We start from the raw sequence: 144,179 nt of genomic DNA on the forward strand, positions 1-144,179 counted from the left end.
GACTGTAGTCCGCCAAGTTCTTTTGTCCATGGGGTTTTCCAGGCATGAATACTGGAGTGAGTTGCCATTTTCTTATCCAGGGGATCTTCCCCACCCACGAATCGAACCTGATGTCTCCTGTGTCTCCTACATTGGCAGGCGGATTCTTTACCAGTGAGCCACCTGGGAAGCCCTATTATAATATTAAATATTTGTATATGCTGTATGAGTTCTGCTTTATTTTTTAAGTACAGAAGACTAGAAGTTAATATGCCATAATCTTATTGGTGGCTAGTGAGACTGGAGTTGTTCACTTCTTCATTTTCCTACTTGCTGTTTTTTAATAGTGAGCCAAGAAAACAATAAAACGTTTTAATTTTATAAAAATTTACCTTATTATTAAATTTCTGAGCTGGAAAAAACTTTATAAAACTAGCTGACCCCCTGTACTTCAATGATAAGAAAATTTCCTTATCAGTAGACATCACAGAGAGTTAAAATATTTGTCTAAGTACACAAAGTATGTTGTTCGTACTCTATTGTATAGTCGGATTGTATTCTGACTCATTGGATATGATACTACATACTGATCATTTCTGTTGTGTCCCAGACTCCATTTCTATGGTTAAGGGGATGGCATAATTCACATGAACAATATTTACTTAAAACAATTTAAAATTTATTATATAAAACACCTCAAGCAAGGTTATTTTTATATAGATGCCCTAGAATCTGGGAAATGGAAGAAATTTTAGTGTTGTTTTTTCCAATGATTATATCAAATGCTGAGTAAAAGTGGAGTTTTACCCTAGAAAGCTTTTTAGTTTTGAGATTTAATATGCGTGATTTAAATTTAAAGAGCGCGCACTACATTTTATTTATTAAAAGCTCATTATTCCCTTGTTCGAGTTACTCCTGTTTGTCCGTAGTTGCTCAAACAGAAACGACAGGGTACAATGTGATTTTACAAATGAGGACTTTCTGTTATGAACTGGTTCACTTTTACTGTTAAACTCTCATGAACTAAATGATATAAGGCCAAAATTACTGATAATTATCTATTAATCATATATTGGACATAACAACCTTTAACTTGGTTTCAAGTACCCCAAATAATTTTTCCTAAAGTCTTTCTCAATACAAAAAACATTTTTAGTGTAACATTTGGTACCGTTGGAAGATAATCCAAAGGGAATGTATAAGGTTAGTAAAGTGTTTATCTTATCAAAAGTCGGATCTCTTTAGGTTGCTGTTTGGATTCTAGCTAATCAGGCTTAGTTTAAGAACTTTAAGCAATTAACGGTATTCAAACAGCACCAATCTGCAATATTATTTCAGCTGGGAAAGCAGCTATATGAACCAATACAGCTTCACTACTAAAAATAAATGATAACACTTTCCACTCCCTGGGGAGTTAGTTTTTAAAGTATGTCACACTGCATAATAAAACCAAAGAGTGTGAAATATCTAAGTAATAAAAAACCCAAAAGACATGCCATGTTTTCAGATTTAAAAAAATAATAAAGTAACTTTGCCAACAAAAACATCATTGCAGGAAGACAAAACAAATACAAAGTGAATTTAAGAGGTAGATTGTGGTCCCTTTTCCTTCAAGAACCACTACTTCCCTTGTTTGTAAGACTGCTTGGTTTTATTAGCAATTTTTAACACACAGTAGCTCAAATCAACAACTCATTTGCTCTTCAGACTTTTGACACTTCCCAAGCTGCTAGGCCTGTGCTTAACTAAACAAGTACAGTAGAACAAGTAGAACATTTATGTAACACAGAAACTATAAATGATCTTTTTGAGAAACAAAGGGGCCTACTCATTCTAGAAGATAAGACTAAGGGCTGAGAGCATTACCTTTTAAAACTCCTGTTGAGGAAGATACATCTTAAACTTGTTGAAGTTAAAAGCATCACGTCATTTGTTTACTGACAATAAAATATCTTTCTTTTCTCTAAATATTTTTTTTAATTCACTTAGCATCTATCCAATGTTAGACATTGCACTAAGAATTTTACATGTATTCTTTCCTTTAATCCTTGGAATAATCCTATGAAGGACTGAATTTATATTCATTTTGTAAATGGAGAAACTGAGACTTGAGGTCATTCAACGATTAAATACTGGAGCATGGTTCGGACTCATGAGGTCTGCCTTCAGAGTCTGTGGCTCTTACCCATTGTGGGCAAATCAAAATGACACCAAAGAATTTCTAGAATGGAAGCGATAACAAAAATACCTGAAATAAATATTGTTCTTGTTATTTAGTTGCTAAGTCAGATTCTTGCAGCACCATGGACTGTAGCCCTCCTGGTTTCTTCTGTCTATGGGATTTTCCAGGCAACAATACTGGAGTGGGTTGCCATATCCTTCTTCAGGGGATCTTCCCTACCCAGGGATCCAACCTGTGTCTCCCGAATGGGCAGGCAGATTCTTCACCACTGAGCCACAAGGGAAGCCCGAAATAAACATGACTGATAATAAAATCATAAAACACATCCCATCTGTGGCCTTTCTTTTCCCACTGACAGATATTTAGTGACGTCTCTTACCAGTGCTAACTCTTCCCCCTTGGCCCCTTTCTCTTCCATAACATACTTGTATGCATGCACAGACACACATATACACACACAGCTTCACTAATAGTATCGGTGGTACTTAAAAATAGGGGAGGAAAAAGTAATATTCTAATTCAAAAAATGGACTAAATGCTAAGTGTGGCCTCAGAGCCTTGGGGGTAGGGAGGGCAAGAGAGATTCTTATTTGACAATCGATTAGATCTTCTCCCACTTGTTTGTTTACTTCTAGGTAAACTTATTTACAAGTATATAGGAATAAGAGAAAAAGTCTCCACAGAAGAGCTGGTTCATAGATTTCCCTCCCATCTCTACTCAAGCCAAAAGGCCTGCTGCTTACCCAAGAGAAACAAATGTCGTGGGCTTTCCAGACCAGAATTAAAAACGAATTCTCTCAAGTAAACTTAGCTCTTAGTGAAGCAGACCCTGTAGGCTATCATTTTCCAGTCTCAGGGACTTTCAGGGATGAAGGATACGACGTTAAACATCCTAGTCTCATACAGCAACCACTAGCCACAGGTGTCTGCTGAGCACTTGAAAGGTGGCTAGTGTGACTTGGGAACAAACTTTTTAACTTTCTCATTTTAAACCATCACATACAGCTAATGATTATCATTTGGACAGCATAGCTCTAGACTCATCTCAGTAACCACCATTCACTGAGTATCTACTATGTGCTTCAAAACTACATTTGAGGAAGGTCCAATTTTGCCCCCATTTTTCAGAAAGGAAACTGAAGCTAAGAGAGAAAAAATGACTTGCTTATGGCTTTACAACTAGTAAGTGGTAAATTCTGGATTTTATACCCATGTCTGTCCCTCTCAATGCCTGATGCTTTCACTACCAATGGTTCCCAACACTGGTTAGCTATCAGCTGGTGTGCTTTTCAGAAATACTCACCCCCAAGTTCCATGACAGCACCCTTATGGTAGAAAGCGAACAGGAACTGAGGAGCCTCTTGATGAAGGTGAAAGAGGACGGGGAAAAAGCTGGCTTAAAACTCAACATTCAAAAAAACTAGGATCATGGCATCCGGTCCCATCAGTTCAGTTCAGTTCAGTTCAGTCGCTCAATCATGTCCAACTCTTTGCGACCCCATGAATCGCAGCATGCCAAGCCTCCCTGTCCATCACCAACTCCCAGAGTTCACTCAGACTCACGTCCATCGAGTCAGTGATGCCATCCAGCCATCTCATCCTCTGTCGTCCCCTTTTCCTCCTGCCCCCAATCCCTCCCCAGCATCAGAGTCTTTTCCAATGAGTCAACTCTTCGCATGAGGTGGCCAAAGTACTGGAGTTTGGAAAGTTATGTCCAACCTAGATAGCATATTCAAAAGCAGAGACATTACTTTGCCAACAAAGGTCCGTCTAGTCAAGGCTATGGTTTTTCCTGTGGTCATGTATGGATGTGAGAGTTGGACTGTGAAGAAGGCTGAGCACCAAAGAATTGATGCTTTTGAACTGTGGTGTTGGAGAAGACTCTTGAGAGTCCCTTGGACTGCAAGGAGATCCAACCAATCCATTCTGAAGGAGATCAGCCCCGGGATCTCTTTGGAAGGAATGATGCTAAAGCTGAAACTCCAGTACTTTGGCCGGTCCCATCACTTCATGGCAAATAGATGGGGAAACAATGGAAACAGTGAGAGACTTTCTTTTCTTGGGTTCCAAAATCACTGCAGATGGTGAGTGCAGCCATGAAATTAAAATACACTTGCTCCTTGAAAGAAAATCTATGACCAACTTAGACAGCATATTAAAAACCAGAGACATTACTTTGTCAACAAAGGTCCGTGTAGTCAAAGCTATGGTTTTTCCAGTAGTCATGTATGGATGTGAGAGTTGAACCATAAAGAAAGCTGAGCACTAAAGAATTGATGCTTTTGAATTGTGGTATTGGAGGAGACTCTTGAGAGTCCCCTGGACTGCAAGGAGATCAAACCAGTCAATCCTAAAGGAAATCAGTCCTGAATATTCATTGAAAGGACTGATGCTGAAGCTGAAGCTCCAATACTTTGGCCACCTCATGCGAAGAGCCGGCTCACTGAAAAAGACCCTGATGTTGGGAAAGATTGAAGGCTGGAGGAGAAGGGGAGGACAAAGGATGAGATGGTTGGATGGCATCACTGACTTGATAGACATGAGTTTGAGCAGGCTCCAGGAGTTGGTAATGGACAGGGAAGCCTGGCGTGCTACAGTCCATGGGGTTGCAAAGAGTTGGACATGAGTGAGCAACTGAACTGACTGAAGTTCCATAACCCAGTAATTGTTATTTAATTAGAGGCAGGGCTCAGGCACGTGCATACCTCTGAAATTTCCACTATGCAACACCACCAGTATGACCAAGACCTTCTAGTAGGAGACAACCATTTCCAAAAGGAAGCTGCAATGAAATTCTACATCTATTTCTTCTCTTAAACATGGTCAACAGTTTAATGCTAAACAGAGTCCTACTCCTTCCTTTTGCAGGTCAAAGTAAATGACTAAGAGCAGTTGCTCTGAGCTAGGATGAGGTCACATAGCTGGTGTTTTGATGGAACTGAGACAAGGACCCAAGTATAAGTTTATATGTAATGCTGCTGTTTTTGGTTCCCTGGGGACAGCAAATAAGCAAAGGACAGGAAAGCTCAACTAAGGGCTTTAAAATCCTAAGCAGCAACTAAGAAGCCCAAGGCAGCAAAGGCTAGGAGTGTGTGACATTTGACTATTTCTAGTGGTGGGAATATTTGGCTCTTCCAGATTCGTCAGCATCACCTTCTCTTATCCCCTCTTTCCACTGCTCCAAAGAACTCAGGAGTGATCCAAGGGCTTCTTTGTAGTATTTTTCACTCTCTCAGATACTTTTGTTGTTGTTGTATTGAGATAAAATTGACAAAGAACGTTATAACATGATTCACTATTTGCATATATTACAAAATGACCACCAAACATATTAATAGCTACAAAAATTTTTTCCTTGCCATGTGATGAATTGTCAACGTTATACTTAACAGACATAATTTTACCTTTGGCCCATAGTATGTGCTTAAAATTATGACTATGAAATGAATTAAGCAGGTTTTGCAATTCAACAGACAGATTACTCAGCTTCTGGATGGGTTCAGATATCCGAATATGTGTTTGGTAAATAACTTTTTAAAAAAGGAAAGTAAAAAGTCCCTTCAGAACCTTTACACATTATTCACAAAAGTAGGTGGAGAAGATGATGTCAGTTTCCAGGGCAGGGTTACAGGCATATCTCCTCTTACTGTACTATGCAGATAACTGTATTTTATAGAAATCAGAGGTTTGTGGTAACTCTGTATCACACAAATCTATTGGCAAACATTTTCCCGACAGCATGTGCTCACTCCAGGTCTCTGTCACATTGTGGTAATTCTCACAATATTTCAAACCTTTTCACTATTATTGCAATTGTTTTGGTGACCTGTGATCAGTGATCTTTGATGTAACTACTGTAATTATTTGGGGACATCATAAACCATGCCTATTCAAAAAGGCAAGCCTAACTGATAATGCTGTGTGTGTCCTGACTTCTCCACTGACCCGAAGTTCCCCACTCTCTCTCCTTCTCCTCAAACCTCTCAACTTCCTGAGACACAACAACATTGAAATGAGACCAATTAATAACCATACAATGGCCTCTAAGTGTTCAAAGGAAAGAAAGAGATGAATATTTCTCACTTTAAATCAAAAGCTAGAAATGATTAAGCTCAGTGAGGAAGGCATGTTGAAAGCTGTTATAGGCTGAAAGTTAGGCCTCTTGCATAAAACAGTCGGCCAAGTTGTAAATGAAAAGGAAAAGTTCTTGAAGGAAATTAAAAATGCTACTCCAATGAACACCAAGTGATAAGAGAGCAAAACAGACTTATTGCTGATATGGAGACAGCTTTAGTGGTCTGGATAGAAGATCGAACCAGACACAGCATTCCCTTAAGTCAAACTCTAATCCACAGCAAAGCCCCAACTCTCTTCAATTCTGTGAAAGCTGTGAGAGGTAAGGAAACTGTTGAAGAAAAGTTTCAAGCTAGCAGAGGTTGGCTCATGAGGTTTAAAAGAAGAGAAGCCACCTCCATGACATCAAAGTGCAAGGTGAAACAGCAAGTGCTAACACAGACACTGTAGCAAATTATCCAGAAAAACATTAATGGATTCACCATTCTAGATGCCATTAAGAACATTTGTAACTCATAGGTTAAGTCAAAATATCAACTTAACAGGAGTTTGGAAGAAGTTGATTCCAACCTCCATAAATGATTTTGAGGGGTTCAAGACTTCAGTGTAGAAAGTAACTGTAGAGGTGGCGAAAATAGTAAGAAACTAAGATTACAATTGGAGACGGAATATATATTGTTGAAATCTCAGGAAAAAAACTTGAACAAATGAGGAGTTCCTTTTTCTGGATGAGCAAGGAAAGTGGTTACTTTCTCTCTTTCTTCTTTTTGTACTTTGGCCACACTGTGCAGCCTGAGGAATGGTTCCCCGACGTGGGATCATCGAATGAGGCTTCTGTACTTAAAAGTGCTGAATCCTAACCACTAGGCCACCAGGGAACTTCCCCAAGAAAGTGGCTTCTTGAGATGAATTCTACTCTGATAGAGGTAGATTCTGTGGTAGAAGGAAGTCCTGGTAGAAGAAGTTGTTGGGAAAACTGCTGAAAGGACAGCAAAGAATTTAGAATATTACCTAAACTTAGTTCATAAACAAACAGGCATGGTTTGACAGGAGTAACTCCAATTTTGAAAAAGTTCTACTTTTCAAAAAAGTAAAAAGCTATCAAACAGCATTGCATGCTATAGAGAACTCATTAGTGAAAGGAAGAGTCAGTTGATGTGGCAGACTTCATCACTGTCTTATTTTAAGACCGGCATCATATTCCCAGGTGGCTCAGTGGTAAAGAATCTGCCTGCCAATGAAGGAGACACTGGAGACCTGGGTTTGATCCCTGGGTTGGGAAGATCCCCTGGAGAAGGAAATGGCAACCCACTCCAGTATTCTTGCCTGGAGAATCCCATGGACAGAGGAGCCTGGCGGGCTACAGTCCATAGGATTGCAAAGAGTCAGGACATGATTGAGCGAGTGAACAACAATCAATGTCAAGGCCAGACCCTCCACCAGCAAAAAAAATTACAACTTGCTGAAGGCTCAGATGATAGCTAGTATTTTTTTTTTTTCAGTGATATGGAATTTTTAAATTAAAGTATCTATCTTGCTTTTTTTTTTAGATATAATGCTATTATATACTTAACCTACAATATAGTATAAACATAGTGTTTATATGCTCTGGAAAACCAAAAAATTCATGTGACTCCATCTATTGCATTGTGGTCGTACATGCATGCTAAGTCACTTTAGTCATGTCCAACTCTTTGCAGCCCTATGTACTGTAGTCTGCCAGGCTCCTCTATCTGTGGGATTCTCCAGGCAAGAATACTGGAGTGGGTGGCCATGCCCTTCTCCAGGGGATCATCCCCACCCAGGGATGGAACCCATGCCTTATCTTTCCTGCACTGGCAGGCCAGTTCTTCACCACTGGTGCCACTGGGAAGCCTTTCATCGTGGTCACCTGGAAACAAACCTGTGTTATCTCTTTGGTATGCCTGTATTTTTTGTTTCAGGGGTTGTAAAGGTTTGAATATGATAAAATAAGAAGAAAAAATGAGAATACTGACCAAAAGTTAAGCAGAGGAATTTATACCATACTCATGTATTCCAAGAGTCCAGATAAGCACTGGAAACCTGTATTTATCCTTATCCTAGGTTAGGAGACCACTAAATCAAGCTCTAGGGGTTGGAAAGAAAGTCAACGATGAGAAGGAAATTGCCACAAAATTGCTGCTGTCAACATTACCTTTCAGACTAGCCAAGTATGCCCCTCTCTCTTATAATAAATACCAATAAAAATAATTTGTGATTTAGATTATCCTCAGCAATGGTATGTGCTATAAAATGCACTATGGAAATCATCTCTCTATTTAGGAACTCAGCACAGCTGCGCCAATAAGGAGGCTGGGTATATTCTGCAGCTAAATGAACTTGTGTTCTAAGAATCTGCCTTTAGAAGTAACAGCTCTGAAAGCCAGGAGCAAAAAATCTCAAGGATTATTGTAGCAAATGGCTTCAAATAGAAACATCTAGACTGTTGGCAAGTGCTTTTTAGAAGGCAGGACTTGAATTCTCTTGAAGCAAAATTACCAATCATTCTTGTGGCCTGCTGCTTACAAAAGTAAAGAAAACAGGGTTTTTTGAGCTACAGCTGCAGATTCAAAAATTAGGACCATTAGATTTTGCTTTAGTAATGTAAAAAGCAAAACACCCCAAAGAGAGCAGAAAGAATTAGCTAAGGATGTTAGAGATGTGAAAGAAGATAATGATAGGAAAAAGTCATTTCAAACATCTCCAGATTGTAATTACAAGCCAAGGTTTCTTTTGAATCTTATCTGTCTACTTCACTCCCTGTCCTCACCCCAGGCCTTCCCCCACCTTTCTTATAATAGTAATATATGCCCAAGGCTTAAAAAGAACACAGAGGTATGTAAAATAAAATGTTAAAACCTTCTAACCTTTTTCTACTCTTAATCCTATTAAAAATTCCTGAAAGTCAAAGTCATGACTCTTTGCAACCCCATGGATATACAGTCCATGGAATTCTCCAGGCCAGAATACTGGAGTGAGTTGCCATTCCCTTCTCCAGTGGATCTTCCCAACCCAGAGTGGAACCCAGGTCTCCCACATTGCAGGCAAATTCTTTACCAGCTGAGCTACCTGGGAAGCATTAAAAATTCCTAAAATTTTTTTAAAAATCATTGTCTAGCTCTTAAAATGGAGAAGGCAATGGCAACCCATTCCAGTACTCTTGCCTGGAAAATCCCACGGATGGAGGAGCCTGGAAGGCTGCAGACCATGGGGTCGCTGAGAGTCGGACACAACTGAGCGACTTTACTTTCACTTCTCATTTCATGCATTGGAGAAGGAAATGGCAACCCACTCCAATGTTCTTGCCTGGAGAATCCCAGGGACAGGGGAGCCTGGTGGGCTGCCGTATATGGGGTCACACAGAGTCGGACAAGACTGAAGCGACTTAGTGGCAGCAGCAACAGCTCTTAAAACATTAAAGAAACATTGTGTCCAGTGTGCATAACTTTGCTTCCCTGGACTCATAATTTCTATTAGGGCTGGTTGTATAAGCTAGAAAACAGGAGACAGAAAATCAAAAGCTGGAGGCTCTGCTGCTCACTTCTTCCCAACCATTTTTGCGCCTTTCAGCAAAGTTTTTCCTTGTCTGAAAAGTAAGGAAGATGAGAATGCTGGTTCTTGGTTCACTCTGAATTCAAATCTTCCTGCACTAGCACTGTCTAACAGAAACATAACTGAGCTACAAATGTGAGCCACATTGATAATTTTAAACTTTTTAATAACCATATTTAAAAAATAAAAAAGAAGGTGAAGGCAATTATAATATTTTCATCCCAACACAGTCAAGATATTATCATCTCAACATGCAATCAACATTTGTTTTGTTGTTGTTTGTTGTTTGGTCACTAAGTCATGTCCCACTCTTTTGAGACCCCATGGACTTTAGCTCGCCAGGTTCCAATGTGCATGGGATCTTCCAGGCAAGAAAACTGGAGTGGGTTGCCATTTCCTTCTCCAGGTGATCTTCCAGACCCAGGGACCGAACACAGGTCTCTTGCACTGGCAGGAGGATTCTTTACTACTGAGCCACCACGCTTCCTGTAATCAACATTAAAACATTAAAATTTGACATTAAGAGTTTATATTCTATTTTTCAAACTAAGTCTTCAAAATCTAGTGTGTATTTGACAAAAAAAAAATCTTCATTCAGATTAGCTACATTTCAAGTGTTCAGGAGCCACATGTGAATAATTGCTAGTGTTTTGAGCAGCAAAACTATGCCAAAGCCTTTGACTGTGTGGATCACAATAAACTGTGGAAAATTCTGAAAGATATGGGAATACCAGACCACCTGATCTGCCTCTTGAGAAATTTGTATGCAGGTCAGGAAGCAACAGTTAGAACTGGACATGGAACAACAGACTGGTTCCAAATAGGAAAAGGAGTTCGTCAAGGCTGTATATGGTCACCCTGCTTATTTAACTTCTATGCAGAGTACATCATGAGAAACACTGGACTGGAAGAAACACAAGCTGGAATCAAGATTGCCGAGAGAAATCTCAATAACCTCAGATATGCAGATGACACCACCCCTATGGCAGAAAGTGAAGAGGAACTAAAAAGCCTCTTGATGAAAGTGAAAGTGGAGAGCAAAAAAGTTGGCTTAAAGCTCAACATTCAGAAAACGAATATCATGGCATCCGGTCCCACCACTTCATGGGAAATAGATGGGGAAACAGTGTCAGACTTTATTTTTCTGGGCTCCAAAATCACTACAGATGGTGACTGCAGCCATGAAATTAAAAGACGCTTACTCCTTGGAAGGAAAGTTATGACCAACCTAGATAGCATATTCAAAAGCAAAGACATTACTTTGCCAACAAAGGTTTGTCTAGTCAAGGCTATGGTTTTTCCTGTGGTCATGTATGGACGTGAGAGTTGGACTGTAAAGAAGGCTGAGCGCTGAAGAATTGATGCTTTTGAACTGTGGTGTTGGAGAAGACTCTTGAGAGTCCCTTGGACTGCAAGGAGATCCAACCAGTCCATTCTGAAGGAGATCAGCCCTGGGATTTCTTTGGAAGGAATGATGCGAAAGCTGAAACTCCAGTCCTTTGGCCACCTCATGCGAAGAGTTGACTCATTGGAAAAGACTCTGATGCTGGGAGGGATTGGGGGCAGGAGGAGAAGGGGACGACAGAGGATGAGATGGCTGGATGGCATCACTGACTCGATGGATGTGAGTCTGAGTGTACTCCGGGAGTTGGTGATGGACAGGGAGGCCTGGCGTGCTGCAATTCATGGGGTCGCAAAGAGTCAGACACGACTGAGCAACTGATCTGATCTAAGCAGCAAAGTTTTATATCAGTGCCGGACATTATCTGAAGAAAAGCTCTATTTCACTGTGTAACCCACTTCTGCATCTCTATACTTGATTGACTCTGTTGTCAACAAAACATTATTGTTGATTATCATTTGTTAGTAATATCTAATTATCAACAACTAAGTGCTGAATCTATTTAGACTACTCATAGAGTTTCAGTATCAGAGTTTTGATTAATATCAGTGCTGTTTTCCTATAATACATTTAGTCTTCAAGTGAGTTTTTCTTGTCTGGCTGAGTCATTCCTATTGAATTGTAGATCATTTACCCCAAGCTATCCAGAATGATTAGGATAGGTATCATTGTTAATTAACCATTTGAAAAGTATTCCAAGCTTTTAAAAGCAGATTAAATCACTCACTTGTATCCTACCAATAATGTTCTCCACCTCTCAATCCTCTCACTAAAAAAAAAAACTCTAACATATTACAAAGCATATAGCATTACCAAGCAATGAAAGTTTAGTAAGTGAAATATTACTTAATCATTGTACTGTTTTTTAATAAACTCAACAAATAACTCTTGATTACCTTTCATAGGCCAGGACCTGTGCTTGGTTTTGAGGATTCCTATCTTGGTGGTTTAATTTCAAAGATTCCATCAGAGTAACCCATTATTAGAGGCTCTGGAATTTATGTATTGGAGTAAGGGTATAATTTTGCATCCCTGGGTATCTTTTCCTACAGACAAGCCTTTCCCCACAAATCCCCAAATCAGACACATTTTTAAACAGAATCCTTCTTATCTCTCCAAGTCTATTCTGCCTATAAAACAAAATATGCTGAAATACACTATATTACAACTTTGAGTGTGTGCTACAAATTTAAAAATAGTACAAATTCATTGTAAAAGAAGATATTCAAACAACTCAGAAGTATAGAAAGTAATATATAAAGTTCTCCTCTCTCTTAATGCATTATTCCCAGGTGGATCATTCAGAGGTGACCACTTACAGAATTTTATGCCAGAATTGTCCAAGCATATACAAATACATATACACAGATGTATAAACATTCGCAAATTTTGAGAAAGTATTTTAAATTAACAAGATTATGAGGAAAATTCAAATAACACAGAAGCATATAAAAATGGAATAATCATATTCACATAGAATATTTGAGGGAGGATCTTAAAACAAAGTAACACATGATTCTGAAGAAAATGCAAATTATGGTAAAAAGCAAACTGTAAAATGCAAAGTGAAAATTTTCCCTATCCCACATTCCCTCTACCCAAAGGTAATAAAATGTTCCCTCGGGTCTTTTTGTGTGTGTGCTCTCTTTGTGAAATTATCTATGACTACACAAGAATACACACACATATACACACACATACATACATACATATACCCAACATTCATATGAATATATATAGAACATATATATATGTTTAATGTATTAAAACATATATAATATGGTACTTATTTGGGAAATCAATATATATGTAGATAAGTATCCAAAATGACAGAGTGAATCCCCTTGAGATTACCACCCAGACTGAACAGTAAAACATTGACAGCCTCTCAGAAGCCCTCTTTACAACTCCTAATCCCTGCCCTCTCCCACTATCTGTTTCAAAGCTTTCTGCTATCCAGACTTAGAGTAATCAATTCCTTGTTTTTCTTTTTCATTTTACCACCTAAGTACACATCATTAAGGAAATATAACTTTTCCTATTTTTAGATTTTTAAGCAAATGAAGTCATACCATATGTATTCTTTTTTGTCTTGCCTCTTTTATTTGCAATATTTATTTATTTTTAGCTTACTGTATTTTGGGAATCTTAGTCAATATATAGAGAATTACCTCATCCTTTTAATTCCATGATATAGAATTGGACAAATGACCTAATATCAAGTTATTTTCATTCTTTTTGGCCATTATGAATAACATTATAAAGAACATCTTGGGCATTCATTTTCATAAATCAATTACTTTCACTCAAAAAGTAATCATACTGTTAATGTAAAATGAAATGAAGTGCCATGTTAATTATTTCAGAATTCTTGAACAAATTCAGTTGCAATACAATAAAATTTTAACAAGGGATGATCCTATCTTCTAAATCCTAGACTGCCTCCCAAAACTTAAACTTTGCTTAGAGGCAAAGAGACATCTTTTGAGCACATTGTCGAAGTGTTTTTCAAAGTATAGTCCTAAATTGGTAGCATCACAGTTACTGGAGGATCTTATTAAAATGCACATTTCCTAGCATTCAGCATCTTTGGAGATGGTCTTGATAAATTAATTAGGATACAGTCTAAACTACTGTAATCAAGAATACAAAATACAGTGGCACCAACAAGATAGGCATTTACTTCCTTCTCATTTAACAGTTCAGAACAGCATGGGCTGGCCAACGTAGAGAAGGCAGCTCTACTCCACAACAAATCAGTGCTGTCTTGTTGCTCTGCTAATCTATGAGGCATGGGAGAAGCTGGTCCCCGACCATGTCCATGGACTATCACATTTTCAGCACAGGGAAGGGAAAAACAAGTAGAGGGAAAGCCATTTGTCAGGAAGTGCACAAGTTCTGCAGATTCCATTGCCAGAAGAAATATGGCCACAGCTAGTTACAAGGCATGCTGGGAATGTGTGGCTTTGGTTCTGCTGGTCATGTGTCCTCTTCACTGGCAAGTGGCAGGGTTCAATTACTAAGAGGAAGAAGAGGATGGAGATGTGGGGGTGGCAATTAGTAGTTTCTACAGCACCTGGGCATCTACATCATTAGGTGCTTGCTCCAAGTCCTCTGTCCTCAGGTGTGTCTGTCTGGTCACTGGGCTGGAGAAGTGCTCTTTTATACTTGGTTCAATGTCCCTTCTCCCAAGTACCCCTAGAACTCATGAGCTACCTACACTTACTGACTGATGCTGAAGCTGAAGCTCCAATACTTTGGCCACCTGATTTGAACAGCCAGCTCATTGGAAAAGACCCTGATGCTGGGAAAGATTGAAGACAGGAGGAGAAGGGGACGACAGAGGACAAAATGGTTGGATGGCATCACCAACTCAATGGACATGAGTTTGAGCAAGCTCCAGGAGATGGTGAAGGACAGGGAAGCCTGGCATGCTGCAGTCCATGAGGTCACAAAGAGTTGGACATGACTGAGTGACTGAACAACAAAATCAGCTAATATCAACAAAGTGCTAATTATGTGCCAAGGATCTTACATGAATTATTTCATTTAATCATTACAACAAATTTAAGGTACTATTTACTCACCCCTTGACTACAGATAAGAAAACTATGATTTACGGAATTTCCTTGCCCAAGCTGTACAATTAGTCTGTAATTAGTAAGGGTTGAGTCTTGAACCCAAAGCCTAGGTGCTTAACCTTAGTCTGCACAGTGAAGGGTTACATTTAAAAGAACATCTGTCCTTAAAAATCTATGTATGTTCAATATAAAAGTGACTGATATTAAGAGTTTTGATATAAAGGAGCAAAATTTAGGGGCAATTACTGGGAGATGACACTCAAGGTTAGCCCAGTCCTAGTAAGAATGATAAAATATCAATTGACACTAAGCATTTACACTCTGTAAGGCACTGTTCTAAGGGCTTCACCCTTGCAGCAACCCTGAGTTAGGCCCAGGGTTGCTGAGCCATGAATGATTAGAATCAATCATCTTCAGTTTACAGATAAGGAAACTGGGGCACAGAAATGTTAAGTCAATTAGCCAAGGTCACACAGCTGGTAAGAGTAATATGCTTAACCACTAGCCTATACCACCAACATACAAAGAGAAGCAAGCATAGTCTCTTGGGACAGCTGATAATTATGAGTCATATTTATTGAAGTTCTGGCATATATTGCCTTTTTACAGGGTATTTCTTGGGTGACAAGCTTTATCTCTTGTGTGAAGTTGGAAGCTGTCTGATGCACAGATAAGGCAATTAGCAAGTCCTCTGAACATTATGATAACAAGCATCTTACTTCATCCTTATCAATTAATATTTGTCAATTTCTATACTTCAACTTCTATACTAAGCCCTGGAGCTCTACAGGGTGTCTCTGGTTCTTATTTTCATCACGGCTCCTTTAAGTAAAACAGTTCTCCCAAATCTGCATTTGAAATTGGTCCAGATTGAGTGGATGGTATTAACACTAGCACAAGGAATGTTGTATTTCTCTCCAATGGCCAGTGCTGTATTTTCACTCTTAGTTTCATCTTACCTCATTGCTTCAGTGCACTTGGAACTGCCACCTCATGATCTGCTGCATTCTAGAGACAATGCTCACCATAAGAAAAGAATAGGCATCATTATTCTATGAATTATTGAGAATCTCCAATGTACTGTACACATCTTTGGGGGCATGAATTAAAGGGGTAGCATGAAGAAGTTTCTCTCTCTTGCGAGAACAGTTCCATACCTTGGTTACAATGGCAGGTACACAAACATATGCATGGAATGAAACTGCATCCCATACACACACGCACACATACTCTAAAACGTATGCAAGTAAAATATAATGAAAATGGAATCAAGTCTGTAGTACAGTGAACACTATTATACAATATTAATTACCTGGTTTTGACATTATATTACAGTCTTATTACCTATCGTATCACATACAAGATGTCATCATTGGAAGTTGAATGAAGGTTACATAGGAGCCTATGAACGATTTTTGCAATTTCTTGTGAGTCGAGTTTTTTCAAGATAAGAGGCTTTAATGGTGGGGGTGGGGAGGGTGAAAGAGTGGTTCCCAGACCAGCTTTGGCATCAGCTGTGATCGTGGTAGAAATACAGAATCTCAGGCCCTACCCTAGACCTACTAAATTAGAATCTGCATTTTAACAAGAACCTCAGGTGATTTCTTTGGACACTAAAGTTTGGTGTACAAGAGACAAAAGTAATATTCAAGTATTCCTCACTCTTTCAAAAAAGTTTCTTCCTTTCAGCTTCAGATAGGCTATTTCAGAGGCCTGGGTCTGCTTCACTGGTGTGCAGCCAGTATAGTCACACAGGGTACTGGCTCAGAAGACCCTCCTACTACATGAGATTTAGTACTTTGTTTTGAAATTCTTAATAATTTGACCTTTGCCTTTGTCTTTTGTTAGTGAAGTCCTGTGAGACCACAGCACATGCACTCGGAGCTTGGAGCCTCAGCTCACCAATGAGCCCACTGCCCTGCCTCACTGGGACGGGCTCTCAGCTGCCCGGGCACTTCAGAAGCCCTCACCCCAACCCCCCAGGACTCACCCAGCTATTGCTACTGGCCTCCAAACCCAGCAGGGGTCCAAACACAGATGGAAGGCTTGCATAGCTCCTGAGACATCTCAGGGCGAGGCGTGTGGCAGGCATGCCTGTCCCAGACCAGCAGAGCTTTCACTAAAAATAAACTTAAGTGCTTGCCTTTTTCAACTATTACCCATACTCTATTAATATTTATGAATAAAAAAAGTGATATTCAGAAATAACACACATTTATTCTTCATTGTCTTGTAGCAAGTTCTTAGAAATGGTTGTCTTAGGGTATGGAAAACAGGTGAGTTTAGTTTTCTTCTTACTGTTACCTCCGTATTTTCCCAGTTTGTCTGCAATGAATATTATAGAGGACATTGGCAACATTACATGGTAGGTAGGGCCCCAATGCCTCTGACACTCATTATTTTTTGATAGGAACAACTTGGATTTTTTTTTTTTTCAGGGAGGTACTTTGGTCTTTTGGATACAGCCACCAGTTCGCTAACAGGAGTGATAAAGCTAAGTGTGAACTTCTCACATTTAAGGGGTGCTAATTCATTCAACAGCCCAATTAAGTCACCACCTGATAACCCAATTCATTACAACTTATCAGACTCCAAACACTCAATTAATTAACTCCTCTACATGAGCATACACATCCTGACTTTGTTAACTGAATCATCAAGCTTGTTTTTTTAAACCAGTGATTTCCATATTATATTGGAGGACAGTGAGTTGAGGCAGCCTGAAAACTCCTTATTATACTTTCAACTGAAAAACTGCTTGTCTTAGAATTATGGGGAACCTACCACAATAAAGTATATTCAGTACGTACATATGAAATCATTGTAACTATGAATGTCCTACTTTCAACAGCTTTCAAATAACTTCTATCTTCCCACAGTATTTTCTAGATAGAATTTAATAAGATGGAAGGATGAGAAGCATAAGCATTTAAGGTGGTAACAAGGCTAATGAAGCTAGACTTTGAGAAAAATCCAGTTGGGTGGTTCTCAGTACTCACTTAGAGTCACCTAGGGTTTTTTTAAATATACAGACGCCTGAGTCCAAACTCAGATCTATTAAATCCGACTCTTGGAGTAGTGCTTAGGCATGGTGATCTATACACTAATCACCATTCTGAGTGCTTTTACATAATCATTTCACACTATACCTCATAACATAGGTGCTATTTCTCATCATCTCCATCTTACTTCTGAGGAATTGAGGTCTAATGAGGTAAACTGAAGTAAGCATCCAGGACCTTGGCAGACTGCACACAGCCTGCCTTATGCTATGCAGTTTCACAACCCTCAAGCTCTCTTCCCAGAGACTGGAGGACTGCCATGTCATTCTTGCCCAGAATATATATACCCACAAGATACACTCAGAAATGAATAAGTGTAGAAAATGCAGACTGATTTGCAGGAGAGCTAAAAGAAACAGTAAAATAAAGGTGATGACAGAAATCTCGTAAAAGACACCCTAAAACAATAAAAACTACGGGAGCTAGTCTGGCTGGTAGTGACCAGGATAATGCTGTCATTTATTGAATGCAATTTTAGAGAAAAGAAAACTAAGGCAGAGAGAGGTTAAGTAACTTGCCCAGGATCAAACAACTATTAAGCGACAGGGCAGGGATCTGAACTGAAGAAATGTAGCAGTCAAATCCATGCAACTGGAAAACAGGGAATGAGAAAAACAAGCCAACTTAGTGATCAAACTCACAAATATTTATTTAGGCCAACTGTGCAAAATGAAGCCTTCTTTAAGAAGCTAAATTTGATTATTCATACAATCTCATGGTGAATAAAAAACTAAGATCATGGCACCCAGTCCCATCACTTCATGACAAATAGATGAGGAAACAATGGAAACAGTGACAGACTTTTTCGTGGGCTCCAAAATCACTGCCGATCATGACTGCAGCCATGAAATTAAAAGACGCTTGCTCTTTGGAAGAAAAGCTGATCAACCTAGACAGCAAAATAAAAAGCAGAGAGGTCACTTTGTCAACAAAGGGCTGTCTAGTCCAAACTATGGTTTTTCCAGTAGTCATGTATGAATGTGAGAGTTGGACCATAAAGAAGACTGAGGGCCGAAGAATTGATGCTTTTGAACTGTGATGTTGGAGAAGACTCTTGAGAGTCCCTTGGACTGCAAGGAGATCCAACCAGTCCATCCTAAAGGAAATCAGTCCTGAATATTCTTTGGAAGGACTGATTCTGAGGCTGAAGCTCCAATCCTTTGGCCACCTCATGCAAAGAGCTGACTCATTGGTAAAGACCCTGATGATGGGAAAGATTGAAGGCAGGAGGAGAAGGGGATGACAGAGGATGAGATGGTTGGATGGCATCACCAGCTCAATGGACATGAGTTTCAGCAAGCTCTGGGAGATGGTAAACGACAGGAAGGCCTGGTGTGCTGCAGTCCATGGGGTCGCAAACAGTCGGACACGACTGAGCAACTGAACAACAACAAAATAGGAATTTCTCCCTTAAGAAACTGCCAGTTAAGTGGGAGAGTCAAAGTAGAAGCAAAATGAGATTCAAAGATTAGAGATGGGATTGGATGTTCTTTAAAATATCTTTCAAATCTGGAAGATTCTAAGCATCTCTTAGCTTTATCAAAGTTTTGTTTGCCAAAGTTAGAAAAATTTCACAAGGTACTACACAAACCACAAGCACAAAGTTTCCAAGGAGGGAGAAAGAACCTCTGGCTTGGGTGTTCTAATTCAGAGCTTTGTCTGAATTTGAACACTGAGTCAGCCGATCTGATTGCTTTCCCTTTGTTACATATGGGAAGAATCAATTTCCATCACATCATATCCATTTGTGCAGTTGCTTTGAATCCATAAACTAGAAATTCTCCACATTACCTAAATGTCAATAAAGAGGGGGAAACTCTAAACAAAATATACTCAGGCTGTTGGTGTAAGCAAACAGATCAAGGAGGCAGTGCTGGGTCTACAGAATACCTGGTGGAGAATCTAGATTTTGGTTGCTTGTGTTTGATGGGATTTTCAAATTACTTTTAAAAGTAGGTCATCAGCCTGAATTTAAAGGCAGACTCTCTAGGGATTCCTGGTGTGTTTTAAGAAATCTTCTGTGGAGCACAGGCAGCCTTGTCCCCAGAAAGGATTATAGGCAAAAATTTCTATCTTGTCTCCAACATGACCAGAACGGGGTGGATTTAACACCCTCTGGCTATTGTCCAGGGACCAATTACTACATTCACAGCTAACTTAATGGGATCCTGAGTAGCATCATTAAGGGCACAGTAGGCAATAAATGATTATAAAGAACCTAGTGAAATTCCCTAGGTATCTATGCCGGGTCTATCTCTCTTATCTAATACCATTTGTGGATGCACAGATGACCTGGAAATGGAAATTGTGTAAGTAATAACTTCTAATTGAAAGAAATCTAACTTAAGCTTCTGTATGCTGCTTATGGCATGTTATATCTTAGTTCACACGTAGGGAATCTAAACTAGTTATTGCTAACAGCTTTGGAACTCTAAAGCTCAATCATTAGGTTTCATAACACCTATCTGTTCTAAGTGAAATAGTATTTTAAAAATTCAGTTGAGGGACAGTAGTTTTTGTTAGGAGAATTTTGTAACTTCTTGAGAGATGACTCAGAGTGCCAAACAAAGTAAGGCTGTGGTTAAAATGCAGATTCTTGGCCACTCCTCATGCCTAGTAAATTCAACCCTTCAGGGCTGGAGTCTAGGGACCTATATTTTAACAAGTTCTCCAGGGGATCCTTATATACCTCAAAGTTTGAGAACTTCTGCCTTAGGGTATCACTTGTTACTACCGAATGTTATAAAATGTTGAACATATAGCACAGCTTTAATAAGCTACAGGAAATCAGTATTCCTAGTGTTAGAAAAATTCCAGTCACAATTTGACTTTCTCATATTTAGAGGCATGATTAAGCATATGGCTGAGATGCCACCAACATCACTATAGGAATCTGGTCCATCCTGTGAAAGGCTGCTGCAAACAGGCTCCCTCCCCACCTCTAGACTGGTACCATGATTGGTATGACTCAAACTGCATCGGCAGAAAGTGAAGAAGAACTAAAGAGCCTCTTGATGAAAGTGAAAGAGGAGAGTGAAAAAGTTGGCTTAAAGCTCAACATTCAGAAAACTAAGATCATGGCATCTTGTCCCATCACTTCATGGCAAATAGATGGGGAAACAGTGGAAACAGTGTCAGACTTTATTTTTCTGGGCTCCAAAATCACTACAGATGGTGACTGCAGCCATGAAATTAAAAGACACTTACTCCTTGGAAGGAAAGTTATGACCAATCTAGACAGCCTATTAAAAAGCAGAGACATTACTTTGCCAGCAAAGGTCCGTCTAGTCAAGGCTATGGTTTTTCCAGTAGTCATGTACAGATGTGAGAGTTGGACTATAAAGAAAGCTGAGCGCCAAAGAATTGATGCTTTTGAACTGTGGTGTTGGAGAAGACTCTTGAGAGTCCCTTGGACTGCAAGGAGATCCAACCAGTCCATCCTAAAGGAGATCAGTCCTGGGTATTCACTGGAGGGACTGATGCTGAAGCTGAAACTCCAATACTTTGGCCACCTGATTAGGAGAGCTGACTCATTTGAAAAGACCCTGATGCTGGGAAAGATTGAGGGCAGGAGAAGGGGATGACAGAGGATGAGATGGTTGCATGGCATCACTGACACAATGGACATAGGTTTGGGTGGACTCCGGGAGTTGGTGATGGACAGGGAGGCCTGGTGTGCTGCGGTTCATGGGGTCGCAGAGTCAGACACAACTGAGCGACTGAACTGGAACTGGAAACTGCATCAGTCTTTCTCCTTCATCATTGTACTCTGTTTCTCTAAAGCAAGGACGTGTTAATTTGAGCTGTCATATAAAAACCTGTGCAATTGTCCCTTGATGATATTTTTAATTTGTTTATTGTATTGTTCTTTTCAGCATATCTACTGATTGAATGACACAAAAATTTGTCCCTGTGGTGGCAAAACTCTTCAACCTCCCAACAATTTGTTTTTAAGTAATATTAATAAATCCTGAATATTCATTGGAAGGACTGATGCTGAAGCTGATGCTCCAATACTTTGGCCACCTGATGCAAGGCACTGACTCACTGGAAAAGACCCAGATTCTGGGAAAGATTGAAGGCAGGAGGAGAAGGGGACAACAGAGGATGAGATGGTTGGACGGCATCACCGACTCAATGGATATGAGTTTGAGAAAACGCCAGGAATTGGTGATGGACAAGGAGGCCTGGCATGCTGCAGTCCATGGGGTCACAAAGATTTGGACATGACTGAGCGACTGAACTGAACTGAAATATGTCTGCTGCGTGCTAAGTTGCTAAGTCATGTCCGACTCGGTGCAACCCTATGAACTGTAGCCCACCAGGCTCCTTGGTCCATGGGATTTCTCCAGGCAAGGATACTGGAGTGGATAGCCATTCCCTTTTCCAGGGGATCTTCCTGACCCAGGGATTGAACTGGAGTGTCTTAAATCTTACCTGCATTGACAGGTGGGTTCTTTACCACTAGCGCCACCTGGGAAGCCCCATTAATAAGTCTAACTGAGCTAACAAAAAAGACTCTGATGCTGGGAGGGATTGGGGGCAGAAGGAGAAGGGGATGACAGAGGATGAGATGGCTGGATGGCATCACTGACTTGATGAACGTGAGTCTCAGTGAACTCCGGGAGTTGGTGATGGACAGGGAGGCCTGGCGTGCTGCGATTCATGGGGTAGCGAAGAGTCAGACACGACTGAGCGACTGAACTGACTGAGTTAACAAAATGAGAAAAATTTGAACAAAGGAACCAATAAACTCAGGAAGAAATTGGCTTCAGGAGCCTAAGAGAAAGACTGTGCCTTCAAGATACATGACACTATCCCCTCAGGCATAAGAGAATTATTTCACCAAATCCAAAATATAATCCTATCATAGGCAGAGAATTTTTTGGCTTTTGGAAAATATCAGAAACCTGAAAAATAAAACTATTAAAGACTCGGTAACAGGAAAGAACCTTTTTTACAGAAGTTTCCATGCTCATTTGTTTTTCAGGGAGAAATAACAGCAAGTACAAACACTTGATGAAAATTTATCTATCTGAGCTCACACAGAAACTAGAAATTGAAATGTACCTGTCCAAAAAAAAAAAAAAAAAAGGCTCTACTGCTAAGGCACTGGAAATCAAGCCCCCTTCATAAAGAAAATTTTCCCAATCAGACACCATTCAGCATGGCTCTATCAGCGTCACTTTGCAAAAGGCAGAAATCTTAAATGGTATGAATCATAACAGCTGGCTTCCACTCCACCAGACAGGAAGCTGGTTGTCAACGGGTGGTAGGGTGTCACTGTCCAGGCAACTCAGCCTGGGTGGTGGGGGGGCCTGTGAGAGGAGGGGAAGCCCATCTAGGGAACTTTTGCAGGTAGTAACTTAGTAATGGGTTTTTTTGTTTGCTTGTTTTGCAAATTTTTGCATTTGGACTGTGATGCATAGGTCTTCCCTTTTGGCTCAGATGGTAAAGAATCTGCCTGCATTATGGGAGAAAGGGGTTTGATTCCCTGGGTCAGGAAGATCCCCTGGAGGAGGGCACAGCAACCCACTCCAGTATTCTCGCCTGGAGAATCCCATGGACAGAGGACCCTGGCAGGATATAGGCCATGGGGTCGCAAAGAGTCAGACATGACTGAGTGACTAACAATTGTGATGCAAAGAAAACTTGAGTTAAATATCATAGTCCATGGGGACCTTTTTCAATCCAGGTAAGGGATATAAGAAGTATAGCTACAGCCTGTTCTGAATTTATATCAATATATAAACTGAATAAAGACAGAAGACGAAATTGTTGAGAAATAATCCATTTGCTTAATAATAAGAGTTTAAAGGAAATTGACCAGAATGCTATAATTTGTTTCTTCCTAGCAGAGATGTCTAAAGTTAATTCTATAAACCTACAATAATCATGACAATGTATGGTACTGGGGAAAGGATAGACACATTGATCAGTAAAGAAGAGAGTCCAGAAATAGACTCATAAATACTGTGGCTCACTGATTTCTGACATGGGTGCAAAGGCAATGCAGTGCAGAAAAGACCATCTTCTTAACAAGTGGTGTATTACGTGGAAAAAAAAATGAATCGAGACATTTATATCTTTTATAAAAATTAAGTCAAAATGGGCCACAGACTTTAATGTAGGGGAAACATATGGAGAATTTTTGTGACTTTGAGATAGGCAGAGTTCTTAGATTTAACACCAAAAACACTATATCTTTTTAAAAAATTGATAAATTGGACTTCATCAAAATTAAAAACATTTTTTGCTCTACAAAATGATACTTTTTGCTCTGCAAAAGATACTTTAAGAGAATTAAAAAACAAGCTAGCGACTAGGGAAAAATATTTGCAAATCACATACCTGACAAAGAACTTATATCCAGATTACACAAAGAATTTTCAAATCTCAACAATATGAAGACAAACAATCCAATTTTAAAAACAGACAAAAGATCTGAAAAGATCCTTCAAAGAAGGAGATATGAGAATGGCAAATATGAAAAGGCACCCTATGTCATTAGTCATTCAGGAAATACAAATTAAAACCATAAAAAGACACTACTATTCATCCTCTAGAATGACTAAAATTAAAAACAAAAAACAAAGTTGACAATACAAAGTGTTGGTAAGTACACAGAGAAACCCAAACTCTCAAAAAAGAGAAATGGAAATGAGATAGCTACTTTGGAAAGTAGTTTAACAGTTTAAAGTTATTAATAAATATATACTTACCATATGCAGTTAATCCCACTCTTAGGTACTTGTCAAAGAGAGATAAAACTCATGTTCACAAAAAAACCACTTGTGAATATTTATAGCAGTTTTCTTCAGAATCACCAAAAATTAAAATGCAAATATCCTTCAACTGATAACCAAACTGTGATGCATCCATAATGAAATACTATTCAGCAACAAAAAAGATCTAACTATAGATACATTCAACAACACGGGTGAATCTCAAATGCATTATGCTAAGTGAAAGAAGCCTGGCCAAAGAGCCAACATACTGTATGATTCCATTTATGTGACATTCTGAAAAAGCAAAACTGTAGGGTCAGAGAACTAACCAGGGGTTGCCAGAGGTTAAGAGTGAAGGGAAAAGAGTCTGACTACAAAGGACCAGCGTGAGCGAGTTTGTTGGAAGTCATAGAACGATTCTGCTTGTCAAATGTATAAAACTAGAAATAAATATTACTGTATGTAAATTAAAAACCACTTTTAAAGAGCTTGTTTTGAGCTGACACGAATAGTTTACAGTAAATCTTCTGTAATCATGGTTGCAAACCAAAAAAATGCCTTCAAATTTTCTGTTTTTAAAGTAAATTTCCAATGCTATGTTCTGTCTTGGAAAACAATCAAAAATAACATTCAATTAATCTATTCAAACTGATATGCTTAGAGTTAGTATGTAAAACATAGGTTAATTTTAAAACCACAAGACAGAAACATTTTTTAAGATTCCAGAAACTAAAAATGAAGCAAAGATACTCATCAATTAAAATCTACATAGGACAGACCTCTTGCTCCATGCAGAATACAAGAAATGCCAACATTTTCAAAGCTAAATCATACATCTTGGCTTTCTATACTACCGAAGTTTTAATACAATTTGCTGACTCCGGTACAAATTTTTCACCACGGGTCAGAATTACAATTGATCATTAACATTCTGGATTATTGTTGTTGAGAAATGTGAATATCCCTATTAGAGACTAATAATTTTTAAAACTGAGATATAAATGGTATACAAAATTGTGTGAGCTTCAAGTGTACAACATATTGATTTTGATATATTTATATTACAATATGAGGCTAATACTCTTTTGCAAGTAAGTCAAATCATATTTTATGTTTTTAATATTTTTTATGTTGGCTCAGTCGAGAAATATTGAAGAGAACTATCACAATTGAAATAACTGGAGGATTTAAATTACCTAAAATAATTTTACACGTGAGAAGTAATTTATTCAAGGCAAAGATACAAGAATCAAGAGGTACAGAATCAGAAACAGACAGCAAGTCTCCTTATTCTCAGTGAATGGCCCTGCCTCCAAGATTAGATTACAGATTATAAACACATTTCCGTTAATCAGTCATTGTTAAAATTAATTTGCCATAACAATTTAAGGAGGGCATTACCACTTTAAGTACTGTGCAACAATATCAGTCCTTGGAGACAAATGGATTCCTTTCTTTTTCCTTGTATACATATTTCCTACAACTGAACTGAAATTTTGATCCATTCAGGATGGACAATAATCAATGCACAGCTGGGAAACTTTATTCGGCAAATATGTGACTACTAGTAGTACGACAATCTCTCTTCTTAAATGCTTTTTTTTTTTTTTTTACAAATAATCACTTAAGCTTCACAGTATTTATTATTGCCACAGATTGTTGTTTAGTCACTAAGTTGTGTTCGACCCTTTTGAGACCCCATGGACTGTAGCCCACCAGGCTGCTCTGTCCATGGGATTTCCCAGGCAAGAATCCCAGGGATCAAACCTGTGTCTCCTGCATTAGCAGGCAGATTCTTTACCTCGGAGCCACCAGGGAGGCCTGCCACTGACACTGATAGTGCCCTATTCTAAACTCGCATATTATATAGAGCCTCCTCTGATCCTTGGTCTTCCTGCTTACTCTCTCCCCAGTAATCTCTTGTTCCCTCTTCACTTCTGATCAAAGTGCCTATAGGCTCCCCCATTATGGCCTTTAATACCTGCTGCTGCTGCTGCTGCTGCTGCTGCTAAGTCACTTCAGTTATGTCTGACTCTGTGCGACCCCATAGACGGCAGCCCACCAGGCTCCACTGTCCCTGGGATTCTCCAGGCAAGAACCCTGGAGTGGGTTGCCATTGCCTTCTCCTCCTTTAATACCTACTTTCTGTCATAACATGCCCCATGGATGAGGTGTACACTGAATAAGTGCAATGCCCAAGAGGCAGCTGTTAATTCTACCCTTTTTTTCTCCATTTCAAAACAGATATTTGTATGCAAGTGACTGAGCATGTTACTCTTTGGAAAATCTTGGAAACATACAGAAGGACACACACACACACCTCAGACGTAAGATACCTGTGTCAATAGTGTGACCCACCATTGCCATGCTTCTAAATGTAGGAGGTTTGCAGCCCTTACAGTGGGGCATGGTTTGGGAATATTTCCTGATCTTTCCTTTCTCCTCCTCTTTCCTCATAACCTCTATCACAAAACTTACCCAATCCCATGACTATTACTATTATTTCAATGGAATTGACTCTGAGGCCTAAGACCCACATCTGCAAATTACTGCCAAACATTCACACACACACATCCTACCACTATTTCTAACCTAAACCAGCTTCTGATTTTATTTATTTTCATATCAATACTATCATATAGTAAGCCAAACTTGAAGCTAGTAGTTGTTTGTGGCTCCGCATGCTCACTCACCTCTTAGCCAAATAAAACTGTTAAATCAGTCAACTCTACCTGGCAGAGCCTTTCATAGCCACCTCCTTTTCTCTATTCACATTGTCAATACCCTAACACAGGCTTTAATTTTTATTGATTTTTAATTAATGTTTATTAGGGTACAGTTGCTTTACAAGGTTGTGTTGGTTTCCACTGTACCACAAAAGTGAATCAGTTATGCATACTCATATATCCCCCGTTTCTTAGACTTCCTTCCCATTTAGGTCACCACAGAGCATTGAGTAGGGTTCTCTGAGCTGTATGGTAGGTTCTCATTAGTTATCTATTTTATACAGAATAATGTATATATGTCAATCTCAATCTCCCAATTCACCCCACTGCCCCAGGCTTATTATTTTTGTCTCTTAATTCAACTTCCTTTCTCCAGTATCCCTCCACTCCAACTCATTATTCATACTGCTATCACCTGAAGAGTCCTAACATATGATTTGACTATGCCACTTCCTGATCAGAAGCTTCCAAAGGTTCCCTATTGCTCACAGATAAAAGTCCAAACTCCTTAACCCATTATTGAAAGCTCTCTTAATAATCTGTCCCCAGCTCATCTTTCTGGCTCTGTCACAACCACCTTCATGTGTCCCATAGAGCAGGTAAACCAGATTACTGTCTTTTCCCCCAAACACACCATGATAACAAACCACTGCTTAGAAGATCCCCAAATTTAGAATATGTCAATATTCCCATTATCACAGCTCCAAGCCTTTGACGTTTCAATACTAAGTTTTCCATGAAGCTTTTCCCAACACCCTGAGCTGAATATGTTCCAACAATCTACAACTCCTACACCACTGAATTAGTGCCTGAATGGTGCTTCTCATCTAAGATCCCTTATTCTCATATCTTAAATCTTATTAAACTATATTGCCCTGTTTCTAATTCTATAAATATTCTACCCTGTAAGGATCATGTTGGTTCTTAAATTTCCAAAATCCAAAACAACATCAAAATCTCCCAAATAAAAAGCTCCCAAATAATAGGCCATAACAGACCAAAACATAATAAACATGATACTTGAATAAATTGATGACTGAAAACAAAATGGAATCAGGGCAATTACAATTCTAATTCTCTAAATAGAAACAGAAAAGCTTCTATGTTCATATGTGTGATACATATTTTTTCTACTTTTTGCCATAATACGTTCTGGAAACCATATTATAAAGGGAGTGGTATTTTGCCTTTGGGGATTGTGCTTTTGACTAGAGACTCGTTATCAAATAAATCGTTTATTACATGTTGGATATGAACAACATTCAATAAAAGCAAAGATATAACAACTGTAAATCCTTATAAATTACAAGTATGAGATGAGCATTTTTTTCTTTCCTTTTTTTTCTTTTTGACCTTGTTGTACAGCTTGCAGGATCTTATTAGTTCCCTGACCAGGGACTGAACCTACACCCTCTGCAGTGAAAGCCCAGAGTCCTAACAACTGGACCACCAAGGAACTTCCAAGACGAGCACCTTCATATGGGCACCTGGGCACATATTTGTTATACCAATAGTTCTAATATATCACGAATTATGCCATACATAAAAAATACAATTATTACTAGCTTTCATAAATCTCACTAAAGTCAATATGCTAGCTATAATAAACCAAAGCTGAGTGGATGGTTTTATCTTTTAACTATTCAATAGACTATTTGGTATTTGTGTGGAAGAGGTGACATTTTATTTATCATATATTTTTATCTTCTATTTTACTTATCTTCTAACTATTCAATAGACTATTTGGTGTTTGTGTGGAAGAGGTGACTCAAATGACTTAACTCTTTCTTTCAAGACCAACAACCAAACCAACTCCCAAGCTGCCCCCCAAAGTAGAACCATTTCATTTTTATGAATTTACTGTGATAACCTGACACATTCAGTATAATTCCACAGACTTTAGAGCCATGATCGAAAAAGTGCTAGATTTGTAAAAGGAAATTTAGGTTCTGGCCAAGCTCTATCACTTACCAATTGGGTGACACACAGCCTCTCTGTGTATCACTTAAAGGTAAAAAGAATGTAAAACAATGACTACCTCAAAGAGTACAGAGAGAAAACTCAAAGAGATAACAGAACTTAACTGTTTTTAAAATGCAAAGTCACATCAGGAATTCAGCTATTATTAACCATCAATACTGTTCTTGACGTTGATGGCATTTGGTCCGCTATTACCATGTTTTAAAGTGAAAAGCTGAACTGGCATTTTGCCCTCTCTAGTCTTCCTGTTTCTTCAGAAATGCATGTGTTCCTTTTCAGTACAAAATAACAAGGAAACAGAGTTGTGAGGTCAATCTTTACCACCTTTCTCATTCTCAAGCTCATCTGACACCTTTCAGGGCACTTTGCACTATGCTGAAAAGCCACAGAACCAACTATCATGTGGGAGAAAGGGAAATTTTGGTCACTATATTGTGCAATTCTGTGGACAGGACATTTCTTTCAGTCAAAAAAGGAAAAGGTCTTCTTTGTGTGCAAGAGAATTAAACCATTTTACTTTCAAAGTACATACAACTTCCTAGAGACCGCTCTTCAAGTGAAGAATGGCAAGGGACAAAGAGGGAGAGAAGCCCAGAAAGGTGTCCATGAGGACTGGTATCCCTATCTTAGGAAGCTAGAGTACTGTTTCCCTTGTACCTGAGAGAATGAAAGAGAGCACCCACCCACCTCACCTTCTATGCAGCACCACTGAGAGGAAGAAAGTATCTTAAGTGAAGGGAAGAAGGTTGGAAGGGGTTGGGGAGAGGGGTATACTTTTCTTACTCCCAGATTACAATTTTTGAAAAGAACCAGAGGGGAGTAAAGAATCTTGGAGACTAAGAGACTGTACTGAGAGTAGTCGAGAACTGGGATTTATTTTGTTGTTTAGTCCCTAAGTCCTGGCGAGTCTTTTGCGACCCCGTGGACTGTAGCCTGCCAGGCTCCTCTGTCTGTGGAATTTTCCACGCAAGAATACTGAAGTGAATTGTCATTTCCTTCTCCAGGGTTCTTTCTGACCCAGGTATGGATCCCAAGTCTCCTGCATTAGCAGGTGGATTCTTTACTGCTTAACCGCCAGGGAAGCCCCAGATCTGGGACAGCTTCCCATCAATGCTACCCTCAATACAAACAGCCATATAAACACACAATCTAAAGTAAAACCAGTACGCTTGCCATGTAAACCCAGTTTTAATTTGTGTCCCCAGGTTTCTCCCATCCCGATTGTACCCGAACTCAAATTCATCCTAAAGGGAAATTCTTGAGCTTCTAATGGATTATACCGGCATCAATGGACAGAGACCAAAGAGCCCTCCCCATATACTCTGGGACCATTGAAAGACCTGTAGATTTATTGTTCTATCACACGGTGAGATCGGGGGGGGGGGGGGGGGGGCGGTTTGCTCAGAGCCAGATTTAGCTTATAATAATGATGATGATGATAAATAATGCCTTGTGATATTTCTTATACTTGAATAGTGTTAGTCGCTCAGTCATATCTGACTCTTTGCGACCCCCTGTGCTATAGCGTCTGTCCATGGAATTCTCCAGGCAACAGTACTGGCGTGGGTTGCCATTTCCTTCTCCAGGTACACTTGAATGGAATGGAGTAAAAAATAATCACACACGACCAAACATCTATTCAGCTTAAAATCTATGTTTAGGCAACAAATATTTATGTGCCTCCTGTAGGTCCTGCAGCCTTATTCTCTACAAACATTTGGTGAAGTTCCTGTAAAACCATAAAACTACTACTTCGGTTGTGTCCAAGGAAAGCAGGAGATTTTTGCACAGGACTGGGTAAAGTCTGGAAGGAAGAGCAGTGCAATGTTGTGGGATCAAACACAATGGGAGGGAAAGAGGCATAAGGAACAGAGAATTCCAAGGGGAAAGAATTCCCACCTGGATATTCTTTCAGAGCTCAGCTATAACTCTAAAGTTCTGTGTTCTCTTTTCGTAACAGAAATTACTGCCTTGTATTAAGATGTTGTTGTTGTTCAGTCACTCAGTCGTGTCCAACTCTTTTCAACCCCATGAACTGCAGCACGCCAGGCTTCCCTGTCCTTCACCAACTCCTGGAGCTTGCTCAAACTCGTGTCCATTGAGTTGGTGATGTCATCCAACCATCTAATCCTCTGTCATCCCCTTCTCCCCCTGCCTTCAATTTTTCCCAACATCAGGGTTTCTAATGAGCTGGCTCTTTGCATCAGGTGACCAAAGTATTGAAGCTTCAGTTTCAGCATCAGTCCTTCCAATGAATATTCAGGATTGATTTCCTTTAAGATTGACTGGTTTGATCTTGCATCCAAGGGACTCTCAAGAGTCTTCTCCAACATCACAGCTCAGAAGCATCAATTTTTCAGCCCTCAGCCTTCTTTATGGTCCAACTCTCAAAACCATACTGGACTACTGGAAAAACCATAGCTTTGATTAGACGACCTTTGTCAGCAATGTCTCTGCTTTTTAATATGCTATTTAGGCTAGTCACAGCTTTTCTTCTAAGGAGCAAGCATCTTAATTTCATGGCTGCAGTCACTATCTGCAGTGATTTAGGAGCCCAAGAAAATAGTCTGTCACTGTTTCCATTTCTTAAAGCCTCTTATAGAATTGCTCCTACTAATGTCTTAAAATTGGATTAACACATTAGTAGGAACTATTCTATAAGTGGCTTTAAGAAATAACTCACAGAAGTACTAAGACATGTATCAATATAAGACAGAAAAGCCTTCCACACTGAAAAGCATTACAGCAGAGATTGAAAACTAGAAAGTTGTGACCTAACTCAGGCCAAGAGACTTCTTTAATGTCCACAAAATGTTTATTGAGATTTTCAGTTAGGTGCCAATAAATAAACTTAGAAAGCTCATGTAAAAATGTTTGATTTACAGCTTTTCTTGAAAAATTACAACATCAGACAACGCTGGGCCCCTGCAGGCCCCTAGCAGCAAACAGCTGGACCACAAAGTCACTGAGCCTTTTAATCCCGCATAAGTCACCTCAGTCCAGCACCTTCAGTACCTATGGCATACTGTCTGGCTTATTTGGGTACCTAATGGTCCCTGAAGGCACCTGAATTGGTGACCTCAGTTTCAAAGGAGAAGTGAGAAACTGTCATTAAATACACGGCAACTCAGAAAGAGTGGTGACCCAGCACTTGAAGGTCAGTGATGGCCTTGATGTTCATACAACCTGTCTGCACTGCACACTAGACATGAGAGAGAAGCAGGTCCTGAACCAGCTTACTTCCTTTTAGCCTTTTTTCTGCACTGAATTATAAGAGATTTCTTCTCAGTTATTAAGTCTAAACAATAGCTACCTCAGTGTAAATAGTGACTAGAGTTGATGCAGACTCTGCCTCTCCTAGCTATAATAGATTAGGCAGCTTGCTTTTAAATTAAAGGTGTCTCAGCCTCCTCATTCATAAAATGATTGTGTTTAGCTAAAATCATTATTAAGATCACTTTTAGCTGGCCCCTCCCCATCTTTACCAGCTCTACTTATCTAGAATCTACTAAAACCTCAAAAAATGTTCAAGGTCTACACCTCCACAAAACTTCTCCAGACTCTTTCTTTGAAGCTTTAAGCTCATAAACTCTACCACCCAAATTTAGCACTTACTAATTCTCTAATCTCCTTGCTTTGAGTTTGTTGGTTCCTTCCCCATATTCAAACAGAAAATCGCTTTAAATAAGAGACTATGGTGTTTAATTTTTAAATCTTCCACAGCATTTTACATTTATTTAGCATTCAATAATTGTTAATGAAACTGAATAATAACTAAAAACTGAAAATAATTATAAAATGGCAAACTTCCCAAAGAGCAACTTTCATCAGCCCCCTGAGAATGAGTTACACTTATTAGCATCACAACTTGCCCAATTAATTCAGGCAGGCATAATGTGTACTTTGCAGTGAAGAAAACACACAACTAGATTACCCTATTACTTTGTATTAACACATGGTCATTGCTTCCTTCCATAGTTGAAATGCTCCAAAGGGAGAAAATACAAACGTTAACTCACTACAATAATATACTGTAGTACTGGCTGAAAGATTAGGTTACTCACTAAAATACAACATGAAAAACTTTTTCTTATCACAACTAAGGAAAAAAAAAATCAATTTCTTTTAAGTGCCTGCAGGTCAGACATTTAAAAACTATAGTGAAAACCACCCTAGCTCCTTCCCCACCCTGTGGATGTCATCAGAAGTTCTGAGTAAGAGGAGGCCAAGTTAAGATGCCATGTGGGCGGGGATTTACCCACCTTCACCAAAAAAGGAATGGTATACAGGTTTTACTTGTTCTGGTCAGTCTCCCCCACCCCCCACCCCCAAATAATTAAAGCTTTGGATATGTGGTCAGTCCTTCCCTATTAAAGTAAAGCCAACAGAAAAAAAGAATAATTCAAGAATAAAATTACTTTTTAAATTATTTTGTGATTGCCTGACTTATTTAATGAATTTAAGATAATTAAACACTCTAGTAAACTAGATTAACAAGTGTTAATCATGTTTTAACAGCTAGCAGAATCTAGTGGATTGAAATTAAGTCCATTTCAAAAATGCTTTCCTGTGGTGTAACAACACTTAATACAGGCGTTTCCACTTAACCCATATTCTATGGAAGGAGGATTCGTTCAGTAATTTGTTTACAGAACGAATCTGTAATCTGTTCTGTCATCTGTAAGGCTCAAGGGTCTGAATCAAGAGGTAGTGTACATGAATGGTAGAGGATTGATTAAAAGCGGGAGGTGAATCATGGAAAACTCCCACTTGGACCTGTCCGGAAAAAAATAATGGCACTATACAACTTAAAAATATGGGAAACACTGATTAAATGCCTATACATTTGTTTTATAATCTGAGGGAAACAAAAAAGCGTCTCAAAAAAAATTTTGTGATAAAAAAAAAAAAAAAAAAAAAACGACCTTGCAGTAGTTTCATGCCTTTGAATAGTTTGCTTTTTTAATATCTGGTGTCGCTGATCCCCGGTTAACTCATCGTCTGACCGGAAGCCTGTCCAGTCGATCCACACGCCGCGCTGAAGAGCGCTCGGGATTAGGCGTCTTCCTTTAGCCACGCCCACACACGGAGCGTCGCGAGGAACGGAAAGTGCGCCCAGCCTCCTCACCCCCTCACACGCCCGTCTCCTCCACTTAACAGCAACAGCTCAAACACCTCCCTGTCACATGAAACGGACAGAACCCAGACGAAACCGGGGCATGATGTCGCTGTGTCTCTTAATATAAGTAAAGGCCACTTAAACTCTCCTACTGCCCTTCAAAAGAAAAACCCTTAAGTGCCGCCCCAAGTCCCACACTTGCATGCATAATTTATACATAACCCGGCTCCTACTTTTGAGAACTCCAAAGGAACGGAATACATTTTTCCGGGATGGCAACTGGGCACGGCGTGGGAAAACCCTTCAATTTCCGTTTTCTGCTGTGCCCACCGCACCAAAGCGTCAGGCACCGGTTCACGTTCGTTAAGAGGCTTCACACAATCTAGCAGAATTCTTCAAAGCCGGGGGCCAACTCGCTAATTTCAAATTTCGGGCGAAATGATGGCGAAGAAGAGCATCCTCCTCCCCAGTTCCAGCCGCTCATCAAAGCGATGAGTTCTGAGGAGCGACTCTCCACAAGTGACTGCGATCTTCCCTCACAGGCACACCCTACTCCAAGGCTAAAGCAGCCGTCGGGAACGAAGTCCTTACTTGACCACCAATTTGGGGTAGGGAATTTCCCTCTCCATGGACCACCAGCGCAGGAAGAGAGTCTCCCGCCCTGCACTCCCAGCTCCAAGTAGCCCCCAAGGGGCGGGGCTCGGCCTCCAGGGAATCAGACCAGGCAACCTGGGCAACCTAAATTAGCAGGAGATTCCTCCCCACACACCCCCAAACCAGCCTGGCCAACAGCGGCCAGTGAGGCAAGCCGACCAGGCGTGACGTCAGGTGTGATTAAGTTGGCGCGTCACCTCGACGTAAGCCTCTCATCTCTCGGACGTCCCGTCCCGGGAGCAAAACTCCAGCGACTTTGGGCCCCGCCCCCATGAGAGTGGGAGGTGGCCAATAAGGGCGGTCCTGAGGAGCCCCGGGGGCCAATGAGACGAGCCCGGGGCGGGGCGCGAGGCCGGAGGGCGGGGCGGGCGGCGGCGGTGGCCGCCGGAGGTCTGGCCTGCGCGCAGTATATGACAGTACGTCAGCAGCGGGATGGCCGTAGCTGTGGCGGCGGCTGCAGACGCCCGAGCAGCCGCGGCCGCAGTGGAGGCTGGAGCCCGAGCGGCGTCGGCGGCGGCACCCCGGGGAGTTTAAGATGGCGGCGGGGGGGGCGGCGGCGGCGGGTCTGCGGGAGGAGCAGCGCTACGGGCTGTCGTGCGGGCGGCTGGGACAGGACCATATCACCGTACTGCATGTGAAGCTCACCGAGACGGCGATCCGCGCGCTCGAGACCTACCAGAGCCACAAGGTGAGGCCGGGCGGCTGAGCCGGCCCGGGGCTCGGGCAGGGGGGAGAGGGCGTCCCCGGCCGCCCCGCCGCGCCGCCCCCTGTCCGACCCGGCTGCACCTGGCTCGGGGCCGGCGGAGCGGTGACTCGCTTCGGCTGCCGTCCGCGCGCGCCGCGGCGGGGCCGGGCAGGGCCGGGCGAGGGTGGCTGACGGCTGCCGCCGTCCGGGGCCGGCCGGGCGCCGGGGCGTGTGGTCCGGGCAGGCGAGCGGGCGGGCGGCCCCTGGCGGCGGGGCCGAGGCCGCTGCAGCCCCTGCGCTGCGGGGACTTTCCGACGGCGCCCGCGGGGCTTTTCTAGCCTTTTCGGTCCCGCTGAGGGAGAGAGGCAACCAGGGAAGAGACGAGTGAAATGGCTTCTCTGCCCCCACGACGTTTGGGGGTGGATGGGGGGAGGGCAGCGTCCAGATACCGAACCGAGAGGACCGGCTGGCACTAGCCGTCCGCTTTGGGGGGGGCGGAGGGTCCCAACCGTAGAGCCGCGGAGAGACCGGGACCCTGGCGCTCCGCGTGTGAAGGTGGGACACACAGTTACCCGCAGGGACTTGGGGACACACGGGCGGTCGCGTACGGGGCGTGGAGGGGTGGGTGAGGTGGGTGCCCACCGTGTACTCGCAGAGGCTGACAGGGGCGCTCCGCGTACGCGGGCGGAGGGGGGCACACCTTACACTTCGAGGGACTCGGGCACACGGGCGCTTCGGGTTCCCAGAGAACCGGGGAGTCACACACACACACACACACACACACACACCCAGCGCTCACCCGGGAGCGAGGACCTCGGTCCCCTAGAGAGAAGGATTCTCTGTGGCTCCTCATCCCCCAAAGACGCGTCGCTCGCGGCTGGGGCGGACTCACTGACCTAGAGAGAGACCGGGATCGGGGTGTCGGGGTGCAGGGCTTGGAGGGGAGATGGTTACACTGCATTCTGGGCAGACTCGGGTGTCGCACCCCGCTCCGCCTTCCGGAGAGAGCGTGGACACAGACACACACAACTCGAGCATAGCGAAGGCTCACAGACTCAGCGATTGGAGAGGACACACCAAGGAACGCGTTTGCAGGTTTTAGGGGAAAAAAAAAAGTGAGAGAGAGGGCGGAAGGCACTGCGAAGGGACGCAGCAAGCGGAGTGTCTGGGGACGCCGTTTATGGCCATGCAGTACCGTGTGTGGGTGAGGGAGGCAGAGTGGACGCATCGCGAAAGGGAAGGCATAGATCATCTGAGAGACCGGTTAACAGTCGCTTCGAGAAGAGAGACATCCGTGGAGGAGAGAACCCGCAGGGCATCCCGACAAAGAGCCGAGCCCATGCCAAGGAGACATGCACCGATTAACTGATCTCATAAAGCAGGCGCAGAGGCCAGGAGGACACCCGGACACACACAGTTGTTCAGATAAAAGTGGAGAAAGGAATTAACATCTGTTGAGCTCCCACTAGTGCCAGGCACTTTAAATGCTTCGAAGGAAGGCCCAGAGCAGTAGGCAAAAACGGCAGAAGTGTGAACCTAGGAGCTGTAACTTAACCTTCAGAGAGGCCCCCATACCTAAGGATGCACACAGCGGGAGGCACGCGGCTGTGCACAGCTTGAGAAGTGCCTGAACTCACCTTCCCTGTAAACAGCAGCAGAGACTCAGGGACATGCCCGCAGATGGCACTCACAGAGTGGACGCATGGATGTACATTCCAGGGCGTATGTGTTACCCACCAGAGACTGTACAGGTGAAAACCCCGCAGATCCAGGAGTGGAGGGAGGAAGGCATGCACAAGGAGAAGCCTTGCACACACCTGTGAAATCTCAGGGGGGAAAAAGGTCTCAAGTATGACTGGGAAGTCAGTGTACACTCAGCAGTAGGAAGGCGAGGAAATAAAGACAGAAAAACTGCTTGTGTCAGTAGCTACTCCCAGACAGGTGCATCTGCAGGGGAGAGAGCAGCACCAGCATGGAGTGCCGGGCCCTGTGTTTTGGAAGCCAGATAGGCAGGCAGAGGGACAGGGGCAGACAGTGGAGAGAAACTCAGCCCTGCAAGATGGAGAGATAAGCTGGTCTCTGTTCCTAGGGGAGGGCGTGGAAGCAATGACAGAGGGAAGAAGGTAGGTCAGGGTATGTAAAGAGGAAAAACCGCTCAGAAACCAGAGAGCAAGGAGTCAGCCAGGGGAGGCCAACCTGCAGTCAGAAACAGACCCAGGGAGCAGATAAAGACTGACACACACGGGTTGGGAGAGGCATCTCTGGGGGCAGAAATTCAGCCAGCCATCTTGGGGGACAACTGACAAACTGTACAGCTGATTACAGTAAGATTGACAGACGCCGGATCAGAGGGAAGAAAGAGGTGGGTGAGGAGGCCGCACAGGGAAGGGGTGCTCCCCAGGGAGAGTGAGGTGACAGAGGAGCCCCCAGTGCTCCCTGACCTGCATGGCTGCTGGGGCCCAAGAAGAGAATGCTATTTGTTTTCCTCCCTTGGTTTCTGCCTCCTACACCTTAGCGCTTGGTGCTTGGGATTAAAGTTTAGAATGCTTTGAGCCTAAAAGCCCCCACATTTATATGCCATTGTCTTAAGAAATAGATCAAAAATTCTTCCATCCCACTGCTTAGTTCTTGATTATTTATTTTCACTTTATAGGCAAAGGTACTAAAGTCAACGGCTTTCCTTACTCCTGACTGCTATTGCCTATTAGTATCATTACTGTCTGTTTCCATCTCTGTGTATGCAAATTAAGAGGCCTGGTCAGTCTACAGAGGCCGAGAAGGGAACCTCAGAAGACTTTTCCAAGCCCCTCTCCCTTTCTGAGTGTAGTCCTTGGGTGCCTTTTCTTCCGGAAGGCTGGTAGTAAAAGTGGTAGTATGCAGGGAGAGGAGGAAGAAATACGTGATTTGACGGTTGCAATTGGTCCCAGCCTTGTTTCTGACTTAACCAGTTCCGTCCCCAGGATTGACTGTCACTTTAGCCACAGAAACACTTTAAGGGACTTGGAAAAGCAGGAATCGGGGTGAGACTGGGAGCTTCTGACAGCTGAAAAATGGTGTGTTCAGCCAAACTTCCCACAGAGGTATCCTCAGGGCCTCTCCTCCTGACTCAGGCAGGATGGGGGCTCCCCCATCACAGTAAAGTTGCCAGCAGTGGGCAGATGGCCCAGCTTTTATCCTCCAGGAGAACGATACATACTTGGTCTGTTACACTTTCCACCCTTATCAAAGTAGGGCTCCTAACTTTAAATTGTAGCTGCATTTGGAATTCTGTTTTCTCCTGGGGAGGAGGGGCAGGATAGCTTTAACCTCTCATATGAAACTTTACCATTCCTGTACTTGATAGGAAGATGCTTGATGCTTGACAAGTGGCCTCCCAAGTGTTGGCCTATGCAAGGTTATGACTGTTATTCCTCCACTTGTGATGACTTTCTAAGACCCAAAAACTTCAAGAGGTTAATTTCCTAAATTAAGCATCAGAGTTATTTTTATCCAGATTATTTTGTATTGGATTTTCCTAAATTAACGTACTTGACCCAAGACTTCAGGGAGGTACATTTAGGAATTTTAGGAAACTATGACTTAGGCTAAATACAGAAGTTCTCTAGATGTAATTAGGCAAGTATCCGAAATTATTAGAGTCCATGGAAACAGAATCTTTAATTGGAAACAATTCCTCACTGTTTCAAGACAAACAAACCTAATTGACCTTCATTACTCAAGTTTTCTATTTTTAGAGAAGAAATGAAGAATGCTATTTGGGAACCTTTTAAACAGAGATTGAGGTGGGGGGATAGAGACATTGTGAGTTCAGGAATGGGAGTTATAGCTGGAGTAAATATTTCCTAAAAGTTGTTTTTCACTCAGTTTGAATACAGAAACAGTTTCCAGTTGATTATATACAAAAATATATTAATTAGAAAGTTATTTTCATGGTTTGCAGAATGAATTCAGAATACTGATATAGATATTTAGTATATATTGCAAAGCTACTTTTTTCCCCCATAGTTTATTTTGAATGAAGATAAAGTTACTAAATAAAATCACATATTACAACTTTATAGTCATTCTAAATTCATGTCTGAATTTATGGTCTATATAATCCCTATACATTTTAAATGATTTAATTTTACTTTAAATCCCTATACATTTAAATACATTTTATATGTTACTATAATTACATATGTCTCCCAGATATATCCTAAAAGTGTTTTAAATCAAATCTCAAAATTCTAAAACTTAACCTTAGCCAATTCCTTCAGTAATGTGTAGCTGGCTTTATTTTGACATTTGAGTAAGTCATTTTGCAGTAACAAAAACCTTATCAAAATATTGTTTTCAGAATCTGCCATTGCTGAGCCTGTTGATTTTTTTTTTTTAATGTTTACTTAAAGTTTCAAAGGTGGTGGCTCAAATAATACTATCATGTTTGTCCAACTATTACGTAAAAGTCTTGCATAGATGCATCTCAAGGCAAGAGACATTCATTCTCTATGCCTGAGCATGAGAAAGAAGATGCTTTAAGGGTTCTGTTAACGCATTCTTTTGTCAACTCCAGTTATTGGCTTTAAATAAATTTTCCTCCTTGTATGAGTGTCTTCTAGGAAAATGACAGTGTTCTGAAAATGTGTGCAAATACACTTACATTTAATTTTGTGTGAGGAATTCAGTCTTGTTCAATATTACCAGATTCTGTTATTTCTAGTCAAAGCATAAAGTCTTCTTTAAACCTCTGAAGTTACTGTCCTTCATCATAGCTCCCTTTAATGTGTTCCATGATCTTATGAAATCACTCATCCCACAGGTAATGGGGTAGGAAATATCCTCTCCTCTCCTTTCTTTTTACCAAGTAAAGGTATCAGCGTTTGAGTCATCGTGGTTTAAGGCACAAAAAGACATGCCTTACTTTTTCCTGTCTCTTCCTTTTTTGTGCCTGCCCTCAAACAATTTTGAATGTGTATGTGTGTGTTCAATAATCTGCTGTTATAAATACAGAAGGACCTGTTCTTAAGGGCACCACTCAAGCATCCAGACCTGCCAGCACAGCTGCCACTGCTGCTGACGTGCTTACTAAGTGAAACAATGAGGTTGCCTTAGCAGATTCCTTCTGTTGCAGTTTTTTCATATAGCCAGTTTTAATTTAAATAGATTAATTTACTGACTTTAACTTAAACCCATCTTGAGGCTGAACTTGATCTGAAAAAGCTTTATATCAAGTAAAGTCAAATCTGTGCCCCATTTTGCAATAAGTGAAAAGTGTATTCAGATGATCAGGTGTTCAGTGCAAAAGGGTGCTCCTCCTAGTGAAAAGCAGTGGCCAGATTGCCTGAAGGGATAGGCAGGGAACCTTGGCACCAGAATTGAGAGGAGAAAGAAAGAACATATGTGAAGGATTGGACCGTGTTCAGGAAGAGAATTTAAAAAGAAAGGGGTGTAAAATCCTTGGAATGATTTACAGGAAAGCTTATCAAGGACAACACCAGATCGAACCTTTCTATTTGCACTTGTTTTTTTTTTTTTTTTTTAAACAAAAAACTATGGAAGCTGTGCTGGGTCATTTTTAACAATTTGCAGTGACTACAGAGAGCATCAGGAGCCTAGCATCAGTGTTCAACCCAAGTGTTTGCCAATTTGGGTCAAATGTATTTGGAGTATTTAAAAAGATGTCCCTAAAATGTGATGAAATGGGCATTTCTTTGTGTAAGATGAGTAGAGTTTTAGAGAAGACAGCATGTGTATGACCGCAGCACATTTGACTTGTCTGCATACCTCAGCTCCATAGGACATCTCCCATGACTTAATACAGAAATCTAGAAAGGCAGGCCTGGAGCAGGATACAGTAAATTAATGACTGTCTATACAGCCACATTTAAGCTGGAAAAACATGGCATGAATCAGGTCAGATTTACCATGAAAATTGCTTTCTTTTCTTTACCTCTCTCCCTTCCCCTCCGTTCATTTTATCTACCTATCTACAATTTTGGTTGTGGCATTATGGCTCTTGATAGCCATGTTAAATCTTTAGGAAAAACTGGTTTAAGGGCCTCCACTAATACTTGGCCTGCAAAGGCCAAACCTGGAATTTCACAGCTAGCAGTTTAATATAGGATATAAGAAGAGGGAATCTTATTAATTAGACTGTATGCCCCTTAAGGGCTTCCCTGGTGGTGCTAGTGGTAAAGAACCCGACTGCCAATGCAGGAGACATAATAGATGCGCGTTCCATCCCTGGGTCAGGAAGATCCCCTGGAGGAGGGCATGGCAATCCACTCCAGTATTGTTGCCTGGAGAATCCCATGGACAGAGGAGCCTGGTGGGCTGCAGTCCATAGGGTCGCACAGAGTTGGACACGACACACACGCATATGCTCCTTAAAGATTCATGAATTAAATTAGCACCTTGATTGGAACTCAATAGTCAGAGCATTTGGCTACTAGTTTAATAACTAGGTTGTTAGATAACATAAGTTTCTTTCTTGTTGGGGTTCCTACATGTTATTGGTCTAAACAACAGCTTTGGATCTTATAGGGTTTTAACAGGCAGAGACTAGATAGGGGAATCACATCTTCATGAGAAGGAGTGGCACAGGCAAGGAAAGGCAAAAGTGGAAAAGCTAAATCAGGTTTAGAATTGCAAGAAGACCCTGTTCCTCTTATCTTCGAGTTCGGGAGAAAATATAATTGGATTAAAGAGAGGAAAGGGAGACTGGAGCAGATTAGAGTTTATTCTGTCAAAACTGGGGAGACACTGATTAAAAAGTTGAGGTGATTGAGCTAATGCTTTAGGATTATTCTGGACTCTGTGCACATGATGAATGTAAGATGCATCCGGAAGGAAGTAGACAAGTTAGGAAGAAGTACATGGTCAGGATCAGAGAATGTAGAATGTGAACTAGGAATACAGTGGGAGACAAGATACTATAGATGAATAGAACCTATGGAATGTAACACCAGGTTTTATAAGAACAGGGTTGAATTGAAATTTCTAGCCATCAGCACTAGGAGGATACCCTTAGTAGAGAGAGAAATTGGAAGCAGTTGGGAGGATAGTATAGGGTGGGGGAGAGAAAGTACCATATTCTTCACTCAGTCCTTTGTTTGGTGATGAGGAGACTTAGGTTTGATTAGCTGTTCTATATCTGAGTGGTATATTTGGGTCTAAGTCTAGATTAGAACAATGCCATACTATTTACATGTTTCAAACGTTTCCATTTGGGTGGAAATTTTGGGGATTGGTGATGTTTTGGGGGAAGTTGAAATTACTAGGTAGAAGAAATTTTGGTTTTGAACAGGTATTTTAAAATTTTGTTTGTATTTTTGTAGGCTCCCTTTATTCAATAACTTTCTTTATAAATTTCACTTAAGACTGTCATAGAGTACAGATAATATGAAAATTGAATTTGATTTTTACATGAAGATCAGACCTTCCATGGTTTCTGTTGCAAGTAATTATTGAAACATTAAGTTACTGTCTATAATGTTCCTGGATTTACATTTCAAGCATCATTTTTAAATGATTCCTAAAGGCCTTGAAAGGGTCAGTGTTTTCACTTCCAGATTACTTTCATTTCTGTTTCAGTGTTTTGATTCTCTTTGTTTGTTTGACAGTTTGTGAAAAACAAACCAAAAAATAATCATGAGTACATGAAGCTTTTGTTATACATATACATTGTCTCTATAGACTAGTTATGATCACTTGGTTTGTGGTCCATCGAGATAACCTTGGCTAGAAGACTTTTCTCATGAACAGTGAGCTGGTACAAGGAAGGAACTAAGCTTGAACTTTCTAATAAGATTCTCTGAGATACTTTAGGATCTATATGTGCTTACCTGTAAACTTAAGTGTTAGCATATTTTTTAAAAAGACATTTATTTAGTATCATGGCTTTTGGTTTTCATTGTTGAAACTGTGATGCCTTAGATAACCAGAAAACACATCCATGTGGTTAAAACTCAGTTGAAACATGTTTTTAATAAAAGACTAAGGTAGGAGTAGGAATTATTTCTAGAACTATCAAATATTCATTTAGCCAATGTTTATCTCTGACATGTGCAGGCATAGAACTAGGCACTGGATAAGTCAGTGATGGTCCCTGCCTTAAGAAAGTACTCATGTCTTAGTAGTCACAAGCAGACATTAAAATTAAATGAATAAGTGCAATAAAGTCTGTGTGCAAGGGGACATTTAAAGAGAGAAGGATTAGCTGTGAATGCATCTGAGAAGTAGTGTGGGCTTTTTAATCTCCTGTCCCCTGCCCAGCCCACTCCAATTGGGTTGTGTCCATCACATCCCTGAGATTGCGCCTGACTAGGTCCTTTGTTGTCAAATCCAGTGTCAAATCTCTCAGTTCCTGTCTTACCTCAGTATCGCGCCATCCCATTGATTACTCTTTCTGTTAGAAACACTTTCCTGGTTTTCCTCCCACTGCCCTGCCCATTCTCAGTCTCCTCTGCTGATGATCCTCTGCTTGACTGGCCTGTGGAAGTTGGAGATCCCAGTTCCTTCCTCTCTATTCACTTCCCTAGGGGAGCTCATCTAGTCCTGAGGATTTAAATGTCATCTGTATGTTAATGACCTCCAAATGTTTATCTCCAGCTCCAATCGTCCTGTTTCCAGGCACCAATTTTCAACATCTCATCTCTTTATCAAAGTGTAAGAGGTTATCTCAAACGGAACAGTCCCAAACACTGTTCTTGATTTCACTCCTCAGACCTACCTCTTCGTGAGTGTTCCCCATTTCAGTACATGGCAGCACTTGTTCCCAGTTGCCTAGTAATTGACTGGTTTACCTTGATTTATCTCCTCTTTTCTTGACTTAATTGATCCTTACAGTAAGTTCTGTCATTCTTCGAATGTATGAAATCTAACTTCATCCATCACCACCACTCCACACCCAGCCAACCTCATCTCTCTTGAGGACCAGTCCCATGGACTTCCAGCTGGCCTCCAAGCTTCCACTCTTCCTTCAGGAGTCCATTCACCATCCAGAGTGACCTTTTTAAAACACTTAAGTGTGATCATGTCCTCTCCAAGTTTCAAGGTTTCTAATAGCCTCCTTTGTTCTAGATGCTTCATTTTATAAATTTTTAGTATTTTAAAAATAATACCCATCTTCCAATCCAAGCTTATTTTACTGCTTCTCCTTATACCTTACTAGAGATCAGGATCACAAGGAACAAATCTTCATTTGTATTTATAGTCAGATTCGATGTGTAAGTTTATTTACACCGTTATAAAGTCTACATTAAGTTCTCTCTTTGAAAAAAAGATGGGATGTTATGCTTCGAATATTGTTGTAAGGTCTGGTTCACAGTAACTATGCTTCGAATATTGTTATATGGTCTGGTTCACAGTAACTGACTTTCAGGCCGTGGTACAGTTTGGATTTTGCCTTCCGTGTTCCTTTAAATAGTTGGATGAAATACTATCGTTTTAGACTTTTTTTTTCACTTTGGTCTACATCAGATAGCTACAGTTTTCCAGAAACTCTCTAAAAACAAGGATTGTGTTAAATAGATCATATTTTTTTTTACTTCTCACTGCCCTTTTGATTCGCTCCTTTATATCTCATTCTTCTCTATGCTGTAATGGCTAGAAAAACATTATTCTTTATTCCATACGCACTTTAATATGGTTCTTCTAAAACTGCAGAGAACGAGTTTCTCCTGTGTGTAAAGTTGGATTGACTGACAAAGCAAAATACCAGATTTTGTGAAACTTTGATTCTCTCTTTTTCTTTGGGTGCAGGGTGGTGGTGGGGGCGTTTGGTAAAAGATAGCTTTGGTTTACCCTGAAATTTCACATTCATACTATCATTCTAACCATATTACCACCTTTGACAAGAGCTGAGTATATTTGATTTCAGGATTAACTGTCTGATTTCCTGTGCTATATTCTGCTTTTGTTTAGTCACTCAGTCGTGTCTGACTCTTTGCAACCCCATGTACTGCAGCCTACCAGCCTCCTCTGTCCATAGAATTTTCCAGGCAAGAAGACTGGAGTGGGTTGCCATTTTCCTCTCCAGGGATTTTTTTTAGATGGAGCTTTAGCTCCATCTTTTTTTTTTCCTTCCTCTTCTTTCCCTGCCTAGATTGTTTTCTCTTACATTACCGTGGTTAAAGATATAATTATTGGATAGTCTTTGGTTATTCTATCAGGTGACATTTTGAAGAGCAGAATTAAATGACTTCTTAAAGGGTTATAACCACAAGTTCTTAAAATAGTATAGTACCTCTTTAGGAAAGAAAGAAAGATGTATCTTAAATCATATCCCAGGATAAGTCATAAATACTTTTTACTATTTACTTGCGTAAGTGAAAACAAATTCAGCTGCCACATGATATTTTCCTTAAACTGCAGTGCAAAACCAAAACAGTGATCCCCCCAAAAGCTATTTATTCCTATCAGTTCTTAATTCTCTAACTTTCAGATATTTCACATTTTATATAACTGTTGTTAAGGAGGACCTAACTTATCTAGAGTGGTGGGCAAGAGCACAGTTCTTAAAGTGACCCAGGCCAGAGTTTGAGCTCCAAGTCACTTTTTAAAGTTGTGCAACCTTATGTGATTTCACAGGATTTTATTGAGAAGTGCAAATCATAGTATCTACCCAATAAGGGTATTCTGAGAACTCCCAGAGGTGATAGTAAAAATGATTACACTGGCCTGACACATTTTAAGCACTCAATAAATAGTAACTAGGTAGCTATAATCATTTCCTAAAACAATCTCACTTAAAGCAGTCACCTGGTACATGACCATTTATAAAAAGTTTTCTGGTTTTGACAAAGTTCCAAAATTATATTTGACTTGGGAATTTTTTCTTTTTGCACTGTCTCTATCATGACTTATAATGCAGCTTAGGTACTCAGATAAAAAGCGAAGTATTTAATAAATACCTATTGGTTAATTTTAAATAATTCAAGAAGTAACTTGAGTCAAAGCTCTATGATGGATGCAAAAGGGAAACTGAAGGTATTTCAAATATATCTCTAACCTTAGAGTTAGACCTCTGTAATGTGTTTCTTAGAGAAATCACTCTTTTCTAGGCCAGAAGTCTATTTCTTCTGGTTGTATGTTGACAAAACCAATAGTGGTTGATAAAGTAAAAGTAACCATAGATTTAATTTTTCCTGAGGGATGAGCAATATGTAAATAATCAAGAGATGTTTATAACAATTTTTATAGGATAACTCTTTTCTTGTGGTGGTGGTTTAGTCACTAAGTTGGTCTTGACTCTTGTGACCCCATGGACTGTAGCCCACCTGGTTCCTCTGTCCCTGGGATTTCCCAGGCAAAAATACTGGAATAGGTTGCCATTTTCTTCTCCAGGGGATCTTCCGGATCCAGGGATCAAACCCATGTCTCCTGCATCTCAGGTGGATTCTTTACCGCTGAGCCACCAGGGATTCCCTACTCTTTTTATTTAATCCCCAAAGAAACCAGAGCCTTGCCCCTTCTCTCCTCTCCTAAAAGAATCCTATCAGAAACTTAAATTACTGGGACTGGCCTGGTGGTCCAGTGATTAAGATCCACCTGTCAATAACAGGGGACATGGGTTCAATCCCTGGTCTGGGAAGATCCTACAGGTCCAGAGGAACTAGGGCCTCACACTGCAACTAGAGAAGAGCCCCCACTCACCACAACCTGCGTGTGACAACGAAGACCCAGCACAGCCAAAAATAAATTAAAATTTTAAAGAAGAAATTAAAATTCAGTTCAGTTCAGTCGCTCAGTCATGTCCGACTCTTTGCAGCCCCATGAATCGCAGCACGCCAGGCTCTCTGTCCATCACTAACTCCTGGAGTTCACTCAGACTCAGTCCATTGAGTCAGTGATGCCATCCAGCCATCTTATCCTCTGTCGTCCCCTTCTCCTCCTGCCCCAAATCCCTCCCAGCATCAGAGTCTTTTCCAATGAGTCCACTCTTCGCATGAGGTGGCCAAAGTATTGGAGTTTCAGCCTTAGCATCAGTCCTTCCAATGAACACCCAGGACTGGTCTCCTTTAGGATGGACTGGTTGGATCTCCTTGCAGTCCAAGGGACTCTCAAAAGTCTTCTCCAACACCACAGCTCAAAAGCATCAATTCTTCGGCGCTCAACTTTCTTAACAGTCCAACTCTCACATCCATACACGACCACAGGAAAAACCATAGCCTTGACTAGACGGACCTTTGTTGGCAAGTAATATCTCTGCTTTTGAGTATGCTGTCTAGGTTGGTCATAACTTTCCTTCCAAGGAGTAAGCGTCTTTTAATTTCATGGCTGCAATCACAATTAAGATTGCATAGTAAAATTACTTAGTAAATTACGTATTACTTTTACAGTCCTGATATATTGCGAGGAATAGTCCCTGGGAATAAGTGGACATAGATTTCTTTGGTCATAGAGCAGTTTTTGTTGCAGTAGTTGGCTTATTATAATGGCAGTTTTCAAGAATATAACTAAACTTTTGAGGATTTTAGTATTGTCTGCGCTTTTATTCTAAGCGTAAGAATGCCCTACATTCCCTGAGACATAAATAAGAGGGTTAATTCAAGGAACTCTCAAAGCAGTGAACCAAATAAGAGTTGAACAGAATCTTCTGACTGTAAGGTGAAAGTGAAAGACGCTCAATGGTGTCCGACTCCTTGCAACCCAATGGACTGTATAGTCTATGGAATTCTCCAGGCCAGAATACTGGAGTGGGTAGCCTTTTCCTTCTCCAGGGTATCTTCCCAACCCAGAGATCAAACCCAGGACTCCCGCATGCAGGTGGATTCTTTACCAGCTGAGCCACAGGGGAAGCCCTTTGACTGTAAAGCATCACCTTTATCAGGTTGTTGAAGCATTTATCAAAAGGGGGTTTTTGTTACCCCAGGAGTTACCTGCGCAGACTGGTACCCAGTCGGTACCAGTCTGCATTGTGTTTCTTGGCTGGACGAAGAGACCAGATCACTATCTTATTTACAACTCAACTACTATTCAGTTAAACCCTAGAGTTACTTGATTTTCAAAAGAGCTACCTCTGCAAATATTTAATTAAAGCTAAAAATCAAAAGTTGAAGTCCTGCTGAAATTCCATTTGTAATGGAAATGTACTTAGTAAGTTAAACATTACTGTAAAACATGCCATATCATATTTGGCCACCTGTAATTACTTTATCTTTTAAAACTGCATTGCATTTTAAAATATACAATGAGTTGAGGTTATGTTTGTGCAGTTAAAATTAGGCTAAAAAGATTTAGATGAAAAAGGAACTTGAGACATATAATGGTATTGACTTTTAGAACTTATTCCTGGTCCCTTTCCTATTAACACAGTAGTCAGATGCATAAAAAGTGGTATAGCATTCTAGCTGTCTCTCTTGTTGCTTTAAAAAAAATAAAAAATTCAAGAACTATAGTACCTAACATCTTGTCTAAAATTGGGATTAAAATTGATAATGGATTTAAGGGTCTCATATATTTTTCTCTTCTAGCTTGTTAGATATCTTAAAGTAGTTTATCAGTAACAGTAATCCCAGTTTGTTGTGTTTAGATAAACACCCACAACTACTCCATGGATGAGGGTTTTATTTTTTTAATAAAAAATGTTAACACAATATTTATATATGTTCCTTTACTATATATACATGGTCCTTACAGGGGGGAAAAAAAAGAAACAACTTTTTTTTTTTAAGTTTTTATTTAGTCAGAAACTAAACCTTGAAAATTGCAATGATTTTATGAAATTCATTTTCCTTGGAAACAAAGCACCAGAAGAACTGAATGAGCATTTAAGTGCTTTTACATGTTCAGCACAGGGAGATAACCTATTACAGAGGCAAGAGAAGGAAAGGGTTCTGTATTTGAGATTCGGAAAGCAGGATTTGAGGTCCAGCTCTGCTAACCACTAGCTGGGTGATCTCAACCAATGAACTCTGCCTGTCGGAGACTCATTTATCTCCCTCTGAAATAGGAGGTGATGATGTCTTCCTCCCACCCACAGCTGGTTTTAGAAGGCCTCCCGTGAGGCTATGGGTATAAAAATGCTCTGTACATTACAAAACTGTCTAAACAAGAACAAGTTATCATTTTTGTTGAGGAATCAAGTAATACAGCTAGAACTCTAAGCACATCAGGAGGTAAGCTTCTAAATGCAAGTCGTGAGGCAAAAAGTTGGATAATGTCAAAATTACTCTTGAACGTTCCAAAGTTGATGTATAGCATAGTGGTACTGTTTTTTCTATACAACTCCAAATAGTGAAGTATATAATGTGTATAGTTGGATACCGCATATATAAAGAGACCATAGCCAACATGATTTTATAATACATTTTTTAGCGTGATGTATATAAGTACTTGTAAGTTAAACTTGTGTTAGACTCTTCTGTAACATAACAACCAGGAGTAAGACAACTTATGCAAAAACACACCCTAATGTAGTGGTACCATAGACACAAGCATCTGGAAAAACAATAGCTAATGGTAGTTAAAGTGGGCACAGTTCAGCATGAGCAAAATGGTGGCATTCGTATCTTGTTTGGTGAGGAAATGTGTAATGTTTTAAAATGTGAGTCCTTTCTCAGTTGGGCATTCATCCCCCAAGTACTCGCCACTCCTTGTTGCTTTATACCCAGTCTCTTTCCTGAGTCTTTGATTCCTGATTCATCCAAAGGAAGGCCTAGCTGAGGAAATTAATCTTAAACTTGAATGTTAAGTGATTAGTGTGGATTGGCAAAATAGTGTTAGGGAAGTTATGCCAGGTTGAAGGAACAGGTAGGAAGTAGAAATAGAGAGGAAAGCGTTTACAAAACAGACTGAAAAAGGTTAACAGTGCTGAGCCACAGTTGGTAAGTAAAAGATGAGACTGGTTGGTCCTATAGTTGGAGCTCCTGCTTTCTATGTGAGGAGTTGTTTTGCTTTGATAGAACCACTGCAAAGTGGTATCTGAGAGAGCTTCTGCTAGCTGTTTGAATGAGGAGCATTTGGAAGGAATTGAAGGAAGGGAAGAATTGATGCTTTTGAACTGTGGTGTTGGAGAAGACTCTTGAGGGTCCCTTGGACTGCAAGGAGATCCAACCAGTCCATCCTAAAGGAAATCAATCCTGAATGTTCATTGGAAGGACTGATGCTAAAGCTGAAACTAATACTTTGGCCACCTGATTAGAAGAACTGACTCATTTGAAAAGACCCTGATGCTGGGAAAGATTGAAGGCAGGAGGAGAAGGGGATGACAGAGGATGAGATGGTTGGATGGCATCACCGACTCAATGGACATGAGTTTGAGTAAACTCCAGGAGTTAGTGAAGGACAGGGAGGCCTGGCGTGGTGCAGTCCATGGGGTCGCAAAGAGTCAGACACGACTGAGCGACTGAACTGAACTGAAGGAAGGGAGGAAGGCCTTTGTTTAGGTGCTTGGTAACAGTGGAAACAGTGTCAGACTTTATTTTTTGGGGCTCCAAAATCACTGCAGATGGTGACTGCAGCCAAGAAATTAAAAGACGCTTACTCCTTGGAAGAAAAGTTATGACCAACCTAGACAGCATATTCAAAAGCAGAGACATTACTTTGCAAACAAAAGTCCGTCTGGTCAAGGCTATGATTTTTCCAGTGGTCATGTATGGATGTGAGAGTTGGACTGTGAAGAAAGCTGAGCGCCGAAGAGTTCATGCTTTTGAACTGTGGTGTTGGAGAAGACTCTTGAGAGTCCCTTGGACTGCAAGGAGATCCAGCCAGTCCATTCTTAAGGAGATCAGCCCTGGGATTTCTTTGGAAGGAATGATGCTAAAGCTGAAACTCCAGTACTTTGGCCACCTCATGTGAAGGGTTGACTCATTGGAAAAGACTCTGATGCTGGGAGGGATTGGGGGCAGGAGGAGAAGGGGATGACAGAGGATGAGATGGCATCAGTGACTCGATGGACGTGAGTCTGAGTGAACCCCGGGAGTCGGTGATGGACTGAGAGGCCTGGCGTGCTGCGATTCATGGGGTCTCGAAAAGTCAGACACAATTGAGCGACTGAACTGAACTGAATAGGGGCCTGGAAGCAGGCTAGGAACTTTCAAAGTAGAAACTGAGCTTAATTTGAGGGTGTCTGGGGCATGTGTGTGTACGTATGCTCAGTCATTCAGTCATGTCTGACTCTTTGCCACCCCATGAACTGCTGCCTTCCAGGCTCCTCTGTCTGTGGGATTCTTCAGGCAAGAATACTGGAGTGGGTTGTCATTTCCTCCTCTGGGGCATGTTGGCCCCAAATGATGATTGAGAGCCCTGAGCCACCTTTGTTTCATGTGTGTGTGTGTGTGTGTGTGTGTGTGATATTCAGATCTTCAGCATATTTTATTTTTTCTTGGGAATGTCTGCTTATTCCACCATCTCCTGTTTGCTCCAAATGAAGTCATACTAATTTAAGCCTTTATCACCAGAGTGTTCCTAAATGAAACATTCCCTGGAGCCTATATCTAATCCTTTTCCCTAGCCCAGATTCATCTCTGTCTATCTTTCTTACATACGACTGAAAGAGCTGCTTCCCTGAAGCAATTTCTTTTAGGAACTCACTTTCTTATTCCAAAAATCAGAAGAGCCTCCAATCATTTATCCTGTCAAAAGCAAGACTTAAAAGCCACCCCTAAAGGAGTAACGGAGGGGGTTAAGGCAGGACTAGTTCACAGAGTGATAAACCTATGAAATTCTGAGGTCGGAAACTTAAATTACTGTCCTATTTATGCAGTAGTGGATAGAAGTTAAAACTGAAGACACATTTGGAGGTCAAGAAGAGATTAGCCAGGGATCACCAGGTCCAATTCTCGTCCTTTATGTCCTGTTTCACATGTGAAAGGAAGCTGCACACATCCAGAGATCTGCCCTCCATCCACACATCACCCATTCCTGTCTCCTTGCTTTTTGCTTAGGGCACTCCTTTTCCTTGGAGTTTGTCTTTTCAGAATTGCTAAAAAAAAAAAAAAAGATCCATCTTTTCCATGAGCCTTTTTCCCTTTTCTAGTATCTCTTCTAACCTGTACTTTTCTCCTTTTTGAGAATCCTTACTGCACCTCCCAGCAGTACTTAACCTAATATTTAATTATTTTCAAATGTTCTCCAACTAAAAAGTGAACTCTGTGGATAAAGGAGCAAGCCCCCAAACTTCTGGATCTGCCATAGCAGATTTGTGTGGAGCAGGAAGAAATAGTATGGCAAAACAGGAAGATTAAGTCCTAGATTACGGTCCCAGCTCAGTTATTAATGGGACACATGGCCCATTGTGGTTATATAGCGGGAGGTAGGTGGGCAGCCCTGGTAGCTCAGAGGTTAAAGTGTCTGCCTGCAATGCGGGAGACCTGGGTTCGATCTCTGGGTCGGGACGATCCCCTGGAGAAGGAAATGGCAACCCACTCCAGTATTCTTGCCTGGAGAATCCCATGGACAGAGGAGCCTGGTGGGCTACAGTCTATGGGGTCGCAAAGAATTGGACACGACTGAGCGACTTCACTTTCACTTTCAGGTGGGCAGCAACTGGATTATCTCCGGATTCGGAATTCTGGGATTCTAGTAGTATGTGACTGCCTAACTGAATATGGTGAGAGGAGAAGAAGAGACTCTTAAGTTAAATTTACGGTTGTGAGTCTGGAGAACCAAAAAGAAGCACCCTGACCAGACAGTAGGAAAGAGGTGCCAGTTTGGTGAGGGGCAGCAGTAGTTTGTTGTAGTTGAGTCACTCAGTCCTGTCCAACTCTTTTGCAACCCTGCAGACTGTAGCCCACCAGGCTCTTATGTCCATGGGATTTCCCAGGCAAGAATACTGGAATGGGTTGCCATTTTCTCCTCCAGGGGATTTTCCCAACCCAGGGACCCAATCAGCGTCTCCTGGAGAGTTTGGCAGACAGATTCTTTACCACTGAGCCACCAGGGAAGCCCTAGGGGTAGTTTGCTGCTAAGTCGTTTCAGTCATGTCCGACTTTGTGCGACCCCATGGATGGCAGCTCACCAGGCTCCCCCATCCCTGGGGTTTTCAAGGCAAGAACACTGGAGTGGGTTGCCATTTCCTTCTCCAATGCATGAAAGTGAACAGTGAAAGTGAAGTTGCTCAGTCATGTCCGACTCTTAGCAACCCCATGGACTGTAGCCCACCAGGCTCCTCCATCCATGGGATTTTCCAGGCAAGAGTACTGGAGTGGGGTGCCATTGCCTTCTCCAGGGGTAGTTTAGTGTTTGCCAATTTTACTGTCTCTGAGAGTTTCTAACACAAATATCCTAGGCAGTGATAAGTTGTGATTTTTGGAGAGATGCCAAGTTGAGGAATCCTGAAGAGATTCAGAGTCATCACCAAACAGGGTGAGCCTCCAGAAGAGAGTGGATACAGCAGAGGAAAGTGAGGGCACTAGCTTTTGAAATGAAAGGCGTGATCAAAGGGCTAGGAGGACAGGTGTCTGCAAGTGTGAGGAAGCTGTGATGTCCAGTGGAGAATGAGCAGTTTGAAAGCTGAGGAAAGTTAGCATTTGTTTGACCAAGAAGAATTGATGAACTTGATAGAGAAGTTCAAATTCCAGTGATGAGCTGAAGATAACCTCCCTTCAAGGAGTCAGGAAGGAAAGTGTCAGAGATGTTTAGGGTTTATGATTTGAAGAGAGAGCAGGAGGTGGGGCTGATCTAAGTATTCTGGAAGCTAGGACCTCTGTTACCTAAACTGGAGGACCGCCTACTTCCCCACATGAAGGGAGCCTCTCCAGGGCTTCTGCAGGCAAACTGCCATTACTTCTGGTAGAGGGTTATCTGTGGAATGTATGTTTGGGTGAGGCTTTCTCCCTGTAAGGAAATTCAAATTAGCATTAATCTGTATTTTATATTTTCATAAAAGACCATGAATTAGAATGAATCACTGCAAAAAATTGTCTCCCACACCAAGAAATTTTGTCAACCAGTAGTACTTTGATTCTGCTGGTAAGTCTAAAGTTAAATTATCTTTATGGTTGTAGAACAATGGTAATAGTATCTATTATGTTTTCTCCAAGAAGATGTTTATCTATTTTTATAAATAATAATAGGGTGGTTAATGCTACCAGTTGTTTTATATTCAGATCATCTATCTTGTAAAGTACTTATCCTTTCCTTATTTCTCTCTAGTTTATTGTGATACTGATTAGTAAACTTTTAAATCTGCAGAGTTTTGGGAAGTAACTGATAGTAGTAGTTAATGTGAGGGGCTAGGGAGGGGCACATGGGTGCTTCTATATTTTTCTTTAAGGTAGAGTTGAGACAGAAACCCCTGCTTCTGTTTTTGTCCATTGAATTTGGATATGAGGGTATGAAGACTAGCTGATGTGTTACTATTAAAATGTTATCCAAATCTGATTTCCCCGTGAATTTCTGTTACCAGTTTGGCGGAGCATTCCCATAGTAGTGAACCAGTCCCATACTGGTGATTTTGGGTACAGGAAATTATGCCTGAGACTATGGTAGATATTTACAGTTACAGCTTTTCTTTTAAATACATAGCTCTATGAGAAAATATTAAAAGTTAGGAAGAGGACAAAGTCATAATAAAACATTGTTCTAGAAATTATATTCTTCTGATGAAAAGCTTGTGATAGAACTGGTTACTTGTTTGACCCTCAACTAAAAACTCATCTTTGGTAAAATGTGAGAAAATGAAGGAAGGAGAGGGTGGGATATACAGACAGAGTAACCTGGAAACCTACGTTACCATGTGGAAAATAGATGAACAATGGGAGTTTGCTGTATGACTCACAACTCAAACCAGAGCTCTGTAACAACCTAGAGGGGTGGGGTGGGGAGGAAGGTGGGAGGGAGGTTCAAGAGGGAGGGGACATAGGTATTCCTATGGCTGATTCATGTTGATGTCTGGCAAAAACCAACAAAATACTGTAAAGCAATTATCCTTCAATTTTAAATAAATTTAATTTTTAAAAATGTGAGAAAATGGAAACCACAGTTCATCCTCAAACATTTTAATTTTATACTAGCATCCTGTTAAGGTTTTGCAAGATTCCTTTAATTATCTCTAGCTTTCCTCCACCTCTTTGAAAAATATATCAAGAAACTAAGCAAGAATATTTTTTCATGTAAAATTGAATTAGTACACTAATCATTTTTTTCCAAATCATGTTAGTCATTTTCAAAAACCTGATTAGCTACACTGCCAAAAGATACCTCGGTTGTACTGTCAATAATAGTGCAGTGTCATTTATCAAGGCAGCTTAATATAATGACATATAAACCTTGGTATGTAATGGAAAGGTTTTCACAGACTATAGCACTGATCAAATGCATAGATTTAAAGGTTAAACGTTTAGTTCTGTGTCCAGTAACCAAGTTTGATCTGTTTGTTTCTTATGTTTCTTTTAATAGAATTTAATTCCTTTTCGACCTTCAATTCAATTCCAAGGGCTCCAAGGGGTGAGTATTCTTATTTAGCAAAACATCTAATCTTACACAGTATTACATTTAACTCTTAAAATTTGTTTTCACCTGTGCCTCTTAATATATTAATAACGTCAATCATATTTTGTGAACTTTGTGACTAAATGTTAATTTATGATACTTTTAAGACTTGAGTTATCTTCTTGATTTATTTAAAAAGTAATTCAGATACAGATATTGAGAGTAGTTATTTCCAAGTCATAGCTACTTGATCTTTTAACTTTTTTTTTGAAGTGTAACATACGTCATAGTGTTAAGAGATTATATTTTATTTACCACAATTAAGCAACTGAAAAGAATCATTAATTTTAGGCAAGTTATGACTATGTGATTGTTGTTAATATGAACAAACTTTTGTTGTCTATGGCCTTTCTTTCTTTGATTGTACATACTAAGAAATAAAATGTATATATAGAAAATTGAGTTTTTCCAGTACAGGGAATAAACAAAGTATTGTCTGTTTTATTGCTGCACTTAAAAGTATAATAAGTGATAACCCCTAATAAAATGGACTGATGAATTTTGTATTTGTAGTAGATGATAAACTTCACAGGAGTAGTGTCAGTATTATTTCATAATTATTATTATTACTGTTTAATATTAATAAAATGGTAGACTCAGTCATTCCATCACTTAAATTAATATGCATTTCTAAATTTGTCTCTAATACTATCTATTTTGGAGATTTGGACTATCTGTAAATAGACTTTAGAGCTGTAGTGAAAAGGCAACCTGAGGGGGAAAGATCCTGTTCCTGCTTATTATAAATCTATATGCTTGAGAATTTTTATGTCACAAAATGCAAAAATTCAATGTGAATAAATACAATCTTTTTAAACTTCATAACTTGAAAACATTTCAGGAGCCAAGAGATTAATTGTATCATTCAGCACCAACTAAGAGTACTTCTAAATCTTGTGAAATGCTAAGATGAAGGAGATGTTTGTGTGTGGATGTCAGAGGTTTGCTTCTCCATGATAGCTTTATAATGAAGTCCTCTTTTTTTCTCCCCCAGAAACTGAGTGTTCATGAATGGGATCCTAATGGGAACAATTGTTCTTCTGAATTTTGTTTTATGGCTTTTTAGATGGTCTTTACTGCATGCTGATTCTATCTTGAGATACTAGTTTTGGTTGTTCACTTAAGGCTTCTTGAACTTTTTTACAAATTTCAGTGGCATCAGTAACATCTGAAGGGATGTTCCAGAGGCAGGAATTCCTGAGCTCAGCCAGGCTGCCCATTTCAGTGAAGGGTTATCTGGGAAGAGAGGACAATACTCAGGGGAGGAGAGAAGGGTTTGAACTCCTTTTCCCTCCCTAGCAGCTGACAACTTGTTTGATGTCTGCTTCTTCCCTCTTCCCATAATTCTTCCAGTTGGGAAGTGGAGGCCAGGGAAATGCAAGTGAAGGATATTTTCTTAGGAGGGACTAGGTTAGACTGAATAACAAGGAACCAATATGTGCAGGCTTCCAAGCTCTTGATTCAGAAATGTAGGTTTTAGCAGTCTCAGAAGAAATATGGCTTGTATGGCATACCTGTTAACCCCAGGCCCTAGGCACCATTACTGAGCAGGCAGTTTCTATTTGAAACTTCAGCCCTCCTTTTCTGAAATCTGCTACCCACCTCCCCCAAACTTTCCTAGTTTTCCAGGCTTCCTCAGTTTATCTCTGCCAGCTCCATTCTCTCTTCCTACTCTATTGTCTGAGTAGAGTTCACTGATAAAAGTAATTTAGATATAAATAACTGATGGGTTTAAATCTTAATGGGCATTTGAATTTTAACAGATAAGCTTTTAACCAAATGAATGGTTGTTGGAGTTGGAAGGCTGGGAGTGTGGGGGAAGGGAGTGCCCCAGAAGGTATTCAGAGCTGGAGGACACTGGGTCCTACCTTGCGCATTCTGGGCTCTGTCTTCTCCGTCCCCCACCCCCCACCGCAGTCCCCTTTTTATTATTCTAACTGGGAACAAAATATATGGACTCAGCATTGTTTCAGAGCCTGCAGCTGCATTCCAGCCTCCCCTCCCCCCTTCTCTTTGCAGAGCCCTCCCCGTCCCTTTGGGACTTGGTAAAAACAAAGAGTCATTGCAGGGGAGGGAGTGGGTTGGCACAGCCCACAGGGAGGACACAGAGCCACAAATGTGAGGGTCTTCTGTACAGTGTTCCTCTGTTTTTCTTGAGAGCCATGGTAATTTAACATTGCCGGTGCTGATTGCTTTAAAAACTCTCTAAAGAAGTATCCTTAGAGAGTTTTCCTATGTGGAAAATGTTTAGGACTCAAAATTGGAAGGTTTTAACTTAGATTGCCCATAAAAGGGTTTTTCTTAATGAGAAATTTTAGTTGTCTTCTAATATAGGGTTCCAGGTGCTTTGAAAGTTTTCCTAGAAAGAATGTGGCAAATCTAACAAATGTATAGTCTTTACATCAAATGTGATTGAAAATGTAAATTAACTATCATGACAGTGTCCTGTGTAGATATATTTGAAATAGAAATGAAATGTCAGTGCATCATTTTAAAAGTGAACATTTAGTGTCAAGATTATTTCTTCTTTCCCTGATACTAAGCACTGCATGGTTATACTGTTTCTTGTTACTAATTATAGGATTTTCCCCCTTCTGTTAGAAAGTCAGAATTTGGGTCTTGGCAGGTTAGCTTTTAAGCACATTTACTTTTGTGCCTGAACATGTTCTCTTAAAGTTTTCTTCTAAAAGAAAAAGAAAATGCAGACTGGACCATTAAACAAAGTATGGTCTTAAAGAGGAAAATTCTGAGAATCATTGATTACCTGGATTTTTATCATCACAGTTGGGCAGCATAAAAAATGTAAATTGTGTCTTTCACACTTCATCTCACCCTTTACCTTCTGTGGAAGAGAGTACTCAGGAAATTGAATGGTCGTTGAAGGCATTTTATGAATTCTGAAGAGACGAAATAACTGTTAGGAGCAGTTGACTATGTTTTTAAAACTCATGAATATCAGGAGCTGAATAAATCAGCCTGAAATACCTTGTTGATTTTTAAGAGTATGGCTCAACCGATTATCCTCATGGTTCTAATCTATACCTAGGATACTCATAACTAAAGGTTTACTATTGCCTAGTAAATGCATAGAATTATGCATTTTTGTAGAAAAGATAGAAAAGGTAGCTTTTCTAATTGATAGAAAAAGAAGCTGGTAAGATTCACTACAGTCCTGAAGTATTCAAGTTGCCACATTCACAGGGGTGTATTGGCATAACGAACACAGTTTCCAAAAGCTGCATCCTTATTGTTGAGCAAGCTTTATCTAAATCAGGTTAGTTCTGTATCATATTTTAACTAGAAAACGTGGTAGATGAAAATTTTCCAAAAATGTGTGTTCCAGTAAAGTTTTAAAAACTAATTACTGTGTATTTTTATGTTTGTTGAAAATTTCTTATCTAAAGACCCACAGCTGAAGGAGACAGCTGTACTGCCTAGGTCTTTACACTGCCAGGGAGAATTCTCCCTACACTGGACAGCTCTCAAAGGAGAGGTGCTGGAAGCAAGTTAACTCAGTATTTTCAAGTAATGGCAGTTGTTGCTGATGCAATTATCTACTAACATAATTCTTCAATAAACTATAAACAGGTGCCTAATCAGTGGGTGCACTAATAACTTTATTGTTCCATTTGTCTCTTACTTATTGCACACACATTCTTTAGTCCTTAGTGATGCCAAGTGCTTTGCTTAAGTGCTTAGTGTGCAGAGATACAGGGATGGGTAAGACATAGGCTTTGCCCTCAGGGAACTTGTGACAAACACATACAGACTAATACTCAGGAAAGAATTAATAATGTAGGACTTAATCCAGACCTTCCTCTGTAGAAACAAGGGACTCTCAGGAACAATGCTTATGTATTTCTGATTGGTATGAATCAGCATCTTAAAGCAAAGGTTTCAGAAAAAACAAAATACTGTATCCTGGAAATAGGTTTATAACATTCCAGAAGGTCTATTAAAATCTGTGTACACCCTCATACACAAAAAGGTATGTTTATAATTCAGATAGAATCTGAGATGGTAAGGTTTTCCACAGCAAATAATGGCCACGTCTGCTGGCCTGAGGCAGCCTTGCAGAGTGGACTTGCCTGCCTGTGGCACCAGGGACTCCTGTGCAGGGAATGATTGTCCCAGGGCGGTGAGAAAAATGTTAACTTTGTCACAGTAAATAGGATTCCAGACTTCAGTATTAACTCAGTATTTGTTATGAGAATGTTGTTCCAAAATTCTCTCTAATTTAATTGCTTGCTTCAGACTCAGCAATCCCAGAGGCTTTAGAAGGTAGAAGCTGCATGTGTAATTCAGAAATTAACCTTAAGATGACTGAAAATTAAAAAAATATTCTCTGTACGTACCACCATGTCATGTTTCCTATAAAATACTGAGTCACACACACTTTACCAAGAAGGAGCAATTAAGAGCCAGCCAAACAGGTTTTAAATGTATGCTTTCCAAAAAGGCACAGTGACCTTCTGTGGATGAAATCAGCATTGAACTGCTAACTTTGAAGGCTTGAATGGTGTTAGAATTTTTGCAGTAGAGCCATTAACTCTAAAGAACAGAATTGGATTTTTTTTTTTTTCTTCCAAACTTAGCAAAGCATTCAGAAATATTTTGTTAATTACTTGTTTTCCTTTTGGGGGGCTGGAGAGAAGATTGGTTTTGAAAAACTAAATTATACAGTATTTGAAATTAGTAGGCAGTTTCAACCCACCTGCAAATACTTCCCACAGACTACCCTTCTCTAATCTACTTGATACCCGGGAAGCAAAGATAACTATCTGCTTGAAACAGCAGCAAAGATAAAAATAAATCCCCAGCACTGCCATTCCCTCTTCGATGATACGCCTGCAGTCTGCTTTCCCTTGCTGTTTTTGGTTTGGCTCGTCAACTGGTTTTGCCAACAGTTGTGTTTAGTCAGTCTGCTCAAAGGTTGCTGACTAACAGCTTACCCTTACACATTCAGCTCTGAATGTAATTAATACTACAAAGATTTAATTTTAACATTAAAATTAAATTCTTTTGTAATGGCAGTTCTGGTTTAATTTTTTTTTTTAATATTACAGTGGTTAACATTTTGATGTCTGTATTGAATTTTACCTCATTAACCACACATTGGGCTTCCCCGGGTGGCTCAGTGGTAAAGAATCCTAATGCAGGAGAGGCAGGAGATGCGAATTCTATCTCTGGATCTGGAAGATCCACTAGAGTAGGAAATGGCAACCCACTCCAGTATTCTTGCCTGAAAAATTCCATGGACAGAGGAGCCTGGGGTTGCAGAGTCAGACATGACTGAGCACACGCACTGCAACCATATGTTAATTTACTAAGGTGTTAATACAATAATAAATTACCCAATTTGAAAGAAATATTTCACTTTGGTATATATCAGAGATCACAAAGGAGCTGAAGACTAAGTCATCCAGCTCTGTCCTTCATCAAATTGAAGTCACTTTAGAAAGCAGCTATTGGAACTATGATTGAAATCTGAACTTGCAACCAATACCATAAATGGCATTCTTAGCAGTTAGTTAAGCTTCCAGTCTTCATTCAGCAAGCTTTTGTGACTATTTGCTGTGTACCAGGCACCACGGTAGACAGGGTGTGGACCTTGAAATGCCAGCTCTTGTTCCTGACACCACCTGTTTGTCAATAAAACCTGCCACTGATGGCTTTGCCTTTTTGTTTCATTTCCCACCAAAAACTGAAACTTGTGAAGCTCAGTTGCCTGTGTTACAGACATAGTCACTTTAACAGCACTCACTTATTTAAGCTTGAAAAGTAATCATCTTTAACCATCCTATAATATCTATGGTTCTTATAGCTAATCCATCCCTAAATTTGAACCACAAGCAGTATTTAAATCTCTTTTGACCTCTTACTATGTGCAAGGCCTTATCCTTATAAGAACATGATCTATTAAAAAGAAAAGCCAAAATTTAAAGCAGGAAAAACAGTTTAGCAGAATATGTGGAAGCCTTAGATCTTATTTCAAACAATATTTAACACAGCAACAAAATTACTATATATCACTGATTGCAAGACATTTCTTAACCTTTAACATCTTTGGATAGAAACGTATCTCATTAGCAGCAGCATCTTAGTGGTGTGTCATAGTTTGTCAGCATTTTATACTATGCAGTGGTACATAAAATCATGGACAGCCGTACAGCTGGGCTGGCATCTTAGATTCAATTAACGGTAGCAGTACAGTAGAAATATTTAGAGAGTTGGTGTATTCTGCAGTAAGATTTTATCTAACTAGAATCTTTTCCAAAGTTTTCTTTCCTGACCTTACCCTTGACAAGTTTGCTTATTAGCTCCATATGTTAGATAATCTGAAGAATTTATAGGGAAGGTAAATATTTATAACCATTCTTGAATTGTGATTTAAACTGGAAGGAACAAGAGTATGAAATTAAAATGTTCTCAAACTTATTTTTAGGCTAAAATTTTTAACTTATAAAAGTAATTTGCTTTGAAAACAAGTTTAGAAGAAAAGAATTTTACTGACTTAAAGATTTAAAAAGCACATATAAATGCTTTGAGGCTAATGAATTTGCCCTTACCAGGCTAGGAATTTTCAAAATCTCTCTTAACTAGTCTTATAATTTGTAGTATATTTAGCATAAGTGCATAGTCATCCATTATTTTGTTTATAGACTCCAGTTTTTTTTTTCAGTATTTTTATAACTAAAATTTATTGAATATTTATTATGTGCTAAGACCCCTATTCTAAGCACATTTACACATGTTATTTTCATTTAGTCCTCGCTAGGATGCCGTGAAGCACATACTCGTATCCTGCAGGTGTGTTAACTCTGGCTTTAAATTTAAACCACTTGGTAAAGCTCACACCATTAGTGAGTGAATGAACCTGCACACAGTCTAAGCATCTGATTCCAGAGCCTGTTTTCATCACTGCACTTGCCTTGCCGGCCTATAATAAATGTTCAGTGAGCATTTTATTCTCACATTCAGAGAAACATTTTTTGAGTATCTCCCCAACCAGGAAGAGGGAGAGTCAGGGAGGGCTCAGAGAGGTAGGGACGTGTGGCAAATATTCCCACCATCTTAAGGAACTTGAATTTCACCTTGGAGATCAGTGCTTCTTATCTATAAAATCTCTCTAAGGGTCAATGAGGAGGTCTGGAAATTTGGCTTTTAAAAATTTTCCCCCTAGATTTCCTTATAATAGCTAGGTTCACTGTGATTAAGAACATGAAAAGAATATGCACAAACGCAGGTATGCATACATTCTCTTTTTTGGACAAGGTTCATAACTTTCATAATTTTCTGAAGGGGACCACCAGTCTCCCCAATAGAAAACTACTATAGTAGATGCTTTCAGCACATTTAGTAACCAGTCACAGTAAGGAAAAACATTTTGCTTTGTGACCCTTTACCGATACAGGTGTACACATTCAAACAGCTACAAAAAGTTTCACAGCACGTTATTTATCCTTTACCAATATATTCTGACATGTTCTATTCTATTTCAGTTTAAAAGAATCCTGGTCGCAGCTTACTAAAATTATGTCATAACTTGCCAATGGGTCACAGTCTATAGTTTAAAAAACAGTACAAGAAATTATCGTGATGTCACTCAGTCGTGTCCAACTGTTTGCGACCCAGTGGACTGTAGCCTACCAGAATTCTCCGTCCATAGGATTTTCCAGGCAAGAATACCGGAGTGGGTTGCCATTTCCTTCTCCAGGGGATCTTCCTGACCCAGGGATCAAACCCTGGTCTCCCGCATTGTAGGCAGACACTTTACCCTCTGAGCTACATGCCCTCTGCATATTCTGACATGTTCTATTCTATTTCAATTTAAAAGAATCCTGGTCGCAGCTTACTAAAATTATGTCATAACTTTCCAATGGGTCACAATCTATAGTTTAAAAAACAATACACGAAATTATCATTTCCTTTTTTTTTTAATTTTAGAAATTTTAGCCAGGGAGTCATGTGACCAGATATGCATTTTAGTTTGTTTATCCAGTAGCTGTCTTAACTTATATTGCTTATATATGGCAAGGAAGGAAAGGGAGGCGTCAAGGATGGCGTCATATTTATGATGAGCATTTCTTTGAATGGTGAGGCTATTATTCAAGATCTAAAATAGATGAAAGAATACACTGAGGCAGGAGTCATGGAGTGTTTGGTTCAGGACATGCTGTCCATGAGGTGTTCAGATAATAACTCTGTACCTCATTCTGTCAAGATGGATCTGTCCAGGAGACATTGGTAATGGGGGGATTTGGAAGAAACGGGTTTTTCAAGAAACAGTTTGAAAAGACGTTTTATAGGGCGTAAGTATACTTGACAGTCCAGTAGTGAGAAGAAAAAAGATGTATTAATAGGTGGAATTCTGTTAAGGTCTATTAAAAGTTACTTTTTTTCAATTGTTAGGCAAACTGGTTTAGTTATGAACACACGAGTGTTGATACTTTTAATTCTTAATATTTATGAAATTTGAAGCTCCTTTTGCCAAATTTTGTTCACACTCGTTAAGAACAATGACAGGCTAATAGAGATAAACCATGGCATATTGATTATCAAAGAGTACACAAGTAAAAAGCAGTGACTTAGAGCTCTGTGCAGTACGGCAGTGAAAACTCTTAAGTGGGCAGAAGTCTACATATGGTATGACACCATTTGTATAAAGTTTAATAACAGGCAAAATCAAACTGTATTGTGTAGGTACACATGTGATTAAATTATTAAAAGCAATAAAGGAATGGTAATCACAAAAGTTAGAATAGTTGTTACCTCTGTTATAGAAAGGCAGGCAGAAGGGATAGGAGGTGAGCACATGGGTAGATATGTTATTGCTAATGTTCTCTTATGTTGGGCAGGGAATCCACAGAGTTTACTGTGTTGTCAGGCTTCATAACTATCAAGCAAATGTTACATAAAGTTCTCATTATCATTAACTTTAAATATAGTAATGTAAATACATATCTTTGTATATTTATAATCTGTCATCTGCATGGATTAAAAGAGAAAAACCAGAACATGTTTCAGTAGATGCCAAGGTGACATTTGATAAGAATTCAATATTAAATATAGATTAAAACTTTAAGTGGGAATAGAAGAATTCTTTCTTAACATGATGAAAACTATCAAGCTAATAGCCAGTTACTGAACAACAATAAAATACACATGGCCACTCTCATCTCTAAAATTTAATATATTTTGGAGAATGCTCATTAATATAATGAGAAAGAAAATTAACCATTTTTAATTAAAACCTATGGATAATAGATAAGAGGAAACAAATTTGCATCTGCAGATAAACCAAGTAAATAACTATAAAAACTCATACAGGATTTCCTTTAGTAACACGGTCAGTTCCGAAATAACTTTAAAAGCCACTGGCTTAAACATAGTAGAGTGGAATGAAGAGAAGTTTCTTTTAAAATGGGAGAAATAGCGAAACATTTGTAAACTGATGGCCCTCACCCAATAGAAAGCAAAAGTTGATACACAAAAGAGGAAGACTTGCTGGAGCAATGCCCGTAAGTAGTTGGAGAGATAGTGTCTAGTTGCTAGAGGAGAGATTGGTTTTAGATAGGAGCAAAGAAAGCTCTTGTATGATAGCTAGTGGGAAGGTATGTATATGAGTGCAGATTTTGAAATTCTTATTGTTTGTTAAACCATTTCTTTAGTCATGTCTCCAAACTAAAGTCAAAACACATAGGTCAAAGTCTTATAATCTTCACACTTAGCAAAGTTTTGGCAAATGGAAAATGCCTACTAAGTGATAAATACAATTTTTGAAAATCACTAGCCTCTCTAAGCACTAACAATTAGGAATTTCAGTATAAAAATGCTCTTGTTAACGGTAGCAAGAAAAAATTATAAAGTAGCAAAGGTTAAAGGTTAAATGTAGTCATGTTATTCTATCTAAAGAGCTGTAATACTTTCCTGATGGGTATAATAAGAGAATATATAACTGATAAATGGCAAGACTGTCTGTCCATAGATTTAGGTTAGAAGCTTTTGAAGTTGTCGTTTCTTCTTCCTAATTAATAATAAGATGTCATATATATCATGATACTAATTTTAAAAATAAATGTGCTATGTGTGTGCTCAGTTGTATCCAACTCTTTGTAACCCCCCTGGACTATAGCCCACCAGGCTCCTCTGTCCATGGGATTCTCGAGGCAAGAATACTGGAGTGGGTTGCCATTCCCTTCTCCAGGGGATCTTCCTGACCCAGGGATCGAACCCGCATCTCCTGCCTCTCCTGCATTGGCAGGCAGATTCTTTACTGCTCAGCCACCTGGGAAGGTTTAAAAATAAGTACACAAATGCAAATAGAAACCTACAAAAAATTTGAAATGCTGTACACCAAAATGTCATTGCTTTACTAATTGCTTTTCTAATGAGATAGATGTGTTTATCTATGTTTCCTAATTTTTATATAAGCATAAAATAAATATTTAGAGATGCTGACCTTAAATGTGTCAGGAATCTAGGAGAAAGCCTGAATAGTCAAGGTTTAAAAAAAAAGTTGACAAGGAAAAGAGAAAGCATGTTTCGAAGTTATCTGTACCTAGACACCAGCTGAATATCTTTCTAGTCAACTACTTAATGAGTTGCTTTGTCATCTATCAGTTGAGAAAGTTTTCTCCCTTCTGTGATCTTTCTCCCCAGGGAAACGAAGGTAAAGGCGGAGTGGTTGGTGTTATCAAGAACATGGGACGGAGGCCACTCTCCTTACTGAATTAACAGCAAACATTTTGGAACAGTGGTGTTGTGAAGAGTCCTGGCAGTGGCTCCAGTCTAGAAAGAATAGATTATGGGGATGAAAAGCAGTAGTCAGCTGAATTTCAAAAGATAAGATTTTTAGGGAACTTCAGGCACTAAAACTCAGAATGCAATAGAGAACCTATTAAAGATAACTAAATTGGGCCCACAGTATTGAAAGGTTAGTACTTAATTAAGCAGCCATAGGAAAAGGGCAATCTTTTATAGAACTTAAAAAGTTTACAGTGTCTAATAATCACTCAGTAAGTTAAGAGTGAGAATATAAGGTATAGCCATATTTATGAATGTAGTAGTACTCTACTAATCAACACTAAGAAATTCTTCCTTAATAATAATAACCAGAATGCTTTTTTAGTTTTCTCTTAATCTGTTTGTATTGGTAATTCATTAAAATCAGTTTTCACAGATTTGGAAGGAGGAACAGAACTTGAGGCTTTCCATTTCCACCAAACAATAGGATGATGCTGACATATTTCCACAGCTGTTTAAATGTTTTGTATTTGGCTGTAAAGAAAAGTTCCTACCAGAGATGCTTGGTGTTTTGTTTTACTTTTTCAGGAAGATAGTGTTCTGTTCCTTCCTTTGAGAATTTGAAAAATAAAAAAGATAATTGTGAATCCATGATTAATTTTGGATAAAGTCTTAAACTTTACAATTTCAGATTCTGTAAAAAATTATATATATATATATATATTTTTTTTTCCCCAAAAATGTATAAGGCAATTGAGTCATAAGAAGCCAAATGTCTCCTGAAGCCTACTGATATGGTTATCTTTTTTAAGGGGCAATGCAAGGAATTATTGTCAAGAGGATAAAATGTTTTACTACCTCATATAATTTCTTTATTCTAGAGGGACCTGTGTTGTCTGCCTCCTAGCAGAATCAAATAACTATCTAGAATATAATCAACAGTTTTATGATATGAATTACTAAAATACAGTAATTACCTTAGTTGTCCATATGTAAAATATCTTAGCTCTTTCTTTGCCAACATATCTTTCTCTATTTGAAGGGATAGTTTTGATGGCTTTACCAATGGCCCAGGCATACCATCCTTAGAAATGAATCATTTTAGTCCTGTGTTTCTTATAATAATAAATCAATTGATCTAAGAGCCTTGACAGGCCCTCTTATTTACATGACCTGCCAAGTCTCTTAGAAATCAGAATTGCAGTCTCTAATTTAGTTCTTGGTGCACTGTGCATATCAGCAGCTTTATACATGTAAAATCAGAAAGAGTTTTATTTCTTGAAGGCTTGAAGGAAATTTTAGCAAGTGAGTTTGATTTATGAAAACAATAGAAATAAATTTTATGAAATGGACTCTACCTTAGGAATATATTTTCAAGGTAGATGTTTAGCAAGAGACCTTTAAAAATTAAAATAAATTTTATTCATTTTTCAAGACTACCTATATAGTTTTGATACACCAAAAAAAAAAAAAAACCCACAAACTTTAAAATACCGGTTGCATTTATGAAGACTGAATGCTTTACAATCATGAAGTTGTGATTCTCATGAGAAATTTTAATTCTGTTTTGTTTTTTCAGTGCACTGTAGCTAGTATCTGGGGTGCTGAAGGCAGCATTTTATTTTATTTTTTAATGGATAGGGCACTTGGGGAGCAGTGTTTGCTACCGTTCTAAAATAATACCCTTCTAGAGTAATTGCAGGTGTTTCTAATTTTTCAGCCTTTCATGGACACCTGTTGTGGCTGATTCATTCTTGTACCTTATCTCTGTGTATGTTGAGTTTGGAACAACTAGAAATATTGATAGTCTTTTGGGTTGTTTGTTTTCCCAGATAGCTTCTTTGGCTTTTATTTAAGCTAACACTTAAATTTTGACCTTGAAGGTTTCTAGCCCCTTACTTTTGCAAATACCAAGAATTCAGAATAAGTATTATCAACTTTTGATTATCCACAGGGTGCCTGTTATCAGTCCATTACCATTTTATAATTACTTTAAAAATCAAACACATCACTGTTGCTGAGGGAGATGTGTGTGCACATGAATCTAACAGGCCGAAATCAAAGTGGGAGCTCTCCATTACTGTCTTTACGTCATCAGAGCAAACACTCTGGGGCATATGCTGTGTGTTGGACATTGTACCAAGCCCTTTAGATGAGCTATCTCTTTAAACTCCAGCAATCTTACGAGGTGAATAGTATCATTACCCAAAGGGAAACAGAATTAGTGAGGTTAAGTTGCTTGCCCAAGGTAACTCAGATGGTAGATTCCAGAGCCACATTGGAAACTGGGCATGGTTGCTCCAGATTCTAGCATATGTAATCTAACATACTAGATGTGGTCTGCTTGCCCTGTTTCCTTGTCATCTGTGTGTAAAGGAGAAGTGCTCAGGTTGCCTCTTCTCAAACCATTGAATTTTATCCACCTTAGAACTGGAAATGCAAAGAGACCCAGTACTAAAGAAAGCATTTTAAAAAGGAAAGTGAATAAGGCAGAAGGACACTATTTCTACCTTTGGTATCCTTCAAATATTTGCCTCTAATTCCCATCAAGAAATGGCACATGAGAGATCATACTTGTATACAGTCTTTTGTAACTGTCATTTAAGATGTGACTAAAGTGTAATTAATAAAATATCCCCTGACTGTTGCACATCTTGCTGCTGTTTCTCTTCCCTTAGCACAGAGCCTGGATTTGTGTCCTTGATCCCCAGAGCCTGCCTGGCTTCTGTGATGTTACCAACGTGGCTGCCTCAGCAGTCACCCTTTCCTCAACCAGAGTGGCTCTATTTGTAGTACATGGTGGGTTCCCCACAAGATTTATTTTGAAGAAAGCATTCTGTAGCTTTAATTTGGTTTTAAATATGTTGATGTTGAAAAATAGAAAATTAAGAATTGAATTTCTTTTTAAATCTATGGAAATATTTTTTAGACTTAAATACCATTTATGTTATTGAACTGATAAGTTTTCACGGCAACATTGAGTGAGCTGGAAAAACCATGTGTTTTGCAAAATCTAGAGCCTGGGCCACTTTTAGCAACTTGTTTTAATCTTGAGTGTTCACATCTGCCAAGTCCCCGTCTCCCCCCACGTTTACACAACCATTGCTGACTGCCATACATGACTTCTGTTCCACCCACGTTTTACCAGCAGTGCCTCCTGGCATATTACAGAAAGCTTTCTTCAAGACTTCAGGAGAACAAGGAGAGAAGATTAGCAATGAATTTGGAAACTGACATTCATATCAAAGATTGTTTTTCCTTGTAGAAATCAGGTTTGGGCTTTGTTTCTGAGAAACAAGCCATTTTTTAAAAAAACAAAATTCTGCTTCCTATTTGACCAGGAGAATTGCTAAGTTTAGAATTATTTAGTGTGGTTTCCCTAAGTCCTTTAAAATGCAAAGTGGTCTTAAAGATGCTAGATCATATTTTCAAATGGAATTTCATAAGGCCAGAGTATCATGTGAATATTTTAATAAAGATGAAGATAATTTTTTTAAAAAAGAAAAATGTATATTATAAATTTAAGTTCTACAAACTCAGGCAACCACTTGACCTAGGCTTGGGACTAAACATAGCACAAGGAGGTAAGAAACTTTTTCATCTTGACGTTTGTACCACACAGTGCCTGCTGTTTGCTGTTCGTTTGTTTGTTTCTTCCTTTCATTTTGCTATTTATTTTTGCCTGCTCTGGTTTTCCACTGACTCTTTTAAGCGATCTATTTCAGATATAGATCTAATTTTTTAGTATTCCTGGCGAAAGTCTTCTTCAGAGTGCATTTAATCTAGTTCTAAGTTTCTTCAGATGGATCCAACAAATATTTATTATGTATCTATTATGTTCCAATATGTGTGAAAGTAAGACCATGGTCCTTGCCCCCCAAAAAAACTCTTGGTCTAATAGGAAGGAAGACATATGAAGAAGTGCTCAGCACACAGTACAGTGAGGGCAGCAGGAGAGGCGAGCCCAGGGGGCTGTGGGGCCAAAAAAGGGAACCTGTTTCCCTGGGGAAGGAAAGGCTCCTGAACTGAGGGTAGATAAAGGGTAAGTTAGCACAGGTCAAAACAGAAATGGGTACGTCAAGTACAAGGTGGAGAGTGAGGCCCAGGTCTGTTGGGAAGGAGCTGCAAGTGTCCTTCCAGTTCAGGAGCTTACTTCCACAACAGATCAGTAGAAGGAACCATACAGAAATTATGATGCTTGGGATTGACATGGTCACACTGGCATTTTATGAAACTGATTTTGGCAGCTGAATGATTAGAGGATGGGATCAAGAGAAGACAAAAAGTGGAGGCCAGATCACAAGATGTCCAAGCAGGTGATATTGAGCCCAAACAGAGGAAGGGCACAAGAACATACATTGAGAGAGAATTTGGGGAGTAAAGGCAGTAGGCCTTGCGTCTGGATGCCGAGGGGTGTGCGGTGGTGTGGGGGGAACGAAGAGCCAAAGTTGACTCCCTGGGATGCCAGTAACCTCAGTAAAATAGATGACTAGTAGTTTATTAACTAGGAGACAGATTATGTGACAGGGTGGGCAGATTTAGGAGTAGGATGAGAATTCTTTCCTATAGAAGCATTGATGCTGTGGAATATATTTAAATTTCAGAAGGGAATGGTTAATAAAATGAAAAGCAATTTTAGGATAAGGATTATGAAACTGAACACGAAGTTTTAGTTTTTGCCACCACAGAGGCAATATGGATTAGCCCAGCTATGAAATTTGAACAAACTTATCAGATTCTCTTGGTGGCTCTGTCATTTTTCTTCTAAAAGCTATTCTGGCATTTAGCTCAATTTTGCAGTCATTTTTAAATACAGATTTTCTGTTCCCTCACACTCCATAGTCTGTATACTTTTCCCTGGTTCTCTAGTATCTGCTATTTGCATCTTACCCCTGCCACTAACTGACCTTCCCCCCTTTTCCTGGAAATACCCAGCTACCAACCAACTACCCCCAACCACCTGGGCCCTTCTCAATAATTTTTGGCCATGGAGCTACAAAATGAGTCATAACAAAACCCATTTTGAAGCCCCTTTTAGCTGGTGAAACCAGCATTGGTCAACTGTATTTTCATGTGCTTAGCAGATTTACATTAAGGTACTCATCATCATATCCAAGAATAAATATACAAACATAAATATATACATGTACATATGAGTATATATATGCACATATATGTATATGTGTGTACACACACACACTCTCCCAAACAACTCCATTCTTCCAGGGGAAAATGCCTTGGCATCAACCTTGATATTTCTTTCATTCCTCACAGTATGTCTAGGAATCCTGCCATCTCTACCTACAAATTATATCTTGAATCCCTCTACTTCTCCCCATCTCCTGGTCGAAGTAATCATTATCTCTTCTGAATTTCTGTATATAAGTGCCCAATGGCAGGGATCATTGTAATGTTTTATTCATTAATATGTCACAGAAACCTAGAGTAGTGCCTAACACAGTAGGCTGGCAGTTAATATTTGTGGAATAAATGAACAAATCAGTCAGTGTCATCTTACTGGATAGACCAACATTTAGAAGGCTGGTTTCATATTAAAGAGAAACCTTATTAAGAGAGCCAAAAATTACTCAAGGAAGTTTTTTTTCAGTTTTAGTGATACAGCAACTTGGGTGTATTTGACTGTCAAAAATTAACACTTTACTTTTGTAGATGGTATTGCTTACTTGTAACCAATTGAAATTAATTTTTGATATGTTGTCATCAATGATGTTTTCCCCCAAAACAGCCATAAATTTAAAAGAATATATTAGGGGTGAGAATGTGGTTTCAAAGGAAACTACAGTAGTACTGACTACTGTACCCTTCCAACGTGATTTGTTTAAGTCCTAATACGGGATTTAAGGAACTATATGAAGAAGAATAGAAAAGGCTAGTCTACGTTTACTTTAATACTGTACATCTTGCTACAGAGGAAGAATGCAAGGAAATAAATGGACTTACTTTGTCCTGAATTATTCATATTAATTGGTATATGGCCTGAGTTTTTTTAAAAATAACTGCCAACATTTCCGATTGTGCAGATAAATTTAGCATTTTGCACTACTCTCAGTAAAGCCTCTATCATGTGGAAGTTTCAGATGTTTGTAATATGTGTGGGATCCACTCCCCTCCCTGTCATTCCTTGTCAGTGGGAACATTCATCTCTTACTGATTTCTCTAATACCTAAACTTTTTCTACTGCCAGTGAAAGATCCCCTCCCTACTCCCCCACCCCCACCCCAGCATTGGTTTCTACATCTGGACTGATCTGAGAAGCTTTTTTTCTTCCCTAAACCCATAATGTTAGGCCTAAAGTTAAAACTGCAGCTCTAGTTTGAAAAATAGGACTTTGTGGCTTTCAGGTTGAGGTTTCTATTTTCTGTTCTGATTCTAGGTTTATTCTGCCCCTAAACTCTGGAACCTTACCAATACCATGCAAATACATTTCTCTAGCTAAACTGAATTTTCCAGATTATTAGGCAATTACAGAATCATTAAGAGTCAGGAAAGGATTTGAGAACAACAGAGAATTCTAATGTTTAAATGTTTGTAGCATTTTTTGTATCCAAACTAAGATATATAGTTTATATATAGTAAAATAATAGCTATTTTAGTCCAATAATATTAAGAGACAAGCGGACCTCCTAAGATACTATAGGAATGGAGGGAAGTGGGTTCTGAGGCCATAAAAACTGGGAAATTGCTATTCAGAGTGAAAGGACCTAGTTTACAGTAAATGATTTTGTTTAAGCTGGCATTTCCCAAATTTATTTGAGGATAGAACCTTTTTCATATAAGGAAATTTCAACATGCTTTATAATATTGGTGGAAAGAAAGCAGACACTTCAGTTCTCGCTGTGGCTGAGGCTTTATTCACCATTTTTATTTATCTAGCAAATACATATGGAGGGACTGCTTTTTGCTACATACTATTCAAGATGCTGACAATACCTGGAACAAACCAGACAAAAGCCCATGGCCGTCTAAGGATTAGAAGGCCTAGCCAGGGGAGAAAGACAATAAGCAAAATTAAGTAGTATAGGTACTAAGTACTTTAGACAAACATGGGGCCAGTCAGGAGGTCAGGAGTACAAGGGTTACAATTTTAAATAGAGATGTAACCTTGAGCAAATCACTTAGCTTCTCTCTGCTCCAAATCTGTAGGATGCAGCCACTCAACTAAATCATCTCCAAGGCCCTGCCAGCAGGTCTGCTTTAAGGACCAAGAGTTGTCATAATCAAGCTGTGGTATTGCTGGGTCATGAACATCTCACTGAGCATTTGCAGTTACCTTAGTAGAAAAGGCTGATAAAAATTATAGAATTGCTGCCAAATAAAAGCTTATGTAAACCTAAATAATTTGTAATACCCACAACAGAATAAAGCATTTGTGTTAAATAAATGGGAAAAAACACCTTGTTGGTTCTATTTTTAATCTAGTATGTACCTCAGTCCAGTCCAGTGAAGAAACCTCTGCAGTAAAAGTACCAGTGGCTTTTAAGCAGATGCTAGCATGCCCGTATGAGAAACTTGCAGCAGTACACATACTGCGCTTCTGCCCTTATATCCTTTTGTAAAACAGAGGTCTGTGACTCGATGTTGAAATGACCTTTCAGACAGTATTCCAGTGCCACATGCCTGAACTTGTGTCTCAGAGTAATTAGAAGCTTTGACTTACACATCTTGGTATACAGTGTTTATGTTAATTATAAATGTCTGAAAGTTTCCTGAAACTTTGTCTTCATAGCTTTTTATCAAAGACAGCCTGGCGTTTGGGAGGAGGGTTGTGGATTGTGGTCCTAAGCCTTTTGATTTTCAGCCTCTCATATTTGGAATGAAAATTAAAATCTACTTTTCAACTTACCCAGATCACGGTAGTATATTTTTATATTCATTGTGAATAAGAAACTGTTTGGAATCAGAGTCTTTGATACTTTTAAAATAACATTTCACTCTTAAGGCATTAGCTAAAAATTTCAAGTAGACCATGGGTCCCTAAAGTTCTAAAAGTATTCCCACTGACTTGTAGGAAAAGCTCAATATAATTAAAACTGAGAAGTTCCTATCATACATAGGGATGCTCTTCCAAAATTGTTTCTAAATCAGACCTTGGAATTTCTTTTCCCATGGTGATTAGCCCTGTCTTCAAAAGCCGATCCTAGGCCCAACAATAACAGTCATTTTCATCTCCCCCTAGTCATAGTCCATAACCCAAAGCCCAGTTTATAAGAAAATGCTTCATAATCATTCTGGAAGAAAAGACTGACTCCTACTTCACTATCTAAATAAGCTATGGAGTAGGTTCCTGTATATTAGAGGGAGAAGTAATGAGTATCCCCAAGTTCCTCTGGAGTCTAGTCTCTGAAATGGCCCTGGATCAGACAAGGACTCCGATCCCACTTTAGCTGTGGCCCTCAGCACGGGTTCTGGTCCACTCTGAGGCCCCCATAGTTGAGTTCTGACGCGCCCCACTCTGTCGCCTCTCCTGCCTGCTCTAGTTGCCATACACAACCTGCTCTTTCCATTAAGCCTTTGCCCAAGAAGCCAAACTGTTGGGCACATTTACCAGTATAAAATAAATACTCTTATCATTAAATAAATAAGTACATTTACCAGTATAAAATAAGTACATTTACCAGTATAAAAATAAGTACTCTTTGTACATACATTTCATTCCTAATATATTCAGATATTGATGCACATAAAATTTATATCTGATTTGTACCATCTCCTTCAGGAAATAAGATATACTAAATCTACAGACTGTACAGTGTAGACTTCTGAAATTTTAAAGATAAGAAAATTGCATGGTTGACATCTTGCTCTCAGATATTTTATAAGAAAAGCCTGAGAAGAGCATAGCAAACCACTCCAGTGGGTTCTCCAGATTGCCTGGAGAATCCCATGGACAGAGGAGCCTGGAGGACTACAGTTCGTGCGGTCACACAGAGCAGGACATGACTGAACAACTAAACACGCACATACCATCTGCATTGCTCCTGCTCTGAAAACCACCTAGGAAAAGTGATATAGAAACTCACTTGTGGAAACTCTGTGGCAACTCATCATTCCTTAACCTCCAACTCCACCCCAGCTCCTCAGCTGGAGAAAAATACCATGATATGCACCCAGGATGCCCCTCAGAAACATGATCTGCCCTGACACCTGCCCCTGCTCCTGTGTGCACACTGCTCCCGTACACGCCAGAGGGTGGGGCAGCAGGCAGGAGGGAGCTTTGAGAAGCCCTGCTGTCATTCTCCATTCTCCATACCTCCTTTTTTTTCTTTAATGGGTACTTTGATTTCTTTAAAGATACCATTTTCCCCTCTAATTCTTCATTAATTATCAAAAGTCAATGAAGTCAGAATTCTCTTCTTTACTAGGAGACTAACCTACCTCTGTCTCTGATCCATAACTTCTCAGTGTCAGCCTTACTAACGTGTTAGAGGCTGCGTGATTCGTTGTTGTGGGGCCATCCTGCGTACGTACTGTAACGTGTTGGGCGACATCCCGGGCATCCAAGAGATGCCAGGAGCAACCTGCCACACCCAGTGTCCCCTGGAGGGGGTGAAACTGCCCCTTGACGAAAACTGCTCTCCTGATCCCTGTGGCGGACAAGCTTCCAAACACTTTAATGGGTTCATAGCGCAGGTTGTGTATTTTTTTAACTTTGTTTCTTTTTAACCTGATTCTTTCCTATTCTGTTCAGTGTCATATTTTTTAAATGACTATAGCATTTTTTTTTCTATTTGATATTCTTTTAAAGAATAAGAAAGCTTTCTATGCCCACCATCAGGCCAGACCTTAATGCTTTGAGTGGTGTACACAGCAATTAATTCATGCAAGGTATTTCTGTTATTAAACCCTACAAGTTTACACAAAGACTTTCTGTGTATGTATGTGCTTAAGAATGAAAAAAAAATGTATAGGAAGATAATTTTTCACCTTAAGAAGTATAAATGTTACTTAAGAAGAATCACAGTTAAGATGATAAGAAAGGAAAAGCCATGTTGTGTTTAGTAGATGTCTGAACTTAAGGACTCCAGTAATTAAAAGTTTTCAGTGAAAGAATACTGAACATTTATAGAATTTGAGTACAAACTCTAATCACTCCTCCAAAATAGAAAAAAAGTGTATGATTCTACTTTTTAAAAATGCAGTTTAGAAGCTCCCAAAAGGAGCAGTCTTCCATACTCTGATGGGTAAAGTACTTATGCAGTCCCAGACCTGAACCCTGTAAGAAAGAAGACCTCAGGCCTAAACGGAAGCCAGAACCTGGCCTGGAAATCAGTTCACCACTGCTGTGGAAAATCTCCCCAAGCAGGTTCTCCAGATCTGCAGGAAGGGTTGAGGGGGAAGGTGAGTGGAGGTTAAGTGAGTCATGGCTGAGGAAGGGAAGTCATTCAAGCATTCATACCTTCATTCCCTGTCCACCTGCTGCTGTCCTAGACCTTAAGGAGGACATACACCTAGCAGCCAGTTAGCTCTGAGTCTTACTCTTCCCTTGATGGAAAGGGAAGATTTGGGGGAGAAGAAAGAGAATTAGAAAACACTTTCTCCCTCCTCGCTTGTCTATTAAATTGCCTAGAGTACATATTTGGAGGCTAGAGAGCAGGATTTTACATTCTTTCCAATAAAACCCATTCATTATCACCACCTAACACCATGTGGTGGCCCCTGTATACCCAAGGGAAGAAAGGTCTTGGGAGCTGGGAAGAGTGGTACAGTTGAAAGACAGAAATCTCCAGTCCGTGTATTCACAGGTATTTATTAATCCCCCACTATGTGCCAGGAAAACATGCCTGGTACAGGGCCTCAGTAATTGAGAGCAATCCTGTCCCTTTGCTTCTGGGGCCACTCATCTAGGAAAGGAGCCAGGCCTTGAGCCAAGAGCATAGAAGACATCCGCCTGTTCCATAGTGTTGCCTAGGACTCGGCCTTGGGGGCCTGCAGAATCACCTCTGTGGGCTGCTGACCTTGTTCTGTAAAACAGAAGGAGGAGGAGGAGGGAGAAACACCCACATGTGTTGTGCTGTGAATGTAATTACGGTATTCACCTTATGCTGCTAGTTACTTACTCTTCAAAAGTAGTACTCCAAGAAGTAAGAATTAAAATGAAATGTGTATGTAATAAGACAGGAAAGGATTGGGATATAGACTGTCTCAGAGACCATCTAAATATCTAGATGCTATTTAGCAGGGGGTCATGAAGCCACAGGCAGAACCTGTGTGTCTCAGAAGAGGAAGAGCTTTTCAGCAAGTTCACTGATAACTCTTCTATGTGAGATGTAAGCAATTTCTACTTTGAAAAGAAGAGGGTTCCTCTTATAGACTAATTACTGAGCTGACATAATTACTGACACTTTAGAGCAGAAAATTGAAATCAGAGTGTGGTAAGTTATAGGCATGCTTGTCAGATTCCTTGAATGATTCAGTAATTTAAACGGTATAAATGTAAGTGCTCAAGAGGGTTTGGGTAAAAAATGAATGTCATTTGAAAAACAGTAAAGTCAGTCATCAGATCATTCTATAGCACATTTATAATTTGAGGTGTTTCTCTCTTTGTCCCCCTTTTAGCTTGTCAAAATCCCTAAAAATGATCCCCTCAACGAAGTGCATACCTTTAACTTCTATTTGTCAAATGTGGGTAAAGACAACCCTCAGGGCAGCTTTGACTGCATCCAGCAAACTTTCTCCAGGTAAGTGTGTTTCAAGGTATGCTGAAGGGTAAGTAATTTTTCTTTGAGGGTTTTTTTTTTCTTAAATTAATAAAGAATAAAACACATAGTAGTCATTCCTTAAATATTTATTGACTTGAATTGCAGACCTCACTTATTTATTTGAGAAATCGTGAGCACATACTATGTGCCAGAAATTATATTTGTCACTGTGGAATGCAATCACAAAAAATTTAAGATTCTTGCCCTCGAGGAATTTTTAAAGTATAGATTTTTTACCTATAGAACATGGTTTATTTTATTTTAATTAAATACAAGTTTCAGGGGTTTTTAAGGTCTTAATCACTGAATATAAGTAAGAGTACTTTATAGTTACAGGAGTCCCCAACCTCCAGGCCACAACCGGGTACCTCTGGTCAGATCAGCCGGCGGCATTAGATTAGAAATAAAATGTGCAGTAAATGTAACGTGCTTGAATCGTCCCAGAGCCATCCCCATCCCAACTCCCAACCCCCACCGCCATCTGTGGGAAAACTGTCTTTCACAGAACTGGTCCCTGGTGCCAAAAAGGTTAGAGACCACTGTGGTAGTAACCTCAAGACTCACACTCATGTATAAAGGAGGAAAATACATGTGTCTTATATATGCCCTTCCTCTTTCCCTGTGCAAGGCATGTTGTAAGATAGATTTTTAGAAATCTTTATTCTGCAGCAGAATGGAAACTAGAAATTAACCCCAGGAGAGCAGTCCCTTCTGATTTTAAGGGGAAAATGGAGGGAGGAAGACAAGAACACACACCCATAGCCCAGGGTGCCTGTGGAACTCTTATCTGCTTAGGTCCTCTGTAAACAATAAGCTGCTTGTTTCACTCTTCTTTGCTGTGGTTGTTTCTGATTAAAGAATGGGCCCCTTGAGTGGATAAAGACAAGGCCTTAGAGCCCCCAGCCCCCCGAGAAACACTAACATTGGCCCAAAGTTCCCCAGGGCTGTCCATCCCTGTATCTCCCCTGTAGGACTTGAAGCCATGAGCGCTTGCTGTGTGGGGGAGAGAGAGAGCTGTATTCCCAGTGAGCTCAGGGGGCAGAGATACAAAAAAGACACCGCACTGAAAGCGCTCTGAGTTTCTCCTCCCATTTAAGGCGACTAAATAAATGTTGCTTTATCTTAACCTGCCGTTTTCCCTGAGTATATGTTAATTTTGCTTTCTAAAAATTGCCTTCCCCCAAACTTACGCTTTTTGGTATAAGTTGCATGTGTACCAGGTTATATAGACTTTTCTACACTGTTTACTGTGGTAGCCACCGGCTACGTGTGGCTATTTACATTTCAGATGACAAAAGTGAAATAAAAGTTAGTCCTTCACTCATACTAACCACATATTACAGGCTAAATAACCACATGGCTAATGGCTCTCGTGGTGGACAGCACATATACAGAACGTTTGAAATTGCAGAAAGGTCTGCGGGGCAGCGCTGCATTAGATTATAGCATCCCCAAGTGAAAGAGCCCTTGGCAACTGTGTGCTTCCACCCTGCCACTTCACAGGTGATTTATGGGTGTTACTTAGCTGTTTAGTTAGTGGTGGACTGAATGAGAACTGAGTTCTAACTCCCACCCCGGCATTCTTTACAGACCACAGGGCACACCAATTTCTAATTGTGCCATCACCTATAATACTTGTCTTCAGCAAATTATTTTTTTCTAGAGAACATTTCAATATCAAATTGAACTCTGTCCAAAATTAGAATTTTACTAAGGAACTTAATTCCCTCTTCAAAACCAGGCCTGTCATCATAGGTAATATGGTTTCTCCCTAACTTCATAAATACCCTGTGTGTTTATTTCTACCTTGCTTGTTTGGAGAAGGATTTAAGGTCATTTTACAAAAGTATCCATGATGGGCCAAACAGAAAAGAAACCATTACCGTGAGAAAATTGTCACAACTCCATTAGTATGATCCAAGTGTGGTAAGAATATACATTGAAATTTGCCCTTATAAAAACAGAAGCACTCAAACTCTCAGTTCACAACCTGGCAAGAATACCTTTGTATAATCTGGTTGCATCTTTTCTATTCAATTTGGTTTGGGTTTTCCGTGGATCTTGTCTCTACTACAGCTGTGCAAGTTCTTCAAGGGCAAGGGTTCTCTTACACCCATTTTCCAGTCTTGAAAGGGTTGGCTGACTCCACAAATAGATGTTCCAAGAATACATATTAACTAGTCTCTTTCTTATCTTTCGTTTAAAATCTCCTTGGGCCTCACTTTTCTTATACGTAAGATGCAAGAACTCTCACAGTCAAAAATTACCTTTTAAAAATTTCTTAACTCTGCCCATTCAGAGTCCTAGTGAAAATATATAATACAGCTCTATAAGTAACGCATATTCAAGTGTAGAAAACAGCTAGAGAAAGACTATAGGAACATCTATACACATGTGACACAGTATTTCAACTTTTAAGGCAACTGAGTTCAAAAGGGATGAGTAGAGAATGTGGGGAATGTCTTCTCACCCACAGTGTTGACAGCCTATTCTGGTTTCATGTAAACATCTGTTTCTTGACCTTGGATGGTGTAAACTGTCGTTTCATCATGACTGGCAATAGGTTGAGCTTATTCTCACTATGGAAATTAGTTAGTGATTAATAAGGGGAGATGCTGAAATTCAAGCTTCCTGCCACCAGCATGTCATACTGCAGTCTTTTCTTCCTTCCCCTTCTCCCCACTTCCTTCCCCTCCTTTCACTGATTTTTCAGCTCAAGTCGGCCTCATTAAAAAAGAAAATAAAAACAAAAACCCACCTTCCTTGCACTCACCTCTGGGCCCAAAGTCTAGTTCAGTCCCCACCATTCCACTGGATTATGCTCCCCAAAGCTAGCCTTTACCTCCTTGCCCATAAACCCAGCGGCTGCTTACTGACTATTCTGGACTTGTCGCCTGCATTTCACCCTGTGGACCACCCTGATTCTTGAAGCATTTTATTCCCATGACTTGACACACTGTTCTTCTGATGCCCCTCCACCTCTCTGGCTGTACTTTTGCAGCCTCTTGTAGTCTTATTTTCATCTTCCTATTGATTATTTTAAATATTAGCGTTATTCACAGTCCATTCCCTCCTGAGACTGCTCCTTCTTCAAAGTCACCATGTCCAGCACTGAACTCATTTTCTTTCTACCGGCCGTAGTATTCCAGTAACCCCCAGTAGCCTGGGCACACTCTTGAACACCCCCACTCCACCCCACCCCCCATGGCTAATCACTGACCAAATCCTGTCAATGCTGCCTCCTCCCGGTCTCTGAAATCTATTTACTGTTCTGCATTCACACTGCTCTTACTCTGGCTCAAGCCATCACTTCTTGTCTGTAATCCTTCAGTAGCCTCCTGACTGGTCTCCAGCTTTCACAAGAGTGCCCCCTTCCTTTCAATCTGTTCCTCATCCTGATCAACTTTTCTACAGTATAAATGAGATGTTTTCTCTCTCTTATTTTCAGTCTCTGTTATTCTTGGGATAAAGTCCAAAATCCATACTGTGACCTCCAAAGCCCTGTGTCATGTACTTCTTGCACCTTGTTCAGTCTCGTCTCATTAATTATCCTTGCCACCTCTCTTTGGTCAAACTGAAAACCTGCTCCTAGCTCCCCCTAGGAGAAGTGGCACACGTTGGTTATCCCGCTAGAACGCTTCTGTCCTCCACCTCTCTCTAGTCACCCCTCTAGATCACCTTGGGCACCACTTCCTCTAAAAGCCTTTGCCTTGTGCACTAGTCCATGTGAAGTACCTTCCTGCGGGTCCCTGCCCCCTGTCATTTGTCACTCTGCATCATAATTTCCAGTGTGTTCATCTTTGTCACTCATTAGAGAGCTCCTCGAAGGAGGGACCACTTCTGTCAGTCTTTGTCACAGCCTGTGCACCTCACACTGCCTAGCCTGCAGTCTCTGCCCAATAAATATTCATGAGATGAATGAACTGACTTTTTAAAAATAGAATTTATACAGTTGTTAGCAATTTACAAAAATTTTGTCAACCCTTACTTCGTACAATCATAACAAAGCTACTTCCAGTTAAGTTTAGAAATAGAATATCAGGGCTATAGTGACATTTTCATTACTTCTATTTCTAGTCTAAGGCAATAGTAATTTCTTCGTAAAATGCTAGCATAACTGTTACCATGATCCCCTAATACAGCATGATACTTTGAATACAGAACTGTCTTCCTGGCCAGCATTAGTATTTGTGATTGTTTAACCAAAAGGTTTCTTTTTTTAAAATATTTCTGCAAAAATCTCTTGTCTAGTGTTTTTTTCATATATGCTATATCAACAGATTATCTTATAGACATTTAACAATGTAAAAAAAATGTAAATATAAAGTTACAAATGTTTAGGGTATTTTGATAAATAGTAACAAACTATGATATTTGGCAGTATTTTTGCCTCAAAATTAATCTAATCTTATTAAAAATAAAAGGAATTATTATGGTGGATCTGTTTCAGCTAGTCAGTGCTAAAGCATACACATTATGGTTCCATTAAAAGTAAGCTTTTAACATTTCTCACATCAGTAGTAGATAATTCTTTTAAAAATGAAGTAGAACTTCAGTGCCCATCAGGACCCTGGTCTTCACTCCAAATACTGTTTTGTTTCATTTTTTTCCCCGAAATTTCATAGATTTAGTCTCTGAGAGTTCATTTCACCCATTCTATCCAGAGGGGGGGAAAAATACGTGATAGGAAATGAAGAAAAGAAACTTAAAAGTTTTAAAATAAGCTTTACATTTTAAAATGATTAATATTAGTTATTTTGAATTTTAAAGTTATTATTAAAGCTGCTGATTGTAGAATTATACAATTCCTGCTTGCCTTTATTGTGCAAAATGTGGGACATCTCTAACAAGCCACCATCTTACCTGACAGCTCTGGAGCCTCCCAGCTCAATTGCCTGGGATTTATACAAGATAAAATTACGGTGTGTGCAACAAATGACTCGTATCAGATGACACGAGAAAGAATGACCCAGGCAGAGGAGGAATCCCGCAACCGAAGCACAAAAGTTATCAAACCTGGTGGACCATATGTAGGTTGGTATAGATATATTTCTCCTTCTTGCTGATTGATTGGAATAATTCAAGATCACTATAGGTAAATATTGGTAATATTAACTTAATGAAAACACAGAAATTAGTACTGAGAATATTTTTAAAAACATGGTCAAAAGTCATTTGTCCTCTTCATACTGCTGATGGAATAGATGGAAATTTTACTTCTTTTATAAATCCCAAATCTTCTATTGGCTATTTATTATTACTTTACAGTATTGGGGATCTGGTCAAGTTACTTTATTATGTAAGACTGTGATAGTGGTACTGCTGTGTTTGTCACTGGATGATGTAATTTCAGTGGTGGACAGTATGGTTCTTATTTTGCACTTGTGTGGAGTTATTTTTTTATAGTAAATTCTATTAGTAGAACTTTCCAGTTTTCTATTAGAGTCAAAGGATCTTTGCACAAGGAATTTTTATTACAAAAGTATAAAATGTGTTTATAGCCAAGCATTAGTTAGTATAATGATTCTATTGTGATATCATCTCAATTATGAATCCTCATCTCTTCATTAATTAAGAGACTGCCCCACTCCCTTCATTTTTATCAGCTCACTCAAGTATCCCTCAGATCAAAGGGAAGACCAGACCAGCCAGAAGAGTCTCTCCTTTACGAGCCTATTAACAGTAGTAATAGAATTACCCAGAGTGAGGATAAGCTCTACGAGGCCATGGCTAGTTTAATAACACAAGTCACTGGATAGTAAATGATGAAAGGATATTAGTTTGAAAACATAAATGCTCACAAAAAGTCTCTTGAATAACCAAATCCTTAATCAACATCTTTCTACGGTTTTGTATGATTTTACTTCTCTATTTGCCCATTGCTGCACGAGTTACAATGCATTCAGCTTTGAGAAGCTCCACTAGTATCCTTAGTAAGTATTTCTTTGGAACAGAGCCAGTGCTCCTGGGACTTGGTGCTTAGCTTAGATACATTTAGTTTGGTTTAACAACAATTCATGGCTTCCCCAGGTATCTGTACCCATGGGGCCCAGTTCCTTGCCCAGTAAGTTACAAGCAATGAGATTTTTCATCTTCTCTTTCCTACCTGATAAGGTAACAACTTCCAACCTCCTCTCTTTCTTCTTACAAGTAACCTAATTAACTTTAGTAAGCTAAATCTCAAATTGTTTCTAAAATGTACAAGATCTGCACTTAAATTTAAGTGCAAGGTATGAATTTACTGTCTCTATTGCTTTGAGAGTGTTTTTTAACTCTGTCCAACACTACCAATTTATAAAACATGAGGTAAACTGGTATGTTTGACAAAGGAATAGAAGACTCAAGCCATCAAAATGGTTATTTTTTCTTCCCAGTATAACCAGTAGAAAACCTCCACCTTGATTTACTTTTGAAAATTGGCAGTGATCACTGTACTTTTCCAGGGAAAGATCTTGGGTGTACCCTGTGTCCGTGTGTTTTTGTTTGTTTTGTAGGGTTGGTACAGTTCATTCACAGCTTACACAACACAGACTTTTCAACACCCCGAGTCACACAGACCTAGTTGCCCTAATGGTGTGGGACTTTTGAAACTTGCAGGGTTTCTTATTGGCACTTCCAATAATTTATATACATTTTTTAGAGTGACCACATAGAATTTGAGGTTATCTAAACTTCTGAACCAGATTACATCTCTGTCCTGTGGAGACGAGGACACATACGTTCCCCCCGGTGGCGATCTCTGCCAACCCAGTGCTCTGTTAGCCTTCTCCTCAGCGCCCTGGGCTACACCATCACAGCACAGTGTTCTCTGGTCTTCAGTCTTGTCATTAACCTCCTCAGCCCTTTATTCTCTAAGTCAAATAACCCCAGCTCCTTTTAACTTTTCTTAATATGGCCCGCATCCCAACCCTTTAATTATTCTTATTGCTCTCCTCTGGACTGCCTCCAGTTCTTCACCTCAGAACTCAAAACTGCACATGCTACCCTTAAGAAAAGAAAAAAAAGGGACTGACCAGTTCTGTGTACAGTAGAGCAAAAGACTCCAGTTGGCTCTACTGTATTTGTTTTTTATTTTTTTACTCCTCTGTATTATGGCATGTTTTCATCTTTTTCTTTTAATTCTGTCAGGACCAGGCCCTTACCATGTGTCTTTCCTTCCAGGCAGCTCAGTTTGTATCCTCCTGCTTTTTCCAGTATCTCAAAACTGACTCACTCCGCTCTGTAAAATGCTTGTCTGTCACCCTTCAGTACTAACATTACTCAGCACTTAACGGGCGCTTCTGATGCACAAGGGACTGGTTAGCACTGTCCACGTAGTCAGTCATCTAAGCTCACAGTCACCCTCGGAGGTGGGTAATCATTGCCTCTCCATTTCACCATGAAGCTGTTGGTATCAGCAAATAGGAAAACCAGGAGCTTGGCCTCATTAACAAGTTGTGGCTTTTTTCATAAGACAATAGGAGGTACCTCTTTAGTTCATAATTGAATTTATCTTATGAGATGATAACAGAAGTTGACCTCTGGCAGCTTAGAAGCCCCTGTAGAACAAGGTTTCTTTTAATAGTGTCAGCTGGGTAGAAGACAAATAGAAATAACGCTGGCGTCACTGTGGGTTGTGATGGCATCGTGCCAGGCCTCTGACAGTTGAATTAGGGCACAAGCCCAGCTTCAGGGAAGGAAGGCTGAGCTCCTAGGGCTCAGCTAGCCTAGGCAACCAGGAACATGAGCTTCTATGACCCTCCAGTGGGCTGCAGAGAAAAAAGCAAAGCCTGTTTGCCTGGAAAGGAACAGAAGCGTTAACCTAGAAAATATGGTTATCCTTTTGTCAGTACTATGTCCAGTTGTAGTCATGCCATTTATATCATTGATGAGCACTGTTGTTTTGTTATGATCCTTCCCCTTTGTTTAAAACGAAACACTTATCACCTCTAGTTTACCAGGATCTTATGTCTGCTCACTGACTCCTATCTAAATTCTGGAAATGTATTGAATCATAAATTTGTAAGTATGCTAGTTATTTAGGTATATTAAATAACCCAACCAATGTAATTTCTAAGATCCTTTTTCCAGTCTTTTCAACTTCTGCTCCCATCCTCCTTGTTTTTGATGTTAGTACCTATTTGAGTGACTTTGGACAAAATCATTTAACATGGAGACCTTAATTTTCTCAAATACTAAATAAAGGGTTTTGAACTTAGGTTAGCATCTAAGGTCCTTTGTCGTTCCAGCATTCTGTGACTGAGGTTTACATATGTTTTAATAGTAAACCTTTTGAAGAAGTGATCCCAAATGCTAAGTAGTGGAAATGGTTTCCCCTGCAGTAGATCATGTATTTAACCATGACAGTGTCACACCACTGTCAAGGTCCTGCCAGTGTTTTTATTAAAGCCTCAGGTTGGTGTTGCCAGGGTTTCTGGTTAGGTTCCACAGAAAAGAAAAACAACTGCAGAAGACAGCTGCTGTCCCTGCTCTCCTTCGGAGGGCCTGCTTTAACATCTTCCTTTCAGATGGTTTACTCAGAGTCATTAAAGGGATAAATCCTATCACCAGCGTATTAAATGGAGAAGCTGGAAGTGGACTCCTTGTTAGGAAACAAAACAGTTCAGATTTAGTCCCAGATTACCCAACTCTGTCGGACCTGCTGCTGCTGTTTATATAAGGAGCCCAGGGAATTGATTAGCAGTTGGGTCTGGGAAGAGAATTAGGTTCTCCCATGGGCTTTATTAAAAGGACTTTTCTGAGGCAAATGTAAGAAAATAAAAATAAAGCCTTTCTTCTGCCCACTTTGAACCTGACATTTTCCTGCTCTATTTTATTTTATTTTATTTTCTTTTTTAACTTTAGCATCTCAATTCTCTAATTGCATACATACAATACCGATGTTTTCTTCGTCTGTAGCCTGTCTTCCCTTAAATCAGAGGACTCCTTCCTGGTTAAATTGGCACAAACTGATGGGGAGGTGGGGAGCCAGTGACTTTTGTGTAAAACCCCGTGGCCCAGTGTGGCTCCATTCTTCTTTAATCATTTGAAAGAAATAGGTTACCCTGTGACTGGCTATTTAAAATGAGGTAAAGGTGAAGTGAGTGTTCTGCAGGTAGGAGACTCATGGACTGATGATAGTCTAGCATTCCATCCCAGCTGAGACTCCAAGGCAGTCGTATCCCTAACCAGATCCTAATTTCTTGCCAGACATCATACTTAGACCCCTCTTAAGGTCACAGTGAGCCTGCCTTATTTGGCTGCCCTCTGTCCACGTCAGGGAGGGTGGGGTAAACTCAGGAGACCTTGGGGGCTCTCCTGAGACCGGGGACCAGAGGTTGGTCAGACCTACAGAAGAGGTCGGGCAGCCTGCGACACAGTGATAGTCCTGTTTTTGTTTTCATTTCTATTTACCTTCCTTGCTAGCCTGAATTCATTCTAAATCACCAGTCATGGTAGTATGAGTTAGCTAAAAACCATCCTTCACCCCTCCCCCTCCCCAGAGAGTGTGGGAAAGGGATCCACAGTCAGCTTGGTTTGGGGAAGTGGAAGTTAAGCAGGTTTCAAGGGGGAGGGGAGTGTGGAATTTATATCATTTCCTAAACTTGCCTGACCTTTATTCTTTCTTTCCACAAATTCCTATTAAAATTTCAAGGAATAGTGCTATTTGCTAACACTGTTGGAACTGAGAAGTGGTGGGTTGGAAGGTTTGTAGTTGCCATATTAGAAATTTCAACGTGTCTTCAAACTCGGGCAGCCTGGTAATGTGGGAAAACACAGGACAGGCCACCTTGATTCTGCTTCTCTGCCATCTGCTTGTTCTCTTGCTATCATTCTCTTTGATACTCTGCTGGTCAGTTCATTTTGTGAGCCATCAAAATCTGATTGACAAAGCAGCCAGAGCTTCGTCTACAGGAAGCTGGCAGCCCAACATGAATCAAGAACAGACATTGGGCATTTGTTCGTAAAAACTTTCCAATAAAAGAAGTACAAGTAGGAAACCTTGGGTATTAATCACAGAAACTTGCAAATACTAAATGAGCACTTTACTCTTTGAGCTTATCCCATTGAAACTCTACTTTTCTCATCTGTGAAATGGGACCAAGGCCTACCTCATCAAGTTAACTGTGAGACTATATTATATGTGTAAAGTTCTTAGCACAATGCCCCACTCTCATCCCGTAATTGGTGCAAGATAAATATTAGTTCCCTGCACATCTGACACTGATCTAACTATCTCTGAAGAAAAATACAGAAACCAGATCTAAATCCACCTCCAAAACTAATTGTACCTTAATTTAATAGCTTCTCTTATCCCTGGGCAGTGACCCTTTAATGTTGGTTCCTTTGTTGGTCAGTATTTTGATCTGATATATACAATTGGTGATGTCCAGATTGTAAAGAAATGTAAGAGCCAGTGAGATCATTCTTTTTCCTTTAGGTAGGATTACAGCAAATAAACAGCCCCTCTGGCCAGGCCGTGAAGACCCAGCATGGACAGGACTGCTCTTCAGTACAGTTCCTGCCCCACGCAGCTCTCACCCATGGTCACAGCACAGGAGAGACTGCTCTTGCTTCTCCATTGTTTCTAGTTGCTAGTATTATCCCTAGTGCAGTGGCTCCACGTTGGCTGTCATTACCAGTTCTTCCTTCTCTTTAACCCAAGGGCATAGAGTTGGAGGCTTTTGTAATGAACTCAGATTTCACCTCAGAAATCATAAAGTGAGGGTCAGTCCAGTTTCATTCTCATTTCTGTTTCTTCTGCAAGGAATGGTCACCAGGTGTTATCAGTGACCAGCCATGTCCTGATGGCTTCACCCACATGTAGAATCCACATAGCCCACAGTATTTTCTAGAAGCAGCCGCTTGCCAAACACTTGTCACTGTCAAGTTTAAGCAAACAGTGAGTTGATTGTGTGCATGGCACTGGCCTGTGCAGAACTGGGGTGAGGGCCTCCTCTTACCGCTCCACTCCTCTAACTCACCTGGGTAGTCTCAGCACCACAGAGAAGGGATCTGATTGTCTGGCCTGCTGAGACTGTGTTGTTGGTTGGTTGGTTTTGTTTGTTTTTTGACTCAGAGTTTGTTGTGCTCTGTTGAAAAGCAGTATCGCTTGTGAATACCCTGGTGAAGGTTGACCCCAAATTATGACTGCCTCTTCTCTTCATGGCTTCTGAATCTGAAATTAAGCTAATGACTGAGCTCAGCTGAGAGTACGTCGTTAGTGAGACAAACAGATATTTTCCACATTTAGCATGTTCGTTGTATTCATGTCTGAAAGAAACGACATACAACATGTAGGTTTAAGTTCTGTAAGTAGCACAGGTGAATATGGAAATTATTTTCACCTAACATCAAATGCCTACAGCCTTAAAATGTCCAGTGTGTTGCTATGGTGTGTGTCACTAGTTATTATCCATGTGTAGCTAAGTGGCCAAAATGCTTCTATAAGTTTTATTTTTTCCAATAAATGATTCTATCAGAAAATTCCAAATCTATATTTTAGGCCATTTATTCAGAATGCTTTCAGTTTGCATATCTTTCTATAAAACAAAAGCTGAAATATGAGGTCTTTATTCCTTTCAGAAATGAAAAGATGCCTAAATCAGTCATGGAAGTTGAGATGCTCATGATGTTACTGCCTGCAAGTGTGTTAACAATGTCATTTCTGCTGGACTTTAGGGAAAAGAGTGCAAATTCGGAAAGCTCCTCAAGCTGTTTCAGATGCAGTGCCTGAAAGGAAAAGGTCAACCCCCATGAACCCTGCAAATACAATTCGCAAGACACACGGCAGCAACAGTGTCTCTCAGCGGCCGTATCGGGACAGGGTGATTCACTTGCTGGCACTGAAGGCCTATAAGAAACCTGAGCTGCTGGCCCGACTGCAGAAAGACGGTGTCAATCAGAAAGACAAAAACTCCCTTGGAGCAGTTCTGCAGCAGGTGAGGAGAGCTGGAGAGAGTTCCGTCTGCCCACCGTCTTGTTGGGGAGTTCATTTAAGAAGGCTTGTTATTATTATCGAGTTAGAGAAATTTCAGGATCGTTTTGATCAATGGTATATGAACATTAGCTTAAATTCATCTTGGTTTAAACATTTAATGAAAAACTAACTGAACAGTTACACTAGGTTTTATAAGTTAGAGGCTTCTGAACGATCGGAAAAAAGTTTCAAGTCCTTATCTTCATTTGGATTAAACAAATTTTGCTTGAAAGTCCATTAAAAAAAAAAATAAGTTTTTGCTGTCTGCTCTTAGTACTGAATGTACTAAACTGTTGCCATACTTTTTCCTGGTTTATGTAGGTGAAGTTATACAGTGTATTTTATTGGTCTTTGGTTGGTATAAACTAGAATATTTTTACTTACTAAATAATTGTGAATGTCTTACCCTGCATGCTCTTTCTGTCTGTAATACTCGGCCTTTTTCTACCATTGGATATGCTGACATCAGTCACCTGTCTTCATTAAAGGATATGAATGTGTTAAGTATTAGCTCTGATCAGTTACCATAAAATAACAAGCTTATGTATAAATGTAGGTCATTACTTTTGTTAAAGTCAACAGTTCTTCAGGCTCTAACTTCCTGTATTTTTCAAAATGATTTTGGGTCATAAATGTTGGTTAGCATTCAAATCCACTATAAATCACAGTCTGCTTTCTTTTTTTCTAAAGCAGTAACATTTTCAAAGTTCTTAAATTTCATCTTTAAAAAATAAAATACACCTTCAGGTTTCCATCTATTATTCAAGGAATAACATTTTTTAAGTCTATTTTTTATCTGTTTTCTCTTGTATTCATATCATGATACTAAATGTCATGAAAGAGTAAAATCATAATCTTCAGTTCTGGGTTAACCAGTCCCCAAGATATCTTGAGCAATCTCAACAATCTTATTAAGTCATTTGAGTACTTTTTGAAAACACTTAATTTAAATCCATCTGTCACATAGCAGTTTTAAGAGCTCAAGAGACAGGATGAAAGAATGAATGAGGATAAAGGTATAGTTATGTGTGTTCAGTTTTTTGTTTAGAGAAGGAGGGAGGTTCAGGTTATAAGTCATCAAATAATTTGTGGCTGAACTTTCAGAAAGGTTGTAAATTACCTCCTAGGTTAGAGGATGAGCGAACAAAATGATGGCAGAGGCAGTTCACAGAGAGGCTGCTACTGATGTGCGTCAGTGGTCATGTGATCGTGTATGTGTATATAATTTTTAAATGTAGGTGTACTTACTTCCTGAGCAAGTGAGACATGAGTGCCGTTACTGCTGACTATCTGATAGAATCTTGAGCATAGTCTAGATCCGCAGCATAGTCCTAGCTGCAGATTAGAATCCCTTAGGGAGCTTTTTCAAAAATGTCAGTTCTTGGACTTTGCCCCAGAACAACAAAATGGAGCAACTGAATGGATCCTGAGCCACTGACTGAGATAGGGAGTGAAGGAAAAGGAACGCCTGTGTGCAGGGGGGTCAGGAGTCCTGTCTACATGCCCTCTCTTTGGAAGATGTCTGTTAGACATACCCAAATGGAGACGGATATTCAGTAGGTAGTTACATGTAAGGGTCTGGGCCAGAGGGCAACTGAAGCTGGAGTTATAAATTAGGAGCTAGCAGAATGTAGATTGTAAAATCATTGTATTTATTTCACTTTGAGAAATCTGGTTGTATCTCATTTTAATTTATTTTTAAATTTTAAGAGAAGCCTATTGTTTTCTACTGTATATCAACATTGTTAATATTCAGCTGAGCTGTGAGAAAAGCATAAAATATCTATTATAATTTATAGTACTTTTAAAAGACATGGAAAGAAGTAAAGTTATTTAAAAAGACCATTCCAGTAGGAAAATAAAAGAATACCTCTCTGCCAGCCTTGGAAATGACTCTTGGTTCAGCCCCTGAATCCATACATTTATGTTGTTAATGGAGCCTGGGCTTGGGCACACAAGGAATTGTAGGAAAAGATTACACTTGCAAATAAACTGGCTGACTAAAAACAGTAATTTGGGGGTTGTTTTGGTTTCTGTTTCCATTTATTGGTTTGGGGGAATTTCAAGGATTTTGAAAAAGTGGTTCTTCAGGAGAACTGGCAGCTATAAGGAGCAAGCTTAGCAAGCTAAGAAGATGACACACAAGATCATCAGAACTGGTTCAGGATAGGGAACACGTGTACACCTGTAGAGGATTCATGTTGATGTATGGCAAAACCAATACAATATTATAAAGTAATTAGCCTTCAATTAAATAAATTTAAATTTTAAAAAAGATCATCAGAACTGATACTATTTATGAAGATAATTTCTGTTGATTACTGAAGGGAAAGTTTTGTAAACCAGCATATAGTCACTGTTTGATTTCTACTTAACACAAGTGGTCAGGGACTTGTATGGTGACTCAAAAGTAATGGAGTTAATGTTGTATAGTTGCTAAGTCCTAAATCTTTTGCAACCCCACAGACTAGCCTGCCAGGCTCCTCTGACTATGGGATTTCCAGGCAAGGATTCTGGAGTGGGTTGCCATTTCCTTCTCCAGGGAATTTTTCCAACCTAGGGATGGAACAGCATCTCCTGCGTTGGCAGGTGGATTCTTTACCACTGAGCCACCTGGAAAGCCCCAATGGAGTTATAGCCAGAAATAAATAACAAAGTTGTTAAGAAAACTGTCTTAGATTCCTTTGACTAGGAAAAAAAAATTATTAAAAAAAAAACCTTCCTCCACTTTTTGCGTAATGGTATAATTACTATTTAACATACAGCAGCCATCCAGGAAAAAAAAAAAATATGCATATAAAGTTTTATTTAATTCCCCAAGTGAAGTCAAATAGTATTTATTGAGATCTGGCATATGCAAAGCTAGCAGTCCCTTTGGAGCCATTTGGTATAGTTATTTTCAGTATAAATCCAAAAGATTGCCTGTTTTAGGCTAGGAAATCGCAAAAAGATCTAATGTTCTGTTTTCACACCATGTTCCAGGTAGCCAATCTGAATCCTAAGGACCTCTCATACACCTTAAAGGATTATGTTTTTAAAGAACTTCAAAGAGACTGGCCTGGATACAATGAAATAGACAGACGGTCATTAGAGTCAGTGCTCTCAAGGTAAGTTCTTTTTTTTTTTTTTTTTTCCCCCTGCCTTTAAAAATGATGCAAATAAGTAATTATTTTAGTCATTGTTAGTTTAGGGTTGAGATGCAAAAAAAGAAGCAAGGGTAGGCTTTCTATCATGAACATTTGAAAACTGTCTCCCTAACTGGGACATGTGTATGCTTTACAGAAAATTAAACCCATCTCAGAATGCTGCCAGCACCAGCCGTTCAGAATCTCCTGTATGTTCTAGTAGAGACACTGCATCTTCTCCTCAGGTATTGCATAAACTTATATAATCATAGCCCTGAAATGGACTTTAGGTACCATTTTTTTCAGGTTGTCTGATTTACACGTAAGAGAAATTAGACCCAGAAAAAGCTATATAGCCTCCCTACCCAAAGTCACATAGCAAGTTGTGACTAGCTCAGACAGAGCTCTCACTCTAGAATTCAGATCCCAGCTCCCAACCCAGAACTCTTTGCCACTACATAGCACTATTTGTCATTAAGGTACTTAATGTCTACCTTGCTATTCGGTTCTTTAAGTTTTCATTTTGTTGAGATTATCTACTTTTCCATTTAATCACTAACTAGAAGACAATATTTATTCAGCCTCATATCAAGTCTTAGATTATAGAGAAAATTGAATATATAAGCAAATAAAAAGTTCTGCCATTCCCATATATGTTTTCTCAAAGCACTTTTTGACTAGATCCCAATCAGACTATTCCAGTTAGACTCCATTCCAGCTTAGAGTTTCCCCCAAAAGATTCAGTTGGAAGAAGATGTGGAGATCCTGAGCAGCGTAAGAGTTCAAGCCCACCTGGTTCTCAGACCACCTCGAACGCTCTCAGGTCTCTGGGACTAGTGGTGAGACCGACCTGTCTCCCCCAGTGCTGTAGACAGAGTGCTCCTGTCCCTGAACCCCTCTCCTGAGGCTTAGGGAGATGGGACAGAAGTGGGGATCAACTCTCTGACTTGCCTTTTTATTTTAAATTCTGTTATTTTTGTTGCTGGATTAGGATGATATTAACATGACTTTATATTATTTTTATGTACCAGTTGTTTAGACTTATCTTTTAATCCAGTGAAGAGATATATTTAAGGGGGGCCAGGGAGGAAGTGGATAGTATTTCAGCAATGATAGAGATTGATTGAGAAACTATTTTGAAGGTGCTGGTTGTTCCCATCTTAAGACAGGGGAAATAATAAGTAACAGCCAAAATATTTGTAACTGCAGCATCTTAGCACATTCAAAGAGATCAAATAAATGTAGGCTTGTTGCCCTGTTCCTTCCCCTGTTGATTCTGACAACCAATAATGGTTGGTTATATTCAGAGGAGGTTCTCACTGAATATAAGTAGGTCAGCTGTGGCCAGCAGAAGGAGGAGGCCACCTCTATTTAATACACTTCCTGAGTGATATAATCCACATAAATTGGCCTAGTCTCTCAAGTGGAGAAGGAAATGGCAACCCACTCCAGTACTTTTGCCTGGAAAATCCCATGGATGGAGGAGCCTGGTAGGCTACAATCCATGGGGTCAAAAAAAGTCGGACATGACTGAGCGACTTCACTTTAACTTTTCATTCTCATGCATTAGAGAAGGAAATGGCAACCCACTCCAGTGTTCTTGCCTGGAGAATCCCAGGGACAGAGGAGCCTGGTGGGCTGCCGTCTATGGGGTCACACAGAGTTGGACATGACTGAATCGACTTAGCAGCAGCAGCAGCAGTCTCTCAAGGAATTGACGGTGGGGTTGCATGATCAGAAAGTATAATCTGATGTATCTCTTCAAGAAACATGTTAGGGGGGCCTTCCCTGGTGTTCCAGTGGCTAAGTCTCCATGCTCCCAATGCAGGGGGTCCAGGTTTGATCCCTGGTCAGGCAACTAGATCCCACATACCCTAACTAAGACCCAGTGCAGTCAAAAAAATAAATAAATTTAAAAAAAAAACATATTTTCCAGATTCTGGTTTTTTTACACCAGACATGAAACTTATTGTAGGTTGTGCCTTAAGCTCAGAGAATAGTTAACACGATGCTGGTGATGAATTTAAATTGGTTATAAATTTAAGTATGAATAAAATTACTCAGTTCATATGGTAACGAGTGACACATGTATTACATTTTAGTGCAAACCGGCTCATTTTTTTTTTTTTTTTCTTCTCTGTTTCCCCCTCACCACCATCCCTAGAAACGGCTTTTGGATTCAGATTTCATTGATCCTTTAATGAATAAAAAGGCTCGAATATCTCACCTGACAAATAGAGTGCCGCCAACATTAAACGGCCATTTGAATCCCACCAGTGAAAAATCCGCTGCAGGCCTCCCGCCACCCCCTGCAGCCGCTGCCATCCCCTCGCCTCCACCGCTGCCTTCAACCCACCTGCCTGTCTCCAACCCGCCTCAGACTGTAAATTCTAACTCCAATTCCCCTAGCACTCCAGAAGGCCGGGGGACTCAAGACCTACCTGTTGACAGTTTTAGTCAAGATGGTAGTATCTATGAGGACCAGCAAGACAAATATACCTCTAGGACTTCTCTGGAAACCTTACCCCCTGGTTCAGTTCTACTAAAGTGTCCAGAGCCTATGGAAGAAAACCATTCGTCTCACAAAAAGTCCAAGAAGAAATCTAAAAAACACAAGGAAAAGGACCAAATAAAAAAGCAAGACGTTGAGATGATTGAGGAAAAGGAAGAGGACCTTAAAAGAGAAGAGGAAATTGCCAAGCTGAATGACTCCAATCCGGATTCCAATGAAGGTATTTTGCATTTGTAAAAACCCAACTCTGTGGGTTAAATGAACAGGAAGAGGGGACTGTGCTGAATGTGAGTGTGCTGTTTAGAATTAGTAATGCTTTTTTATCAAATGACCTGCTGTTTAGTTATTAATTTTAGTATTGTCCTTTGGAGCAAGTTTCTTTCTCTTCCATTTTACAGTATTCATTTTCTGTCTCTTCTTAGCCAACTATTAACCATTGTTTTCTGTATTTATTAATAAGATGGTGACAACTGAAAATGACCTTTGGTCCTCCAGGGACCCACTTTGAGAAGGTGGACTTTGTTGCTCTTCTCCAGAGCTGTCACAGTATTGTGCAACCTCAACAAGACCTATTATATGCCATTCTTGAACTGATTTAACCAGACACACAATTAGCAATAAAAATACTCATTTCCTTCTTTGCCAAAGAAACAGGGTCAACCCTGCTTTAATTAATAATAGCACAGGGGAAATGTCAAATTCTTTATAAAACAAGCGAGGTAAAATTACATGTGGAGATCCATAGCATCATCTTCATTCAGAGTGAAAGCAATTTGTCTTGTGCAAGGCTATTTGTGACTAGCTTGATAGATTTGGGGTTTTTTTCTCCACCCCCTCACCCAATTTTGAGAACATTGTTTGAGTAAACTAACATCAGTTGTTATTAATAAATTTAACCATTTCAAATTTCTGGAAGCTTTAAAAGTCAAATATCTAGAGACCCAAAGAAGCCTAAAATCATGCTTTACCTCTGAAGAACAGTTAGTCGGTAGAAACACTGCTTACCTAAGGTGTAGCGATCTTTAAAACCTAATGACATAATTAGATTTCTCTTAGTCCATATATTTAAAACGTAATGTCTTACACACCAGCATAGAGAAGATCCATGCTCATCATTTAGGACTGCTACCAGTTTTAAACCCAGCATAACTAAGGTAAAATTGCCCAGAAAAATACAACTTTAGAAAATGTACTTCAGTGACTAGACTTTAAGGAGTTTAATCTTTATGTGATTCACCCATAATACTGAAAGCCTGTGGTACTTAGATTTAACTGACTGTTTTAACCATAGGAGAGAAGCTTGGATTATGGGGATAGTATGATTCAGTGCCTTTACTGACGTGGATTGAGTATATTGCCCATCAAAGCATAGCTGTTGAAATATTTAGATCAGCGTGGTAGTGTATAGTAGCCCAAGAGTCAGCTGTAAGCTTTTTCCCTCAAACACTATCATACTTGAAGTTGCCAGATCAAGAAAAGAAAAGAGAATAATGAAACTTTGTGCTCAGTGAGCCAGATTCCTGGGTATGCTCCACTCCACACTTCCCACCATCAGAAGGTAATCCTGAGTCAAAGGCATCTGCTGGGAGGACTGGATCCTAGAACGATGAGTCCTACAGCAGAGTTTGACTATTTTCCCACTTGGAAGCCGAGAGAAGCAGACCTAGTCTCTAAATCCTTCACTAAGGATGGACCAGCCAGTCGAGATTATCATAAACTGAGGACCGATTCAGACCCACATGCTCTGCACCCATTGAAATTTATCTGATGTCTGCGGCAAAGGAAAAGCCAGGTGACAAGCACTCAATGCCTTTTCCTTTAAGACTCGGGCTGTTGTAAAAACAAGCTTTTACCTAAGCCTGAATCAGATACGCACACACAGTAAGTCCACAAGGTCTGCATAATTTGTTTAGTGTGGTTTGTCCTTTAAAATATTAAACCAAGAAATTATTAAATACTCACTCTTGTTTTATATTGAACATGTATGTTTTGCCAGCAGGCAGGGCTTGGGTTTGAGTTACTAGTTTAATTCTACTTTGAATGATAAAAAAAATTACCCTAATAAAAAATCTAAACATACCCTCTGGAAATGGTACATTCAAACAAATGGAATACTGAGGGATTCACAGCGTAATTCTGAGTGACTGACTTGATTTATCTATTTATTTTGGCCTCGTAAGAAAAAACCCATGTAGTACTATGAGGGTTAGAGATTAGAGGAGTGTAAATTGTTCACTAATAACATTTTAAATTACTTTAAAATGATGGGAAGACTTCTGCCCAATTGCACTGTCTGCATACAAAAAGAATAGCAGCAAAAATACAGTGATTGAAGCACTCTGCTACCTGACTTCATTATCTCATCTGCCTTATTTGAATCCTACAAAAAGTAGATGTTGATATAAAGTTTGTATCTCCCATTGTCTGGCTGCATCTGCCACCACAGTCTTTGAATTGCTGGGCAGATGCCACAACTGTTGTGGAAAGAATAGAAGATTGACCTTGGGTTAAGATGGAATTCCTTTATTGTGCAGACACTGCAGTAGCCAGGGTGCTTTCAATGCCTGGCGTCGGTTCTGCTGGCGCTGGTCATAGGGCCTCTATTGTTCGTGCTCAATTGTATTCCTTGCTCACTGTTGCTTATTGAGATGGAAGAATAGAATTTGAGGAAAAGTGTTCCAGATGTTTCTGATCTATTTTAGAATTATAGGCATTTTGTAACCATACTGTTTGGTGAACGCTTGAAAAAAAAATTTTTTTTTTTCTTTGCAGGAGTTAAAGAGGATTGCACTGCCTCCACGGAGCCTTCTTCAACAATTGAACTTCCAGATTATTTGATGTAAGTTTAAATGTCTGCCAATGGGGGAGAACTGTTCAATTTTAGAAACTTTGCAAACTCTTTTCCCATAATTTGCAAATCAGAACAGTAAGAAGTTCAGAAATAGAGTCCTGGAGCCACCCCTGCAATTAAAAAGGCTGCCATTAAGCCTGCTCGTCCCCAGTCCACTCTTGTCGGCTTCAGCAGGTTGTGCCTGCCCCTGCCCTGAGCTCTGCTCGGTGGCCTTTAAGTATAGAGAAGCCTGTCCTTTGTTCTGAGGCCAGGCCAAGCATTTGATTATGGAAGATTTCAGGGATCTTACGCTTCAAAGCTGACAGTCTGTCAGTGCACAGTCATTCATTTGGGCCCCCAAAGGGACAGTTTATTACTGATAAAGTGCTTAAACCTCTGCAGTTAATACAAAGAAGGCAATGGCACCCCACTCCAGTACTCTTGCCTGGAAAATCCCATGGACAGAGGAGCCTGGAAGGCTGCAGTCCATGGGGTCGCTAAGAGTCGGACACAACTGAGTGACTTCACTTTCACTTTTCACTTTCATGCATTGGAGAAGGAAATGGCGTCCAACTCCAGTCTTCTTGCCTGGAGAATCCCAGGGACGGCGGAGCCTGATGGGCTGCTGTCTATGGGGTCACACAGAGTTGGACACGACTGAAGCGACTTAGCAGCAGCAGCAGAGATAGATGGCTTTTGATTTAAATAAAGCTGTGCCATAAAATTAAGAGGAGAGAGCAGTAAAATTTGCTCATTTCGCTCTAATACTAGTTATAATGTTTTTCTTGTTGTGACAACAAGTTGCTAAATGCTAAGCTGGGGACTTTCTTATAACTGGTTATCACAGAAATTATAACTTGGACACATAATTTTTTCAGACTCAAAGGCTTTTGTAAGAAGAAAATAATTAAGTTGCAAGAGTCTAGAAAAATGGAGAGTGAAAGAACACACAGATTTACTCACTAGTAGCTTAGAAAATTAACAGATAGCTTACATGTAGACTGGAAAATGGAACCTGGGCTGTATGAACATTTTTTCTTTATCAGTAGCATCTCATGGTGTGCAAAGTTAAACTATGCGGTTTAGTGCTCCGTGTCTAATGAAACGTTCATTTCCAGAGTAGAAAACATTTTACACTAAAAATGTGTTACTTTGCATAACAGTAGTGGTGAAAGCTATACTTATTTGGGAATGATACAGCATGGAATGATAATGCCGGTTATCATCTCTTAACTAAAAGGAATCCAGGAAACCATGCTGAATACTCTTTCATCTTAAAAGTCTGTGTTTGGGGCCGGTGGGGCCGGGGGGTGGGGAGGGTGGGAGGCGGTTGGAAAAGCTGCTGCCACTGCGTTGGCCCGGTCAGGGATGGATGGGGGACAGTGCCTGGCTCCACTGATGTGGGGGGTCACCTCTCCAAATGCGTTCCCTTTCAAATCTTGTGAAAAGTGGTGCCCTCAAATAACAGCTGCAGTGCTGTGCTCTCATTCTCTTTCGACGGATTTTGAATTCCTCTTATACAATGGTAATACTGCTGTATATTTGTTACATAGGACAAAATCATGTGGGGAGACTCAAAAGTAATTCTAACCGTTCCCTCATGTATTCCGAGTGTTGGCTGTGTTTTGTCAACTTAAGCAATTAATTCTGTACTTAATAAGTTGTTTCGAATTTACTGATCTACAGATGGTTGCTGCAGATATCTGCCTCGGTGCATTTCTGTATGTTTGTCATTTTCTAGTTCTTTTAAAAATCATGAAAATATATAACCTCCATGATTGCTTAATTTACTTAAGCAGTTTATTTTAACCAAAGCTATCTTATATAAATATTGCATATTTTCTTAAAATGGTGATAAAGCATGAAATTTCAGAAAAATCACTAAAAATATAGAACTTAAACCTGTTTCTTAAGAAACCAAAAGGACATCCTATAAAACCTTTAATGACCAGCCTCTGAATAATTCATACTGAACCACAACAGTCCTAATTTTTTTATAATATGAACACTTCTTAATAAGACTGTGGTTGTGACTTATCCAAAGTATTTAACATTTTATTCCATCACTACATTAAGAGCCAACTGCAGAACCATAATAATTTTTATTAAAAATAATGAAATACTTTTCATTAAAATGTCAGTATAACCAAATAATCTTCTATAAAATAGCAACACAACTGCTGGCCACTTTGGTACTTTCTTCCCTAAGGGGGTAATTAAATTAAAAGGGGGGTATGGCCTCCTTGAAGAAAGGGGGATAAATGTTTTATATAACAAATGGAACCTGAGTTTCAGCTAAGCCGTTTTGCTTATGAATGCTTATCCCCAGGAACCTTTCTAGAGAGGACAGCTTCCCTGCTTGGCTGGTGAGGTTCCTTTTATAGCACGTATACTAGCAGGGCAGCTTTAAATCAGCATACTACCACTGTCTCAATTACACTTATAAAATTAAACCTCCACACGGTCTAACTCAGCAGGAATAAAAATATTAATGAGGACATTAAGGTTGCTCACTGCATCACTTTTCTCACATTTGCAAATAGACATCTGTGCTATTTTGCATTTTAAACAAAACTGATAAGATTGTCTAAAACCATTCTTGAGAGGACTGAACTCCCAAAATCTTCTTCAGTAAAGAATAGATGTGTACCCCCAGGGCACCCTGAAGCTCCTGCCTGAAATTGCTTCAAAATCTCAGTTTTTATCTCAAAAAATCAAGGGAATTTTGCATCCCATGACAGGAGCACAGACTGCAAAGACCCATATCCACAAATGATATAAACTTTAATATTATTGATTTACTTACCACCACTGAACAGACTGACACTGGGAAGATGACTTTAATTCTCTAGGTCCCTAGAGATACTCACACCCTGAAGTAAAATATTTGTAGCCTTTCTATTAAGAAAATAAACTGATAGTATAAAACTGGCTTTCTGTTACACATAGTATGGCAGTAAAAGTTTGAAAAGAACTAGAGAATTATTCCTTTTCCCCCCTTTTTATTTTTCCTGCTCTCTTATTTTTTTTTTTAATGGTAAAACAATCCCCCTTTTGTATTTTATGTTTGCCTCGCCAGAAATGGGAGGAAAGGCAGAGGGAACAGCCTGAGGCACCTTGCTGGCAGCAGGTGTGCAAGGCCAAAGACAGAGACTGCCTCTCATAAAGCAGCGGGTCTAGAGAGCGCTCTGCCTTCAGCCCTTGGTGACTGTGTGACATTCTCTGGCTCGCGGTCCCCCACCAGCCCTCTGCTCTCCACGTGACTAGCAGAGGGCTGGCCTCTGCCGCTAACACAGCAGTCAGTTATCTCGAGTGCAGAAGGCTGTAGGAAGCTGCCTCTGTGAGTGCTGTCTCCTAGTTGCGCTGTGATTCCATTGCCACCATGGTTTGGTTTTGTTTTGTTTTCTCACATTTACTCTCCTTCACCGAGGTTTTTAAACTCTGCTATGGGATAGTTTCACCTGGAAGGTCTTTGAAGGAGTGGCAGGCTTCAAGCAGTGGTAGAATGGGACTCAGCCTAGGGAACAACGCACAGATGCGGTTTCCAAATATTTGGCTTAAATATTGTGCGTCATGTTTGTTCTACAGCTCCTCTCCATTTACCTTTTGTCTTATTAGAAAATATATTGCCATCGTCTCCTATGAGCAACGCCAGAATTACAAGGATGACTTCAACGCTGAGTATGATGAATATAGGGCCTTGCATGCCAGGATGGAGACTGTGGCTAGAAGATTTATCAAACTGGATGCACAGCGAAAACGCCTTTCTCCAGGCTCAAAAGAGTATCAGGTAAACACATGTTTTCCTCAGTGGACTGACTTCATATTTTGCCTTCTTCCTTTCTCTGCCCTGCCCATCCCCAGACGTCCTGCTAGCCTTCAGAGCAGGTCCTTTCACAGACCAGCCTCTCTGCAGCTTTTGGCTTTGACTTAGAATTAGCTAGGAAAATAAATATTTGAAACAGTTCTTAAAAATAAGTAACACGATGAGCCTCTATTTCCTCCAATGTAAAAAAAAAATCACTATTTTTATATAATATGTATAAAATATATAATATATACTCATGTACTTCCCGTGACATAACATGTAGTGTACTAAAAAAAATACAGATGACTAAATAGGGGGAAAAAAAGCTGGATTTGGGATTCATCAAAATATTTGATTGCGTTACCTACTCAGACTATAGTTCTTATATCTGATACTATTTCCCAAAATTACTATTTTGAGTAAATTTATTTATTTTAAACCTCAGTCTGGCATAGAATATTAAAAGAAGCCTAAGACCACTCAGGTTTGGGGTTTAAGTGAAGAAAAGCTGGGTGCTTCCAGCTAGTCCAACTACTGACATTTGTTAGCAGGTATTAATCCATTCTCACTTGCCTACCTTAAGTGGTAATATTACTACAGCTGACACAGAGCAGGAGAAGCCTGACCCGCCTCCACAGTGTTCTTAGAGCCCTCAGCCAAAGGACTGGTATAAATGGGAGTTCCCCTCCTTGTGTAGGACAGATAAGTTTGTCGCACTTCACAGCCACAAATGGTGTCTCCATCATAGTCCACTGTTGTTCCAGCAGGAACCTACACAAGAAAAAGCACCTATGCCCTGAAAGTGAAAGTCACTCAGTTGTGTCCAACTCTTTGCAACCCCATGAACTCTTCAGTTCATGAAATTCTCCAGGCCAGAATACTGGAGTTGAATACTTTTCCCTTTTCCAGGGGATCTTCCCAACCCAGGGATCGAACCCAGGTTTCCTGCATTGCAGGCAGATTCTTTACCAGCTGAGCCATCAAGGAAGCCCTAGAGATTCACTATATCTATTAGTGGGCCATCTTTTAAACAAGCTGCCTAAAGTTATAGAAGACTTTGCAGAGGAGTGGGTGGTTGGGAGTGCAAGAAGTTAGTGAGTGATACAGTGGTTAGGAGGTTTTTTTTTTTCCTTCTATATAGTTATTTACTAGAGTACCACAATTATATTTAAACTAAAATGTAATTCTAAGAATTGCTTAGTGGTTAGGAGCAAGCTCTGAAGCCAGGCGGCTTGCATTTGGTTCCTACCTCTGCTCTACTTGTATGACCTTGGGAAGGTTACTTGCCTGAAAATACTCAAAATCCCATCCATAGAGTGAGATTATTAGAGCTGTGCAGAACAAATGTAAGCATTTGGAAACTGCTTAGATGCATAGTATACCAGGTCATATGGTACTTAAAGGTTAGCTCTTGCCTTGCAACTCAATAATCCTCCCTCGAGGAAATCAATATTACCAGTTCCCGGTGTATTCTTTCAGAAGGCTGTGTGATTATAAGATATACACAAGTAAATTCACGAATATACCATATTTAATTGAACCTAAGATGTCATCATCGATAAGATGCACCCTTGTCTTATGTTCCAGTAAGTTGAGATACTTTATTACATTATCTGATTTCATTAAAAATTCTCAGAACATAATATTTTGTTTCTCCCTTATAAACAAATGATACCAAACTATATAAAACTGTTTGTACTTTGCTTTTTTCATTGACCAACATGTATCTTAGAGAACTTTTTTACGTAAGCACATACAGCACTCCCCTCATCTTTAATGGCCTCTTAGGATTCCTTCTGAGAAGGCAATGGCACCCCACTCCAGTACTCTTGCCTGGAAAATCCCATGGATGGAGGAGCCTGGTAGGCTGCAGTCTATGGGGTCGCTAAGAGTCGGACACAACTGAGCGACTTTGCTTTCACTTTTTACTTTCATGCATTGGAGAAGGAAATGGCAACCCACTCCAGTGTTCTTGCCTGGAGAATCCCAGGGACGGGGGAGCCTGGTGGCTTCGACCCCATGGACTGCAGCCTACCAGGCTCCTCCATCCATGGGATTTTCCAGGCAAGAGTACTGGAGTGGGGTGCCATTGCCTTCCCAGTGGATGTTTAGACCGTGTTTACTTTCTTCTGCTTTACACACAGCACTGTAGCAAGTAGCCCTGAACATGTGTCATTTCATTCAGGTACAAATAATCTGAAAGAAGTATAAATGCTGAGTCAGTTTTGCATTTGCAATCTTAATGGCAATTGCTAAACTGCCTTCCTTTAAGACTATACCAAATTAATTCCATCATTAATATTTCCCACACCCTTGCCAATTGTGAGTTATCTGTTTATACCACAAAGAAAAAAAGTTCTCTTCTGACTTCTAATTATTACTTTTCTAGAATGTTCATGAAGAAGTCTTACAAGAATATCAGAAGATAAAGCAGGTAGGTATCATCACTATTAGTTTTCTGACCTCATTGAGAAAGTATTACGAATTCCATAGTCTTACTCCTGTTTTGTTTTTTTCATCCACAGTCTAGTCCCAATTACCACGAAGAAAAATACCGATGCGAGTATCTTCATAACAAGCTAGCTCACATCAAAAGACTAATAGGTGAATTTGACCAACAGCAAGCAGAGTCATGGCACTAGAGCTCTGCTTGGACCAGAAGATGTGAATAAACTTAAGCTTATTTATTTAAAATTCCAAATGAATTGCTCTCAAAATTCTAAAAAATGAAACTTTGCCTGTTGAAAGTTTCAGTATTAGTAAACTTGAGTTACCTGTTTTTTTTTCCTTGTTTTCCCATTTTACTTTGCTTCCTTGCATTTTTGAAGCTGCTTTTTCTGGTCCTTTCTTCACCTTTAAGACTTGTGTTTTTCAATAGAAATAATTTTTTTTTAGATATTGGGGATCCAGTGTCTGTACTTCAAATCAACTTTTTTCCTTAAAAACTGTGTTTGTCATTAGAAATTATTTTCTTTTCTTTTTTTTTTTTAGATATTAGGGATCCAGTGTCCACCCTTCAAAGTTACGTATATTTAAAAAAAAAAAGTAACATGCAAGGTGAAATGCTTTTGGATAAACATAAGCCTATTTTCTGACCTTTCTTAATGCGAACTCTTTGCCTTAAATGGTAGAACATTTAGAAATTTGCACAAAATACAAAAAAAAAGTTAAAACATTGTTTTGGAGGGTTAAGAAATAGAAAGGTGTGTGAGTACGCGTATAGATCTATACACACACGTGTATATATAGGCTGACTTGATCTAGAACAGGAATCGCCCTGCAAGTTAACCCCCCATTGCAATGGTTGCCTTAAGGTGTTTGCTAGTTGTGTACCTAGTGTGGTTGCTCATTAGCTGCACTGCTTCCCATTTGATTAGAGCAGTGGGAAGTACACTGTGGCCTACCAGCGTCTGAACGCGTGTGCTCGACCTGTGTGTGTGCAGAGGTGGTGTGGATGTGAGCGTGCATGGAGGAGAAAAGCTGCTACTCTCAGTAGGCCAAACGCTCAGGTGAAACAACTGACGAGTGTTACTGTAGGTGTTTTTTTTTTTTTCCTGTCAAATTGCTACTTCTATCATGGAAGACAAAAAGCATTTCCATTTCAACCGTTTGTCAGCTTTATTAATGTTGGGCAAAATTGAGATGTTATGAAAATGAAACAGATCTATAGTTTTGGGGCAAAATTATAACATGAAATGTGTAGGTAACCTATTTATATACTGCTATAAAGTATTTTTTGAAGAGAGATATGCAAAGAAGCTATTACCTACATGAAATGTATATTTAAAGAATTTTTTTTTCATCCTGGGTGCCAGGAATATAAAACAGAGCGGATATATTTAACCATAACATACTGTGATTCATCAAACAGCACAAACTTTCATTTCATGGAGTTTATCTGTTGACGTTGATTTAAACTATCATTTGTTTTATCGTGTGGGAACATAAGTTATGTGGTCAAAAATATAAGGGTTTTGAACTAATGTTGATACAAGTTGTGTTGTCTTATCGTATTGTTTTTCAAAGTGCTGCCAGTTTAAAAGGGAAGCATTATGTTTACAAATATGTTTTGAAATGTTTGCCAAAATTTTGGTGGTATCTTTAATAAAGATGTTTGTCTCCAGCATCCAAAAAAATATATAACTTCGTTGTGTATCGTTGTAAACCAGAAAATGCTGGTATCCAAAAAAAACCTGAGAGAACATGTAGATGGAATTTTGTCTATGGAGTTCCAAAACATTAACAGGAAAGAGTAAATAATATGGTAAAAGTACACTATACAAAGACTACAACAAGGCCCTGTGCACTCTAACTCTAATACATTACCGCAGAAATTTGATTGCTACATAGCATGGACCTCTTAGGGAATTTGATTTTTTTTTAAGCATTGAGATCCCTGGTGCTCTTCCTTTTACCTCAGAATTGGTACAATCATTGTGTTCATTGATATCAAACTTTCAGTTGGGAAAAAAAAATAGGAAAAGAAACTTAACTGGGGATAAAGTTGGTCCTCACTTCATTATGGTGGAGTCTCCTGAGGGATTCTTCCATAGGTGATGACCTCATAGAGGTCATTTCTTAGACATCGTGGCCTTTTAATCAAAGACCGTGTGCTGCTACTTGCTGGGAGTGGTGTTTCTCAAAAGCAAGGTGCTCGGGCCACTTGCATCCCCCAAATTAGAATCTCTGGAGATGGGGCCCACATAGCCACATTTTCCTAAGTATCCTCCAAGAGACTTCTGCAAGCTAAAGTGTGAGAACCTTTGGCTTGGAAGCAACTCTAAACATTTAGGTCTCTAAATCTCAAGGTCTTGAACCGAAATTCAGCTGGTTTTTTTTTTTTTTTTAAAGCCCATCTCTCAGCAGGTGCAAATCACTTTTCCTCTCAACATCATTTGAGGCACCCTCAATTGTTTCACTGCCAGCTCTTACTTTAAAACTTGTTTACAAATAAGGCAAGCCTTCCAGTTGGTTAATTGTTGGCCCTTGGAGCTCCTACCCACCTCCATCAGCACGTCTTCTGGTTTACAAATTGGGTAACAATGGAAGCTGGAGATGCTTTCTGAAAATCCGGGATTGCACGCCCACAGACTTGACCACCTACCTATAAAAGCCTTAATTTAGATGTTTGTTGTATACATTGGGCAGATCCTTGCAAAACGTGTATCTGTCTGTCTTGCAAATTTGAGAGGTGTAAATCTCTGAATCTGCTGTTACCTGAGACTACATCTCTTTTAAAGATAGGCATAGGCCTATTAAAATATTTATATTTATAATCATCTTTCATCTCCTACTGCAAGATTTTTAGATTCTCTCAAAAAATTGCTGCAGGAATGGGTGGCCACGTAGTTACTACTCTGGTAGAATTTATTTAGGTTTTGTTTCAGTTCAGTTTTGTTTTTTGAGAGAAATAGTTAAGTGTAAAATAGCATTGTCAAGATGAGACAATGACTTATTATTTGTTCATCACATTTCACCTAAAATAATTTGAAGCACTCTTGAAGATTTTTACCAACACCCATAAATTAACTCCAGAATGAATGAGCAGCTGATTTAATACAAACCAAAAATAGCATCAAGTAGATGTGGTTTTTTTGTTTTATGTGAGGTTTCACTTCCTGCCTTGTTGCTTATGTATCTCCCTTGGAATACTTGAGAGGGGTTAATACCCTCGTAGAGATGAATGTTCAGAACTTGCTCTCACAGAAGTAATTGGTGTTGTCACTTGATATCATTGCTGCGTGCATTGATTATAAAAATCCAGTATTAACCTTCCTTCATCTCTGACTGATCTTTTAACCTTTATAGGAGTTTTCTTTCCCCTTAAAATATTTCACCTTATTCTGTCAAACAAATGCATATTTTCATGTTTGAAGCAAGGCGTTGAAATGAGGTTTAGACACAAATGGTGCATCAGTTCCGACCCTCCACATGGTTGCCTTGCCCTTCCACTAGTGTGTTCTTTGCTTCTGGAACTTGACTGAAACTCTCCAGCCAGTTGCCTTGTCTTGCTGGCCCCGTGAGTACTGAGTCACGTACGTGTGGTTTTGCCGTTGCTACTTTTAAGGTTCTTACAGTGTATCACTTGCCTAAGTGTTCTAAATCCTTCTCTTGTGTACCCGATGGGGAAAAATCAACAGCCAGCTTTGAGAGGAACCTCTTGGGAACAGTTATTAACTGACACAACTAAATGAAGGCAACAGAAGATGTTATCAGTGTCCTCTGTAACCTGAAAACTGAACAAGGCTATGAGGCTCATTTTAAAATATTTTGAAGTGTTAAAAAACCTACACATATATATCTACGCTGTTTTCGGTCGTTCCACCCAAACCGTTTTAGAAAGGTAAGATGTCGCAGGGGCTCTTCAGTTGTTAACTGAGCTCAGCAGCGATGGTGGCCCCTGTTGTTCTACACCAATTTCAGTTCAATAAAAATGTTAACTTTGCAATTCTGGTGCTCGTTTTTCCGTTGTCTCATTTCAAAGCTCTTAATTCTGTTTTGTTTTGTTTTTTAAAAAGAAATCCCACAACAGTTCTCTCTGATGCCCTAAGGTAACTGATCTTCCTGGGACAGAGACGTTACTTGCTGATGACTCTAGGAAGTAGGAACACAGAGTATTTGGTTCAGGAGCCCCTGCTGCTTGTTTTACGAGTGGAGGACATGCCCTCCAAAGGCAGCATCTACTAGGGGAACGATACTAACAGGTACCTTTTATGGAGGATCTTCCGTTGGTTATCCACTTTGTATGTACTGTCCCATTTCTCCTCACCACAACCCTGCTATCCCTATTTTATAGGCAAGGAAACTGAGGCTTTGGGTTTCCCAGGTGGCTCAGCAGTAAAAGAATCCGCCTGCAAGGCAGGAGACAACGGCTTCGATCCCTGGGCCGGGAAGATCCCCTAGAGGAGGAAATGGCAGCTGGCTCCAGTATTCTTGTTTGGGAAATCCCATGGACAGAGGAGCCTGGTGGGCTACAGTCCATGCGGTGGCAAAAGAGTCAGACAGGACTTAGCAACTAAGCAACAACAACAAACTGAGGCCTAGAGAAGGTAAGACACTTGCCTGTAAGACGAACAGCTAGTAAACGATGGCGCCTGACTCCAGAATCTGTGTTCTTAACCATATTTCCATACTGCCCCCCCCAACCCTGTATGTCAATACCTATTTAGGGTGGGGTCACTGTCACAGAGTGACAATTCCAGCAACACCCCGCAGGCTAGGCTCTTAATTCAAAGGAGACTAGAATGTGTGTGTTGGGTTGATAGCTCACTGGTGATTCTCAGGGAGTCAATTCTGTCAGAAATGATAAATTTGAAAGAAGGCCAGGATACTTTTTGAGGAAACATGTTTTCTTTATTTGTGGATGTGTACCATCTTCACAGTGGGCTATTGGAAAGAGACTGGAGGCAGTGCAGGCAGAAGGAAGAACAGGGCTACCGTCTTAGAATCACATCATCTTTTCTTCATATTGAAAGGCTGTCTCAGAGACATAACAGGCTCCAGCTCTAAGGGGAATCCAGTGTGAATCAGACATAAGACCCTTCTGGTTGGAGCCTTAACATGCAGTTTCTCCAGGTTTTCTGAAGGAAATGGAGGAGGAAGGGAAGCAAGCGTCCATTGAGCACTAGTATTAAACACCCAGAATGGTCCCTGCCAGCCATGATTCTGGTTGGTTTACGAGGCGCCTCAGGGAGGAATGAGGCTCCCAATGGTATAATTATTTCAACAGCCCTCCCTCCCCCACTGGACACTGGACATTGTACTTGTCTTTTGAGTTCAACTTTTTTCCCCAGCTATAGACTGAAGTGACTCAGCAGCAGAGTGAAAATATGCCTTCTTACCAGGGTATGGAAGAGGCTCAGTTGTTTGCAAAGCACTTGGGAATTCTGAAAACCAGCAATCTGCTGAATGCAACAGGGGAGAGTTTGAGTATTTTCCTAGACCAGGGTGAGTCTGTTCTGATTGCAAAGGGGACAAAAGTTGAGAGAAGCTTAAGGTTTCAAGGTGGAGTGTGTGAGGTTTTATTAAATGGCGACCTACATGGACCTGCCCCACTGGTTTTACCTTCCTGAGACTGGGGCGGGAGGCAGGCCGTGGCAGTAGGTGGTTCTGATATTTTGTGATTGCCTAATCCTCCAGTTGGGGTCAGATGAATCTGCGGTGCGATGGGGGAGATGATATTATTGACACCTCCTGCCTGGTTTATTCTGTGGGGGCCGGGCTGGTTTGCCTTACTGTAATTAGATACTTGGGACAATTTGGGCATCTGGAGATGAGTGGTAAGAATTCCTTATCTGTTCTGTGAAATAGAGTTCTTGCTAAAGATTGAGCCCATATAATTGGTCACCAGGTTTGAACTCGAAAGTTGGGGCTTCTAAAAAAAAAAGGCTGACCACTTTACTATACTTCATGGACTCCAGGGGGCTGACAGAATCCACTGTGGTATAAATAGGCCATGTGATCTAGCAGTCTCATCTGCTCCATGCTAGGCACACTGGCCTGCCTTCAGTTCTCCAGGAGCCCCTGCCCCTCCCATCCGAGCCTTTACTTAGTACTTGGAGTCCATTCTGCACTCCCACCTCCACCCCCGTTCCCTCACTTAGCTACATCCTCCTCACCTTTAAAGTGCATATGTGTGCGTGTGCACAGTTACTGCATCGTGTCCGACTCTTTGAGACCCCATGGACTGCAGCCTGCCAGGCTCCTCTGTCCATGGGTCGCCCCTTAAACATCACTTCCTCCAGGATGCATTCTCTGACTTCTCAGACTAACTTGCGTCATCTTGGTGTATGTTCTCTTTCATCTTATTCTTTGTGGCATTTATCACAATTATGAAACAGTGAGAGACTTGATTTTGGGGGGCTCTGAAATCACTGCAGATGGTGACTGCAGTAATTAAAAGATGCTTGCTCCTTGGAAGAAAAGCTATGATCAACCTAGACAGCATATTAAAAAGCAGAGACATTACTTTACCAACAAAGGTCCATCTAGTCAAAGCTATGATTTTCCCAGTAGTCATATATGGATGTGAGAATTAGACTATAAAGAAAGCTGAGCACTGAAGAATTGATGCTTTTGAGCTGTGGTGTTGGAGAAGACTCTTGAGAGTCCCTTGGAATGCAAGGAGATCCAACCAGTCCATCCTAAAAGAGATGGGTCCTGAATATTCATTGGAAGGACTGATGCTAAAGCTGAAACTCCAATACTTCGGCCACCTGATGCGAAGAACTGACTCACTGGAAAAGACTGATGCTGGGAAAGATTGAAGGTGGGAGGAGAAGGGGACGACAGAGGATGAGATGGTTGGATGGCATCACCAACTCGATGGACATGAGTTTGAGTAAGCTCCAGGAGTTGGTGATGGACACTGGCATGCTGCAGTCCATGGAGTTGCAAAGAGTCAGACACGACTGAGCAACTGAACTGAACTGTGTTATTAAATAAACAAGTTCCATGAGAGTAGAGACTGCCTTGTTCACGGGTGCGAACAAGGGTCTCCAGCTGAGTCTCCAGCTCCCAGCCTGGTGCCTGGCATATAGAAGGGGCTCAATAGAAATTAACTGAAAGAATGAACGAGGCAGGCTATTCATATATGTCACTTAAAATTCATGTGGCCAGAGGACTTGGATTACTGCAAAAGCCTGCTGTATCATTCAGGTTTGTGTGCGTTGCCACTATATCATCCCAAAGTCATCATTTAGGAATGAGTTGCTGATAGCACACTGATTTTACTTTGGGAATCCCTTTGCCATGATTAACGAACGGGACACCTTCAAAGGGTACAGCTCTTTCCAACACTGGCATTCATACCTCTAGTCACCTCTGGAATTTGAACATCTCAATGGCCTATATTGGCTTGGAACATAAAATGAGATGGTTTAGAAAGTTACCTTAATTGTTTATCAAAACTGGCAGGTTCTGGCTTCACTTCCAAATTTCAGTAGCTTTTCTCCCACTTCTCAGGGAGAGGGCGGCAGTCTGAGCATCTCTAGACTAATGTTTCTTGAAATTTGACATGTGCTTTTTACTGGCCTTTTTAGTGCCTGGCACTAACATAACTTTCCAAGCAGTAGACATTTTGAGGATAATCAAAGGACTTTGGGATTCCTGTAAGGACAGAGCTAGCTGGGCCTGTCTAGGGCACCTAGAACAAACAACCATCTTCATTTTGTAGATGATGAAAATTTTAACTGGCAGCCACCAGAGCAGGAGACCCTGGGAGCTCACATTCTTCCTGAGGAGGCCGAGAACAGCCCAGCATCCACTGCTGGGAAGTGACAGGAAGACGGGGAGGAGAGGAAAGTGCCGAACAAGAAGCCACAGAACCAGCAGTGCAGAGCACGAAGTCCAGCTGCAGAGCACCAGCCAGTCTGCAAAGCCATCCAGCCTCAGCTTCCCACTGAGTGGAACAGTACTGCCTCAGAGGGTTGTGATAGTATATATCTAGAGCTGTGCTCGGCAGCTAGTAAGTTTTCTGTTGTTGTTTTTTGGTTTTTTTGCTGTTTATTTTCTAATTGCCTCCCCAGTGACTCAGCCGGTAAAGAACCTGTTTGGCAATGCAGGAGACGCAAGAGATGCGGGTTCGAGCCCTGGGTCAGGAAGATCCCCTGGAGAAGGGAATGGCAACCCACTCCAGTATTCTTGCGGGAAAATGACATGGGCAGAGGAGCCTGGCGGGCTACAGTCCATGCGGTCTCAAAGAGTCGGACACGACTGAAGCAACTAACTCTTATTTTCTAATTATTTCTTTCCATCTTTTATTTCGACCTGTGGCGGGGGTGGGGGTGGAGGGCAGGTCTTATGGCCACGTACCTGACAAAGCAGCAGCCAGCCAGAACTGAAAACCCTCTGAGATTTTTGCATAACAGTAACTGAGCCCCTGTGGCAGAGAAACACAACCTAGAGCATTTCAAAGTCTCTGCTCCTGAGTGCCCTGCAAAACAAGCTTTCTCAGTGAACCTTTTCAAGCACCAAGTTAGCATCTCTTCACATCCCGACTACCAGTCTCTCAGATGCGGTGCGGATGTGTGTATTCCAAACTAAAGCTTCACTTTTAACATCCTCTATTAATTTTCTTTTCCACATGTTTTCATCGGGGAGCGTTTTTAAAAAGAGCCTTGTATACAAGTCTAAATGCTTCTCATCAACTAGTTACCAGAGGGGGTTGACACGGTTCATTTTGGCTACGAGGCTTTGGGGAAAAGGCTCTTGAGAAAATGACTCTCTCAGGCCTGCAGACTTGCCCGTCCCCTCTCAAGGAATAGAGTTCAATTTAAGGCAGCCTTGTCAAAGGGGTTGCCAAGAGGGTCTCCAGGGCTCTCGCTGCCACCTGAGCTACAAACTCTGCAGCTGAGAACAGCTGTAAGGGGGCACTGGGGACTGCTGGCAAAGTGCCTCCCGTCTCTCCCCATTTTCCCTTCCCCTCCTGCCCCTGTTGACGAGGCTTTATGCTGCCATAGCCAATTATCACCACCCACCTGCTCTTCCCTTAACTCACTGTTCTCATCCCAGTGATCTGTCATGGCTCCTCCCTTCTGCTAACTTGCATGTCCTATCTCTTTGATGAAAGACGTCTCCGCTTACCAATAGAAGTTCCAAACCAACAAGCAAGACATGCAGACTCTGGAAGTTAAAGTTCCTTGCAGGATAGACAGCAGCATAGCACATGGAGTCCCTACCTGCCAGGGCCAAGCCCTGGTTCTGACATTTACCCATCTCGCCCAGGGCAACTCGCCTACAGTCCTGAATCTTCCTTCCGTCATCCCCGGTGAGTTAGGACACTATCTAACTTGGTTAGATACCCCGGTTATGTAAGGCTGAAATGGTTACATAAGGATGGTTATATAAGGTTATGTACCATGGTGTATTCAGAATGACATAAGAGATTGTTGCCTCCAACTAGAGGGACTGGTGGGCCGGTCCCACGTACCTACTTTCATGGCTGTTTCTCTGTCCCCAGAGATGAAAGCTCTGGCAGGTCTAATTCCTCTAGGACAGTGCATCTTAGACGAGAAGCCCTGGGGTCACCTTCAGCGTAGGTTTCATGTTGGTAACCAGGAAGTCCAGTCTGCTATCACAGCCAAAATTCTGCAATGCATTTAACATGAACGCTTCTCTGCTCTGCTAGCTTATGCCTGCTTTAGGGGGGAAGCCAAATGCTTCTCGCCACCTGGCCCCCTCCTCCCACCTCTCAGTTCCCCCCCGACTGCATCCCCAGGGTTAAAGAAGCAGAGGGCAGGGAGGAGGTGTAAGGGGGAACCTATTTGTCCTTGGCTTGCTCTAGGCACTGTCAGAGCCAGGCCCAGGGGCCTGGGACAGCGCCCCGCCGGGCCCTCCAGGCTCTCCTCCGGAGCTCTCAGAGCATCTCTGCCGGCCCTCCAGGAGCACAGCCCCTGCCCACTCCTTCAGGCAGGAAGCCAGCAGCTTAGAGCCCTTTCAGAAGACCCAAACCGACATGCCAGCTAGAGGTGCTGTGTTTGGTCTTTCATCACCCTCGCAGCCCAGCCACACACACAGATCAGCACTTTGGGCCCTGCAGCCTTCACAAGCGCAGAGACTTCCAAACGCATAGCTCCCCTCTGCTGTAGGTCCGGGGGAGTTTTCAGACATAAATCAGTTTCCAACCCCCTCTGTGTCCTCTTGGCTTGCAGAGTCACAAATCAAGTTTTCTTTTTAACTTTCCTGGAGTGCGATTACATGTAAAAAGCTGTATATATTTAATGCGTACAACTCAGTGAGTTTGAGGATAAGTGTGTACACTGCTGAAGCCATCAAGGCCACAAACACGTCCATCACCTCCCAAAGTCTCCTCTTGCCCCCTTTATTATAGTCATTTGTGTGTGTACATGCATGGAATAAGAATACCTAATATGGTATCTGCCCTCTTAGCAAATTTTATGTAATACGTACCATTAGCTGTAGGCACTCTGCTGTGTAGTGGATCTCAGAACTTCTCTTGCATTGCCGAAGCCATGTTGCCTCTGGCCATCACCTCTCCACCTCCACCCCCATCCCAGGCCCTGGTAACCGCCACTCTACTCTGCCTCTATGAGTCTGACTATTGTAGATTCCACATACAAGTGAGAAAACAAAGAATCTGTCTTGCTCTGACTGATTTCATTCCGCATAATGTCCTCCAGGTCCATTCATGTTCTCACAAATGGAAAGACTTCTTGTTTAAGGCCGACGAATCCTCCCCTGCGTGTACACACCGCATTTTCTTTGCCCATTCATTCGTCTGTGAGCATCCCGGTCATTTCCCTGTCTCAGCTATCACAAAAGTGTTGCAATGAACATGGGTGTGCAGGTATCTCTGTGAACTTTTTAATACTTTCCATCCCTTTGGGCAAACATCCAGAAGTGGGATTGCTGGGCCATATGATAGTTCTATTTATAATTTTTTAAGGAACTTCCATACTGTTTTCCATAGTGGCGACACTAATTTGCATTCCCACCAACAGTGTACCAGGTTCCCTTTTCTCTGTATCTTTGCCAACATCTAAGTGATCTCCACTAAGCCACTCTCAGTCCATGGGGAGGGGAGGCACACTCTCAACTCTTCACAGAAGGCCTCTGATTTCCCATGTCGGCTGACTTCTCAGCATCAACCCCTTCTGCCATTGAGGGGCCAGGAGCTATAGGGAACAAGACTGGGTTTTCTGATAACCTCCTCTACAAGCCCAGCATCTTGCTTTATGCCATAGGGGTAGATGCCATCTATCATCTTGCTGTCAGAACCCTGTCATATACACACAGGAGCTCCTCCACCACAGAACTCACGCTTTCATCCAACAAAGTTATGTGCACCTGGGCACTGGGCTAGGTGGTGGGAAGGTACCACTGAACAGGACAAATGCAAACTGCACAAATTATTTCATTCCAGTGTGGTAAAGGCTGCAAAATAAAAGGGTATCTCTGAGAGTGAGGAATAAGGGGACATGGGGTAGTGAGGGAAAGGGGCAAGGCCTTCTGGAGAACTGGCATTAAGGATGAGGAAGAGAAGGTACCAGGAAGAGAGAACACATCCGAAAGGCCCCAAGAAGAAGGCCTTAAGCATCGCTCACTGATTGCACGCTCATGCAAATTGCTTCTCATTAACAAGCACCACCATTTAGGGTCTTGCTTTTCTGCTGCTGAATGTTGAGCTTTAAGCCAACTTTTTCACTCTCCTCTTTCACTTTCATCAAGAGGCTCTTGATTCTTCACTTTCTGCCATAAGGATGGTGTCATCTGCATATCTGAGGTTAGTGATATTTCAATAACTTTTGAAAGTTATTGTTTTAAGCCACGATATTCTGAATGTTGGCTTAAAGCTCAACATTCAGAAAACTAAGGTCATCACATCTAGTCCCATCACTTCATGGCAAATAGATGGGGAAATAATGGAAACAGTGAGAGACTTTATTTTGGGGGGCTCCAAAGTCACTGCAGATGGTGACTGCAGCCATGAAATTAAAAGATGCTTGCTCCTTGGAAGAAAAGTTATGACCAACCTAGACAGCATATTAAAAAGCAGAGACATTATTTTGCCAACAAAGGTCTGTCTAGTCAAAGCTATGGTTTTTCCAGTGGTCATGTATGGATGTGAGAGTTGGACTGTGAAGAAAGCTGAGCACTGAAGAACAGATGCTTTTGAACTGTGGTGTTGGAGAAGACTCTTGAGAGTCCCTTGGACTGCAAGGAGATCCAACCAGTCCATCCTAACGGAAATAAGTCCTGAATCTTCATTGGAAGGACTGATGTTGAACCTGAAACTCCAATATTTTGGCCACCAGATGCAAAGAGCTGACTCATTGGAAAAGACCCTGATGCTGGGAAAGATTGAAAGCGTGAGGAGAAGGGGATGACAGAGGATGAGATGGTTGGATGGCATCGCTGACTCAATGGACATGAATTTGAGCAAGCTCTGGGAGTTGGTGATGGACAGGGAGGCCTGGCGTACTGCAGTCCATGGGGTCACAAAGAGTTGGACATGACTGAGTGACTGAACTGAACTGAACTATCTGTTGCTGAACTTGGTTCTTTCCATTGCAGCTTTGCCCATGCTAAGCAATTCTGGGGAGATAACACCCAGAAAGGCCCGGACATGGTTCCCTCCTGAGGTGCAGTCACTGGAGGTTATTGCCTCTCAGAGGCATCTGAGTACTTGATGTTCCTTCCTGGGGGCCTCCTCCTGCTGCTACTACATTCTGAGGAAAGTTTCCAAAATTGAGAGACACCGATTGAGTGGCCAATGGCTCCCCAACCGGTCCATGAGCTTTCACAGGGGAAGGTGTGGGCTGGGGAGAAACAGTGACTGCCTTTCCCAGGAACTGGGGAGCCTACCGTCTCCCCTGAGGCTGGAGGCTGGTGCAGAACAAGCACAGGGAGCCAAGGCCAGCAGGTACCTGCCGCCGAGGGGAGGCATCTGGGGAGACGGCAAGAAGTCTTGGCCATGATGACAGAGCCCTATCAGCCAGAGGCAGTTTCTCTGTGGAAAAAAAGAAATAACATCCATACTACTGAAACTGCCAGCCCATTCTCTCTGTTGTCAGCAGTCAGGGAAAGCATCTGTGGTGTGACTCTAACAAAGCAGTTGGTGGGCAAGCAGGATATGAAACAAGAGTGCAGAGAGAGAGAGATCCCAAAAGGTCGGGGAAGCTGAAAAAGGCGCTTCAGACAATAAAATGAGGTAAAGCAGGGAGGCGAGGGGGCTATTTGCTTAAAGCCCACTTTACAATGGACAACGCTTTGTGCCTTGTCCAGGCTCTTCAGCAGGTGTCCTCGATGAGTCCTCCCCTTAAACCCTTTAAAGCATGAAGTGGGACATCCCTGCAAGAACAGGCCAGAGGGTCAGGTGGCATCATGTCTAGGACAGGAACGGAACTCTTGCCTTTCCCAGCTGACACCCTGAGTGCCCCCCACGTCCTGCCAGTGCTCCTTGTCTCCCAGACTTGGTGCTGATCCCCCAAATTTACCTGGTGACATGGGTGCCCCAGGTCTCCTTGGAACTGTCTTTCCTCTAAGAGTCCTGGAGTAAACCTCTTTTTACAGGACGTAAGATATCCATTTCCCTAGCTGAGCTCTGGGCCAGCTATTTTCCATTGCCTGGGCTCCTTCAACCAGGCAAACGCCTCAGTCTGCTCTTTGAAACCCAGCCTTCTGCTCTGTTAACCCCACCCTTGAGTTTGGGCCATTCCACAGATCACTGATGGTGCCCCCCGGCATCCTCCACTATCTCAACCATCCCCTCCACCTGTATTCTGCCCAGAGGTGGGGTGCGCTCCATCACAGTCAGACCAAGTGCCCACCTAAGTGGAAACAGAATCTTAAGGGACTCTTCCAAGCAAATCAGTTTCACCAGATAGCTTTCTAACTCACTGACCATAACTGGTCATTCAACAAAAAATCACTTTGTCCTTTATCTTTCCTTTTGTTGAGGGAAAAAAAAAAGAGTCATTTATACCTTTACAAAAATTTCAAACAGCACCTAGTAAATAACGTACAAAGTAGAAGACCCCTGTTCTCATTCCCCTGCTCTAAGCCCCAAAAGGCGCTGCAAAGGGTACATATTCATACACAGTTTTTCCTTCTGTTCAAATAGGATATCGAACTGTAGGCCTGCAGCTTAATTTTTTTTACTTAACAACATGACTTGCACATCATTCCATTTTAATCCCTGTTGAAGCCTTTCATTCTTTTTAAGAGTTGCATGGTATTCCACTGTTTTATCATAATTTTATAGTTTAATCACTCCTGGGTGAGATTCAGATTATTCCTGGTAGTGAAAAACTAAAATCATTACCAACAATAGCCAGATAAATTCTTTTTTCAACTGGTCAGTATCCCCCCTGACAAAACTCAACCTTGCCCCCACTCATTAAATCCTCTTAAAGCATGAGAAAGCCATAAAATACAAAGACTGTTTACAGGATGTTCAGAAATAATTTACAAATGTAAAACTTTTAAATATTGTGCATCAATTTCTAAAAAATGATCAAGGATATTTTGTTTCTCGATTTCAGCAACCTTGGATGCTGTGAATAAGGAGAGAAGAAAAATGCAAATTTCCCTACTGACAATTCTGGGCTATTACATCATATAATATGCTGCATTGTATGTTTATTTTATATGTTTAGCATTTAAAATAGTTATTACATTCTGTTCTTGAACCATAATTTTGCATGCATCTGGTTTAGCTCTACTAAATGGATTTAAGACTCCATCTCAGTCTTCTGACACTACACCTTCCTGAGACTTAATTTTGATTCATCCTGTGGCTAACCAGATTGCATTGTCCACTTTTCTCTATAATTGAGTATCTCTGTCGAGAAATCTGAAGTCAGCCTACTCTTTCCCTCCTTATAGGAAATTTGATTTTTCTGTCTAGATGCCTAGGAATTCTTACATTGTCCTTAGATTTCAGTAGCTTGACTCACTCTGTCATTGTGTTGATTACTCTATTGTCAGCTTTTTTCCTCTGAAATCTCTTCATCGGCAAAATCAGATCATACTTTGTATCAGTGGAGTTTTATTTTTGACATTTGTATTTCCTGCTGCATTTGTTCTGGTCTCTACTTCAGGGATACCACTACCCTCAGATACTGACTGGCTGTTGGCTGTCTTTAATAACTGCTATCTTCCTTCTATTTAATTTCATTTATTTGTTTTTTTTTTTTTTAATCCTGTAAATGCTATTTTATTCTCTCTAATCTGACCTCTGCACTGCTGAATATGTTTTCAACATCTGTTCTAATGTGGTTCTCATTTCTAGGATGTTTTTATTATCTTCAATTTCTTTCATAACTCTTAACTCACTTTAAATTCAGTTCAGTAGCTCAGTCGTGTCCAACTCTTTGCAACCCCATGGACTGCAGCATGCCAGGCCTCCCTGTCCATCACCAACTTCCGGAGTTTCCTCAAACTCATGTCCATTGAGTCGGTGATGCCATCCAACCATCTTATCCTCTGTCATCCCCTTCTCCTCCCGCCTTCAATCTTTCCCAGCATTGGGGTCTTTTCAAATGAGTCAGTTCTTCTCATCAGGTGGCCAAAGTATTGGAGTTTCAGCTTCAACATCAGTCCTTCCAGTGAAGATTCAGGACTGATTTTCTTTAGGATGGACTGGTTGGATCTCCTTGCTGTCCAAGGGACTCTCCAGAGTCTTCTCCAACACCACAGCTCAAAAGCATCAAATCTTCGGCACTCAGCTTTCTTTACAGTCCAACTCTCACATCCATACATGACCGCTGGAAAAACCATAGCTTTGACTAGACAGACCTTTGTCGGCAAAGTAATGTCTCTGCTTTTTAATATGCTGTCTAGGTTGGTCATAGCTTTTCTTCCAAGGAGCAAGCATTTTTTAATTTCATGTTTGCAGTCACTATCTGCAGTAACTTTGGAGCCCAAAATAATAAAGTCTGTCACTGTTTCCACTGTTTTCCCATCTATTTGCCATGAAATGATGGGATCAGATGCCACGATCTTAGTTTTCTGAACTTACTTTTCCTTATTCTTCTTTGATCTCTTTTTTATTCTCGAATCATTTTTAAAAGACGTGTTTTTCTTTTATTTCTTTGGGAGAAGAGGTAAATGTGCATCTGAGATTCTGTGGTTCGCTGGGATAATTCTTTTGAACAGCAGTCTTCATCTGCATTATGATCATTGAGTTTCTTTCCTCCTTTTCACTTCTTTTTAAATTTGCTCTTGGTCTTACTAGTATGCCTCAGTCTGCATGGAAACACGGACTTTGCTCTGAAGGGAATGCTGTTCTGTCAGGGCTGGAGAGGAGGGTGAATATGGAGAGGAGTCGTGGGTAAGCTAGGGCAGCTGCAGGTTTCACACTGGGTCTGATTCAACAGACTCGAGTAGTTTGGCCACAGTCATCGTATTCTGTGACCTCCCTCGTAAGGGAGTCCCCTAAGCCCGACGTCAGGAAGGATGGTGAGAGACTGTGGCCCTTGAAGACTGTGGCTTTTGTTTAGTTGTTTACATCTATTTGTAGTTCCTTGTTTGACTCTCATCAGCCACTGCAAAACTGGCTGCCATTACCACTGAGTCATCCTCTCCGCTTCGCCTCCTCAATAGGAATTCTATTGAGGGGGAAATAAATATGTCTTGCCCAATAGTGTCCTTCCATCTGACTCACCATCCTCTCTTCTCTACTATGAAGAACAACCCCCACACACAGTGCATTTTTCTTGTGTCCCAACCCCACCTTCAGTCCTTGGTCTGAGGAAAGGAGCATCACCTGGGCCCCTTCCAGCTTTGAGAGGAATCTGAATCCTAACTGGAACCCAGAAGGTGTGTCTCAGCTCTCTACAGCCTCCCTTGACTCAGTCCTGATTCACTAATCTTGGCAGATAATGTGAGTTTGAGATTTTGGCTGTTTCCAAGTTTCGTTGCAAATGGACTTCTTCTATCAAAATTTCATCCTTTTACATTTCATCCCTTTTGTAGGTTTCATGGAAGGGGGTAAAGAATATATAACATGGGTAAGATGAGATATCTCTAAGCAACAACAGTATTAATTAAAGGCATTAAATGGGGTCGGTGAATGGTCACCATTATTATGACGGTGATAATGATGATCAAAGCCACTATGGAGGGACTTCCCTGATGGTCCAGTGGTTAAGACTCCACACTCCCAATGCAGGGGGCCTGGGTTTGATCCCTGGTCAGGGAACCAGGTCCCACATGCCGCAACTAAGAGGTCACACCCCACAACTAAAAAGATCCTGCATGCTACAACTAAGACCCTGCACAGCCAAATAAGTGAATTTTTTTTTAAAGGCACTATGGAGAGTGTGACCATGCCCTTTGAAGGCATGATAAAAGTTAAAAGGAAAGAGAAGAAATGATGAACCACATTTATCCTAAGTAACCTGAGGTAGGGGGTTAGGATGACAAGACAGCGGGCTTTTCAATACAGATATGGGCTCACCTCTCGGGTGGTACAATTACTTTATGCCCTCAATGAAATCACTCCTCTCTGACCGTCAGTTTTCTGTTCGTTCAAATGCTCAATATCTCCAGTCTGTTGTCAGAATCAAGTGGAATAATGCAGGCCAAAGTCCCTACACAGTGCCCAGCTCATAGTAGCTATTTCATAAATGTTTATTTTCTTTCTGAATTAACTCCACTTGTTTATTACGCTTCATCCTTTGATTGCCATATTTATGCTGCCGTATTAACTATTTAATACAAAGGAAGATTTTGTTTTAAAGATGAATGTGCTTATCAACCTGTGTTTATTACAGCTATTATGTAATTGTATAACTCAACGATATCACTGCTCTACGAACCTTATCTCTAAAAGTATTAGTCTGACTCTTTGCAACCCAATGGACTATAGCCCACCAGGCTCCTCTGTCTATGGAATTCTCCAGGCAAGAATATTGGAGTGGGTAGCCATTCCCTTTTCCAGGGGATCTTCCTGCTCCAGGGATACAACCCAGAGTTCCTGCATTTCAGGCAGATTCTTTACCTGGTCTGGGCCACCAGCTGTCAACTAATATAAAGCTGGTATAAGGAAATGGTATTACCATGATGTACACTTTATCTTATATCTTGTCTTTTAAACAGAAATTCTAACCCCTTCTTTGAGAGGGAGATGCCTGTAACAGATTTGAACTGGCTTTACCCTGGTGCATACTTAGACAATTTCTCTACTGATTCAAGGTCATCTCTCTGAGAATATTTAGCATCTGCTTGAGGCTGGCTTAGAACCTTGCCAGTGTTTTCCACAGAGGCGCAATATTATACACATAAAAAGAAAATAGGTCAGAATCCTCTGTAGTTGTGCTGCCTGGCTCCTCAGCTAAAGGTCACTCTTAATCCTCCTGCAGCTCCCAGAATGCAGTGTGCAATGTTTTGTTTTGTTTTAATATTCCAGGAAGGAAATGGCTTCCTTAAAGAAAACCAGGGAACACATTTTTTTCTCTTGAGTGCAAAGGACCCCCAAGTGGTTCACAATTCCATTTAAAACCCTGCAAAGTTGAGTTCTGGGGAAAATTCAAGATGGTATTTTTCCTATAGTTAAATTCTGAGACCACATCCCTGGATAGAACCTTGGCTGGGACTTTCACCATCATTGTTCTGAGAAAGGGGATGGAAAATGGAGAGGACTCCAGGGCCAGGGTCACCACACACAAGCACAGAGAACAGCAGTAGCGTGGCCTGAGAGTTTCTGAGCTGGGGCCGACAGGATACGACACTGCTGCTCAGAAAACACAGAAACCAAAAGGAAGTCTGCAGATGCGCTGGGGCAGCTTCAGGCTGCTGTGAAGGATGCGCCCCAGAGCAAAGGGCACAGATACCCATGAGGCTAAGCTGGAGAGCTGCCCCTTGCCCCCTTGGCGTTCCCACTGCTTACAAGGAGCAGCAGCTGCCCCCAGATCTCCATCTTCAGCCAACCCGGTCCATCTGCCAGACACATTGGCAGTTCCTCCATGAGCCTGAGGACCGTCCACCGGTCAGACGGCACGCACTTCAGAAACGCAGGTATTGTCATAAGTAAACTGTCATTCTCTGAGTATGGCCTCACGTCTTCATTTCTTAACCGACCACACTACCTGAAGTCCATTTTTCTATCCATAGCAGTTCCCTCATCCAGTTTTGACACAACCTTTATCAGGGCAGGCATCGCTCCCTCTGACATTTGTTTGGAAATACTGTCCTTGTGACTCAGAAACAAAGAAGTACGTAAATGAGCATGCAGGTATCAGCCCTTTGATTTACTCTCCCTCTATTTTCCAAATGCTTCTTTATCCAGGTAACAGACAACAATATGTACAAAAATAAAACTAGACTTCAGTTCAGTTCAGTTGCTCAGTCATGTCCGACTCTTTGTGACCCCATGAATCACAGCACGCCAGGCCTCCCTGTCCATCACCAACTCCCGGAGTCTACCCAAACCCATGTCCATTGAGTCGGTGATGCCATCCAGCCACCTCATCCTCTGTCATCCCCTTCTCCTCCTGCCCTCAATCCCTCCCAGCATCAGAGTCTTTTCCAATGAGTCAACTCTTCACATGAGGTGGCCAAAGTATTAGAGTTTCTACATACAAACACACATACACATCTAACACATGTAAGTGTATAAAATCTGGCTCATGCCCATACAACTTACAGCAAAAGTTGTACATGTTAAAAGAAAAACACTGTAGCAACATCCTCCCCTTAAAAAAAAAAAAAGATGCCAAAATAAAAATCTATGTCACTGAAAGGTTAAAGCATATTACTTCTAAGCTCTGTTAATCCTCTTGCTTCCTGGAGCACACATTCTATATCAAGATTGCCTAACTGTGGACATTAGTACATTCTTTGCTTCTTTAAGCCTCTAAAACAAAACTAGCTCCCCCAAACTAAAATAGTGGGTATTGTTTCTGTTTCTACTGACATTGGGGAGTGACTAAAAAATGTGTTCACTGTGAAACTGGTAAAAAACAGCTTGTTTGGTCCACACTCTGCAGCTACCCCAGCTCCCAGGCCTGAAGCTGTACTAAACTCTGCCCAGCCTGGACTTATTCAAATGTCCGAGCCCAAACACTCCTTGCCTCTTCCACACGTCATGCTAGTGTGGGCCTTAGCTTTTCTTGATCCTGATGTTAGCCCACATTTGTACGAGCCTTCTTGGATTCCCTGAAGGCCCTGGAAACCCTCACCTAAAGTCAAGATGATTCCAGAAGTTTATTTCGACAAGTACGCTAAAACCCTGACTACCTGTTGTAAGGATACCTGCTCACCTGAGCAAAAGCACAAAGCAGGCACATGTTGCCTCTAGTTCCCAAATGCATTTTACATTTCCTTCTTGCAATTCAACAGATGAATGCCGTTTAGAGAGGAGCTGTGAAAGTTGGGTTTCTACACAGATACATCAAGAAGATACAAGTAATGCTATTCATCTCAGTCCATGGGCCTGTCCTCTGGGCCAGAGGTAAAGAGGCCACTCCAGCAGGAGTGTTTCCCTCGGGTCCACAGACATCCAATGGGGCGTCTATATGGTATTCCAGGCATCTATATATTTGGATCGGGGAAAGACTCATTTATTTTCACTAATCTGTTACTGAAATTTAGTATTTCTTTCAATTATGAAATAGGGAACAAACCATAAGAGTTACAGTCACCAACCATTGTTGTCAATATCTTGAAATATCATTAACATTCATCACTACTTTGAAAGTACAACACTTACTAAACCCACCAATACATCTTACTTAATGTACTAAGAAGCATCTATGTTGCTTTATCACTTCTTCAATACAATTGGTTTCCTTAGCATCCTATGTATTCTGTTTTATACTTTTCAGAATCATTCTGAGAAGTGATCCAGAGGCCTTACCAGACTTCCAAAGGGGCCATGGCTTAAAATCAAAGATTGAGACTCTGTGCACTAGAGTTGCGCAGACAAGCTTGAATTGCTGACTTCTAAATACATCAAGCACAACTGAAACATGGTGGACGATAATAACCAGTGCTTAAGGAATCTGATTTAGGCATGGGTTCCTACCAGGTGTTCAGCCCTCTTGGGTCAAGAAACTTCAATGAAAGGGTGGAGAGAAAGAGAATCTCTTGTCAGCAAGCTTTGGAACTGCAAGGCAAGCCATTGCATAACTACTGCCTTGATTCACTGGTTGGACGCCTTTATTCAGCTTGCTGAGATTATGATATTCCTGTCTTCAAGGATGATTATAGGTTACTAGGCCTACAGGTTCAAAACTGCCCTCTGCAGCTATTTGTCAATTCCTCTGACTCTTGATTCATTGCCTATTGAGTTCCCAGTTCTTTGCCCTAGAAGTTCTGGCTTATTACTCTGACTTACGGTTTCACTTAGAACTTTACAATGCAAGACAGTTCTCTGTCTTCAACAGAAGTTGACTCTGTAGTGTTAGGTCCTTCTGGACTTGAGACGACTCTTCCCTTAATTTCAGCTGATTCATATTCTCGACGCCTGACTCAGCGTCATGACTCAATAATGATGACATCATTTTCAGCTCATGAAATTTGAAGAGAACCAGGAACAGGAATAGAGGAGGAAAACGTGTAAAACGAGGGGCAGGAAGAAAAGAAATACCAAATGGATGACTACTACCACTCCTCTGTCTCGGAATAAAATAGAAACTTTACTAATAACAATGCATAATTTGCATCTGAATAGGGCTTTTACAGTCATTATTTTGTTCGATGTCCAAAACAACTCTGTAAACAGTTACAAAAGCTGAATCTCAGAAAATCTGAAGGATCAGCCATTGGCCCTAGACTAGAAAGCAGGACCCCAGCTGGTGCAGGGACCTAAGCTTTCTGCCTTTGGGGCATGGGCTTCTTCTCACAACACAAAATCTGAAGAGCCCAGAGCCCTTGAGGGTGCAGATCTAGGAAAACTAAGCAAACAAAACAAGAACTGTATGCTGGTTGAAAAATAAACGATACTGTGGGGGAGGAGGGGAAACCTGTAAATACAGGCACAAATATCACATTTTCTTGAGAGACGCTTCCTCATGTTTATAACACTCCTTGAAGACAGAAAAGGACAGAGAAGAATTCTTGACCACTCTAAGCAAAAGAAAGAAACAGTAATATACATGGAAGATAGGATCTAACAAAACAAACTAGAGGTCAAAAACAGTCGAGGCTCTACTTTAAGTCATATTTCAATTTTTTGACAAGTTTATTGCTGATCTGCTGCTGCTGCTAAGTCACTTCAGTCGTGTCCGACTCTGTGTGACCCCATAGACGGCAGCCACCAGGATCCCCCATCCCTGGGATTCTCCAGGCAAGAACACTGGAGTGGATTGCCATTTCCTTCTCCAATGCATAAAAGTGAAAAGTGAAAGTGAAGTCACTCAGTCGTGTCCTACCCTCAGCGACCCCATGGACTGCAGCCTACCAGGCTCCTCCATCCATGGGATTTTCCAGGCAAAGTACTGGAGTGGGGTGTCATTGCCTTCTCCTAGGTTTGGTTTATTTCAATATATAGGCTGAAACATTATATCGCATTACCCACTAAACAGTCTGATCCATGATACAAATAATAATACTCGAATTTGTAAAATATACTTCCTATAGAGTTTTCTGAATGATCTCTTCTAACAAAAATATTGTGACAGTCTTTGATTTTATTCAGAACTAAGGGAATAACTTCAGCTTTGGGTGATTTTTGATCTGTCCTTTTTTTTTTTTTTTCATGATCTCTTTCCCAACCACAGGGAGATTTTAGCTCTCAGAAAAAGAAGAGGTGGGAAAAAAATGAAAAAGGATGGCAGGCCCCGGGCTGGTTTCTAAGCATCGTGCTTACAAGCTGTTGCTACACAGGTTTCCAGACCTTGATTTGATTCTCAGGGGCCAGAGCTGTGTGCGTTCCACAAAAGGCCCTTAGAAAAAACTCCTTTCCCTTCCCAATCTGACAAAGCCCTCGGTGACTGACCTTTGAGGGGCGGACACGTTGGTCTCTGCTCCCCCATGAAGGACGGTGAGCCACACTCATCTGCCTGGGACCTGTTGCCTACTTCCTCCATTATATTTAGCTCTTCGGTTATTTTCCTAATGAGCTGTCTGTTTGCCTCCAGCCTCCCAGCCAGAAAATGAATGTGTGCAGATCATACACTGAGTCCCTGGGGCTTGGGACCTACAAGGACCTGTTCTATACATTTTGAAACCCACCCACTCCAGACCCACGCTGGGTCTTCGCTTTCCTCTGTTTGCCCTGTGACTGGACTGGGACCCCGCTCTCTCCACGCACCTACGCTCTCTCAGATGACCATCTTCATAGCTGCCCCTTCCCACCTTGCCAGGTATGCCAAGGTAGCTTAACAGGAAGACTGAGCATGTGCTTGGGACAGCAGCGCTCCAAAGAGCAAGTAAGAACTCAAAGTATTTTCACCAATTGGGAAGTTACCATAAGAGAATCTTTTATATTTATGTTGTAGCTTTGCACAGGTTTTGTTTTGAATTATATATGCTAAGGGAGAATGAATCTTAATATTTTTGATTTGTGGGAACTCCAGTCATCGTCATGCCCTGCTCTCTGATGTCTGACAGACTGGTTTTCTACCCGCCCAGTGAATCTTCCATCCAAAACTGATGTGACCCAGGGAGTTAATCCTGCCAGAAACAGGGACTTGTTGAACCTCAATCTGCCTTAAGATGAACTATTTAGCTCCTCTGGTTCCACCCATTCCACGCTAACAACCCAAGGAAACTGCAGTACATTCAGTTTTTAAAGCCAAATGATACTTTTAGCGATGGTGGTCTACAATCTATTTTCAAGGAGTTGATGAGCATCAAAATAAACCAGATTATCTCTTCACACATGTAAAATGGTGCATGACTCCTCTCTCCTGTCTCCTGAAAGACTTATGTGCATATTTTAATTAGATTCCCCAAGACCCAATACATAAAATAGACATTAATTTTTTTTTTAATGTTGAGACCTAGGAGGTGCTATGTAACCCAGCTCTCCCTAAACCTTGAAAAGCAGTTCGCACACTAAAGTGGAAAAGCCCACCATCTCTGTGTCCATGAGTGTGAACTTGGATGGGCAGCAGCTGCTGTTCTTAAGTAGTTCTCTGCTCAAGGCAACACCAAAGGATGAAATAAATCTGGAGAAAATTTGGGCTTGATTTAGTAGCTATTAGATATTGTCAAATACTTGTGAGCATTTGATTTTAGAACACTTGGATATGGTATGTCGATACATAAATTTGCACAGAAAATAAAACCAGGTGGAGACCGCACCTCTTTCAGAAGACTCAAAACAGCATTTCTTAAACAACAAAAAATCTGCTACATTGTCCAGAACATTTAAAAGCTAGTGTAGGTTTTTAATTTGAATTAAAAAATAGTTTGGGCTTCCCTGTGGCTCAGACAGTAAAGCATCTGCCTTGCAATGCGGGAGACCCGGGTTCCATCCCTGGGTCAGAAGATCCCCTGGAGAAGGAAATGGAAACCCACTCCAGTACTCTTGCCTGGAAAATTCCATGGATGGAGGAGCCTGGTGGGCTATAGTCCATGGAGTCGCAAAGAGTCGGACACGACTGAGCGACTTCACTTTCGCTTCTCCCTTTCTTTCATTTTTGAAAAAAATATAAAAACTATATACAGAAGATCTAATGATGTGATTCGCAGTGAGAATTTCCAGATGGTATTTTCAGAGCTCACACGACCAATCCCTCCCCTCACCCCTGACACCCCACCTCTAGCTAGTCTCCGCCTGGCTACTCCATGCTGGGCAGAGACGAAGGGACGGAAGGTGCAAGTCGAGTTGATATGATGTGCCTGCTTCTCCTCCTCCGGCCCTGACAGGAGAAACCATGAGGCTAGGATTTGGTAAACATGAGAGTCTTGCTCAAGGCTCTAGGGACGGGAAACTCAAGCCCTGGCAGAGGCCAAAATGCCTCCCAGTTTCCAAAAGTGGACAGTCAGGCCATGTTTGAGCCCCGGGACCCAGCCGCACCACAGTAAGCCTGGATGGCCACACTGTGGCCACATCAAAGCAAAACACCAAGCAATTTCAGGGACGTCTCCCCTGCAAGTTTCGGATGGAAATGCGAGTAGGAGGAGAGGCTGTGACGGCCCCAACCTCTTACCCTCCGGGTCTTGATCGTCTCAGCCTCTCCAGGACAAACTGCCCCGCTCTGTGGTTTGGGGTTGGCTTGTGGAGACAAAGAGTGTGTTGAGCCTCACACAGCAGACGGGAGAGGCAAATCTCACTGATCACCGCTTCCCTAAAGACTCCCCTCCCACGGCCCTCATGGAAAAGCCCTCCAGAGAAAAATCAATCCCCCAGCCTTTAAATCTGCCTTCTGTCCGAGTCGGAGGTTGCCAAGCACGGAGCCTTACGGGGGCTCCTATCACAAAGCAAACAGGGCCCGGGTGGCCGGAAGGAGACAGCTGCTCTTTAAAAGCTTTTAAATGCTGTTATATTTTGAAAGCCACTTACTGGAGAGGTGAGTTATTTTCTACTCCTCCTTCCCCAGAAGCACAGCCATTAAGGTTACCTGGAAACCTGTCCAGGAAGCATGTGGCAAAATAGCAACCAGGCAACAGAAACATCTGGGTCGGTCATCTAACAGGAGATGGTATCGCCAAGGTCACATTTGGGCAGAGGAGGAAGAGGGAACGTCACTCGTTAGCAGTCCCTGGCTATACTGGGGGATGGTTCACATGTACATGTGGGAAGGGGGACCTTGTTCTTAGCTTGACTGGGAGGGCACCTGGTTGATCTCAATTGGAAACAAGGGAGATCTGAGATCAGATCATACTGACGACTGCCCCGTGGAAGGAAGAACCACAAGGAGAATAAAAAGGTACTTCGCTGGTGCCGCTGGTGGTAAAGAATCTGCCTGCCAGTGCAGGTGTGGTTCAGTCCCTGGATTGGGAAGGTCCCCTGGAGGAGGACATGGCAACCCACTCTAGTATTCTTGCCTAGACAATCCCCATGGACAGAGGGGCCTGGGGGCTACAGTCCATGGGGTCACAAAGAGTCAGACATGACTGAGCGACTGAACAACAACAACCCTTTTGGAGATGTGACGGACACCGAGAATAACCCAAGACCATTGTTTTTTAAGTTCCTAGAGCAAAATAATACAACGGGAAGGAGTATCTACTGGGGGGGACAAGAAGATTTCAGAATGAAGGTGATCTTGAAGAGTCTTCAACAGCAAAGAAGATGGGAGAAGAGATGTGGGGGGTGGTGGCTGGTATGGTGTGTTAGCCGGACCCGTGTGCTATGGACATGAAGCAAAATAACCAGGAGATGAGTTGATAGAATGGAAAAAGTACAGTGTTGTTGATTTGAATGTTCTGGGCTCCATGATTGTAGGGGTAGGAAGGGGAGATGACTCCTCTGTCTCGTCATAACCTTAGCTCCAGACTCTTAAAAAAATAGCCTTTCATATTATGAAAGGCTTTTTTTTTTTTTTTTTGCTGTTTCTAAAGAGCTTATTCCTAATGTGTATTTCATTTCCAACCAACACCCTTTCTATGTCAGATGAGGTGATAAAATTTGTAATTATAGAGAAGCAGCAAAGCTGTGACTCAGCTGTTCCCCAGGCAGCCTTGCCCACAGACGCAAGGCTTGGGGAAGGCCAGCCGGCATGAAAAAAAAAGAGACAGGGAGAGGGGACCACGGCAAAAAGTGGTACGTGAACGTTCGCTGAATCCATCTCGTTTGCTTTACCCCAAAATATATCCTTTTTTTTTGTTTCCCCTGATTTAGCATGAAGATGGGTAGCTAATGAAACCCTGTAATTCTGGAAGGTCAGTTGTCAGGAAACTTGTGGTAACTCAGCTGAAAGCTGTCGGACAATTTCTGGGCTTTCCAGCCACCAGTCACCAGTTCTATCAGGGGCATCTGTGCAAGTCGCTGAACCATGGCCTCAGATACCTGAGCAAACACAGAGGCTCAGACACTAAAAATGCCGCCAGGAACTCTCCATAAGGCCAACAGCCCTCAGGAAGAGAAGAGGGGTGCATGATAAAAGCCAAGCTGACATGCCACACTCCTCTCAAATTACAGAAAACCAATGCTGTCAAGCTGAGAAGATTGAGCAATACATCAGCCCACACACTTTACGAACACCAGGCTCCTCAGGCGCCATCTTCCTGAGAAGGATACTCACCAGCACTCTGGGGAATGGTGGTCCTCGCAAGCCTTCTCGAATTGTCAGTTCAGTTCAGTTCAGTTGCTCAGTTGTGTCCGACTCTTTGCGTCCCCATGGACTGCAGCACGCCAGGCCTCCCTGTCCTTCACGAACTCCTGGAGTTTACCCAAATTCATGTTCATTGAGTCGGTGATGCCATCCAACCATCTCAGCCCCTGTCGTCCCCTTCTCCTCCCGTCTCCAATCATTCCCAATCAGGGTCTTTTCAAATGAGTCAGTTCTTCGCATCAGGTCGCCAAAGTATTGGAGCTTCAGCTTCAGCATCAGTCCTTTCAATGAATATTCATGACTGATTTCCTTTAGGATGGACTGGTAGGGGGTACCTGATCTCAGCTCCTCTGAAAATGGAATGTGGCACGTATCAGACAGGCACCTGGTCATCCCCAGGCACCTCACAAAGGACGAAAGACACAAGTTTAAAGGCATGAACTGGAAGACTCAGTTGCACCTCTGACATACTACAGTCTCGAGAGATTCACTTAAGTTCTCTAGGAATTTCCATTTCCCCATTTCCAAAATTACGCAGAATAGACAACCTGTGTGTGCATGTACGTCTGTGTGTGTGGCCTTCCTGCTCTCTACTGCCCTGATGTACTGGGATCAATTATAACCTATTACTTAGCCAAGTGTCAGTGGGCATTTTCCCCCCCTCTCACATAAAATACATATAAAAAATTCACACACACACACTTAGAAAGAATGCGAATCCTTTCATTTTCTTCAACCCCAGTATGTTCTTCTGAACGAAGAAGGAAAGGGTAGAATTCATATTACAAGCCAAGAATTGCTCATAAGGTTGCACACATTCATGAGAAGGTATTACACACAGGAGCATCACGCTTCCCGTGCGCCTCAAGGTGGAGGTTCGGGGGTGAGTTTAGTTGGGTGAGGCTAAACTCTGCTGGACTTGGTTTTCTAACTATCTGGGGTTATTTGTTTGCTCACTAACCTGACACGTCCAGATCTTTGTGTCTAAAGGTGCTCCGTGTGTGTCCTTACATCCCTCCTATCATCCCCCGACCCTAATCCCACCAAAGCAAGAGGTTAGCAGGGCAGCTGGAGACCCCACCCTCGTGAGGTCTGGAAGGAAAAGGGAGCTTAAGAGAGACCACAAACTGTTTCCTACCTTCTCTGGTCCCCAAAGATCCTTTTTTTCAATAAAACCATGCTATGCTATGCTATGCTAAGTCACTTCAGTCATGTCCGACTCTGTGTGACCCCATAGACGGCAGCCACCAGGCTCTCCCGTCCCTGGGATTCTCCAGGCAAGAACACTGGAGTGGGTTACCATTTCCTTCTCCAATGCATGAAAGTGAAAAGTGAAAGCGAAGTCGCACAGTCGTGTCCGACTCTTAGCGACCCCATGGACTGCAGCCTACCAGGCTCCTCCATCCATGAGATTTTCCAGGCAAGAGTACTGGACTGGGGTGCCATTGCCTTCTCTGCAATAAACCATAAAAGGATTTAAAAATATAATAATAATAGTACATACAAAAAAAAAACAAGCACAAAAATTTCACCAGGCATAGAAATTTCTGTAGGAGAACTTTCAGGAGACAATCAGATTTGAGATTTCATGAGATGAGAAAGGGGATTGGATATCAATAGAAAAAAGTCCTGGCAGGGGACAATTAGCTAAAAGTTAGGAATGAGGGTGCAGGGAACTTTTGGGGGACGTGTGTGTACTTAGTCACGTCCAGCTCTCTGCAGCCCTGTGGACTGTAGCCTGCCAGGCTCCTCATCCGTGGAATTCACCAGGCAACAATACCAGAGTGGGTTGCCATTTTCTCCTCCAGGGGATCTTCCGGACCCAAGGATCGAACCTGCGTCTCCTGCACTGGCAAGCAGATTCTTAGCTAGTGCCACCTCATACTCTCTTGGGGATGTATTTCCCCCTAAATGTAGTGAAGAAGGATCCAGAGCAGCCTGCTGGAAAGGCTGGCAAGGGAAACACTTTTGCAAGGCCCAGGGACGCTACCCCATGTACAGTGGATTCCAGGCCAGTGGCCAATGAAAAGTTTTCCCTGAGCCTCCAACGCCTGCCAAGTTACTTCTCTTCAGGTGCTCCACCTGATGGTATTATTCAGGCTCCTTGTTCACTGGCTCAAACCCTTCCAAACCCTCCTAGGTCTCTTGTTTGTCTCTTTACTTTTTTTTTTTTTTTCTGGTGTCCCTTTAGTCTTTTTTTTTTTTTTCTTTACTGTTAAACTTTATTGTTAAAAGCAATACAAGTTTGGCAAAAAATGATAAATTACATGGTTACTTAAAAAAAGGAATGAATGACATTCTTAAAAGTCTCTTTACTTTTAATCCCATCTTGTCTGTTTCCCAGAATATCAAAATTTGCCCATAATCCTCAGTACAGATCAACTGCAGGTGTTTACTTTTTTTTTCTAGGTGTAAAAAAAAAAAAAAAGAAGCTCTGGGCTAGTTTCCTCACCTACGTGTCCTGCTCCCACGCCTGGTCCAGTCATCGTTATCTCCCTGAATAACCCCTCCTGGGCCTCCTGCCAGAAAATATTTCGCAAGTTTCCCTTGAATTTTTACACGGCATACTTCTGAAACATGTAAATAATATATAAGGCCAACCTATTTTGGGAGCTAGAAGCGACCAAAACTCCAACTCTAAATCTGCCCCCCAAGTTGGTTTTGCCTTTAAAAAAAAAAAAAAGGACTTGTGAAATATTCGAGTCTCTTGTTAACGCAAACAGCACCGGGTGACCTAAAACTTCAAGCAATGGCCTAAAGTAAGGCGAAGTGTGCTGTTGACTCGGATTTACAGAAAGTGAGCGTGACTCATGGCAAGGTCCTGCGATCTCGCACGAACTCATTCTGCCTGCAAAAGCCCGGGGATCAGTGGGTGAGCCAATGTCAACCCCGGCCAGGCAGGCAGAAGGCCTTTGTTTTTCCCGTCGTGCGGAAACGCCAGGTCCCCGTGGCTTCTGACAAAGGCCCTCGTCCAGCCAGCGTGTCACCGTGCGCGTTGGCCACGGCGGCCGCCCGAGAACGTGCGCGCGCAGACCCGCTCCCCGACTGGCCGGCGTCTCGGCGGCCTCGGCGGGGAAGAGAGGGCCGGCGAGCCGGGGTGCAGCGCCCCCTGCTGGACGCCGGCGACGGCGCGGCGGGCTCGAGTTGATTGCGGACCCCAGAGCCTCCTGCCGGGAACCGCCGAGGTGGCCCAGCAGCCGGCTCCAGTGTTCTTGCCTGGAGAGTCCCAGGGACGGAAGAGGCTGGCGGGCTACGGTCTATTCTGCAAAGAGAGAGAGAGAAAAAAAAAAAAAACCACTAGCAGAAATATGCACCCTTTATCCAAACCAATCCTCAAGGCCACACGACCCGCTTTCCTCACCAACTCGTTATTCTTGCCTGGAGAGTTCCAGGGACAGAGGAGCCTGGCGGGCTACAGTCCATTCTGGAAAGAGAACAAAAACACTAGCAGGAATGTGCACCCTTTATCCAAACCAATCCTCCAGGCCACGCACCCTCCTTTCCTCACCATAGCATGCGGCTGGTGTGTGTGTGTGTGTGCGCGCGGCGCGCACGTGTGTGCAGGAACACAGAGAGGCTGCATATTCAGGAGTGTCTGCAGTGACCTCCCAGAGTGGACATCATCATATGCCTTTCTGGGTTGGTAAGCAGCTTCCCAGCTGACAGAGGCTTTTGCATCAAGTATCCCCGTTCCTCTCCCACTGCTCTGTACAATTGGTAACACAGTCTCAACCTAAGGACTGCCAGCTCCCTGGCTCTGCTAGTAGAATTACTCATAACCTAACCACGTCTGAGGATGATGGCTCACTGAGGAGCTTTCCCCTTTTCCAAAGATTTCGCCCACATGGAAACAAAGCTTGTCACAATCCTCTAGCTGGTCAGGACGGGCTGTCAGCATGGAGCAGATCAAGGGCTGACTGCGAGATGAAGTCAACCGCCGCTGGCTGCGGGAGGGAGCAGTCTGCAGGCACAGCTCAGCGGCTTCCAGGTGGCGGGTACTGGGAAATTCACATGAAACTTACAGACTGTGAGCGGTTTTGCCAGAACCTCCCTGGCTCTTGAGGGTTGTGCTCATATATGTCACACTCATAGGAAACTTTTCTTGCCTAAGAGGTTACGGACCTAAATCCAGAAGGGTTTGTGAAAGCAGGAAGCCGGAAAAACATGGCAAAGATGTCAGATGAAGGGTGCTGCTGCTTTGGCAACAGTGTTCACAGACTGCGTGAGGGACACCCGTGACCCAACATACTGATGCTTCGGGATATGCCTCATGAGTGAATAATAAAAATCACAGTATCTTACGAGCTTACTTTAGAACAATAGAGTGGGAAAGACTAGAGATCTCTTCAAGAAGATTAGAGATACCAAGAGAACATTCCACGCAAAGATGGGCTCAATAAAGGACATAAATGGTACGGACCTAACAGAAGCATAAGACATTAAGAAGAGGTGGCAAGAATACACAGAAAACTGTACAAAAAAAATCTTCATGATCCAGATAATCATGATGGTGTGATCACTCACCTAGAGCCAGATATCCTGGAGTCTGAAGTCAAGTGGGCCTTAGGAAGCATCAATATGAACAAAGCTAGTAGAGGTGATGGAATTCCAGCTGAGCTATTTCAAATCCTGAAAGATGATGCTGTGAAAGTGCTGCACTCAATATGCCAGCAAATTTGGAAAACTCAGCAGTGGCCACAGGACTGGAAAAGGTCAGTTTTCATTCCAATCCCTAAGAGAGGCAATGCCAAAGAATGCCCACACTACTGCACAATTGCACTCATCTCACATGCTAGTAAAGTAATGCTCAAAATTGTCCAAGCCAGGCTTCAAAAATACGTGAACCGTGAACTTCCTGATGTTCAAGCTGGTTTTAGAAAAGGCAGAGGAACCAGAGATCAAATTGCCAACATCTGCTGGATCATGGAAAAAGCAAGAAACTTCCAGAAAAATGTCTATTTCTGCTTTATTGACTATGCCAAAGCCTTTGACTGTGTGGATCACAATAAACTGTGGAAAATTCTTGAAAGAGATGGGAATAGCAGACCACCTGACCTACCTCTTGAGAAATCTGTATGCAGGTCAGGAAGCAACAGTTAGAACTGGACATGGAACAACAGACTGGTTCCAAATAGGGAAAGGAGTACGTCAAGGCTGTATACTGTCACCTTGCTTATTTAACTTATATGCAGAGTACATCATGAGAAATGCTGGGCTGGATGAAGCACAAGCTGGAATCAAGATTGCCGGGAGAAACATCAATAACCTCAGATATGCAGATGACACCACCCTTATGGCAGAAAGTGAAGAAGAACTAAAGAGCCTCTTGATGAAAGTGAAAGAGGAGAGTTAAAAAGTTGGCTTAAAGCTCAACATTCAGAAAACTAAGATCATGGCATCCAGTCCCATCACTTCATGGCAAATAGATGGGGAAACAGTGACAGACTTTATTTTGGGGGGCTCCAAAGTCACTGCAGATGGTGACTGCAGCCATGAAATAAAAAGACGTTTACTCCTTGGAAGAAAAGTTATGACCAACCTAGAGGGCATATTCAAAAGCAGAGACATTATTTTGCCAACAAAGATCCGTCTAGTCAAGGCTATGGTTTTTCCAGTAGTCATGTATGGATGTGAGAATTGGACTATAAAGAAAGCTGAGCACCAAAGAATAGATGCTTTTGAACTGCGGGGTTGGAGAAGACTCTTGAGAGTTCCTTGGACTGCAAAGAGATCCAACCAGTCCATCCTAAAGGAGATCAGTCCTGAGTGTTTATTGGAAGGACTGATGTTGAAGCTGAAATGCCAATTATTTGGCCACCTGATGCAGAGAGCTGACTCATTTGAAAAGACCCTGATTCTGGGAAAGATTGAGGGCAAGAGGAGAAGGGGACGACAGAGGATGAGATGGTTGGATGGCATCACCGACTCAATGGGCATGAGTTTGAGTAAATTCCGGGAGTTGGTGATGGACAGTGAGGTGAGGCCTGGCATGCTGCAGTCCATGGGGTCGCAAAGAGTCAGACACGACTGAGCGACTGAACTGAACTGAACCGAAGAGCTTACTTGGGCTTCCCAGGTGGTGCTAGTGGTAAAGAACCTGCCTGCCAATGCAGGAGATGCAGAGAGATGTGGGTTCAATCCCTGCATTGGGAAGATGCCCTGCAGCAGGGCAAAGCAACCCACTCCAGTATTCTTGCCTGGAGAATCCCATGGACAGAGGAGCCTGGCCGGCAGTATAGTCCATAGGGTTGCAAAGAACTGGCTGTGTCTGAGATGACTTAGCATGCATGCAAGAGCTTACTTAGGCCAGGCAGCAGGCTAAGAACTTTACCTTTGTGGGGTTTGTTGTTTGTTTCTTTTCATGTAATCCTCACAACTGCCGTATAAGATATGAACTATCATCAGCCCTGTTTGGGACTTCCCAGGTGGCTCCGTGGTGAAGAATCCGCCTGCAGTGCAGGAGACGCGGGTTTGATCCTTGGGTCAGGAAGATCCTCTGGAGGAGGAAATGGCAACCCACTCCAGTATCCTTGCCTGAAAAATCCCATGGAAGAGGAGCGTGGCAGGCTACAGTCTATGGGGTCACAAAAGAGTCAGACACGACGCAGTGACTAAATAACAGCAAACTAAGGCCCAAAGAGGTTAAGAGGTCTGCCTAAGGTGACACAGCTCAGAGGAGTCAAAACCAGATTCAAACCTAGTGTCTCTGGCCCAAAGACTACATTTCCAACGTTTGCTGCCTTTCGGCTCTCAAAGCCCTCCCAGGCCCTGCACTGGACTCTATTTTAGTGTTTGTTTCAGGGGCAAAAATGACTCACCAACCACATGACCACAGCACTCATTTTCTCTGACCCCTCTGAGCAGGGCTCGAGGGCTGGAGGTTACCTTTCGTTTACTTTGCTTTGAGCCAGGGCAACAGGCTAGGAATGGTTGGAATAAATAGTTCTGGGCCAGAGGTCAGGGGACAGACTGGACTCTGGACGGAAAATCAAACAAGGCCTCTCAGTTGGGCTCTTGGTCCCATGAGGTGACCCGCACACAGGGGGTCAGGCTTGTAGAGGCATCTCTGAAAGGGGTCTACCCCGGCTGAAGGGCTGCCTGGCCTGTTCTTAAAGAGGCTTTAGCACGCCTGCATGGGGGATGTGGACACTGCTGTCCTGGACACAGCGTTCACTTCTGCCACAAACCAGCCGTGGCACCTGGAACAGAAGCAAGGAACCACCTCTGGCAGCGCCAGCTCTGAAGACTTCAGAGATTCCCCCTTGGCCCTGCGTTGTGGCCACAGCATCCTAGCCGCGCTGAGCTCCAGGCTAACACGACCCGTGCAGGAGGCCAGGCTCTGCAGATACAGAGTTTTATGGTTCTAACAACTCCACCACCGCCGCCACCACCACAAAGTGCTCTTCTTTCCGTTCATTCTGACGTGCACTTACATGCAAATGGGCAAAGAGATGTGGCCAGTCTTTCACCCTTGGGTGAAAACTTTCTGGACAGTGTTCCACCAGTTCAGTTTAGTTCAGCTGCTCAGTTGTGTCCGACTCTTTAGCAACCCCATGGACCACAGCACACCAGGCCTCCCGGTCCATCATCAACTCCCAGAGTTTACTCACACTCATGTCCATTGAGTCGGTGATGGCATCCAGCCATCTCACCCTCTGTCGTCCCCTTCTCCTCCACCTTCAATCTTTCCCAGCATCAGGGTCTTTTCCAATGAGTCAATTCTTCCTATCATGTGGCCAAAGTATTGGAGTTTCAGCTTCAGCATCAGTCCTTCCAGTGAATATTCAGCACTGATTTCCTTGAGGATGGGCTGGTTGGATCTCCTTGCAGTCCAAGGGACTCTCAAGAGTCTTCTCCAACACCACAGTCCAAAAGCATCCAAAGCCTTCCGCAGTTTGCCATTCCCAGAAGCAGTCTGTCCTGGCCCGGTGAGCCAGGTGACACAGGCCTTAAAGCCACCACACGGCCCTAGTCCACTTCTGCCACGGCCAGTGCCCACTGCCCCAGGAGGCCAACCAGTCCCCAAAGCAAAAGAAAACAGTGCCGGGTTTCCATCCAAAGGCTCCGAAGGGCGAGGATGGACGGGAGTGAGAGGGCAGGATGCTGAAGCGAGGTCCTCCCTGCAGGAGCAAGGAAGCTGGGACTCGGGAGGGGCGGGGGCGATCCCCCACCTCCCCCCAGACTCCAGGGAGGCCCACCCCCTGCCGCGGCGCAGGTAGCCAGGTGAAAACTGGCACTCAGCACAGGCCTCAAGCCCTCAGACCAAAAAAAAAAAAACCCACCTTTTTCTGGGACATGCTGGGGGACGCCACACGGCACTGCGTTTTCCTCAACTGTTCCTGAATGTTATCGAGATCACGGAAAGCTGTTTCCATGAACTGATTTTTAAATAATCCATATAAGGGGGAAAACCATCCACAATATGAACTCAGGTGACTGGCTAAGTATAGGCTGATGCGTCCTGTGGTGTCTGAGTTTATCGACAAGGAGAGTCAGAGCAAATAAGGTAAAGGAGTCTTGTTAGGCTCTGACATTAAAAGCAGAGAGCAGTAGCTGCTTGCTTGGATCTGACAAGATAGAAAGGAAGTGGGGAACCTGATGGGTGTAGGCTGTCTGGGCAGATGCATGATCCAGGCACGTGTCAAAACCAGGAACCGCACCACACCGAGAGTGAAACTCAGTGCACCTGCTGGACTGTACTTAATAATAATATTGTTTCATCAGAGTTGTTTCAACAACTCTGCCAACTAATGCAGACGTTAGTAACAGGGGAAGTTGAGGGCAGGAAAGGACACATGGGAAATATTTTTACTATCAGCTCAATTTATTTTTTAAGATTTTTTTGGATGTGGCCCATTTTTTAAGTCTTTATTGAATTTGTTACAATGTTCCTTTTTTTTTTTTTAATGTTTCGGGTGTGGTTTTTTTTGGGGGGGTGGGGTGGAGCAAGAGGCATGTGGGATCTTGGATTCCCCACCAGGGATCGATCCTGCACCCCCTGCATTGGAAGGTGATGTCTTAACCACTGGACCAGCAGGGACTTCCTGCTCAATTTTGCTGTAAACCTAAAACTATCCTTTAAGAAATGACACCTGTTGCTTTTGTTAAGTGAAAATACTCAGAAGGAAATAAAATGTTACTAGTACTATCTTTGGGTGATGAGATTGTGTCTAACTGCTTTTGTGTTCTCACTTTTCAAATTCCCCACATTCTCATTTTGTCTGAATTTATATGTCATTTTATCCATCAGGTGAGACAAAGGCACAGTTTAAAAGTCTTGCCTGAGTTCTCTTGCCTGTTCTCTGAGGCAGAAACTGTATTTGCACAAAACAGTCTGTTGTGTAGCTCTCTTCCCAGGAGGAACTTAATCCGTTTTGCACCTTTAGATACTGCTTTTAATGCTTTCCGAAGCCTCTTAGGCTGAAAATCTGGTCTCATGGTTCAGTGGAAGGCAGTAGATTAAAACAGTAACTATGAGAGAAAGGAATCCAAGCCCTCAAGGAATAACCGGGTGGGTGACTGTAAACTGAAAATCTCTTCTTAAGTAGCCTGTGTGGGTATCTTGAGAAGCATCTATTAAATACCTTCAATGAGCAGAGAGGGATGGGTGCTGATATAAAGCAAGATCCCAGGATGCTGTGTAATTAGCAAGAAGCACTGACTCTTCCGTGTAGAGGTTGCAGCAGTAGAGTTGGTTTGAGAATTGGAGATAGTTATGCCAGGAGAACTCCTTAGCTGAGTTCCTAATTCTTGGCCAACTAGGCCATAAATGGCTTCTGACATCTGAGAGTATTAGAGAAGTTTGTTACAACCTGGTTTTGTAACCAGGAAGAGCCAGTCCTTCCTGAACTAGGGGGATGTCTTGGGAGCAATGGCTGTGTGTGTGTATGTGTGTATGCACCAAAGAGATGTTAACAAAAAGCTGTGACACCAGGAAGAGGCTGGGGTGAAGGGCCCTTCCTCCCACTCATATAACACTAGCAGCTACCGGTGGACCAGTCACGGGCCACTCTCAGGAGAGTTTGCACCCCGTGCCTCCACCACCACAACACAGGGCGGGGCCTGTGTGCACCTCCTGGCATGACCCACAAGGCCCCAGAGCAGCACGGATGGGGCTCACCGGAAAGCAACTGGACCAGGTGGCCTTTGGGGTCCCTTGGATGCATCACAGGCGGGAAGGAAAGGACACTCGAGCATCCTCTTGACAGTAACATGAGAGCTCGAGGCACCAGTCTCAGGAAGCAGCACATCGGGGGAGTGGTCTGGAACCCACGCTTCTTTCCTGCTTCTGTAGGCTCTTCAGCGTTGGTCTGGGGAAAGGAGCTGCGGCCACGCCAGCTGGACAACTGGCGCAAGCAGAGACTGCAAGTGAATAATTCATTCCAGCTAAAAGGACGACCAGAAGAGGAGGAACCCGCACATGAAGCGGAGCTGGCTCCCAGCTTGTGATGCTTGGACTGCGGCCTCTGTCCAAGTGCCCTTGCCGTCATCTTTGTCAGGCAGTCCCCAGTGGTCTTTCCCCCGGCCCCCCACCTGCAGAAGCAGGGAAGTGGCATCTAGGGTCCTGAGCTCAGAGTCCCCCCACCCCGCCTTTTTTCTGTGGTTAAAGTTTCTGTAGCATTTGGCAGCTGGTTCAAAATTGCCCATGACCTTCCTTCACTGGCTGGTTCAAACATAGGCCACGACAGCCCGGGCCGGCAGGATGGAAGATGGGCTGGCCTTCACCAGGAGGGCCTGGACTGCCCACTACCACTGCAGCGGTGACTGACCAGGCCATCAGAGGCAGGACAAAGAGCTTCTGGGGACACAGAACGGCAGGTCCAAGAAAAAACAGGCCCTATTCTGTGCAACTTACTGAGAAGTGTCCTCAGTCCCTCTTTGCTCTGAGACAGAGTCACTCCCTTAGTACCAAGGGCCCAGCCTTGTGTGCTGTTCTGGAGTCTACAGTGTGAGATCAAGGCTGTGTGCACACGGGCAGGTGCGGACACAGGCTTAGCTGTAGAAACAGGCCTTCCAGATAAGCATACACCAACAAGCTACTTTTTAACCTGTTTTCTTAAAGAGTTCAGAGTTATGATTTTCAAAAGTCCATTAAGTTAGCATCACAATGAGTAGTCTTTCAAACATCAGTGTTCGACCTGGAACTTAGATCTGAATCTATCAGCCTCTCTCCCACTGAAAAGCCCAGAACACTCCCAGGCTTCTTTCTAGACACCAGATGAGGCACTCCTGAATACCACATGGTCACTTACAAACTTGGGTTAGAAACCTCCTGTCAGCTGAAGTCAAGGATTCTCATTCATGTATTCTTCCAAAGACACAGAACTAAAATGTTTCAGTGACATGCTGTTCTTATATACACCAGATACTAGTGAGTGAAAAAGATAATAATAGCTATCGCTTATCAGTGCTTTACATATACTAATTTATTTATGCCTGTCAACAAACAAAATGAAGACCACCAGAGCTAAAAAAGAAATAATAAGCAAAGAGATGGATGGAAAATGGATGAAGGAGTGGATAGATGAATAGATGAAATAAAAAGCTAAGTCTACTGACTTATCAAACAAAGGAACACAAGCTGGTAAGGAAGTAGAAATTCACTGAGAGGGAAAAAGTGCTGGCCAGGAGCAGGTTTCTTGCAGTTACTGGTAACTAAGGATAGAGACCCAGTACCCTGGGTCTC

At 41.4% G+C, this 144,179-nt stretch overlaps 1 protein-coding gene across 1 annotated transcript; it reads left to right on the forward strand.

Annotated features, from left to right (window-relative positions):
* Positions 1-35,461: 35,461 nt before the first annotated feature.
* ELL2 (elongation factor for RNA polymerase II 2) lies at positions 35,462-109,311 on the forward strand. Its single transcript, XM_027545569.1, has 12 exons — positions 35,462-35,748; positions 56,071-56,118; positions 78,487-78,608; positions 83,500-83,663; positions 90,291-90,550; positions 93,571-93,695; positions 93,871-93,958; positions 95,878-96,445; positions 98,998-99,064; positions 102,674-102,845; positions 105,253-105,297; positions 105,389-109,311. The coding sequence occupies exons 1-12, from the start codon at positions 35,596-35,598 to the stop codon at positions 105,503-105,505; spliced, it is 1,929 nt and encodes a 642-aa protein (XP_027401370.1). The 5' UTR covers positions 35,462-35,595; the 3' UTR covers positions 105,506-109,311.
* Positions 109,312-144,179: the final 34,868 nt, after the last annotated feature.

Source organism: Bos indicus x Bos taurus, chromosome 7, assembly GCF_003369695.1.
Source record: "Bos indicus x Bos taurus breed Angus x Brahman F1 hybrid chromosome 7, Bos_hybrid_MaternalHap_v2.0, whole genome shotgun sequence".
Taxonomy (NCBI): Eukaryota; Metazoa; Chordata; class Mammalia; order Artiodactyla; family Bovidae; genus Bos; species Bos indicus x Bos taurus.

Bases quoted from the DNA above. Each gene is read 5' to 3' on its own strand.
- ELL2 (XM_027545569.1), top strand. From the start codon at position 35,596: ATGGCGGCGGGGGGGGCGGCGGCGGCGGGTCTGCGGGAGGAGCAGCGC. The intron at 78,609-83,499 runs GTAAGTGTGTTT...CTTACCTGACAG, and splicing joins ATCCAGCAAACTTTCTCCAG to CTCTGGAGCCTCCCAGCTCA. The intron at 93,959-95,877 runs GTATTGCATAAA...CACCATCCCTAG, and splicing joins ACACTGCATCTTCTCCTCAG to AAACGGCTTTTGGATTCAGA.